General features: G+C 40.7%; 2 protein-coding genes across 5 annotated transcripts in view; one reads left to right on the top strand and one right to left on the bottom strand.

Annotated features, from left to right (window-relative positions):
• The first annotated feature begins 25,473 nt into the window (after positions 1–25,473).
• On the top strand, positions 25,474–115,564 carry LRRC8C (leucine rich repeat containing 8 VRAC subunit C). 4 transcript variants are annotated; one of them, XR_014015212.1, is made up of 4 exons: positions 25,474–25,687; positions 80,603–80,744; positions 108,763–112,222; positions 112,451–115,564. XR_014015212.1 is itself a non-coding variant. In XM_081225959.1 (3 exons), the coding sequence occupies exons 2-3, from the start codon at positions 80,607–80,609 to the stop codon at positions 111,034–111,036; spliced, it is 2,412 nt and encodes an 803-aa protein (XP_081082085.1). In that variant the 5' UTR covers positions 25,474–25,687; positions 80,603–80,606; the 3' UTR covers positions 111,037–112,241. The 4 variants fall into 4 exon arrangements, 2 of the variants coding, with proteins under 2 accessions (XP_081082085.1, XP_081082086.1); XR_014015213.1 differs by having other exon boundaries at positions 108,763–112,227; positions 112,455–115,564; XM_081225959.1 differs by lacking the exon at positions 112,451–115,564 and having other exon boundaries at positions 108,763–112,241.
• Positions 115,565–135,139: 19,575 nt separating this feature from the next.
• The window catches only part of LOC308613053 (uncharacterized protein), a gene marked incomplete at its 5' end in the record, with an annotated part of 63,058 nt that continues 54,018 nt past the window's right edge, over positions 135,140–144,179 (bottom strand). Inside the window, one exon of the mRNA XM_081225961.1 lies at positions 135,140–135,289. The remainder of the gene's footprint in view (positions 135,290–144,179) is intronic.

The following is a 144,179-nucleotide window of genomic DNA, read 5'->3' as shown; positions in this document are numbered from 1 at the left end:
CCAGCGCTTCCTCCTATTCCATATCTATCCTAGTTTGCCTTCTCCTGAGCCAAAGATTCACCTCCTATCCTTTTTATCTTCCCCCTTCATCTCCTAATGTAATTCTAGAATTGTGGAACTTTCCAACTGGAAGAAACCATGGAGACTTTTCTGAAGAGGAAAACCTAGATGGCTTGTCCGAGATCACAAGCCCATTGTCTGAGGGAGGTGGCACCTAAGTCTGCGTGTCCCCCTGTTTAGTGCTCTTTCCACTCTCTGGTCTGGCTCTCAGGAGCACAGATAGTCTATAAGCAAAGCCTAGTGGAAGCGCCAAGACTAGCGCCCAGGCCTCCTCCCTAACTGCAGGTCCTGTGCCTTCTCTAACAAGGTGCATTCATTTTAGTTACGTCCTGCATGATAATAACCCTTCCTGTGTCAATGCAGTACTGGGCTCAAAGCACGTGAGGCTTCTTTCCCCATTTCACTTGTAAGAAAACTAGACTCTGAAAGGAACCATCAGTAGTTACCATTACTGAGAACTACTAAAGCATTTGTCATAGTAACATCACGAATGTTTAAAACATGTTAAGATAGATACGATCTCCATTTTATAGAAAAAAGAAATTGGTCCAGAATGGTTAAATGACATATTGGGTTATATGTTAGATTATATAGCTAGGATGTGGCAGACCCAGGTTTGAACTGGAGACTCTGTACCACCAAATTTCTGCTTTTTGTATAGTGCACGCTGCCAAGGTCATATGACAAGCAAATGATGGTGGTGTGAGAACAGCCTAGGGTTTCGACATCTAATCCAGCCCTTTAGACTGTGCAAGGCATTCTGGGAAAAGATTGATATGCATGCAGTTACATACATATACACAAACACACAGTTTTAAACACCCTTTAGTATAAATATAACAATTTCATCCAAAGGACTAATGTAATTTTAAACTTCATGGTTATTTTTGAAGCGGCAGAGTTTTTATCTCAATGTCCTAACCTAAACTATGAGCACATGTGCTCTCATTAGAAGAACAGAGTGCCATTCTGAATTTCAGACCCTGTGGGAGACGATGGATGAAGAAGCCTGTTAAAAAGAGTTATCAACATTTTGGTTTTTGCTTCAAGGTACAAATGGGGCTCCCAGTCGGTTTGTGTTTTATACAGAATTGCAGTTCCAGTTTAACTCCCTGAGAGTCTTGATTTATTATAGGGAGATGCTGGCAGACATTTTAGACTGGCAAAATGACTACCAATCACAGTTCAGGCTAAATTGGTTCTAAATGCGTTCTGCTGATGTAGACGTTTGGAGAGTGAGGAAGAGGGACGGGTGATGCTGTCCTTACTGAATTCCTGCTGTGCCTCAGATAAGAAGCTGTGTTCCTCACCCTAAGCCGATGGTGTGTCCCTCCCTGGCTCTGCCTATTAGCTGAACACACACTACTAAGCATGGAGAAAGCCTCACCTCAAGCTCTAAGAACCCACTCCATGAAGCACTGGTTCACTTGGCATTCCCCCTTGGTTTTTTCAAAATGCCTGCCCTTCAAGACAAGGAGCATGTCAGACCCACTGTGACCTGCCCAGATCAGCCGCCTCCAAGGCCCTTCACACAGTGGGACTGCAGCTCTCACATGACACTCCACCCCTTTCACCAAGCTTGGCTCAGGAAGAAAAGATGACTTACCAAGTGACTTCGCACCATTACATTAGCTGCTTTTTTTTTTTTTTTTTTGCGGTACACGGGCCTCTCACTGTTGTGGCCTCTCCCATCGCGGAGCACAGGCTCCCGACGCGCAGGCTCAGCGGCCACGGCTCACGGGCCTAGCCGCTCCGCAGCATGTGAGATCTTCCCGGACCAGGGCACGAACCCGTGTCCCCTGCATCAGCAGGCGGACTGCCAACCACTGCACCACCAGGGAAGCCCACATTAGCTGCTTTCTATATTCTTCTAGAAGATGAAAGAAACTGGCCCGCCTCCCTTTTTCTTTCTGGTGGTGAGTCTAACTCCTCCAGCTTAGAAAAGAGCGCCCGCAGAAAATTTTTTTTGTGAGACTAGAAATGAACCAGATGGCTGGGGTGCTGCCTCAGATAATCAGCAGAGGCCCCAGCTGAGCTCCTGACCGGAAGGGCTGCAGGAAATCAGCTTCTCGGGGTGAGCTGTGACTCGGGAGTTTGGAGATGCTGAGGATGCCAGAGGCCAGCTCATAGTGGGAGAGAATATGGGGTCCTTGTGACTTCTAGGATTCGGCATTGGCCCTTGCTGCTGCCGTTTCCAGTGTGATCTGAGGACGCCAGTGTGCTCAGGGTCCCCGTCTAACAGAGGCTAATGAGAGGATGAGCTTAGGTGTTCCCTGGGGTGCCTTCCAACTCCAGTATCTGGATCTATATAAGATGCTCAGTGAGTGGGAAGTGTTGATGAGGGTTAATAATGAGTAATTTTCTTAAGAGCCTGAGCATGTCATACATTTATTTTTTAGCTTTGTAAATGACTCACTTTTATGACATATGAACAAGTCTTTTATTCACTGAAGAACTTAAAGCATAATAACCAGTGAAGGAGGATGGGATGGTTTTCAAGTGTTGCTTGGCCAAGCACCCCATCAGGAGAGCCAGGTGTGCGGTGAAGAGGAGCCATGTAGGGCAGGGCAGATAGGAGCATCCCCAGGAGGGCCTTCATCAGCTCTGGCTACATTTCCCTTACTAGGAGAAATGGCCTCAGGTTGCACAGGTACAAAGGTGACCTGGGAGGTTCTCTTGGGCTTTAACACCAAAGTGTGAAATCTTAGGCTGATCCATCACCACTGATGTCCAGCCCAGAGTCTGATCTGGGACCAACGGATGCCTCCAAGTTTTCAGTTTTGGATTTCTGTTTCATGGGACTCTGGGCCTAAGTGTTTGGCCAGCTAATAGGTTCCCAGCTGGAGAGACACACCTCCAGGTTTGGGTATACTGAGAGATGTCAGCTCCTCCCTGAATTTAGGGTAAAGCCCCAATTGGGTGCCAGCTCAAGGGCAGACTGTGTGCCCATCAGGCTGACCAGACCCATGGTGGGCTGTCCTGGAGCTGTGTGCTGTGTACCTGTTCTGTGCTCTGGTGCCCAGCTCAGGACTGCTCCAGGCCTCGACGTGGCTCTGCTGTGTCTAGAAGAGGAGAAAGCAAGTCCACTGCCTTAGAGCTGGGCTGTCAGCCAGCTGCTGGGAAGGCTCTCGGCTGCACCCTGGGCTGGAGTCTCATCTCTACCAGTAAGATTTGGGTAACCTTACCTCTCTGAGCTTCAGTTTCCTCATCTGTAAAATGTAGACTCTATTCTACAAATATTTAGTGTCTGCTCCTAACCAGGGCCTGCCTTAGGTATTGAGGATACAGTGGGATCAATGGGAACAAGACAAACAGGGTCCCACCATCATGGAAACAAACCTCTCTCGGTCTCAGGAGGATCTCAGGAAATTATGTACAATGCTTAGCATTTTGTCTGATCCCCAGTGGGTGCTCACTACGTGTTAGCTCTAATGAGTTTTCCTCCAAGGGTGGTAAAAAATCTTTTAAAATACGCTCTTTTCCACCTTGCTCTTTACACATGTATTTCTTTCTGCCTGGAAGGCTCTTCCATGCTCCATTTGTCTCACTAACTCGGGTTCACCCATTTCTCCAGTTAAATGCTCACTTCCTCACGGTAGCACCTGCCTGACCAGATTTACGTTCCCCCATTGTGCGTTCTCATGGCAACTGGCACTCTACTTTGAGATAGTATTACCTTGGTAATACTAGATACCATTACCTTGGTAACTACTACTTGTTTAATGTCTGTGTTCCTGACTAGACTGTAAACCTGGTGTAGACAGCATCCATGGCTATCTGAGCCTCAGCACCGGGCTTGGAGATTCTCCGTGAATGTCTGACCATCCTACTGGCTGACATGTGTGAAGGGCATGTTCTCCTCCAAATGAGAAAAGTACACCAGACCAGGACAAGAAGAATCTGACCCATCAGGAGCACATGGGCCCTTTCTTTCCTCCCTTTCTTCTCTCTTCTAATATGAAGAGGAGGGGCAACCAAGAGATGGCTGAGAAAACCATGCCCTGGGCAGCATCCTCATCTCCCTGGAAACAATCAGGTGAACAAGTTACGGTGCAAAGGAAGGCATGTTGGGTTTCCCATTGGTAAGAAGCATTTATCCACCAGCACTGAGGGCACTGCTGAGAACAGGGCAGTCAGAGTCTTCTTTGAAAACTCAAGTCACACTCTTTTTTTTTTTTTTTTTTTGACATGAAAGTGTTTTACTGTACCAGGAGTTCACAAATCTGTGGACAGCACACACCAGTGAGGATTCCACATCATTGGGGAGGGCAGATGCGGTGGTGATCAGCACCTGGACAGAGACAGAGACAGAGCCCTTGGACCCACTGTTCACACAGCTTCACATTGGGAAGGGTCGGGGGAGAAGGAACAGGCAGGGTCGGGTGTAGCCCAGCTGTGGGTTTTGGAGAAAGACTGCATAGCTCGTTAAAGCTTGTCCTTTTTTTTTTTTTTTTTTTTTTTCACTTTGCCCTGGGCAACCAGGGTGCCTGCCCAGCACTTGGACAAGTCAGCACCCCTGCCCTTTTAGGGCTTCTGTCTTCCCCTCCCAGTAGGGACATTTCTGATGGGGAGAGGACCAGGGTGTGGGGAAAGTTTGGGGGATAGAGGGAAGGCCTGTGGAGGGGCCACTGGGGGACTGGGAAAGGCCCTGCTCCTCACATATCCCCCCTTCCCTGGTTAAGTCACACTCTTGTCTGTTCTCTCACAGCCAGGCAGCGTGATTAAAAGAAGTCTTGCCTCTTGTAACTGTAGAGAGAAGAAGGTTGAGAAAATGAAATCCAAGGGCCACGTGATGGGAATGACGTCAGCATCAGAGATGTAACTGTGTTGACTCTTTACTCTGTCGCCCGGTATGAAAGAAGCCCCCCACCCCCACCTAAGTACCTTGAGAAAGAGGCAGTCATTTACATGTGACTCACTGGAAATGTTAATGTTCGTGCCCTTTGGTGCACTGCAGGATTTAACAAAGCAGCCATGTGACCTGACCCCAGTGGTTTGCTTTTGGCCAGACTCCAAATCCTCGGGGCAGTGCTGGACTTCCCATGTGCATTCCTACAGTCCCAGCGCAGGGAACGGCGTGGCAGTCCTCTGTGCCAGGCCTTTCCAAGCCTCCATGTCTTTGCCCATGCTGCTCTCTAAATCAGAGGTCCCTTCCTTAAATATAAATTTGGAAGACTGTCTATCATCTATCTATCTATCTACCTACCTACCTACCTATCTACCTGTCAAACTTCCATTCATTCTTTAAGACTAAGACAAAATATTTTGTCTCTGACCACCTTCCTTCCCCCAAGTTGGAGTTCAGTGCTTTTATTCCTGAACTTTATAATAACGTAGTGAAGTTATTTATAGATTTCCTCCTCAGTAAATTGACAACAGAAACCAAATCTTGTTCGTCTTTGTATCCCCTTCAACTAGTATGGTGCCTAGCACACTGCAGGTGCAGAATGAATGAAAAGCAGAAAGCCAGGCATTGGCAAACCTCATCCCAGGGCCAGTGGGTCAGCCAGAAAGCCTAAGGACAAGTGTATGTGCCAGAAACTGCTAGTGGGTACTTCTGTGGACAGACTGTGAAAACAGTAAGTTGTCGAAGGCTTGTGGGCAAGTAAACAGCATGAGGAAGTTTCAATAGAACTTTGGGTACGTGATTTGAGGGTATAATGGGTATGATGAGGTTATAGCATGAAAATCTTATGTTCATTCTACAGATGAGAGAACTGAGGCTTTGTTAAATGTTTTACAAAAACACACACAGTTAGTAAACAAAAAATCTGGTTTAGAATCCAGATGTGATTTCAGAGTTTGTGTTCTTAGATACTATGCAAAAACTCAACCAAGTCTACAACCACAACCTGGACCTAGTGTCCTTGAGGTCTTCAGGGAACATTCTCCCAGCTTGTTAGGTGACTCCAGAATGTCACTAACCCTGACTAGGCCCACTTCGGTTTCCTATTCCGTAAAATGAGGAGCATTGAGCTAGGTGACTGTTAAGGCCAATTTTAGTCTCTGAGATGTTATGATTCTCTGTGGAATACAAATGGACTTCCTAACCTGGAAATCAGCCTGGTCAAAACGTAAGTGCAGGGCTTCCCTGGTGGCGCAGTGGTTGAGAATCTGCCTGCCAATGCAGGGGACACGGGTTCGAGCCCTGGTCTGGGAAGATCCCACATGCCATGGAGCAACTAGGCCCATGAGCCACAGCTACTGAGCCTGCGCGTCTGGAGCCTGTGCTCTGCAACAAGAGAGGCCACGACAGTGAGAGGCCCGCGCACCGCGATGAAGAGTGGCCCCCACTTGCCTTAACTTGAGAAAGCCCTCGCACAGAAACGAAGAGCCAACACAGCCAAAAATAAATAAATTAAATAAAATAAAATAAAAAATTAAAAAAAACGTAAGTGCACTCATTTATTGGTCCTGAAAGACTTTCACAGTTTGCAATCGTGACTCCAAAACACAACAAAGGCTATGACATATTACCCTAAGTATTATCTTAAAGGTTTAGTTATTCTTCCCGAGTGGGCATTTAAAATATGCCCAGGCACTGAAGTATGACTCTTGAATTCACAGAAAGCATCCATTTACATGAATAGTCATACTTAAGTCACAGCAAAATTTTCACTCACTCTCCACGGCTTAGGGCCTTTATTCTACCTGTAATTCTGTATCTTACTGAAAGAAAGTTCAGCATTGCACTACCTGGACCTGTGGCACCCCACCCCATCACATAAGTCTCCATCAGACATACATGCACTTCTCTGCCTTCAGGCTGAATTTTAGGGTAGAGCGCCCCTGAAAATGTCTGTGTGGTTCAGAATGAACTCTGAAATGAAGAGTTCCCATCCAAACCACTGAATAGCATTTGTGCTGTTGTTTCCATCAAATCTATGCTGTCGCTCCTTTGATTTGGCTTTCGTTTGGAATGATCTGTCCGATGCCATTTTTCTGAAACATTCAGAACAAGATACAATCTCATTATGGTCAGCTACATAGAGTGGACCTTTCAGAGCATAAAGAAACATCTGTCCTCCATCTGTGGTGTCTAAAAAATAGGACTTTCAATAGAGTACATTGTAGGACTCTAATGCTTTTAAAGGGCAAGAAATCCATTTTTGACTAAAATCTCCAGAAATATGTCTAACAGAATATTTTCATCTTACATACTGTTTTTCAAAGAGCATTTCAAAGGCCACTAGTGCAGAGCATTTAATAAGAACATAATCTTTAGGTTCAACCAGACCTGGTTATAATACTTGTTCTGTCATGTAGTAGCTGTGTGATCTTGGAAAGTGACTTAATCTTGATAATTTTAGGTTTTCTCAGGGATGTAAAATAGAATAATTGTACCTGTCCTAGGAGATAATGTTTTCAAAGAGAATGACACTTAGTAGGGCACTAAATAAACGTCAGTTGTTGTTCCTGCTTCACTGTTGCTGTTGTTAATACTTGAGGCAGAGTGGCCTGATTCCTCATGCAGCTGAAAGAACACGGGATTTGGAATCAGACGACCTGAGTTTGCACCCCACTGCTGCCACTTACTAGTTGGGTGACCTTGCGGAAATCACTGAATCCTTCTCAACTCAGCTTCCTCATCCTTAAAACAAGGAAAATAAAAACTAACTTACCAATAACATATGTGAGGTGTAAATGAGGTGATATATGTGAAATTTCTGTGCCAACTGTCAAACTCTGTATGCATGCATTATTTTGTCATTGTTAATATTATGGACTCAATGTAAGTGTCCCCCCCCCCAGAATGCAGATGTTGAAACCCTAACCCCCAATGTGATGATGTCAGGAGGTGGGGCCTTGGACAGTAATTAGGTTTAGATGAGGTCATGAGGGTGGAGCTTCCACAATGGGATTAGTGTCCTTATAAGATGAGAGAGTGTGGAGCTCTCTTTCCTTCTCCCCATCTTAATTCAGCTGTCTACAAGCCAGGAAGAGGACCCTCACCGAGAACTGAATTGGCGACATGTTGACCTTGGACTTCTGGCCTCTGGTACTGTGAGAAATAAATGTCTGTTGTTTAAGCCACCCAGTCCGTGACATTTTGTTATAGCAGCAGCACCACCAGAACTGAAGAACAGATCATTTTTTCTCAGGAATTTTCACTTACAGAAACCTTGGTTATGTGCTCAAGTGATGATAACTGATTTCCACTTAGCCTCTGAAGTGAAGATTCTGGGGATGGAGTAAGGCAGCACCGAGGGTAGACTGTCTGTCTTCCCCAACAAAACATCACCATTATTGGGTGCTTGTCTTAGAGCTGACCTCTGAACATTTAAAGTCCACAGGTCTGAAGACGTGCTGAGACAGAGAAGGGTTGTTGACTATGGTCTCTTCCTACTGTGTGTTGTTTTGATGTTATAATTGTTAGGTTTCTCAGATCTCCCAACCCCTCCCTGCATTTATTTTTATTTTGCTTTATTTTTATTTATTTATTTTTGTCTGTGTTGGGTCTTCGTTGCTGCACGTGGGCTTTCTCTAGTTGCGGCGAGCAGGGGCTACTCTTCGTTGTGGTGCATGGGCTTCTCATTGCGGTGACTTCTCTTGTTGCAGAGCACCGGCTCTAGGCACGCAGGCTTCAGTAGTTGCGGCACATGGGCTCAGTAGTTGTGGCTCGTGGGCTCTAGGGCGCGGGCTCAGTAGTTGTGGCGCACGGGTCTAGTTGCTCCACGGCATGTGGGATCTTCCTGGATCAGGGCTTGAACCCGTGTCCCCTGCATTGGCAGGTGGATTCTTAACCACTGTACCATCAGGGAAGTCCCCCTCCCTGCATTTAAAACAACTGGCAATCCAGGCCCTCCCCACCCTCCTGGGTACCTGATCCCTTTGTCCTCCCCCTAGGGTGGAAGTCCTTGGGCTTGGGGCTTTGAAACCTGCCAGACTTAAGTCTGAATCTTGCCTTCCCAACTTCCTAGCTGTGTTACCTTGGTCAAGTCACTCAACCTTTCCACACCTCCATTTTCTCATCTGCAAAATGGGAGAGAATGACTGGTTGGGAAAATTCAGTAAGACAGTACCTTTAAAATTCTTAGAGCCACATCTGTCAGCCAGGGTCACTCACCAGCTTCACCCTCCTCCCTTGAGCTCTCGTCTTACCCCCTGCTTGCTTCTTTTACCTGATTATTGACACCTCTCTGGGGCCTATGGTGAGACTGATCACCAAGAGTCAATAGCTATTGTGCACCTGTAAGAAAGTGTCCTTGGGAAACACTAATCAATACTGTATCTCAGTAAAAACAATAGACTCAGTTGAGTACATTTGCTGATTGAATGTTTGAAAGAGAGAGTGTGTAAGCTTGGATAATCACAATATCTCTGGTGGATACACACACACAAAAATGATAACACTGTATACCCTTTTCTCTGCATATCTTTTTGTATTTTCTTTTAATTTTGCATCATGTACATGTAATACCTATTTAAAATTACTTTTAAAATGTCAGTGATGTTGGAATACATTCTTGGCTTAGATACTCTAGAAAGAGTTCTCCAATGCCTTGAATGTTAGCATAGACTCCAAAAGTTTCTAATATATGGACAAGGGAAATTGTGGTTCTTGAAGCTGAAAACCACTGTCTAATAATAGCCTGTTAAAAGCTAGAAGAAGAGAGTCTAATCCTGCAGCCTCTTTCCCTTAGAACATCTGTAACCTCTCTCCTCAAGGTTTGTAAAGTCACCATTTGTCACTAATAATAGTAGTAATGTTTATTGAGACCTTACTCTGTCAAGCACTGTTCTGCGTACATTTCACACACTACCTCACAACAATCTTCTTAATCTGTGTGAATTTGCACAACAGTCTTGTGAATTGAGTCATTGTTATTCATATTTTACAAAGTAGAAAGTTGAGTCTCAGAGACTTTTCTAACTAGCAAGTGACAGAGCTGAGATTCAAAACTGTTAGAGGTTTTTTAATGTTTCTTTTTTTATTATTATTTACTGGATAAATTTGACAGATTTTGTAAATTTAAGGTGATATTTATTTATCACATTACATACCTATAGTACAGTATTACTGTCTATATTCTTTAACTGTACATTACATCTCTATGGCAAATTCACTGCTCATTACAAGTCTGTACCCTGAAACACCATCAGTCTTATCCCCCCACACCTGATCCTCTAACCACCATTTTATTTTGGTTTTTGTTTGTTTGTATAGGTCAAACCTTTTGTAGGTTTATGATAAGGGGCATTGGACTGTTATAAGGATTAAATTAATTAATACATTCAAAGTGCTTAGAACAGGATTCCTTGTAGTATTCCTCCCCATTAAGTGCCAACTTTAACATCCAAAGTCCCATTTATTCTGTGAGCTTTATGTTATTCAGGATAGTTTTCCCTTTGTTTTTATTTCCTATGTATGCCATTGCCTAGAAGATCTCCTGCCATAAATTTTAAGTTATTTGTGCCCCCCTCTAGGATTTTTATGCTTCTTCATCACAGATTTTTAACATAAAATCAGAGAAAGGCAGTATTTTAAAATGTAGCCATTAAGATGACCACCCGCACCAGTAGAAGCTTTGTGATTGGATCTTCCTTCGTGGTTTTGATTGGGGTGTGTTCCTACCTGTGGGAGATAAGAACAAGTGAAGCAGGAGACTTGCAGGGCAATTTGCTGTTCCAAGTGGTTAAGGCATAAAGACACTTTGAGATCCTGTTTTCAACATGTACAGGAGTAGCAACCACATAACTGCCTGCTATATCAAGCGAAGGAACAAGTAATATCTGAGTCTGACTGACAAAATACACCAGGTTTCTATAGTCAAATGCCAGGTTCATAAAAATATAAAGCAAGAGAGGAAAATCCCTCCATTTTGCCACCAGAACTACCCTGTCCAGTATGGCAGCCACCAGCCGCATGTGGCCACTAAGCTCTTGAAATGGGGCTACTTTGAATTGAAATGTTCTGTAGGTATAAAATATATGCTGGATTTCAAAAAATTAGTGAAAAACAATAAAACATTCCAATAGTTTTATACTGATTACGTGTTGAAAGGGTATAATTTGAGTGTTTAGGGTTAAATAATGTAATTAAAATCAACTTCATTGCTTTCTTTTTATTTTTTAAAACGTGGATACTAGAAAACTTAAAATTACCTGTGTGGCTCACATTACGTTTCTACTCAGTAGAACTGCTCTAGACAGAAGTCTGAACTTTACCCTGGCCTGACCCTTAAGTCTCCAGTACCTTAGTACCTTAGAACTATATAAAGTGACTAAATTCAAATCTAGAAACAAGTAAATTTATTGTGCACATATTAAGAATACAAAGATTAACACTACAGAGTTCTTGTCCTTAAGATAAAGAAAGTAAGTTTCACTGGGTCCTACTTGAGCCAGGCCCTAGGCATCCTTGCAAGCTAGATAGAATTTCCACTGCACAACTCAACTCTAGCTTCACGGTCTTCTCTGTTTGGAGGCCCAGAAATCTTCTCCAAACTGATATGTGCACAGGTATTCTCTTCCCCATGATCTTCTCGACACCCTTAGTCACAAATGCCCACTTTCCAACTCTAGCCTATGTGTCAGTCCACTCAAGCTGCTATAACAAAACACGATAGGCTGGTGGCCACTCTGGACTTCTTGCTATTCCTCAACAACAGCAAGTAATCTCCTTTTCAAGGCCTCCACCCAAAGGCTCCGATATCAAAGTGGCTCATTCTCACTCCTCCTTCAAGCCTTTCCTCAGCTGCTTCCTGTCCAGTGAGCACTTCCTTGACCCACATACTTTAAACTGGTAATTGCCCATCCCAGATACTCCCTTCCCCTGCTTTACTATAACCCTTATCACCAGCTAACATATTATGCCTCCTACTCTTTTATTGTTTATCTCCCCACAATAGAATCTAAACTCCACAAAGGTGGGGACCCTATTTTGTTCACTGCTATCTTCCCAGTTCTTAGAACAGTACCTGCCACAGATGTTCAACAAGTATTCAATATTTGCTAATGATTGAATGAAATTCTCAGAGCAGGATAACGAGGCACAGAGAAGCTCAGTTTTAACCTAAGGTCACAGGACTAGTCTGTGCCAGCGACAGAATTAGAACTCAGCCAGCGCTCATTTCACCCTCTCAATCTGGTTCAGCAACTGAAAGGGGGCTCCCCATAGAACCACAAGAGCTGGCCGGCTGTGCTGTGCTGCAGGGGAAGCACACACCAAGGTTCAAATGCAAATCCTGCTGGAAGGACTGAGCTGAAACAGAACCAAGTCTTTTGGCAGCACTGTTGACAGTCTCTGAGATTAAGGAAAGTCATTTGAAGGCATATGCTGAAGCTTTCCAGTTTTAAGACTGGCTTTAACTGCTTTTCTTTCAGCTGTAGCTTTCTGGGATGATGAATGTACCATATGCCTGTATCTCCAGGTTCCCATACAAATTAGGAAACTAAAAATGCCCGATGATTAAAACACATTTCTGCTTGTTTCCATGGGAAATCAACTGCTGTGAAACCTTAGGAAACGGGAGGGAGGCTGTTCAGCTCGAGGTGCTGTCTGGGAGTGGCTGCACTCTGCCTAGGCTCCAGTCCAGTCTGTTCACAATTTTGGACAGGTGAGATGTTGTCCTAGGCTACTTGCCCTGCTTGTGGCCAAGTGCCACCGTGAAGATCAGTGTGTCTTGTCTGACTCCTTTGAGCCTCTGCCACCAGTGGACTGGCCACTCTACTCCAGGCCCTCCAGTATTAGATCCTGAGCCAACCATGCTAGGTAGGGCCCCTTCCAAATGACAGATAGACACTGAACAATGCCGAAACCCCAGCCTCACCCTCCCACTGTGGTTTCAGCATGTGTTGAGCCCACTAGCAGGTCTTCTGGTGGACAGAGGGATGCACCCTCAAGGCTTCTTGCTTGCAGACTCACTGCTGGCTACTTACAAGTAGGCAGAGTTAATTTGGGGAAGAGGGGGGAGTGTTCTAAACACAAGAAGGGGGCCCTGGGCAGCTGCACCAAGGACGTCTCTAGGAGGCTGTGATGGTTGCTTGTTGCCACCTGTCCCAGAATTGGCACCAATTTACCTAAAAGAATGCCGAGAGAAAAGACTGCTAAAAGATTTCAGTGTTGCTGGCCAGTGGTAATCTTTGACTTATCCGGGGAAAACTGGCTCAGGTGCTTACTCTAGCCTAAGTTGAGGATTGATTAAACCACCTCCACTCTCCTCCAACCCCCAGGCAATTTGAGGGTGAAAAGATAACCTTTCTCTGCTTGCCTAAACCATAGTGTAACTCAGGCTGCCAGGGTGAGGCCCAAAGCTGGAAACTTGGCAGTACATTTGAGTGTAGAGTTTAAACTAACTCACTAGCTGGGAGACATCAGGGAGCTCAGAGCCATAGTTTGAGTGTCTGTAAAGTGGAGATGATGATACCTCCTCCTCAGCGAGGTTACCAGGATGAAATAAGCTAACTTAAGTAAAAGCACTCATCCTGAGCCTGGTAGGCAATAGGTGCTCAGTGCCTGTGGTTTCTCTTTTTCTTTCCCTTTGTTGCTATGTTTTACTGGCAAAATTGGAAACAGATAGCTTGTTGAACAATAAATAGGCAATGACTTCCCTCCTCCCATAACTATTAGTACCAGCACTAGCAGCTCGATTCTTCTCAGAATTACTACTGGGGATGCAGACAGTACAGAGAATTCTAAATCCTTGCACATAATACCCCTATTTACTTGTAACTCATCAACAGGCTTGGTTGTCTTGCCTAGGTGGAATGTTTCTCAGAGACACTAAGTGGAAAAGGACACTTATGTTGTCTTCTGCCAAAATAAACCATTGGTAGGACCTTGTGGAATTAAGACCATAGATCACAATACATTCCAAATGCCTTGCCCTAGGCTGGTCAAAATATTTTGACTCCTCTTGTCTTTAAATGACTCACAGGCATGATTCTTAACCATGAGGCCATCCTAACAGGTTCCATGTAAGCCAGATTAGAGGAAGCAGAGTTATCAAATTGTGGTGCTGGGGAGGCTTTTAGTAAATCAGTCTTTCCATTACACCTATGATGTACAAAATCATGCTTTGGTAACTTGAGCTATTTCCGTAGATTTCCAGTAATAGCTTCTCAGTACTGTGGGCTCTCTTTCTACCCCAACCCAGTTCTGATACGGACCACCCAGAGTTGGTACAGACTCCACAGGTTAAGGGCAAAGTCCCCCGCAGGACTGCTCTCACTTCAGATGTCAGCCATGAGTCTTGGAAGGTCGCTAGGCCACCCACTCTTCTACCCAACTGGCTACAAATTTGGGGGTTCCATGACTCCCTTCATTTTGAAAATTCACTAGAATGACTCACTGAGCTCAATGATTACAACTTTATTGGATACAACGAAGAGCAGCCAAATGAGATGCATAGGATGAGGTCTAACAGAGAACACAGAGCTTCAGTGTCCTCTCCCCATGGAGTCAGGGCATGTCACTCTCCAGGCACATCTATGAGTTCATTAACTGGGAAGCTCCACTGAGCTCCAGTGTCCAGGGTTTTTATTGGGGTTTCATTACATAGACATAATTAAATCATCAGACTCATGATTGAACTCAATCTCCAGGCACCCCCAATCCCAGAGGTCAGGCTGGCCCGAAGTTCCAATACTTGAATTACATGGTTGGTCCTTGTGATGTCCAACCCCTATCCTGAAACTATCTAGAGGCCCAGATGAGTCACCTCATTAACTTAACAAAGGCACTTCATCACTCAGGAAATTCCAAAGGTTTCAGAAGCTCTGTACCAGGAATAGACAAATACCAAATATATTCTTTATTATACTACAGTCTTTTATTATTTACAAACCATCAGGGCTTTGAGTTTAAGCTTTTTCCTTTGTGCAGTGGGGACTTACTTAAAGCAAGTTGAAGTTATCATGTATTGAGCAGCTACTATGGCCAGCCATTCATAGTATGTGCTGAGAGCAGTATCTATGGGCAATAAATTGGGCGATTGCATGGACAGTGGTCTGGCTGAAGCTAAGATGGGAAAACTGGGAAAGAGGCAGTGGCCGCTGTGTAGCCACCAAGTGGTGAGAGCTAAACTGGCAGAGCAGAACTGCAAATGGAAATGGAGGAAAGGGAGGAGTTGAGAGAGATTTTGAAGGAAGCTTTCGACTTATCATTTAAAGTTTTGTCTCCATTATAAGAGGCTACACAATGGACTGAGAAGTTAGAACTACTTGAAGAGTTAAACTATCTTCTAAAGATATCCAAGTAATATTGACAAAGTGGGTCCTCTGTGATTAACAGAACTTTGTATTCTAAACATTAAAAATTCAACTGTACACACTGCTATATTTAAAAAGGATAACCAACAAGGACCTACTGTACAGCACAGGGAACTCTTCTCAATGTAATGTCGCAGCCTGGATGGGAAGGGAGTCTGGGAGAGAATAGATACATGTATATGCATGGCTGAGTTGCTTTGCTGTGCACCTGAAACAATCACAACATTGTTAATCGGCTATTCTCCAATATAAAAGAGAAAGTTTAAAAAAATTCAACTAACATTAAAGATCTTAATGCTTTACCTCTTGAACAAATTTCAGGCCCCCTGTCCTGATCTTTAATGCCATATTCCCATTCATTCTTCTGAACAAAATATGTGGACTCCTCTTGTCTTCAAATGGAAGGCTGTTTCTGTTCTAAAATGAATACTGTCAGTTTTTACCTTTCAAACAACTGTCTGAAATTTGTTCACTTCTGAGTTCAAGGTCCTTCCTCTCCTTGTAGATCACAAATTCATGATGTATCCCTGTATAAATCATGTATAAAAGAGAACCTGTAATATTGTTGTGTGAAAAAAAACAGCTATTTCTTCCTGCATACAGATTTAAGTAAACAATAAAAGTAATATTTCAAAATTCTCAGTGTATACTTTCTTTCCACACTAATTATTAAAACAGTGAATCGCTCATATCTGAGGAAGTACTGCAATATGACAGATATTTTAGATAAGAATTTTTCAAAAAAAATAATTTAATGGATTTAAATTTGGGGGTGAAGAGAAATGATGATTATTTTAATGTATCATGGGTGATATGTTACACTGAAATAGAAATGAAATAGTAAAAATTATATATGTTTTACTCAGGCAGTAAGCACACATTATGCTTACTTTAAAATTTTTTTATTATATATCAAGTTAACAAGTTGACTTTTAAGAAAGTTGGCAACTGGCAACTCTTCATGTTTGTCAATATACTTAAAAAAAAACTTGACAGAAAGACTCCTCCTTTGACATTTTATTAAAATAATTAAGTGAACAAGTAATTCTTGAACATCAACTATGTGGGAAATAGGAAAAAAATGTAAAGTGTCAAAAAAGAAGATGTAATTAGCTGTTGAATATTAATGAAAGTTAACATTTATTGAATGTTTACAATGTGTCAGGCACTGTGCTAATCTAATCATCACAGCCACACTATAAATTAAATACTATAACTATCCCCGTTAAACTATGCCTGAAGCTCAGAGAGGTTAAGCAGCTTATCCAAGTTCTCACAGCTATGGAAGATAAAAAGATGATTCATTACTGTAAGAGTTTACAGAAAAGATAGTGTTTTTAAAAAACTTTATGGAGAGAGAATTTGAATAGGACATTTTAAAAGGCTGACGAAATTTGGAGGAGAGTGGAGAGGTGAGAAAAGAGAAATGAGAGAAAGCAGAAGGTAGTGTGAAGACCTGTACAAAATCAAGGTGGTAGTAAAGAGTTACAAAGGCATGTGCCAATGGGATGAGAGTGTCCCCTCAGAGCAAACAACTGCAACACTTTCGAAGGTGATTTGGCCAAAAAATGTTGGGTCCATAGGCATTCAGTTATCATATTAGTTACAAAAACACACAATGCAGATTAAAATCCAGATAAATCCAAATCCTTTTAGTTAAGGGATTACACTATTTCTGTGCAGCTACTTGAGGTCTCACAGAGGTCAGGAGATGGAACCATACCTCTGTTGGGGGAGGTCACCGAGAAGACGTGACCACTGGTTTGACCTGCAAGCTGGACCCGAGCGGTTGGAGGCACCCCACCCCTCCCCTGTCCTTGGAATATGCGCTCCACTTGCTTCCGCCATTCCCAGAAGCTGCCCCAAGGATGAAGCCTTGACATCATAATGTGGTGATGAGATTATCTAGACTGTGTGCGCGACTGAACCCAGTTAAGACCTCTCTATAAACTCTTAAGATTCCAGCGGGCAGGTGCGGAAATCTACTTGTCCTGCAACTGCACAAAATAAGCCTTGTAAGTAAATCTCCGTGTGAAGCCTGCCACCTCCCAATCTGGAGTGGTCTGCCTCTTTCTTCTGTCTCTCCCTGCCCTTCCAGTAAGGGAGCCAGCAGCAGATCACACCCGGGAAGCTCCCAAGGAGCTTTGTGAACCATCAACTCACTCCTCTTAAACTTCTAGATTCACTCCAGATTTGAAACTTCTTCCAGTCCTTGACAGAAAGAAAAATACCGACCAATCTCCACAAAAGTCGTTCAGCAAAGACCACGATGACTCCTGCATTTTCTTGTGAAAATGGTGGCAGGAGATGCAGAAGTGGATCTTGTTCTTGTGGCTGAAATTTATGCCCTACCATTTGTCTTCATTAGCCAGACACTGAACAGATCTAACCTTGCGGAGAGTTTTACATGAAACCTTCCTATCACAAATTTTCAGAAGTCATTTTGGAGTTCCAGAGGCTGGCCAACAATCTACAAATGCTGTATATTAAATGATTTCATCATTCTAAGTAGTAGTCAGCCAAGATTTTAAAAATTCCTTTCCCCTTAAAGCACTTAGAAGTCCCCTATTATTGCCCACCTCCATTCTCCTTGGTAGATTAGCTGGGATAAGCTGCCAGTCTGATTTGAAGAAAAGCATTGTGACGTGATGTGATTGTTAGCCTAGACAGGGTCACAATGTGTCCATCTGGGGACTGTGGCAACTGTGGGTGATTTGGGGACTGGTAGTAGCACCACTCCTGATCATGAAAAATTAAAGCTTGCCCAAGTAAAGAACTGGTAACTTTAAAAGTATTGTTACTTTTTCTTCCTTCTCTGGATACAGACTGAAAGAAAAACACTCAACATTTTGTATTTGTTTTAGATTATTAAAAGATTTTTCAAATGCTTCTTGTATCAGGAGTTTAAGGTGCATCAAAATGGAACATTTCAAGGTGGCTTAACTGGAGTGTCTCCCTGATCAAAATGAGCTACACAATATCTCTCTTCTCAGTCAACATGGGCTGATGTTGGACATAATTCATCCTTAATGGTCCTGACATATATTCATTACGGAGAAATGAAGAACAAAACATTATATCTGGGAAGATAATCTACAGATAAAACTCCAAAGAAGCAAGGAAATTGATGTTTATTTCCCTTAAGCATTACAGGAAAAAAAATATAACATTTTCTAGAAGTTTAAAAAATTCTGATGTTATAAGGCAGAAAGGAAGTACAAGAGTAGAGTAAGAGTGTAGGCTTGATTCCACTGTAGGCGCGCCTTGATTCTATTCCTGGCTCTGCCACCTACTAGCAGCATGACCTTGGGCAAGTCACATTACCTACCTGTGCCCCCAGGTTCCTCATCTGTGAAATGGGGACAGTGATAGTACCTACTTCATAGTGTTGTTACATGGAGTAAATGAAATCATACATGTAAAATGCTTTAGACCCTGCCTGGCAGAGAGCACTCAACAAATGTTAATTTACTACCCTATTTGTGGCATTCAAATCACTGTAGCAAGTTATCAGACTACCTCTTAAAAATTCCAGACCAGGTTGCTCACAAACCTATTATTGTTATGTTCTAAAGTTCCTGAAACCCTTCTGATCAGAAAATATTTGTTTCAAAGCAATTGGTCAAAAGCATTATTACAGAACACATAATTTTGAGTTCTGGTTTAGCCAATGAAATCAACAGTTAATATGAAATGACATCAGATAAGGTGTAAATAGACTGTTGTAGGGAGTATCTTACAAGCTGAAGAATGTTGTTGACATTCAAGAAATCTGGATGTTTTCAGTTTCTTAAATGTGATCACTGTTGTTTTCATGTTATGGTAAAATCATGCTCCCTTTGGCCACATGAAGCAATTTATCTTATCCAAACTCTAGTCTTTTTTTAAAATTTTTATAAATTTATTTATTTATTTATGGCTGCATTGGGTCTTTGTTGCTGCGCGCGCGTTCCCTAGTTGTGGCGAGCAGGGGCTACTCTTCGTTGTGGTGCGCGGGCTTCTCATTGCAGTGGTTTCTCTTGTTGTGGGGCACGGGCTCTAGGCATGCGAGCTTCAGTAGTTGTGGCACGTGGGCTCAGTAGCTGTGGCTCGCGGGCTCTAGAGCGCAGGCTCAGTAGTTGTGGCGCACAAGCTTAGTTGCTCCGCAGCATGTGGGATCCTCCCAGACCAGGGCTTGAACCCGTGTCCCCTGCATTGGCAGGCGGATTCTTAACCACTGCGCCACCAGGGAAGTCCCAAACTCTAGTCTTTTCCTTTATCTACGTTGCTTTTGGAAGAAGTCAGGGCAGTTAACTCAGAAGTATCCACCCCTCCCGCCCTCAGACACATACTTATCCATTCTTTACTGTAAGATGGTACTTCCTTTTCACTGAGGATTAATTTTTAAATTCCTTTAAAATAAGATAGAAAGCAAGATAGTTTCTAATCATTTTAATGAAATATTATCATGCCAGACAGAAATTCATGGTGCCTTTCTTTGATATCCCATAATCAGAGTACATCATTTCTATCAGCCCTCTACTGAATGAGCATCCAGGCATGCTTGTAGCATCTTCTAAGTAAACAAAGCACAGTCCATGATACTTTTCCAAAGAGAGAGTCATGTTTATGTGAGTAACAAGAGCATCTTCAATTTCACTACCCTGATAAGGTGTCTTGAGCCATGGATCTTCATGCCTCAGAGAGAGAGAATGCCTGGCTAAAAGCCACTATGCTGTACTGCTTAGGTCTCCTTTTCTTATTTTACAGAATGTAAGCTGTAAGTCTAGTCACCTCACTTCAGTCAACCTACCGGAAATCAACACACACACTTATCAAGCCCTCTGTAAAACACTAGATGAATCAGCAGTCAATCAGCCAACTTTTGTGAAGGCTGAACCCTGAGGGTCTCAAAGAAGTGTACGTCTTATTCCCTGACTTCAAGGTGTTCACAGAGCATAAGAGAGGGAATCTGGCATGCATATAAATCAAAATAAACCATTCTCTCTCTCAGAGAGAGAGAGAGAAAGAACAGCTTTTTAGTCAAAGGAAAGAAGCAATTCCTTAGGCCTGAAATTAGGTGCTTTGTCAGGGCTGATGTCACTGAAATTTGAAGCAAGTTGATGTTAAAACGTGATCTGAGATGTTCTAAGGTACATTCTACATTCATAATATGATACGGTATTGAGAAAAGGCTGAAAATGTGGAGTCCTGGGAAAACAATGTGTTGCCTTCCATAAGAGGTAAATCCTAATGTATTTTGTTTAATAACTAAGGAAGTTCTAAACCCCTTAAGAGTGTTTCATTATCTTTAGAATAATTTACTTCATGGACAGAGCCAGTCATTTGTAGATTTAATTAATGACAATACATGTAAGGTTCTTATATCAGTGGCTGTACATGATTAATAAATAGAAGCAAGCAAATATTATTTAGTAATGCAGTTATAGCAGTGATATTTGGGTACCAAAAGTCCTGAGAATGTCAAATTCATTTTTTACTTTAAACTTATACTACGTATCTATCATGTGAAAGTTATTCATCATTGGTCCATATAAACAATAATTCTAAGAATGAGGCTCTCTGCCTGGTATATTTCATATTGCCTAAACTCAGAACCACAGACACTTCATGATCTTTCATTAAGTTTGCTTTCAGTCATAAAATGCTTTTCAATTAAAGAGTAAGCTGTGAAATCACCCCAGGGAGGCACATTTAGGATATGAATACATGATTGAGAAAAGTACAAATGAATGCAATTTCAAAAACTACTGAAAGGGCTTCCCTAGTGGCGCAGTGGTTGGGGGTCCGCCTGCCGATGCAGGGGAGACGGGTTCGTGCCCCGGTCTGGGCGGATCCCACGTGCCGCGGGGCGGCTGGGCCCGTGAGCCATGGCCGCTGGGCCTGTGAGTCCGGAGCCTGTGCTCCGCAACGGGAGAGGCCACAACAGTGAGAGGCCCACATACCGCAAAAAACAACAACAACAACAACAAAACTACTGAAAAAGTACATCGTTAACCTTACTGAATATACTTGATGGATTCAATTTAAAAATAAATATTCCTTTTCCATGGATTGAGTAGTGGTTAAGCCTGAGAACTCTGAAATTAGACTCACCTGGGTCCAAATCCTAACTCTTCCACTCACTGGTCATGTGACCTTTGGCTAGTTACTTGATTACAAAGGGCCTCAGTTTTCCCCTCTCTCAATAGCAGAAAATAACACTGCCTACTAGTGGATGGTGACAGCGACTCAATGAGACAATACATATAAAGCTAGTACTTAGCACATACCATGTACCTAGTAAGTGCTTATTCGTTGTTATTATTATTTCCAAAGAATATCCCACAAGTTAGTGGTACCAACCACTTCCAACTCGTGTGCATGTGTGTGGAGGGAGGTGTACAAATTATACAGGGCTGATTTTAGAAGAATTTGACTCAAAGTTTTCTAGAATCCTATTTTTAAGTCCTCAACGACACCACCCTCTCCTCTGGCACAAATTCTTCTGCCTTTTTAGGGTCAAGACCACATTTGACCACATTACCTCTTGGGCAACTTCCTGCTCACACGACTTTTTCTAGGGAAGGTTTCCCTAGCATTTTTATTGGTATAGAGTCAAGGATTTCAAAACTGTTGCTAAAGGTGGGTCTTATCTTGCAGCTATTAATTCAGAAAGTGGTAATAGTTGCAACAATGTTAACAGCTGAAACTTAAAACAACCATGTTTCCTGTTAGCTCCGGATCTTTCCCACAAAGCCCAGAAAAGGTCTGGGGAGCAGATGTGCACAGAGTGGGTAGAGAATGCTGAGTAAAATCCTGCTGGTGGTTTTGGTTTAGAATTTAGATTTTACTTTCACTATTACTGGGCAGGATCAACTGACATCACAAAACAAAACAAGCATAGCAGGTTGGTCTTAAAGAATAAGCCCAGCATTGAAAAATCAAGGTTTAAGCAGATACATGTTCATAATACATAATTTTAGTATAAACTATGAGCAAAAGGGTTCAGGTTTTAGAGCCTGCAGTTTAATACAAATTATAGTGAAAGTCAGAACCAGTACAAGAAATTGAAACATTTTTAAACTTGTTCTTTCAAAATTTAATGCCAAGCTCTCTGCTAGGTGTTGATGTAGAGATGAATATACAGTAGAGAAGCAAAACGTAAAGAAATAAATGGCAGAACACCAGTTAAATGCTGAAATAGAGGTTCAAAAATAAGTGCTGTGGGAGCACAAGGAAGAGAGAATTACACTTGGCTGGAGCCTGCAGAGCTCCACAGAGAAGGCGGCTTTTGAAATATGCCCTTAAGGAATGATATAGTCCAGCCTGCTTTTTCTTGTAGCTAACAAGACAATGTAATATAATCACCACTTCCATACAATCCACCAGAGCGACTGCAGATATTCTAAGCCTCACTAGAACCTTAAAAAGAAGGTATTGCTATTCTAAGAGACAGATGGGGAAACTGGGGCTCAAAGATTATGAAGCTCAGGGTCACATAGCTGGTTAGAGGTGGACACAGGATTTGAGCCCAGATCTACATCATTCCAAATTTCCTATCATGGTCGTGCATTGCTCAGAAAGGTCTACTTCTGCTCCTTATTTGTCAACCAGTACATAGTTAACTTCTGTGTGGAGTCTAAGTATGGAAACTCACTCTGGAAGCCCATTTGGAATGTCAAATTTTGGCCTAAAGAATTGGGTATTAAGTGAAAGATCAAGATGGTGGCTCTGGCCCACAGTTCCCTCTCCTTTCTCTGAACTTCAACCACATTTACTTAAAAATGGTTTATTTTGATTTATATGCATGCCAGATTCCCTCTCTTATGCTCTGTGAACACCTTGAAGTCAGGGAATAAGACGTACACTTCTTTGAGACCCTCAGGGTTCAGCCTTCACAAAAGTTGGCTGATTGACTGCTGATTCATCTAGTGTTTTACAGAGGGCTTGATAAGTGTGTGTGTTGATTTCCGGTAGGTTGACTGAAGTGAGGTGACTAGACTTACAGCTTACATTCTGTAAAATAAGAAAAGGAGACCTAAGCAGTACAACATAGTGGCTTTTAGCGCCTCTCAGACTTTAGTGTGCACAGGAATCACCTGACTACATGTAGAACTGTCCAGTTCACCCTACTAGAGAGCAGGCACAGAGTAGACAAAAGTATCACAATTAAGCAGCTGTCGGGGATGAGGTGGGGGAACTCAACTTGCAGGGATTCAAATCCATCTCTAAACCTCCTTTCTGTTTCTGGTCCTTTTGTTCTCAGGGCAATGAACTGTAGTAAATACAACAGCTACCATTTACTGAGTACTTATAAAGTGCTTGGCCCTGTTCTTGGTGATTTAAGCATGTTATTTAATTCTCACAGCACCCTATAGTACTAATATTGTTGATGGAAAAAAAAATGTAGCAGTAACTTCCTTACATTTACACAGGAAGAGTAGGGATTTCCTCCTGGTTCACCTGTGTCCAAAGTCTAGAATTGTGGTTCCTTGACACTGGGTAGTGTGGGAGCATTTCAGGGATGACTAAGCTTGAGTTTAGGGTGCCAGTGGCACAAGGAGCATAGAGGTGCACTCAGAAAGCCCTTGGAGAATAAAGCTCTCCACAGGACATTTGTGCCCTTAGTACTCACCTCATTGAGCATTTAAATCCCAGCAAGGCATTGAAGAGCTGGAACTACCTCAGCTAGTACCTGGTGGCCTGCAAGGTACTCAGTACTTTTTAGCAAATTGCTAGTCAGCCTCTGTCTTTTCCCCAGGAAACTTCCAGGAATTTTTCTGCCTGCTATCTAGGAGGATGGCCCCACTCTAGAATTTTGTGTTGATCTAGGTTAATTAAGGCTAGTATTTGGGTCATCTCCTAAGGCCTAAGAGGGTTTCAGGTTGTCTTCTGGGAAAGACACCCAACAACAGTACTGGAATTGGAAAAAAAACGTAGGAGTTTGCCAGAGGAACATGGATAAATCAGTAAAAAGCCTAAAAGAACAACTTTTGGACACATTTTAATTTTGGCTTGGGGTAAAAGGAGGTGCCTGCTTTCTTAAGAACCAACCAACCAACTGTGTAAGAACCAACCAACTAGTGAAAGAGGACTAGTTGTCTATGAATTCCTCTGTTGGCATACACCTGTCTTTTCCTGAATGCCAGGACAAAGCAATAGTTTAATTTTTGGTGTTCTTAGAAAAGCTCGTATTGGTAAGGCATCCCAGAAGACCCTATATTACTTAGTAATCTTTTCTGGACATTTTTCCACTGGGCAGATTTTCCATACAGATAACTGTCAGTTTTCAAGAAGGCAGAGTTCGCTTTTCATCCTGAAATTGGGTAGGGAAAAGGTGGAGAAAAAAATTGTTCAGATCAATTTAAAAGAAAAAAAAGGGGGGGAACCCCTCCCCCATACTCTTTAAACAACAGGTGGTTTTGACGTGCCTGGTCAACTCCTTCGTGCACAGCACGAAACTGTAGGCGGAGCGTTCAATTTCAGCGTCCCTGGAACCTGCGGCCGAGAGATCCTGGCGCCCTGTTGTTAAGGTCCGGGAACTTGGGGGTTCCTTCTGGACAGCAAGCTCAGGTGTCAAGCGACCGGCTCATGGTCTTTATGGTCCAGAAAAACTGGTTTTTGCCTTTGTCCTCTGTCTCCTTCGATGCGTCCCACCACCCCTTCCCACCGTTATGTTCTTCTGTGCGCGGAGGATGATAATGAGGAGGGATTATCTCTATCCTGACCCCGGTCCTTCCGAGGAGTTCCCAGAAGGGCTATTTTTAGGGGTAGCTGCTCCCCTCTAACTTACCCAGGGGAGGAGCTGCGGTTGTGTTGCGAGCGCCAAGCTCAGGGAAGCCTCGGGTTTTCCGCGCATTGTTAGGCATGGGGGAAGGTATTAGCCCAACCGATTTCCCCGGCACTGGCCGCCAGGTGGGCGTCTCAGAGGCCGCAGTGGCCCCGCCGGGAAGCGGCGGGAGATTTTCTTCCGTGTTCTGAAGGAAGTCCCCTTGGCGGCCGGCCCGGGCTTGGGGTGGTCTCCGCGGGGGAGGAAGTTCCCGGGCCCGGTGGCCTGCGTCACAGAGGGCTGGGACTGTGGAGCCGACCGGTGGGCGGCGCGGCGACCCCGGGGCCGGGCGCTGGGCGGCGCTAGCTGCCGCTGGCCCGGCTGCTTGCAGGGCGGCGCTGGAGGCGTCTCCATCCGCGGCCGGGGAGGCGGAGGGGCGGAGGGCTGGGAGGCTGGGGCGTTAGCTGAGTCCCGGCTTGGAGCCCGCGAAGAGGACTAGGAGGAAGGCGCCTCCGTGGCCGCAGCCGCAGTGCTCTGAGCGCGACGAGCCATGAGCAGCGGCCCCGCGAGCGACCCCGCTGTCGCTGGCCGCCGCTGAGCCCAGCCGGGGGACGGCTCGCCGCTCCCCAGCACCCTTTGCAGACGGCACCCTCTCGCCCAGAGGTAAGGGCGGGGACCGCCGAGGGATGGGATGGAGAGGGACGGCCCGCCGGGGACCGGCGGCTCAGTCCGCTAGGTGCGCTGGGGCCACGACTCGCCCCGCCTCGCTCGCGCCCCTGCCTTTCCCCGGCTCTCGGGAGGGCAGACTGTAGTCTCCTGCCCAGCGTGTGGTCCCTGGAGCCATACGCTGCTGGGGCTCGGGGACCCGCCAACCCCTTCCCCACCCTTCCCCACGCCAGCCCCAGCGACGGGAGAGAGACCCCAGCCTGGCGCCAAGCGCAGCGCGGCAGGTTCTGCGGACTTGGGGGGATGGGGCTGGGGGACCAGGAGGAAACGGGGCCACGCTGGGAGCGATCGTCGTTCTACCTTAAAAACCCCTGAGACCCCAGGGCCTGTCCCTTCTGGTCTGCTCTTCCCTTGCCGCCCCGAACCCCTGAAGTTAGCACTTTTGGAGAGAGGGAGGAATTAGAAGGTCTCCGAAGGGAACGAGAGCGCGATGTCTGCTCCCCAGCAGGACCCTAGGGGAGGGAGGGTTTCGCCGGATCGCGCGGGCCCCAGAAGCAAGGTGTCTAGGCCGGCGGTCGAGGCCAGGACCGCTGCCTTCGACCCAAACCCAGGGTCGCCGGTCTTTCCCTTTCCAGCTGGTTCTCAGCGACGAGATGGTGAGGGATGGAGTTAGCAACTCAGCAACCTTAGGATGTGCTCTGTAGACCCTAATTCCTTCTTCTCTCCCTCCGCCAGTTCTTCCCTCCCCCACCCACGCCTGCCGGGGTACATCAGATTCCAGTCCCTTCAAAACCTCGCTCTGTACCTAGCTTTGAATGCCACGGACACCTAGCCCACATCCCAGAACGGATATTTCAGAGGATTAGGGCCAAACTTCACTTTCGAATTCTTTTTAAGCATTTTAAACTCCCAGCAAACCAGTTAGGAAGCACTTTCAAGTCCCCATCCACCTTAAAGTAAAAAGTAAGAACCGATTAACCTCTGTGGGAGTGCCGGTGTTGGGCGAGGGAGGCTTGAGTGACTATTTCATGCAGCCTTATGGGGGAGGAATAGGTAAAGGAAATGGCAGCCCTATTTTAGTCACACGCTTCTTACAAGCCATCGATAGTGTAAGAAATGTAGCCTTAACCAACGGTCACATTTCCGGACAGGTATGTAGTGGTTTCCTAAGGCATACCTGAGGTTTCTTCATGGACAAGTATTTAAAATGCCATCCAGATGAGAGATGAGGACAAGTGGTCTTAACCCTCTCGGCACAATACTGCAGAATCGTCAGAGCCAATCAGCTTTATGTGTTTTTACATTCTCTCTATTTTTTAATGATTTATGTAAGCCCCAAAGATAAGCCGAACTTCACAAAATTTGCTCAGATTCATAAACCATGTGTTGGGTGTGTGGACATAGATAACAGATTAGATGTATACAACTCTTATCGGTGATATTTGCATTTCTTGTGACTTGCTTAAATAGGGAAGACCCTGGATGTGACCCTGATTTGCTTTACTTTCGAGTGATTATATACTCTTTAGGTCAGTGTGTTTGTTTGCTTTGGGGGGAGAGGTGGGGAGCAGCTTTGCAAGGATGGATGTTTTTCATGGTTCACATAATAGACTGACCACAGATAAGGCCCACTAACCCAACAACCATATCAGAGATAGCAACCATGTTTAACAACTTTCTTATTAATAAAATGATCAAAGCCTTTGTTAATGGTACTAATCTCTTATTTCTCAGATTGACTAGGCACTTACCTAATGAAATGTGTTTTTAGAAGGGAATGCTTTTAGTGAAAGTAAAAAGTATGAGGAACTGTAAGAGAAAAGAATGAATAGTTTTCCACTTATAGGAAGTTTATCTTTTAAAAAACTACAAAGTTAGCAATATTTTTAACTTCTAAGGTATCTAATTTTTACCAAATTTTTAATGATTTTTAATAGTCTGTAGTATTTTTAAGTTGTAGTCACCAATGACTTTATAATAAAGCCCAAGTTTAAAAAGAAATAGAGTGGAAACACTTATTTTGCCAAGTGTTGTGTTAATAATTTAATAAGGAGCATCACTATAATACGGTCTAGTTGCTGTAGGTGTCTGACATATTATCTCAGAATCTGACAACAAACCCTTAAGGTAGATGGCCATTCACATCTCACAAAAGAAAGAGGCTCAGAGTTTGTGACTTACCCAAGACTCTACAGCCAAGTTAATGCCTGAACGAAGCCAAGCCTCTAGTATATTTTTAAAAATTTTATTGGGTATAATTGATTTACAATGTTGTGTTAGTTTCAGGTGTACAGCAAAGTAAATCTGTTATACGAATACATATATCCAAAGCCTCTAGTCTTAATGATTTACTTTTTTATCCAAAGCTGCCTCTTTTTCTTTTTCCTACATAAATTTTTGTTAACTTACCGTAATGACTGTATGAGGAAATGGAGATCAAGGAAGTTTAAGTCACCTGTCCAGGGTTTTCCATGTAACTTGTATACAGCAGAATTCAAATTTGGAATCAGGGCCATCTGTTTCCCAAATCCCTGTTCTTGCCACTGATCTCTATTAAATGACTGATTTAGAGCTTAACCTAATGAGCATTTCACTCCTGCTCATCAGCTGTTCTCATCCACATGATAATGATGGCCTCATGGGCTGCAAACACTCCCAAAGACTTTATACTCAGTCCCTGGAGTGCTGGCTATATCTCTAGCCCCAGAACACTCATGAAAGCATATTGCAACCAATATGTGAGGTGACATCACTATGCACCTTGAATTCACTTAATTTCTCTTAAAATATAAATCATTCTAGACTGGCATGGGGTAAAGGGCATGATCTCAAAATCGGAAAAGCTGATACAAATTCTGGCGCTACTGCACAATACAAGTGCCAACTAACTCACATTATTGAGCTTCTCTGAGCCCCAGATTCTTTGTGTGTAATGGGGTTATTAATAAAGCCTACCTAGCTGGATCACTGTGTAGATTAAATGTAACAACGTATATGAAGGACAGCTCCTGTCCACATAGTAGATGCTTAATAAATAGTAGGGGTTACTGTATTCTAGCATGGATCAAAATTTCTGCTTTATTTTACATTTGTGTATTTTACGTGCATATAGCGATAAGTCGATGTTGTCAGTGGTTCACTCTTTTGTATAAAGACCTTATCTGGTTTTTAGCATCTTTAACTTTTGTATCATATCCTTTTTTTGTAGTCTTGACTTATAAACATTTACTCACCTTATATAGTTTTTCCTTTGCTCACTCTGCACATTTTTTAGAACATTACTAGCCATATTTCAATGGGATGGAATTTGTATTTTTTGGCAAATGCACTATCCTGTTTTCTGCCTCTCCTGTGTGGCCTCGAACATCTAGAACATTAATATACTCCCGTTTGCTCCCAGCGCTGGCACAGAAGGGCAAGAGGGTAATCTCAGAGCTTTTCTTAAAGTAGATAGTTTGGCAGGTATATTGAAAATTTCCTAAACGTATTAAAAGATAGAGAATAACTGAACTCATTTCCAATATCAGGCATGAAACAAAAAAATAACTTGGGCTCTTTACTTAGAACTGTAACACACTGTCACAAGTTCTGGGAATGAATTTAGGATCTTCTTCTAGTGTTGGATGGGTGTCCTTTTAAAATATTCTATAGTCTATGAGTGGCAGTTGGTAGAGACATGGTAATATTTAGGAAATGAATAGAGTTAAGAAAAGAAAAGAGGAAATTGGCGAAATTCAAAAAACAATTTTAAGAAAAATGTTGTAAAGCTTAGAGAAACAACTGAAAGTGTTCCAGATGACTGAAGTATTTGGGGTCAAAGGCATCCAGGAGAACTATATGTTCTTTAAAGAACCCTTCAAAGAACTCAGAAGAACCCAAGCTCTGCCCATACTGGAGAGGGGTAGGTCGGAAGAGCAAGGACAAAAATTAGTTTGGCTAAACCCAAACACTGCCCGAGGGCTGGAAGCACAAGAGAGAATAAGGAAACTCTTAGGGAAGCATTTCTCAATCTTTAGTTCATTACTACCCTCCCTCCAGAGTTTTTTTTTAGATACATTGTAATGCCACAGATACACTGGTATACCCATTTATGTACTGTGGCCTGTTGGCAGGCTACAATCCTGAAGATTCTTTTACCCTGCCCCACAGACCCAATTTTTGACAGGGACAGGATTGCCCCCCTGTTGAGAACACATGGTAGAGCATGATTCTAGATTATGTTTGAAAACCATAAAAGAGCCATATGGAACTAAAAGACATGAAGAACAGTATATACATATACATTTTTTTCCTTTATAAAGAAGTATACTTTATTGGCTCTCAAGCTGAAATATGTTTGTAAAAATATGTCTTCCAATTGTCCCAGTTTCATCTTGGCAAAATTTTAAATTCATTAAGTTATCTTCCAAAGCCACCTCTACCTGTGTTGTTTTGTTTCTGGGTGGGAAGCCCTCCCCAAACTTTAAATACTCAGCATCTTTTATTTACTTACTTCTATTATGCTGGGAAGGCTCTGATACTAAACATTCATTCTTGTGACTGGTCAATTACACATGAGTATAAATTAGTTTGTATTTATTAGAGCATTTGCATTTTACAGTAGTTATTTATTATTATGAAACACTATGTTCTCTGTCTAAGAGATTTTAACTCATAACAAGTAGATATTTGGGGGTAGGGGTGGGGCTTCTGAAGTCACTCAGCTTTTTCACGTTTGGTTCCTTGCTTTGGTTCCTTGGGGAGCATGAGCCTGGGCTTCTGATGTGGAACCTCAGAACAGTTAGGGTTAGAGGAGCTTGGCTTCTTTCAACATTTGGAGGCACTCAGCCTTTGCATGCTCCTTCCCCGACAACAGCTAATCCTCTTCTTTAGCTTTTATTTTAACCATATTGTTCTTGTCCCTCTCCTTTCCCCTCAAACCTCCAGAAACATCCTTGTTTTTCAACATCTTTTCTCTTTGTTTGATTTTTGGAGCTGCACTGAAAGTCCCATGGGGGCAGAGGCCATATAGGCCATTTCTGTCTTGCTCACTTCTGTATCCACAGCACCTGTACGGTGCCTGGGACAGAGCTGCTCAAGAAACAGTTGTGGAATAAATATTTAACGGTACATTTTACAGTAAAGTTTCTAACATCTTAGAGTGTATCCATTTCCCTTTCTATTATTTTAAATTCTAGAAATGAAATTTGAGGGTGTAATTAGAAGTTATTCTTCTCAATAGGGTCATGAAATATGTATACAGAAATATTTCTATATGTAATTGGAAATTTGGAGTACTATATAAAATATGAAGTCAGAACATCAAAACCAATCCTAGATAAAAGTCACTAAATAAGCTAAATAGATGAAAGCTTGTGGGTCCTGTGTTCTCCCTGTATATATGAAGAACTTGTCAAATCAATAAAAATTACTATGTACTCTTCCTCAGATACCTTAGAGATTTATGAAAATTAGAAACAGGTTCAAATATCTTTTTTTAATGGGAAAGATATAACCTATAAATCCAACTCCTGGAAAAATACAATAGGGGATTTTTTAGCTAATAACACCTTGATTTTTAAAAATATCTATGAGGATAGCTTCGCTAGGAAAAAACAGCAAGCTAATCTGTATTATCGCCCTTGAAATTAGCAAGGTCCAGGATAATGTTCTTAAAGTCAGCAAAGTTAGGAAATACTGTACAGCATACAAAAAAACCTTTCTAGTTAATGCACAGCTATGTGGATCCCTGTAACCAGAAAATGGTTAAAGTTGAGGAGGTAGCAGCTGGAGGTGTGTCTAGGGTTTGGATCTGTGTTGAGTGTTTAAACATTTTATCTAAGGATCTGGATAACATAACGTGTTATATTTCTGTGAGTGGCTCCACAGTGGATAGAGAAGTACAGTGTTGAAGGAAAGACTGGAAATGAGCTTGGCAAAATAAAATAAAATAAAAATGAAAGGAAACAGTCAAAACTGAGCAGTGAAATTCATTTAAGGAAAGTATAGAATTGTAACTTGAAGAAAACTAAATAAACTAACCATACAAATGTACTAGATTTTTGTTTGTTTTTTTATGTTCATTTTTGTATCACCAGTATTTAGAACAGTATATGTTAGCAAAGGATCAGTAAATATTTGTTGAATGACTACATGAATGAAATGCAAGATGGAGAAAGACTAGCTACATGCCATTAGGGCAAAAGTAAAATTAATCCTAAGGAGATGGTGATAGATAACTATAAAACTGAATAGACTGTTAGAAAACACTTTTTGGACAAATCATTTATGAGTATGTGTTAAAGTTTTACTTTAGTCTTACATATAAGAGAAAAGATTTCTGGTAGGTCAGTTTTAAAATTCATCCTGACTAGGGACATTTTATAAGCATATGGCTGGTTAGGTTAGATTAAAAAAATGTGGATCAAGGTCATTAGACTCTTTGCCTAACAGTTGACAGTTAACTGATTACCTCTTTAGCTGGTTTCCAAGGACAAGTCTTATCCCCATTCAGGATCATGCAGGAGGCTAGCCAGTGCAATAAGGATGAAAAAAACTTAAAGATGTAAAGATTGGAAAGGAAGAAGTAAAAGTATCTCTCCTTACAGACTTTGTGTTTGAAATCAGGATTCCATATCCCAAGGAATCTACAAAGCAACAAATAAAGATAAATGCCACACTAATCTCTAACTGACATGTGGGTATTTAAAATTTACAAACAAAATCTTTGAAGTAAATCTGTTGACGGTGACTGTTTCAGTCAGCTCTTGTACCTGAACTTGAAGATGATTTTACTTATCCTGAAAGGGTATCTAATAACATAATCACATCACTAACATTTTAGCTAACTTTTTTTTTACTTGACAGCTTTCCCCTAATGTACTTCAATAAGCAGAACAGCCTACTGTTGACCTAATTAAGGAATTTAAGGAGCAAATCAATTAAAACGAATTATTTCCAGCATCTCTTTTACTTATGAGTGCCACATCCTGGATTATAGGAGAGGGAGCACACCTTTGGTGCTACCTAGAGGCTGTCTAGTGTGTCTCAAACATGTTTTGAATATTAAAAAACTGCTCCTTTTTCTATTGCTCCAAATTTGAAACAATCTCAAAGCAACATTTTAAAATGTTGCCAGATAAGAATGTAGATGCCCAATAATAAAAGAAGGCCATATTGATGGCTGGCTTATTTAACTACAACTAAGAAAGTGTTTAAGAAATCTCAGAATTTTAATTTCTCTAGAGGCCAGGAATCTCTTTATTATTCTGCTTGTTTGTTTTCAGTTATTTATAATATTGAATTATCAAAAATCAGCACAAAAGCAGGAAAGCTAATTGCCCCTTCTGAAAGAACACATTTGGTTTGGGTGAGTGAAAAAATATCTTTTAGCAACTAGGTAGACTATATGGTAAGTAAATAAATTTACAGCTTCATATTGAGAAAAAATTTTTTCCTTAGTTACCAGTTACCTATTCTATTAAGCTAATTAAAAATAATTTTATCTCAATATGTGTTATTTATCCTATAAATCACATAAACTAAAAACATGGTGGATGACAGTATTTAATGTGTTATGCTTTGGTTTTTAAGATAAAATTAATTTTATAAAGCATGTTATATAAGACAATTATTATCGTATTATTATTTAAACGTTATGAAGAACAAATTATATTTATGTATAGATATGATACATAGGTTAAAACCATCATATGATAGTATTTGCCAAAGGTTATTCATTAATTATCTAATTATAATATTAGTCCCAGGTCTTAATATTAATAATGTTTAATTACAATTTACATTGCCGCTTAAAAATGATATAATCACAGTTCATACTAAAAATGTATCAGGGAAATATGACATTCCATGGTTTCATATTACTGCAGGAGTACAACAAACATTAAATAAATTGGCACTAGTTATAATTTAGTGTTGTTGAACATATCTACAAAGACTTAAATCTTTAGTGTAAATAATGATCTAGGGAGCAGTCTCTTAGAACTATCTGAGGTGCTGTGTCCTCAGTTTTATCTGCCAAATAAAACATAATTCAACGACGACAACAACAAAATTATCTGACCTATGAGACAAATATCAAGAAGTTAGTAACTTCCAATTAAATAGGCATCCTATCAGAGGACAGATCAGTCATGCATGAACTAAAATACATTTTAACAGCTTTATTGAGGTATAACCTAGCTTCTATAAAATTTATTTGTTTAAAGTATACAATTCAGTGGTTTTTAGAATAATTACAGAATTGTACAACCATTACCGTAATCTATCTTAGAACATTCTCATCACCCACCAAAAAAGCCTGTACGCATTAGCTATTACTCCCCACCATACCCCCACTTCTTCCCCCAAGCTCTAGGCAGCCCCTAATCTATCCTCTGTCTCTATAGATTTGCCTATTCTGGACATTTCATGTAGATGGTATCACATAATATGTAGTCTTTTGTGACTGGCTTCTTTTACTTAGCATATATTTAAGATTCATCTGAGTTGTAGCATGTATCATTACACCATTCCTTTGAGTTGACAAATAATATTCCATTATATGGGTATACCGTATTTTCTTTTTTCCATTCATCAATTGATAGACATTCAGGTTGTTTCTACTTTGGAGTTATGAGTAATGCTCCTGTGAACATTCATATACAAGTTTTTGTGTGGACATTTGTTTTCATTTCTCTTGGATAGATATGTGCAGAAGTGGAATTGCTGGGTCATATGGTGTCTCTGTGTTTAACATTTTGATATAAATGAAGTATAATTTTTTCATCATCTCCCAAACTAGAATAAAATCAGGGCTAAGACATTTAACTGTCTTTTTAATGAAATTTAACAAAATAGTTTAACTTGTCCAAGTACTCATTATCAGGAATATCAATTGAACTTTGAATTTTATATAATTCAGTCATAGTTTGCAAAGTACTGTTAAAGTACTACTGAATCTCTTTGAATTAAAAGTTCTGATTGAGAAATATAGAAAGAGCTACTGAAGGCTGACCAGAAAACTATTTGCATATTTTTTTAGTTCCTTATCATTAGTGACCTGGATACCACCACTACCTCCAAACTTCCCTTTTGTGCATTTTTCTTTTTTTTTGTTGTGGGACAGTGGTGAATATTTTTCATATTCTCTTATTCTAGATATATATGTTTATTATCTCCTGCTTGGAATATGTGAATTCATTCCTTTGAGTCTTTACAGTCTTGTTAATTTCCCTCTGGAAAGAGGTAAAGGCACTTTTAAAAGTAAAACACCTTTCATTGGCTAACATTCTTTCAGGCACTACTCTTTTGCCCAGGATGGTGATAGAGGGACTGTCTTTTTAAACTGTAGATTCTATCTGTTCTGGTCTATTAGAACTACTCTTTTAATTCACTATCAGACCAAGACCTAGGAGAAACTTCCCTTAACTCTTTCCTACACACTCTTATGAAATCACCCAGGCAGATTTCCCCTTCTCCCTTCATTTCAAAGTGAATCTATTTGTTAAGGAGGTGTTTTCCTAGCACACACAGGACAAACTTCTGTGACCACTTAACTTTCATTCTTAGAGGTATTCAAAGCAAGGGAGAAGCTATACGTCTAGTAGGTGCCCAAAGAAATCACTGACCACAAAAAAACAGAGCACTATAAATAATCACTTACAGAAACAGGCAAATATACAGAAAACCTCTGAACCAATTCCTACATACAGTTTTTTTAACAGTTAGACAAATGCAAATACAAGTGCAAGTATATACACAAACCCACTATAAGCAAAACACAATAAGACTTCTGTGAATGTTGTCAAGGGATAATTTTCAAACAGTTAAACATGACTCAAATGAATATAGAATGAACATGTCAAAGATTTATTCAACTCCTTAATGAAGGAGCTGGCAAGATGGCAAAGCGTTTGGTTTAAAGAGCATTCCAGGAACTATTTTAAAAAGCAATGTTAGAATAACATTGCTAGGTTAGATACAAAACTAGGTAACATCCTTCAGGGCAATAAAAAACATATGTTTGGGGTTTTCTTTTCTACTGAACAAAAATCTGCAAGTCTGGAATGTAATGAGTAGTAATTAGCAAGTCAAAAAAAAAAGAGCATTTCCCTAAATTATCCTTGCGTAGGCCAGTTAAACAGTTCTTCAAGATAGTAATAAAAGGATATTCTGCCCTCCCTTTGCCTCACTTCCAAGTTTTAGATACCTTTTTCCCTAAAAATGCATAGTTGCTCATCCTAAACTTACTTTATAAGGGCTTTGGTTTTTCTTAGTATAACAACAGACATTTGGCCATTGAATGTGTCAAATTCAAAACACTGGCTATGGAAGTTCTCAAATTTAAAATATGGGTTGGAAACTTTGGGTTCTACACTTGACTCCCCTTCTTGGGAGTTCTTTATTTCATTCAGATATCAAAATACCTCTCTGATCTCATCCTGGGGAGGAGTTCTGCTTTAACTCCAACCCCAAGTTTAACCAATTCTTATGGCCCAGCCTACTCTCCAAGCTCTCAACTTAGATAGTAAATCACCATAAGGCCAGTAGAACAGGAGTCCTTTCAGATAGCCACTAGAGTTTGACATTCAAGGGCTCAAATAGCTGTAGATCAGCAAAACATCCCAGGCTCAGGAAGAGAAGCAAGGGATCTCAAAAGCGTACATGCCATGAAGTTCCTTGATCCAGAGGCTGCTTTTTTGAGAAAAACAAATCTCCATGGGACCTCCAAGAACCATTACAACAGAAATTGGTAAACTGTGGCCTGCGTAGTTTGGGTCTGCAACCTGTTTTTGTATGGCCCACTTGCTGAGTTTGGTTTTTACATTTTTGAAGGGTTGTTTAAAAAAATGCAACATAGACCAGATGTGACCTATAAGGCCTAAATATTTACTGTCTCTCCTTCCATAGAATAAGTTTATTGATCCCTGCATTTGAAAAACAAAAAACAAAAAACTTTGTACTTAGCATGTATCAAAGAATTACAATAGATTTCCTGTTTAAAAAAAAAAAAGCTCTCTAGTAGGCTAATTCAAAGATTTGCGCTTGGTAGGGACACTTTATAGGAAAAGAAAATGGTTAGAAAAGTGTTAGATTCAACATCAAAAGAAAATAATATTTGGTTAAAGGCTACTAAACTCTTGGTTGACAGTTTTTCAACTGCTTGGGTGGTAACTAATTTCCCAGAATTTCTTAATGTCATTAAAGTTCATGAGAATCAATTAATCAAGCATTGTATCAGGAACATTAATTTCTTTCTGGGAGGAGGGTGCAAGTTATATTACACAAACAGATTTGGAACTTTTTTTTTATAAGACAACAACTTTACCAAATTCGTTGATTAGCTCTAGTAGTTTTCTGGTAGCATCTTTAGGATTCTCTATGTATAGTATCCTGTCATCTGCAAAAAGTGACAGCTTTACTTCTTCTTTTCCGATTTGGATTCCTTTTATTTCTTTTTCTTCTCTGATTGCCATGGCTAAAACTTCCAAAACTATGCTGAATAATAGTGGTGAGAGTGGACAACCTTGTCTTATTCCTGATCTTAGAGCAAATGGTTTCAGTTTTTCACCATTGAGGACAATGTTGGCTGTGGGTTTGTCATATATGGCCTTTATTATGTTGAGGTAAGTTCCCTCTGTGCCTACTTTCTGGAGGGTTTTTATCATAAATGGGTGTTGAACTTTGTCTAAAGCTTTTTCTGCATCTATTCAGATTATCATATGGCTTTTCTCCTTCAGTTTGTTAAGATGGTTTCTCACGTTGATTGATTTGGTATATTGAAGAATCCTTGCATCCCTGGGATAAACCCTACTTGATCATGGTGTATGATCCTTTTAATGTGCTTTTGGTTTCTGTTTGCTAGTAATTTGTTGGGGATTTTTGCATCTATGTTCATCAGAGATATTGGCCTGTAGTTTTCTTTCTTTGTGACATCTTTGTCTGGTTTTGATATCAGGGTGATCGTGGCCTTGTAGAATGAGTTTGGGAGTGTTCCTCCCTCTGCTATATTTTGGAAGAGTTTGAGAAGGATAGGTGATAGCTCTTCTCTAAATGTTTGATAGAATTCGCCTGTGAAGCCATCTGGTCCTGGGCTTTTGTTTGTTGGAAGATTTTTAATCACAGTTTCAACTTCAGTGCTTGTGATTGGTCTGTTTATATTTTCTATTTCTTCCTGGTTCAGTCTCAGAAGGTTGTGCTTTCCTAAGAATTTGTCGATTTCTTCCAGGTTGTCCATTTTATAGGTGTATAGTTGCTTGTAGTAATATCTCATGATCCTTTGTATTTCTGCAGTGTTAGTTTTTACTTCTCCTTTTTCATTTCTACTTCAATTGATTTGAGTCTTCTCCCTTTTTTTCTTGATGAGTCTGGCTAATGGTTTATCAATTTTGTTTATCTTCTCAAAGAGCCAGCTTTTAGTTTTATTGATCTTTGCTATTGTTTCCTTCATTTCTTTTTCATTTATTTCTGATCTCATTTGATGATTTCTTTCCTTCTGCTAACTTTGGGGGTTTTTTGTTCTTCTTTGTCTAATTGCTTTAGGTGTAAGGTTAGGTTGTTTATTTGAATTGTTTCTTATTTCTTGAGGTCGGAGTGTACTGCTATAAACTTCCCTCTTAGAACTACTTTTGCTGCATCCCATAGGTTTCGGGTCATCATGTTTTCATTGTCATTTGTTTCTCAGTATTTTTTGATTTCCTCTTTAATTTCTTCAGTGATCTCTTGGTTATTTAGTAGTGTATTGCTTAGCCTCCAGGTGTTTGTATTTCTTACAGATTTTTTCCTGTAATTGATATCTAGTCTCACAGTGTTGTGGTCAGAAAAGATACTTGATACAATTTCAATTTTCTTAAATTTACTAAGGCTTGATTTGTGACTCAGGATATGATCTATCCGGGAGAATGTTCCATGAGCACTTGAGAAGAAAGTGTATTCTGTTGTTTTTGGATGGAATGTCCTATAAATATCAATTAAGTCCATCTTGTTTAATGTGTCATTTAAAGCTTGTGTTTCCTTATTTATTTTCATTCTGGATGATCTATCCATTGGTGAAAGTGAGGTGTTAAAGTCCCCTACTATGATTGTGTTACTGTCGATTTCCCCTTTTATGTCTTTTAGCATTTGCCTTATGTATTGAGGTGCTCCTATGTTGGGTGCATAAATATTTACAATTGTTATATCTACTTCTTGGATTGATCCCTTGATCATTATGTAGTGTCCTTCTTTGTCTCTTGTAATAGTCTTTATTTTAAAGTCTATTTTGTCTGATATGAGAATTGCTACTCCAGCTTTCTTCTGATTTCCATTTGCATGGAATGTTTTTTTCCATACCATCACTTTCAGTCTGTATGTGTCCCTAGGTCTTAAGTGGGTCTCTTGTAGACAGCATGTATATGGGTCCTGCTTTGTATCCATTCAGCCAGTCTATGTCTTTTGGTTGGAGCATTTAATCCATTTACATTTAAGGTAATTATCCATATGTATGTTCCTATTACCATTTTCTTAATTGTTTTGTGTTTGTTATTGTAGGTCTTTTCCTTCTCTTGTGTTTCCTGCCTAGAGAAGTTCCTTTAGCATTTGTTTTAAAGCTGGTTTGGTGGTGCTGAATTCTCTCAGCTTTTGCTTGTCTGTAAAGGTTTTAATTTCTCTGTCAGATCTGAATGAGATCCTTGCTGGGTAATCTTGGTTTTAGGTTTTTCCCTTTCATCATTTTAAATATGTCCTGCCACTCCCTTCTGGCTTGCAGAGTTTCTGCTGAAATATCGGCTGTTAACCTTATGGCGATTCCCTTGTATGTTATTTGTTGTTTTTCCCTTGCTGCTTTTAATATTTTTTCTTTGTATTTAATTTTTTATAGTTTTATTAATATGTATCTTGGCATGTTTCTCATTGGATTTATCCTGTATGGGACTCTCTGCGCTTCCTGGACTTGATTGACTATTTCCTTTCCCATATTAGGGAAGTTTTCAAGTAGAATCTCTTCAAATATTTTCTCAGTCCCTTTCTTTTTCTCTTCTTCTGGAACCCCTATTATTCGAATGTTGGTGCGTTTAATGTTGTCCCAGAAGTCTCTAAGACTGTCCTCAATTCTTTTCATTCTTTTTTCTTTATTCTGCTCTGGAGTAGTTATTTCCACTATTTTATCTTCCAGGTCAGTTATGCGTTCTTCTGCCTCAGTTATTCTGCTATTGATTCCTTCTAGAGAATTTTTAATTTCATTTATTGTGCTGTTCATGATTCTTTGTTTGCTCTTTAGTTCTTCTAGGTCCCTGTTAAACATTTCTTATATTTTCTCCATTCTATTTCCAAGGTTTTGGATCATCTTTACTATCATTACTCTGAATCCTTTTTCAGGTAGACTGCCTATTTCCTCTTCATTTGTTTGGCCTGGTGGGTTTTTACCTTTCTCCTTCATCTGCTGTGTGTTTCTCTGTCCTCTCCTTTTGCTTAACTTACTGTGTTTGGAGTCTCCTTTTTGCAGGCTGCAGGTTCGTAGTTCCCATTGTTTTTGGTGTCTACCCCTAGTGGCTAAGGTTGGTTTAGTGGGTTGTGTAGGCTTCCTGGTGGCGGGAACTAGTGCCTGTGGTCTAGTGGATGAGGCTGGATCTTGTCTTTCTTGTGTGCAGAACCACGTCCGGTGGTGTGTTTTGGGGTGTCTGTGACCTTATTATAATTTTAGGCAGCCTCTCTGCTAATGGTTGGGGTTGTGTTCCTGTCTTGCTAGTTGTTTGGCATAGGGTATCCAACACTGTAGCTTGCCGGTCGTTGAGTGGAGCTGTGTCTTAAGGTTGAGATGGAAATCTCTAGGAGAGCTTTTGCTGCTTTATATTACATGCAGCCGTGAGGTCTCTGGTGGACCAATGTCCTGAACTCAGCTTTCCCACCTCAGAGACACAGGCCTGACACTTGGCCAGAGCACCAAGACCCTGTCAGCCACATGGCTCAGAGAGAAAAAGAGAAAGAAGAGAGAAAAAGAAAGAATGAGAAAAATAAAATAAAGTTATTAAAAAATAATTATTAAAAATAAAAATATTAAAAAGTAATTTAAAAAGAAAGAGAGAAAGAAGATAGTAACCAAACCAAAATACAAATCCACCAATGTTAACAAGCGCTAAAAACTATAGTAAAAAGAAAAAAATAAAGCAAAAAACGGACAGACAGAACCCTAGGACAAATGGTAAAAGGAAAGCTATACAGACAAAATCATAGAAAGAAGCATACACATGTACACTCATAAAAAGAGAAAAAGGAAAAATATATATATGTATAAAAGAAAAAGGAGGATGAGAGCAACCAAATCAATAAACAAATCTACCAATGATAATAAACTCTAAATACTAAACTAAGGTAAACATAAAGCCAGGAACAACTTAGATGCAGAAAGCAAACCCCAAGTCTACAGATGCTCCACCGCCTCAATTTTGGGATGATTTTTTGTCTATTCAGGTATTCCACAGATGCAGGGTACATGAAGTTGATTGTGGAGATTTAATCCGCTGCTCCTGAGGCTGCTGGGAGAGATTTCCCTTTCTCTTTTTTGTTCGCACAGCTCCTAGGGTTCAGCTTTGGATTTGGCTCCGCCTCTGCATGTAGGTCACCTGAGGGCGTCTGTTCTTCGCTCAGACAGGACGGGGTTAAAGGAGCAGCTGATTCAGGGGCTCTGGCTCACTGAGGCCGGGGGGAGGGAGGGGTACGGTTGTGGGGCGGGCCTGCGGCAGAGGCCCACGTGACGTTGCACCAGCCTGAGGCGTGCCGTGCGTTCTCCCGGGGAAGTTGTCCCTGGATCACAGGACCCTGGCAGTGGCGGGCTGCACAGGCTCCCGGGAGGGGAGGTGTGGAGAGTGGTGACCTGTGCTTGCACACAGGCTTCTTGGTGACTGCAGCAGCAGCCTTAGCATCTCATGCCCGTCTCTGGGGTCTGCGCTGATAGCCATGGCTGGTGCCCATCTCTGGAGCTTGTTTAGGCAGTGCTCTGAATCCCCTCTCCTCGCGCACCCCAAAACAGTGGTCTCTTGCCTCTTCGGCAGCTCCAGACTTTTTCCCAGACTCCCTCCTAGCTAGCTGTGGTGCACTAGCCTCCGTCAGGCTGTGTTCACGCAGCCAACCCCAGTCCTCTCCCTGCAATCCGATGAAACCCGAGCCTCAGCTCCCAGGCCCCCCGCCTGCCCTGGTCGGGGAGCAGACAAGCCTCTCGGGCTGGTGAGTGCCGGTCGGCACCAATCCTCTGTGTGGGAATCTCTCTGCTTTGCCCTCCGCCCCCTGTTGCTGTGCTTTCCTCCCCGGCTCCGAAGCTTCCCCGCTCCCACACCCACAGTCTCTGCCCGCAAAGGGGCTTCCTAGTGTGTGGAAACCTTTCCTCCTTCACAGCTCCCTCCCACTGGTTCAGGTCCCATCCCTATTCTTTTGTCTCTGTTTTTTCTTTTTTCTTTTGCCCTGCCCAGGTATGTGGGGAGTTTCTTGCCTTTTAGGAGGTCTGAGGTCTTCTGCCAGCGTTCAGTAGGTGTTCTGTAGGAGTTGTTACATGTGTAGATGTATTTCTGATGTATTTGTGGGGAGGAAGGTGATCTCCACATCTAACTCCGCTGCCATCTTGAAGGTCTCTCCTCCAGCATATGAACTTAAAAAGAATTTTCTGACACCAAGTCATCAGGCTTTCCACAAATTTTCATAGAGACTGGGTCTTTGTTTTCAAAATTTGAATAGAGTTGGGGCTCTGTGCCCTGCGTTGAGTATATTCTTTCCTGAAGGTTTAGCCGGACCATCCCTTGAGTTCAGCCATGTGTTTTCAGTTCAAGACCATAACTGGGTGCAAACCACCACCAGATCTGCTCTCCTTTGAGGAGATTAAAAACCAGCCACTGTCCTGGGGACATACTCTGTGACAGGTGGGGTAGGGTAAACAAATATATGTGTGGCAAAGATAAGAGTAGCACTACCACAGAAGAATAGGGAAATATTTGCAAGTATTTAAATATCTGGAAAGAGAAACAACAAAAAATATGACTCATAAGGCAAAGACCTGGAGGAAGGGAGGGAGCCATCCATATCTGAGGAGAGAACAGCAAATACAAAGGCATATCCCTGGCATGATGGGGCAACAGCAAGAAGGCCAATGAGGGTGGAAGGCACTGAGCGAGGGGAGAATAGTAGTTATTAGGAGAGGGTACTGTAGGCTCATGAAGTGTCTTGTCCTCCTCTACTCTGAGTGAAGTGAGGAGCCATTATTTAAGCAAATGAGGGTCATAGTATGACTTGAGTTTTACAAGGATCACTCTGGCTGCAGTATAGAGAAGCCATTAGCCAAACTTTATGGCCTCAGGGCCTTTGTAATCTTAAAAAATTATTGAAGACTCCCAAAGAGCTTTATGTGGTTATATTTGTAGATATTTACCATATTAGAAATTTTAAACTGTTAAGTATTAACTTATTTTAAAATAATAAGAAAACATGTTAACACAAATAATATATATATATATATATATATTTTTTTTTTTTTTTAAAGCAGAGGATGCTCTTTTATTTTATTTATTTATTTATGGCTGTGCTGGGTCTTCATTTCTGTGCGAGGGCTTTCTCTAGTTGTGGTGAGCGGGGGCCACTCTTCATCGCGGTGCGCGGGCCTCTCACTGTCGCAGCCTCTCTTGTTGCGGAGCACAGGCTCCAGACGCGCAGGCTCAGTAATTGTGGCTCACGGGCCCAGTCGCTCTGCGGCATGTGGGATCTTCCCAGACCAGGGCTCGAACCCGTGTCCCCTGCACTGGCAGGCAGATTCTCAACCACTGCGCCACCAGGGAAGCCCCAAATAATATATTTTTATGAAAATAACTATATTTTCCCCCAAACAAAATGACAATGTTTTAAATTTTTACATATTTCTCTAATGCCTGGCATTCAGTCTGTTCACTAACATCATGTAGCCTCCAGAAAATTCCTCTGTACATTCACCAGAAAATGTGAGTTAAAAAGGCAAATCGTGTAGTATTCTTATGAAAATAGTTTTGACCTCACTGATTTTCTAAAAAAGGCACACTCTGAGGAAAAAAAATGGTAGAGACTAGACTGTAGGAGAAAAGGATGGAAGCATGGAGACTAGTTATGAACCTGTTGCAGTAAACCACATGCAACATGCTGGTGGTTGGGATGTAGCAGTATAATTAATGAGAAATGGTCAGATTCTGGATATATTTTAAAAGTTGAGCCACTAGGCTTTGCTGACAGAATAGACCTGAGTGCAAGATAAAGAGGTCAAAATTAACTCCAAAGTTTTAAACCAGAGGAACTGTAATGTAGAAGATTGTGGGAATAGCAGATTTGGGGTTGAAATAAAGAATTGTGTTTTGGACTTACTAATTTTGAAATGCCTATTCAACATCTAATTGTAAATGTCAAGTCAGCAGCTGGATGTATGTCTGGAATTCAAGGGAGGAACTTTTTATTGCCTTTACATCCCTCAGTACTTTTAAAAGAAATTATGCATAAAGGTGAGTTTTCTGAGTCTTTCAATGTCTGAAAGGTATTATTCATTCTGCTCTCAGATTTGAAAGTTATTTTGGCTGGGTATTGAACTCTAAATTGACAACTACTTACACTAAGAATTTTAAAGGCTTTTTTTCAAAGCATTTTTTTTTAGCATCCAGTATTGTTATTGAGAAGTCTAACAATATCAGTGGTTCTGAATTTTGTTTCTTCATATATGCCTTCTAACCCCCTTTATCTCCCAGAAGTTTTCAGGATCTTCTCTTTATCCTTGATGCTCTGACACCTCATGATGGTATGGGGCTTTAGTTATTCCTCATGCTGGACACTTTGGTCATCCTTTTTAAAAATATTGAGTCTCATATTCTGCAATTTGAGGAAAATTTCTTGCAGTATTTTCTGTGTAGTTTCTCTATTCACTTTCTCTTTATAATCTTTATGAAATTTTCATTTTTCAGATATTGGATCTGGAATCTATATATCTGTTTTTTCTTCCCCATTTGCCTTTTTGTTCTACTTCAAGATGAATTTTCTCAACATTATAATCTAACCCTGATGTTGACATTTTAATTATCTTATTTTTAATTTCCAAGCTTTTTCTGATATGTTTATGGACACAATATCTTCTGCTAGCTCCCTGAAAAGATTAATTATAGTTTAGAGTTTTTTAAAAGTGATTTTCTCTTTGCTTTGCATGTTTCTCCTGCTTTAGGCTTTTGTCTGTGTTCATTTGCTCCTTTGTGTATTTGTCTTCTTTATATCTCTCTTATAAAGGCATTTATATGTGGAAGCATTCCCTAAGTAGCAGATAATTTATAATTGTCTTCTCATTTAATAGTGAACCATAGAAAGTTGTTTGGGAGTTCTGTGCAAATTGTAGAATTTTTCCACTAAAGAACTTCACAGTAGGTTGCCCAGGTAGTGAGTGGCCTTTCTTGGGAAGGCTTCCACTTGGATGTCATTATTCCTGGATTACAACTCCTAGCATCTCATTGCCTTCCAAGATCGTGTCTAAGTCATCGTTATCCCCCACGCAACCCAAGAGTGTGTGTGTGTGTGTGTGTGTGTGTGTGTGTGTGTATGGCAGTGTGTTGACTGGACACATAGACATGTGGCTCTGTTTCATAAACCTAAAAGCACAGAGCATCAGGACTTGTCTCATATAGTATAGTCAGAAGTGGAGTTGGGTCTTGAACCTTGGACTTGTAGTTAAATATCCTTTCTACAAGTAATACACCTCCTACTTTCCATCAGAGCCTCCCTCAGGATAGAAGAGATTTTCTGCTTATTTCAGGAACCTGGAATAGAGCTAGAAATATTCTGTCTGTAGCACTAAATTTCATTTATTATCTTGTATTTTAACTTTCAAAAACATGAAACCATGTCCCCGTTGGTTTCAGTATAATACTTTTAATCCAGAATCTTTGAGTAAAGTCTATGTACCTAGAAAATACACATGTATATCTTATGGCTTCTCATACTCCCCACCTGGATGCATTCACCTACCCCAGTGTGAGCACTGCCACATGTGGCTAAGAGTTATGAGTTCAAATGATGTCAGAGATACCCTCCCCCTCCTCCTAATAGTGGCTTAAACAAGAAAAGACATTCTTTCTTTCCCATACTAGTAGGAGCATGATCATGGGGGTCTATAATGGCAAGGGTTCAGCCTCCTTATGTCTTGATGTTCCACCATTGCTATCATGTATCCCTTGTTGGTCTGATTGAAGTGACATACCCTCCTCAGAAGTGAGGAGGAGGGTATGTTGAGGGCAAGCTCCTTTCCTTTAAGGACACAACTCAGAGTTGAAGATATCTTTTCTATTTCACTGGCTAGGACTAAGTCACATGGTCACACCTGCCTGCAAGGGGGCTGGAACAGGCACTTATCAATTATCTTGTAAAAAGGAGACACTGGATTCCAGGAGACAATAAGTGATCTCTCCTACCATGGTGTTGCCATCTTATAGCTCAGGCCACAAAGAGCACAGGGCCATGGTAGCACCTTGCAAGGAAGATTCAACATGAAGGCTCTTTCAGTGACTACTCCTGGAAATAGTGACTCAGCTTCCAGGAAGTCTCCCATAAGGGGACAGATCAGTCCTGCAGCTGCAGCTGCTGGCCATCCTGTAGACCCCAGAAAGGCAGCGGTGTTCTTGGATGGCAGCAGTCAGAGGAACAGCCTTTCCACGGTGGTGTAATTTTCATGCTGGCAGGTCTAACCACCTGAAGGTGGGGGGTAGAGATGGGTACTTGTTCTTAGGAACTGCTCCATTGGCCTTATCTTTACTAGTCTTAGCTATTGAGGTTTCCTTAAAGCTTTGGGTCATGCTCCAGGGATGCTAGGTGCCAAGGAAGCTTCAGGAGCCACATAGTCAGGAGTGGGGTGGGGAGGATCTAACAGATTTGCATATCTGGGACCTCTAAATTTCCAGATATCTAGTTCAAGAATTGGGTTAGGTTGGCATTTTCATGGGTTTTTGTTTCAGTATATCCATGCAGCAAAGACAGGTAAAACAGGTAAATTAGAGGTGGTTGATTTGAAGAAACTGGCCTATCTTGAGGTAAGTGGAAAAAATTACCAGATGTTTTAGAGGACACCACAGTTTGGGGGTACTTTTAGGCATATTCCATGAACAGTAGATATAGAGAAACATACAGTAAGTGGGATTTTCAGAATTCAGAAGCTTCTCAGGAGAGAAGCCTAGCTAATATTTCCTTAATTAAATAATGAGGTTGATAATTGTCATATTTACTGCCAAGCACTTTTCTAAGTGTGCATAATTTAAAGAGATTGCCACAGACCTAGATTTCAAACCTAGGTCTTTCTGGCTGTAAAATTTGCATTTTAACCACTGTATTATGTTGAACAGAATGGTAAGTAGAGATAACTTACTTCCATTTTTACTTTTTAGATTAGTGTGGCTGCTTATGACTAAACCTAGAGTTCTCAGAATACAGATGTTCAGTGACGTAATATATACCCATAAGGCAATAACAGGAATACTTTTATTAGTTTTACTGTTGGCGTATATTGCTTTGGACTAAGGATTTCATATCAGCCTAAATGTACAAATCTAGAATCACTTCACAGAGAAAAGAATTTGCACAAATTACCCTGAGGTTTTGTATTAAAATGCTATTAATATCTCACTGATGCCATAAGAAGGAACATACCCCACCTTTATGAATGATTTTGCCTAGTAAGCTCAGTCAGCAGTGGCCATTGTGGTTTGGAAGAAAGATGCTTAGTATGATGACAGTCTGTTTCTACAAAATTTTCAGGAGACCTATTCTTCAATAGAAGGGAAGAGAATATTAGACCCAAACTGGAGCCATGCACAAAGGACCGCATCACATTAGAATATTTGATATGCAAAAACAAGAATGTTTTAGGTGAGGCAACAAGGTGTGTTATTGATGTCAAGCAGCAGACATATTTATAGAGACTGAGGAATGTGAGTGTCTGACTGCAAGCACTTTTATGTTCACTCAGCTGTATTGAGATTTTTTTTTATTAAATTGAAATATACCATGCTTTCAAAAAGCCCCCTTGTGCCACATCCAAATAAGAGCAGAATAGGTCCCTTATATGAGGAAACCACAAGTCTTGAAAACAGTGGTGTTCCTTGATGTTCTTTGGCTGCACTACTGTTTGGTTTAACTAGCATTTCTGGTAATGGAATTGCTTGAGTCTCATAATTAGTTTGCTTAGAATTTTGTTTCTGCCAGACCTCTTCCTGTTGACATATTCAAACTGAATCAAAATTATTTGTATGACATCATAAGCAGTGTAGGTATAGCATTTGAAAACAGTCTAAGGCTCTGATATATTAATTAATCTATTTGGGTGTGTTTGCTTGGAAACCTGGAATGAAGCCTGTTTTAAAATATATTTGTTTTTAGACTATAATCTGAGAAAGAGAAAATTTTTAATCTCTATGACATTTTAAGAGAGTCATTCCCAATCTCTCAACATCTCATACTCCAACTAATTTATTTAGTGAAAGCGGGGAAAGTAGCAGAAACACTACCTAAGCATCATCAGTATTTTTATATTAGAATCACCTATGAAGAAGGTTAAAGAAATCTTCATTATCTTTCCTAAACTAAGTGTTTGACATAAAAATTGAAACTGTGTATTGTCTTTCATTATCAAGTAATAAACTATAAATTTGTTATTAAAAATATGGATGTACAACAGGAAAATAGACTAGCTGTACTCTTGTTTAGCTATGGGATGCAGTAGGTTCTACTGTTAAAATTCTTTAAAATTATTAAGTGCTTGACCAAGAGACTGAAGAGCTAAGAGATTTAAAGCCAAAAAGTTAGGAGTCAACACCAATGGAAAAGCAAACAGAAAGTTTAAAGATAACATCTCTTAATATGTTATACTCTGAATATAAGATGAATTTAAAAGACAGCATCTCTGATATTATAATGTAAGTTAATAGGACATGTTAAGTAGTAGCACTCCCAGTTTTTAAGAAACCCTTCTGTAGAGTAAGGGAAAACACCCTTTCCTGCTAACTAATTCCTAAATTAAATCAGGAAGAAATTCAATTTTCAGTTCTGTTATCCATGAAATGTTAGGTTTAGTGACTTACTTAGAATTATAACCAGATCACCTTGGTTGCATCCAGGCTCTTCTACTTACTGCTGTGTAACCCTAGGCAGGACGTTTAACCTTCCAAGGTCTCAGTTTCTTCTGTAAGGGCACCTAGAGCCTAGGGATGTTTGGGGACTAAATAATATGATACATGTGATGTGCCTGACACTGTCTAGGCACATAGTAAACCTTAGCTTATGTTGTGGTGGAGATGGGATTTTTCTTTATTCATAAAGAGATCTTTGCTGGTAAGATCCACACTCACTGTTATTCTAAAATAAAACACCTATAAAGTAAAAATGGACCCCATCAAAACTACAGTTCTAGTGTTCGATGCATCGTCCACATTAGAAAATGTTCTGGAGGGGTAAATCATTGCTATGCCTGTGGAGCTACTTTTCATTATTCCTCAGACAATGAAGTCAGAGGCTGGGAGTGCCAAAATGAGCAAGGCAGCGTCTGCCCTTACAGAATTTATAGTGTGGGCGGGGAGATGGATTCGTATATAAATAACCCAGGGGAGTGAAGGAGTGAACAGAGCAGGTAGGGAGAGTGTTGATCTTGGACTGCCTATGAAAACGCTCAGCCACAGCCTTCCAAAATAGGACACTGCAGTTATGGTCATGACCCCGTCAAATGTTATTCTCTTCCCACAGGAGGGTGGGCCGCCTGGGGAAGCCTGTCAGTCTGATGTGGTGATCCAGGGAGAGGTGAGGTACCTATTAACTAAAGACATGATATGAAAATATGAGTTCATAGAGTACTGAAATCATTTTAAGTAAGTGAACTCTGCTTTGGTAGGCACAGATAAAGCTCCAGTTTTTCCTTAAGACATCACCTGGTTCATAGGTTTACTTTTTAATCACAAAAAGAGGAAGTACGAGGGCTTCCCTGGTGGCGCAGTGGTTGAGAGTCCGCCTGCCGATGCAGGGGACACGGGTTCGTGCCCCGGTCCGGGAGGATCCCACATGCCGCGGAGCGGCTGGGCCCGTGAGCCATGGCCGCGCGTCCGGAGCCTGTGCTCCGCAATGGGAGAGGCCACAACCGTGAGAGGCCCGCGTACCGCAAAAAAAAAAAAGAGGAAGTACGAGGTTTCTAGGGAAATAGATCTCAACCTCAGCTGCATGTTGGAATCACCTGGGCACCTTTTAAAAAGAAACTTCATGCCTGGGGTATGTTCTGATTTAACTGGACCCGGGTATTAGTATTTTTTAAACTTTCCAGCTGATTCCATACATTGAGAGCCACCACTCTATGTACCCTGCGTTTTGTTTCCCCCAAGATTTTCTAATAAATTTCAGGAGCCCGGCTCAGCCCAGATTCTGTCAACAGGTTTTCCAGTGGGTAATTCCTAATTTAATACCAGTACATGTGTTTTCCCTTTGGAAGCACATGGCACTCTCTGCTGTTTTAGTAGGTGATGTTGGCTCCTGGAGAAATACTCATCTTAGGCTCTGAGCAGAGTAGCGGTGGGCTTTCTCAGCTAGCACTCCACCCCCGGAGAGCAAGTCGCACCCATTTTTCCCATCTCAATGGCATGACCAACCCACAGGTTTTGTTCCAGAACCATCTATTGAATAATTTAACAATAGGTTCTTCCTGTCTACCCTAAATCTCTCATGCCACAGTTTGAGGCCTGTTTTTACATCTGAAATTGAAGCACTTTGTAGTCGGAACCTTAGTCTATCCATATACTTCTAGGTTCTTGAATCATCTGTTAGACTTATATACTCCTTTGCTTGTCTCGATTTAGGTAACATGTCTCTATAAATTCTGTTTCTATTGCTTTATTCTTTCAATCAAAAAATATCTATTGAATGACAAATATGGGTCAGACACTCTCCTGGACATTAGGGACAAAATAGTGTCCAAATCTGACAAAAATTCCCGCCTTCATGGGACTTATGGTCAAGGGGGAGGAGACAAGAGAAACACGTAAGTAAGTAAAATGTGTAGCATGTTCAAAGGTGCCAAATGCTATGGAGAAAAATAAGGCAGGGCAGGAAGAAAGGGAGTGCCAGGGCTGGGGTTGTAATACATGAAATCAGCTTTGCTGTATTATCCACTCGAGAGCTGGTGAAGGCTTGGCCCAGAGTGGTAGTGACAGAAATGGTGAAAAGTGGCTGGAATCTGGATAAGTTTCATCAAGTCCTGAAGAAGGCAAGGGATTGAGCCCTGCTGGTATCAGGAAGAGGAGAATTCCAGGCAGAGGGTACTGCAAATGCAAAGGCCCTGGGGCAGGAGTGAACCTGGGATTTGAAGAAACTGCAGGAAAGACCAGTGTGGCGGAGCTAGCCAGAGTGAAGAAGGCTATGACAGTGGTGCTGAGCATGGGAAGAGTGCAGACTATGTAGGGCCTAGTAAGATTTTTGTAAACATTTTGGCTTTTTCTGAGTGAGATGGAGTTGTCAGAAGGTTTTGAGCACAGGAGAAACCCAATATTTTAATAGGATCATTCTGCCACTCAGTTGAGGCAAATCTATATGGGTCAGTGGTAGAAGCAGGGAGACCAGTTGTGAGGCTATTGTAGTAATCTAGCTGAGAGATGATGATGGCTTGGACCAGGGTAATAGCAATAGAGCTGAGTTGGAAATATTGAAATCTGGATATATTTTTGAAGGTGGAACTTGCTCTTAAATAAGTGTCTATCTAATATTTTTCCACATTCCTCTTGAAAGATGGAACTCAGACTCCAGTAAGGGACTGAATAATGCTAGTTATAGCAAAAGGTTGACTTACAGACTCTTGTTACCACCAATTCAGTATCGTGTTTTTTGCAGAATGATGGTAGATTCACCATGGCTTCCCACAGTCCTGACTCTCCCATTTTCCTGCACTTGTGCTTTGCCAGTCATTTACAATTGAGAATTCTGACCCAAACTATCAATGATCACTCTTGCCTGCTGTTGCTTAGTAAGTACCTGTCCTTCCTTCTTGCAGTCTTTACCTTATTCTATGGTAGGTCCCTGGAAGGTGATTTAGACAGGCAATGGAAGTAGAGGAAAGAATATGATACTGCTACAATTATTATCTAGGAGCCCAAGTTCAAAATAAATCAGGCTGAGAACCTCTCTTTTCCCACTCCTCTCCTATCTTCCCTCTCCCAACTCCCTTAACAAGGCAGAGAAAGATTTTCCTTTTCAACCTCCGCATAAATCTCCCAGGTAGCCTTTTATACCTTCTTTGCTTCTCCTCTGCCCTGAAGCAGAGTGTGGGTGTCATGAGAAAATGCAGTGTTGCAAAAAAAAATCTGGTGGTTCTCTTCTTCAAAACTAAGTGCACCTAACTCTAAATTCTGGGGTATTTACAGAAATATTTCTGTTATACAGGCATACCTCACAGATGTTGTGTGTTTGATTCCCGACCACCACAATAAAGCAAATATTGCAATAAATCAAGTCACACCAACTTTTGGTTTCCCAGTGCATATAGAAGTTATGTTTATAGTACACTGTAGTCTATTGTGTGCAATAATAGCATTATATGTAAAAAAACATGTACATACCTTAATTTTAATGTACTTTATTGCTAAAAAATGTTAACCATTATCTGACAATGTAGGGTGGCCACAAACCTTCGATTTGTGAAGAGCAATAAAACGGGTATAATAGTTATTCATTTTTAACAACTGAGAGAATTTCAGAATACATGTATACTCATTCTTCATCATTCATTCATTCAGCAACTACTTACCGAGTCCTTTTTATGTGCCAGGCACTGTTCTGCACACTGGGAGGTACGAGTGAACAAAACAAAGTATCTGTTTCTTATGGAACATACCTTATAATGCAGGAGACAGACAAAAACACTAGTAAACATGTATGTAGTACATCTGATAAAGATAATGCTGTTGATAAAAGTCACTTAGGAGAATGAAAAAATGGAATGCTTGGATAGTGTGCCACTGGTGGTGGCAAGTTACTATGAATATTTTAAAGAGGGTCACCAGAGACAGTGTTCCATTATCATGTTAATGATAATATGACATTTTCACAGTAACCTAAACAAGTGAGAGAGTAATTCAATCCCACATCTGGTGGGAAAATGCTCCTTGCTGTAGAAGTCCTTAGGTAGTTTTCTTCTCTCTGTATACTTCCAAAGTGACTTCATACTGTTCCATGGCTTTAGTCACTTCCTATACCCTGATGACCCCCAAATTTATATCTCCAGCCCATATCTTTCCTAACTCTAGCCTAGTATATCCAGCTGTTTATGGAGTCCCTCCTCTTGGTCATCTTAATAGATGTCTCATATTTAACATGTCTCTAACCAAATTCCTCATTCCCCCCCAGATTTACTCTTTCTGTCGTTTCCTTCTTCCTTCAGAAAATGTCACCTCCATCCTTTCTGTTCCTCAAGTCAAAAATCTTGGTGTCATCTTCTTCTCTCTCAAACCATACATCTGATCCATCAGATACATCATGAGTCACTTATATTGGGGAAAACAAGAAAAGGAGGAAACTTGGGGAGTTGGGATGAAAACATTAAGGTTAAAGATAAATAGAAAGCAGAGCACTAATAGAAGTATCTGCAGGTTGTATTTGATGATATGAAGAAAAATTGTAGCTAAGGGAACATGTACCCTAGAACTCAGGTTGACATGAAATCATATCATAAGTCAGATTCCCCTAAAAGAGCTACAATTTCAGAATGGTCCACATGTTTGGGTATGTCTTAACATCAAGAATTAGTTGTTTGTCTTCTTGGTATTGAGCTGCATGAGCTGAAGACCTAAATAGACATTTCTCCAAAGAAGATACACAGATTGCCAACAAACACATGAAAGGATGCTCAACATCACTAATCATTAGAGAAATGCAAATCAAAACTACAGTGAGGTATCACCTCACACCAGTCAGAATGGCCATCATCAAAAAATCTACAAACAATAAATGCTGGAGAGAGTGTGGAGAAAAGGGAGCCCTCTTGCACTGTTGGTGGAAATGTAAATTGATAGAGCCACTATGGAGAACAGTATGGAGGTTCCTTAAAAAACTAAAAATAGAACCACCATATTGACCCAGCAATCCCACTGCTGGGCATTATACCCTGAGAAAACCATAATTCAAAAAGAGTCATGTACCACAATGTTCATTGCAGCTCTATTTACAATAGCCAGGACATGGAAGCAACCTAAGTGTCCATCGACAGATGAATGGATAAAGAAGATGTGGCACATATATACAATGGAATATTACTCAGCCATAAAAAGAAATTAAATTGAGTTATTTGTAGTGAGGTGGGTGGACCTGGAGTCTGTCATACAGAGTGAAGTAAGTCAGAAAGAGGAAAAGCAAATACCATATGCTAACACATATATATGGAATCTTAAAAAAAAAATTGTTGTGAAGAATGTAGGGGCAGGACAGGAATAAAGACGCAGATGTAAAGAATGTACTTGAGGACACGGGGAGGGGGAAGGGTAAACTGGGACGAAGTGAGAGAGTGGCACGGACATATATACACTACCAAATGTAAAATAGATAGCTAGTGGGAAGCAGCCGCATAGCACAGGGAGATCAGCTCGGTGCTTTGTGACCACCTAGAGGGGTGGGATAGGGAGGGTGGGAGGGAGACACAAGAGGGAAGAGATATGGGGATATATGTATGTGTATACCTGATTCACTTTGATATAAAGCAGAAACTAACATACCATTGTAAAGCAATTGTACTCCAATAAAGATGTTAAAAAAAAAAAGAATTAGTTGGCAGAACTAAGGCTGCCAAACTTAGTTCTTCCCAATCAACCCATGGATTGGGAAGAGACTTCAGGTACCTATGGGAATTTTTTACATAAAGTGGACCGAAAGCATTTTCTGTCCCCTGCTTCTGGAAACATTGTGTGATCTGAAACTGGAAGCAAGAAATTCAGAATCATAATTATAAAAAGACAATGGGGCTTCCCTGGTGGCACAGTGGTTGAGAGTCTGCCTGCCAATGCAGGCCCTGGTCTGGGAGGATACCACATGCTGCGGGCCAACTAGGCCCGTGAGCCACAACTACTGAGCCTGCAGGTCTGGAACCTGTGCTCCGCAACAAGAGAGACCCGTGCACCGCGATGAAGAGTGGCCCCCGCTTGCCGCAACTAGAGAAAGCCCTCGCACAGAAACGAAGACCCAACACAGCACCCCCCCCAAAAATTAATTAATTAATTTAAAAAAAAAGAATGAACATTTGAACCATTTTTTAGAAAAACAAATCCTCTTTGTAGACATATCTGCAACAAAGCAAAACACTGCTGAAGCATCAAGAAAGGGAGGATCTGATAATTTTCTAGGGGCAAGAGATGGTTAATCGTTAAGTGTCTTGACCAAATTAACTTGAATAAGAACAATGAAAAGGAAGTAAGTAGTCACTGTCCTTCTATTTTATTTTGGTATATGTTTCCCAGTATTCAAATTCTTAGTACAGTACAGGAGGTTCTTGCTGTTTTGCTGCACTGAGTTCCTGAAAGTCACATGCAGATCCCCCTAAAGGAGATTGGAACAGTGTGAAATTGGGGTATTGCATTCTCCACCCAAGGGTTTACCATCAAACAAAAAATAGGTGTAACCAAGAGTATAATATAAAAGATCTTCTGTGGTTCTGGTAAAATTGTGTTTTTCTCTCTACTTACAACAGAAGTGTAAGTGCGATACTAGTTACCCCCTCGTGGAGAGAAGCTGAGTCCTTTGTAAACTTTTAAAAGATCTTTCCTCAGACTGGATTTCTCTCTCAGTGCCAGATTTTAGGCTAGAGATTTGATTGCCCTGAATTCAGTCCTCAGATAGCTAACTCCCCAAATAGGCTTTTTGGCCAATGGATGACAAGGCTGAATTTCCCATAAAGGAGGTTGTTAGAGACTAAAATAATTTCTCTCATGAAGTAGAATGAGTTTGAGCATTGGAATCTGACAGAGCGGAGTGGGAAGTTTTGGTGTGCCAGTCACAGGCTTTGTAACCTTGGAGAAATCATTCATCTCTCTTGTACATTTCTTCTTCTGAAGAGCTAAGATAATACCTACCTCATGGGTTTCATGTGGAAGCTCAACAGATAACTTGTTTAATGCCTGGTATTTAGTAGGCATAATAATATTAAATATTCATTGTTATATCTTTCCTCTCTTAACAAAAGTGATCTTTCAAAGCTTGTTTCTTTTGTTTTATAAAGAATTGTTTTTAGTTTGATACCTCAAGTTAGAGCTGAAGGCTCTAAACACCAAGAAATTCTTATTCTTAATAGTAAACTCCCTATCACACTTATCAAATTGGATTGTTAGCTCTATTGATAATGTTAGTAGTTGTCATATATGAGTGCTAATTTCCTGCCTAGTACAGCAATTAGTGTTTGCCAGAATTACCTCTTATACACTTCCCAGAAACCCAGTGAAGGAAGATACCATCCTTTTCCCCATTTTAAAGATGAGGAAACAGAAGGATTGAGTAACCTGTTCATGGTCACCCAGCTCACAAGTGGCAGAGCCAGGATTCAGACCTGGACACTTTGACTTCAGTCCTGCGCCCTGAATACTATAATACTAGAGTAATCATTTAATACTGCAGTAGTATATTAATATGAATGTCTCTTCTTGCCTTAGTCACCAGGGACATAACTCCTCCAAAAATGTAGAGACTGGGCATGGAAAATGTAACCTATTCCTTCTGTTTTTATTTCTTTTGCCTTTTCCTATAATAAAACCAGAGGTCGAGACTGAGTAGAGATTCTATACCATTTGGGGAAAAATAAGTGTGTGAAAATAATACATTAAGCTGAACTTTTAAAATCATTTAAGATCACATGTCACTGAGGAAAGTCTCATTTGATCCCTGCAGACCCTTTGCTTTCCCCCTATTTAATTCTGTGAGTTAAAAGAAAAGAAAGGTACAGATTATTTATTAGATCAACTTAGTCTTTATTACCGTGCTTCCACTCCCTTGGATATTTTTTCTTTAATCCGTTTACATGTTTTTTGCCTGTTGCCATGGTAAAGCTCATTCCATGATATGAGAGATCTTGGTGCCAAAGAAGGTTTTCCTAGTGTTAAATCCTGCATTTTCACTTCCACATTTTTATCTTGGTGTTACTAGGGCAACCCAAATAATTTCATTTTCTCTTTGAAGTTGATACCTTTTAAAGCTGTTATACCCTCATGCTGACTCATTCATGTTCTTACCGCTTTTTTCTAGTTTAATTCCTGCAGCTACTTTCTTTCCACACACGTTTTTCTGCTTTTCTGTAGTCATAACAGCTGATGTACTGCAGTGTAGTGGTTAAGTATTTGGGGGATTACAAATCCCATTGAGGATTAGAAAAGAGCTATGGACTTTCTCACCAGAAAGAAGCACCAGTTTAAGAAAAAAGGATGAATATACAATGGGGAAAGGATTGTCTCTTTAATAAATGGTGCTGGGAAAACTGGACAACCACATGCAAAAGAATGAAACTGGAACACTATCATATACCATACACAAAAATCAATTCAAAATGAGTTAAAGACCTGAAACCATAAAACTCCTAGAAGAAAACATAGTGGGTAAGATCATTGACATCATTCTTAGCAGTGAGCTCTTGACACCCAAAACAAAGGCAACAAAATCAAAAATAAACAAGTGGGATTACATCAAACTGAAAAGCTTCTGTACAGGAAGGGAAACCATCAAGAAAATGAAAAGGTAACATACGGTATGGGAGAAATTATTTGCAAGTCATATATCTGATAAATGGTTAATATCCAAAAAATATGAAGAACTCATACAACTCAATAGGAAAAAAAAAAACCCAAACAATCCAATTTTTAAAAATAGGCAGAGGATTTGAATAGATATTTTTCCAAAGAAGACATACAAATTACCGACAAGCGCATGAAAATGTGCTCAACGTCACTAATCATCAGGGAAATGCAAATCAATGGCTATCATCAAAAAGACAAGATATAACAAGTGTTGGTGAGGATATGGAAAAAGGCGAACCCTTGTGCACTGTTGGTAGGAATGTAAATTGGTGTAGCCACTATAGAAAACAGTATGGTGTTTCCGCAAAAAATTAAAAATAACACTACCATATGATATAGCAATTCCACTCTGTGCATTTATCCAAAGGAAACAAAAACACTAACTGGAAAAGATGTCTGCACCCCCATGTTCATTGCAGCATTATTTACAGCAGCCAAAATAGAGAAACAACTGAAGAGTCCTCTGATGGATGAATGAATAAAGTAAATGTGGTATCTATATACAATGGAATATTACTCAGTCATGAAAAGGGAGGAAATCCTGCCATTTTCAACAACATGGATGGACTTTGAGGGCATTATGCTAGGTAAAATAAGTGAGACAGAGAAAGACAAATACTATGTGAATTCACTTGTATGTGGAATCTTAAACAAAAAAACTCACAGATACACAGAAGAGACTGGTGGTTACCAGAGGCTGGGCAGGGGGTGGGCACGGGGGTCATGGCTGAAATGGGTGAAGGCGGTTGAAAGGTACAAACTTCCAGTTATAAGATAAATGAATTCTGGGGATGTAATGGACAACATGATGACTATAGTTAACAATGCTGTATTGTATATTAGAAAGTTGCTAAGAGAGTAGATCTTAAAAGTTCTCATCATAAGAAAAAAAATTTGTAACTGTGTGGTGATGGATATTAACTAAACTTGTTCTGGTAATCATTTCACAATATATAATATGTCAAATCATTATGTTGTACAGTTAAAAATAATACAATGTTATATGTCAGTTATATCTCAATTACAAAAAGAAATAATGGATGGAAATATTGAATAAATAGTCTCTCTTATCCAAATTTATTTGATTCTTGGGTTTTGAATACCAAGTTGCAAGAGTTTGTGTAACAAAATATCTATCCCAGTCTATTCCAGTTCAGATTGTGAAAGTTAAGGTACCTATTTATTTCCATTTTTTATTTTATTTTATTTATTTTTGGCTGCATTTGGGTCTTTGTTGCTGCGCACAGGCTTTCTCTAGTTGCGGTGAGCAGGGGCTACTCTTCGTTGCGGTGCACAGGCTTCTTATTGCAGTAGCTTCTCTTGTTGCGGAGCACAGGCTCAGTAGTTGTGGCGCACGGGCTTAGTTGCTCTGCAGCATGTGGGATCTTCCCAGACGAGGGCTCGAACCTGTGTCCGCTGAATTGGCAGGCAGATTCTTAACCACTGTGCCACCAGGGAAGCCCCTATTTCCATTTTTATTTTTACTTCATCCCAGGACAATTTCATGCTTGTTTTTATATCTCTGTCCTTCTCTGACAGGGCTCTTGGCAAACTGCCTGCAGAGGTTAAATGGCTAGTTGGTGTGCTTCTTTCCTAGTGCTTGTCTGGCTCACATAAACCCTTTGGGTTTGAATCCATACAAATAGATGAGGAGCAAAAAGAAGGGATAACACATTTTGAGTCTCCTTGTTTATAGATCTGTTGCCCACATACTCAGCTATCGCTTTTTATTTATCTTTTATCCCCAGTACTTGACACAGAGTGGTTGGATAACAAATGTTGAAAGAGGAAGAATGGGAGGGATGGAGGAAAAAGGAAGGGAAAGAGGAAGAAAGAAATGGAAGGAAGAAGGTTCTACCCAAGGGAGGAAAAGAAAAAAAATAAATAAAACAGACTAAAGGAGACTATCCTCTGACCAAAGACTGAATTTCCTGTGTGTAACTCAGAAGTCAGTTCCGAAGGAGGAATTCTAGACAGATTCTGAGTGAGATGACTACTCTGCAGGCTGGTACACATTTGGACGGATGCAGGTGAGAAGAGCAGCCTTTGGCCCTCATAGCTGCCACCTTAGAAAAAACTGCTGGTGAGTCCTGGTGACTTTTTGTCTTTTCAGTCTAAGAACATGTAACTTGGGGCACCCTGTCTCATGGAATCTGAACGAGCTCAGGCTACCCCTTTCCTCATGTCTCCAGAGACAGAAGATATCAAGTCTAACCTTGTTCGAATAAACAGAACCAAAACCTTTCTAATGAGTGATGGAGGGCAAAATGATATGTCTCAAAGGGGGAACCAAAAGCCATCACATTTCAGACCTTTCATTCTGCCCAGAATGTTCTCCTGGTCCTGGGCTCCAACTTTATCAAAGTAACTATTCCTACCTATACTTCCTATTTTCATGCAGGCATCACTTCCTAAACCCCCTGTAGCTCCGTTACCTCAGTATAGTAAGTCCCCTACATACGAACGAGTTCTGTTCTGAGAGCACGTTCATAAGTCCAGTTTGTTGGTAAGTCCAACAAAGTTAGCCAAGGTCCCCAACTAACCCAATCGGCTCTATGGTACTGTGCTGTAATAGGTTTATAATACTTTTCACACAAATAATACATAAAAAACAAACAAAAAATAAAACATTTTTAATCTTACAGTACAGTTCCTTGAAAAGTACAGTAGGGCTTCCCTGGTGGCGCAGTGGTTGAAAATCTGCCTGCTAATGCAAGGGACATGGGTTCGAGCCCTGGTCTGGGAAGATCCCACATGCCATGGAGCAACTAGGCCCGTGAGCTACAACTACTGAGCCTGCACATCTGGAGCTTGTGCTCCACAACAAGAGAGGCCACGACAGTGAGAGGCCCACGCACCGCGATGAAGAGTGGCCCCCGCTTGCCGCAGCTAGAGAAAGCCCTTGCATAGAAACAAAGACCCAACACAGCCAAAAGTAAAAATAAATAAATTTTAAAAAAGAAGGCTCAACATTTAAAAAAAAAAAAAAGCTCCCCAAGTGATTCTAATTTATAAAAAAAAAAAGAGAGAGAAAAGTACAGTAGTACAGTACAGCATCTGGCATCGAGTGAACAGGCAAGAAGAGTTACTGACTGGAGGAGGGATAGGAGGTGGGAGATGGTAGAGCTGAAGGATCGTAAGCAATAGGGGACCGAGGGCAAGCTGCAATTGCAGTCACGCCTGACATTGATGGCACAAGTTCTGGTTCCTTGCTGGATTCAATTCTATCTACCCTCTTAAAAAAATGATCCAGTGATATCTGGGTAGTAGCTATTTTTATCTCATCATAGATGACACGGTAGCACTGGACTGCATTCTGAACGCTGCTGCAGCCTTCGTGTACCGTTCTACGTTCGGGTCCTGTGCCTCAAAAACTAACAGTACCTTCTCAAATAAAGAAAATCCCCTTGCCATTTCCTGCATCGTGAATCTCTTCAGTTCTTCAGTTACTACTTCTTCCTCTTGTCTCTCTTCGTCCTTTTTCTGGGCCTCCAATTCCATCAGGTCTTCATCAGTAAGCTACACAATGTAAGTACACAAAAACACAACCACTTGTAGAGGATGCACGCACGTGACAGTGTACGCCAGACACGTGAACTAACTTACGTGATTGGACATGTGAACACATTTGTATCTTTGAAAGTTCACAACCTGAAGGTTCGTATGTAGGGGACTTACAGTATACTACCAGAGTACCCAAAACTTCCACTTCATCATACCTGTCACAATTGTGATTAAATGGTTGTGTGTCATTATTTACTATGTCTTTTCATCATGATATAAGGTTCATAAGGACAGGAGTTATATCTGTCTTAATCATTGGTATATCCACATTAGTGAGCTCAATACCTTGCAGATAGAAGCTACTCTAGTACTTGTAGAAAGAATGAATAAAGCTGCCAGGCACTGTGGTAGGTGCTAGGAATATAGAGCTTTTCAAAGGCACCGAATCTATCCTTGAAAAAGTTTGTGCCTCTAGAGTAGCTATCTCTAATGATAATATATCCCTCTCTCAGCCTCCAGAAAGGAAAGACCAAGGATGAATCAAAATCCTGGACTTCTACACCTCATTTCCCTAGGTCCCACTTCTTTCCCACAAGAATACCAACACTTTTCATATCTAAGAACATTGAGTAGAAATGAACCAACTTATCTCTCACCAATTTCTATTCCTTTGTTGAGTAGACATTTACTTTCTTTTTCCAGAAACAAGTTTAACTTATGTCTGTATAACCATATTTTAGGGCCCTAAAACATTGGTCTGTTAAGTTTTTAACATGGGTCATCTGAAATAGGATTAAACATTACAGGATAAGTAAAAACAAATAAATCCCCGGGCTTCGCTGGTGGTGCAGTGGTTGAGAGTCCGCCTGCCAATGCAGGGGACACGGGTTCGTGCCCCGGTCCGGGAAGATCCCACATGCCGCGGAGCGGCTAGGCCCGTGAGCCATGGCCTCTGAGCCTGTGCGTCCAGAGCCTGTGCTCCGCAACGGGAGAGGCCACAACAGTGAGAGGCCCACGTACCGCAAAAAAAATAAATAAATAAATAAATAAATCCCCACAGTTGTTCCGTAAACCTTGTCTTTTCCCTTGACCCTAAGCCACCCAAAAGATTATTCACTCATTCCTAAATCTCATTTTACTTCAGAATTTCCAAGGATCTCTCAGCTTTGAAATGTCTGACTTTTTTTTTTTTTTTTTTTTTTTTTTTTGCGATACGCGGGCCTCTCACTGTTGTGGCCTCTCCCGTTGCGGAGCACAGGCTCCGGACGTGCAGGCTCAGCGGCCATGGCTCACGGGTCCAGCCGCTCCGTGGCATGTGGGATCCTCTCGGACCGGGGCACGAACCTGTGTCCCCTGCATCGGCAGGCGGACTCTCAACCACTGCGCCACCAGGGAAGCCCAAATGTTTGACTTTTAAAAAGAAATTTTACTTGTTTCTTCCTCACTTTTTCCTTCTAAATCTGTTTTTAAATGTCTATGACCTTTCTGCATAGTTTTTCACTATTTGTGATTAATAATTAAAACCTCCCAATTTAACGACTCTTCAATCAGTTTTATTCCTTTCAAGCATCCTCAATCTGCCTTTTCATCCTACTGATGAAGTTGTTGAATAAAACTGCTTTAGATAACTAGATGTCACCATGCAAGCTGATATATTACTGGGCTTTAGTATCTTGTTTTCTAGGTCTTTGAACCATTTAAAAATACATTTGGCAGAGCTCAATATCTTTGAAATAGTTTTCTCAGGAAGACCGCATCTGGCCCCAAGCCATCTTTCTTACTAATAATAGCAACTGCAAGTAAACAATTTCAAAATATTGCTATACAGTTTGTCTATAAAGATGGCACTGTTTGGGGTCTTATTCCAAGTTAGCTGATGGGCTCTAAATTTTTCCCTCTATTTTCTTTTTGCTGACAAAGTATTCAAATTAATAAGTCTGAGATCTCACACTTGGAACTGTTTTTGGAACTGTTCTTGGAACTTTGTTTTTAATGAATTATTAATTTGTTTGATTAATATATATTGAGCACCTGTTACGTGCCAAGACTGTTAGGTGTTGGGAAGACAATGGAGACCAACATTCATCCAGAACTACACAAATGAATGGAAAATGGTGTCTATGACAGGGACTACCAAGAGAGATCCACAGTGCTGTGAGAGCCTGTAGTGTTGGATTTGCCTTAGTTAGGGAGATCAAGGACAGCTTCTCTGAGTAAGTGGTACTAGAGCCAAGCTCTGCAGGATACACAGGAGTCTGAAAAGTGAGGAGAGATTGAAAGAACATTCCTATCGTAGGGTTAGCACCACAAGGACCTGCTACTATTGCTTGTATCTCCTTTGTAGTGACTTTTTGAGAGCCCCAGAGATCACTCAACCTTTGCAATCATGTACATCACCTAGTTTCTTTCCTTTTTCTGGAGAGCGGGAAATAGGGTTTTATTATGTGTTGTTTTTGGAAAAGAATATATCATCTTCAGAAACATATATTTTAATGAATTGATTTATATTTTCCAAGGATTTTTTCATTTAGATTTTTGGCACAGTCTAGGTGTGAGAGGCAAGTAGCCTTTGACCATATTCTCTGAGAGCCTTCATATACAGAAGCTTCTTATGCCCTTTGTCAGCCTTTAGGATGTGAGACTCTAGGAGAACTGAATATCATCATGTTAGATTTTATTTAGCTTTGCTGTGAGAAAATAAGAGTTGGAAGAGGGAACTCATATAATGTCTAACTTGGAAAAGATGGGCCATTAAATCAATATGTTAACTTTAGAGCCAAACCCAGCAAATATTTTTCTTTTAGGCACAAAGCCTTGGGTTAAATATTTATTGGTTGGATGGACAAAAACCTAATATTCCAATTTTCAGGTACATTCATGTCAGTTTTAATATTCTGACAGCAAAATTCTGGTCATTGTTGATTTTCTCCTGTAGTGTTTTTTTGTTTTTGTTTTTGTTTTTTCTTGGAGACTGGAGGATCTGAACTTCTTCCTTCCATCATGGATTTTACTGAGCACAGCCAACAGAAAAGACAGACCAAGAGCTAACTTCTTGAGAACAACCTTCTTGAAAAGCCCGAAAGAGATTTATTCAGCATTTAATATTTTTCTGCTATTAACAACCCTACCATGGTCCCTGATCTTAAAAGGGAAACTGTGAATGGCAGATTCTTATAAAGATGAGTTTAATAAAAAGGACGATAAAAATGGTCATACTATAAATCCATTAGTCTTTCAATCTCTCATTTTAACCGCCAATCTCTTGTTTCCTGAGGAGGGTTACTTATGTTTCCTACTGTATTTAACATGGCTGGAAATTTGAAATTTTACCCCATTAAAAATGATAGCTTAGTAGAAAAGTTTTGATAACAAGTTGCTTTAACTTCCCTGTCACTCTTTTGATTGGTGCTCTGTTTTCATACATACCAGTCTACTTATGTGTGTGAAAAGGTGTTTGTAAAACACACCAAACTTTCTGTTGGAACAGAAAAGGCAACATTCCCCCCACAGAATCATTAGGAATTCGATTCAACAAACTATTGAGCATTTTAGTCCCCATAGCAAGCAATATGAAAGAAAAGGTGATCCCTGCCTTTTCAGACTGCTCTAGTTTGTGAAAAATAAACAAAAAAAATTTTAGGGCTTCCCTGGTGGCGCAGTGGTTGGGAGTCCGCCTGCTGATGCAGGGGACATGGGTTCGTGCCCCGGTCTGGGAAGATCCCGCATGCCGCAGAGCGGCTGGGCCCGTGAGCCATGGCCGCTGAGCCTGCACGTCCGGAGCCTGTGCTCCGCAACGGGAGAGGCCACAACAGTGAGAGGCCCGCGTACCGCAAAAACAAACAAACAACTTTTTAGTTTTAATGTTCTAGAGAGCAGGAATATTCCCGTCTTCTCCACCTACCTCTCCTCCCTGTCCCTTCCTCAGAAAGAAAGTTGCTTTCCAGGTAGATGGCTTCCTGCACTTGTTTAAATCTTCTGGCCTGCACAGTATATTCATGGTGTGTCAGCTGCTTAGAACTATTGTGCTTTCTTTGTTCAAGGGGAAAAACTGGACTGAAGATAAGCCTCAGTCTTTTTTTGTCCATTAAAGGAAGAAATAAATCATCTTTAAAACAATCATTACAGATTTACTAAATTGAAATCTAGACTTAGTTTTTGGATGTGAAGACTGGTAAGAACCGAAACCTCGTCTAAATCACATAAGGAGAAACACACAGTCTTTTCAAGGGTTTAGAATCCTATGGGGTTGGGGGGGGTGCGGTTTGAGTATACACTAATTCCTGGAAGATTGTTCCTGGTTTAAAGGAAGTAGAAACAGTGTGGAATGAAGAGGTGACCAAGAAGACCAGTGGGGTGCAGAGAGCTGAGGGAATGAGTAACATTTTATGATAATCTTTTATGGTCAGGGTTTAAAAAACTATTAGATCACAATTTAGCCTCATTTTCAAAAAGATTTCTGAGTTGAAATTTACTTAAAATGTATAGAATAAGCATTACATAATTATTAATGTCATATACATGTAGCTGAAGCTCTTTGACAAAAATTCCAAAGAAATCAAGATCGCACTAAGATTTATAAATGCAGTATTCCAAACCATTATATTATAAATAAGACTTCTTTGTTTGGATCTGTTTTCTGCTACTTGTTTCTTAATAGGGTAATGTTTTGATAAGGGAGTCACAAAATGTGGCCATTGGGTACAGGTTGGTGCCTAAGAAGTCATCATCGAATGACACACCCTCTTTATAACTGGTGACAGACATTGTACATTAAAATTTCAGTGACCCTTAACTTTGAAATTATAAATTATTCCTGACTCTTGTCCTCTTCTCAAAGTCTCTTCAGTAGTAGATGTTCTTTGAATAATCACTATTTACAGTGTGAAGCTGTGTGGTAATAGTTACTCTCTTATTTATTGTAGTATCAAACTATAACAGAGGATAATAACATAATAGAAGAATTTGGTCTTTACTACAAAATGCTCAATTGGGTGTGTGTATCTGTGTGTGACCGTGTGTATATGTTTAGGCCTTTTGAATTTAACAAATATGTATCGAGGGTCTATTCTAAGGCATTGTGCTATTTTCTAGAAGATACAAAGTTAAACAAGATATAAACCTTGTCCTCAATGAAATGAAAACAACAACCTCTTTAAATGCACCATTGGCACCAGAAACAATAATCAATCACATGTACAAAGAAGAGCAGTTACAATTCATGATTTTATAGGAATTTCTTTCAGGCACATTCTCCTAGGAGAGTACACAGGGGTGAGGCAGGCACTTTGTCTATTTTGTTCACTTCCATTCCACCAGCACCTAGCACGGTGTGTGACATATCTTAAAATTTATATTTTTAATGTATAGTTTAATATACATTTTAATACATATTTATTATAATGCTATAATTATTTATAGCAAGTGCATGTGTAAATGAATTATGCTTGTGAGAGAGAAAAATCAGCTACTGATAATAACACATAACAAATTTTTGGTGGTGGTGGGATGAATTGGGAGATTGGGATTGACATATATACACTAATATGTGTAAAATAGATAACTAATAACCTGCCGTATAAAAAAAATTAAATTAAAAAAAAAAGCTTATGACTATGCTAAAGGTAACTGTGGAAACTAGTATGTAAAGCAACAGCCTTGAGATATGTGGCCTGAAGCACGGTGACTAAAGGGGTTTTCTTTAAATATGGGAAGGGTATAATGAGAAAGAGGTATTATATCTTAATTGATTAAAAGAGAACTAAAGGGCTTCCCTGGTGGTGCAGTGGTTGAGAGTCTGCCTGCCGAGGCAGGGGACACGGGTTTGTGACCCGGTCCGGGAAGATCCCACATGCCGCAGAGCAGCTGGGCCCGTGAGCCATGGCCGCTGAGCCTGCATGTCCGGAGCCTGTGCTCCGCAATGGGAGAGGCCATAGCAGTGATAGGCCCGTGTACCACAAAAAAAAAAGAGAGAACTAAAATTGCCAGGTAGGCATAATTTTTGTTCCCCACCTCTCTTAGAAAAACAGGTTAAGCTCATTTTGAATACTTTTCAAATAATGTGATTGGGCCATTAATTTAACACATGGCATAGTGGAAATATCCAAGGAGATAGTACAGAAGTATCCACTGGGTTGCAAGTTCAACTTGCCTCATGATTCCTCTGAGTCTAAAGTTCTCATTTATGGGACTATAAGAGCACTATAGCTTAAGAATCATTTAAATGTATTAATAATAGTTTATTTTTCATTTTATTTTCAAAGAGGGACATGAAAAGAGAAATTCTATTTAAACCATTTGTTTCCTAGTATATTTTAGATTCTGTACATTCAGATCAGCATGATGTAGTATTAACTAAGAGCTGTAGAGTAAGAGGTAAGATTTGATTAGAAGTCAAAGCTCACCACTAGCTGTGTTCCTTGGGCAAGTCACCTAATCTCTCTTGGCTCAGGTTGTTCACTCATAAAATGAGAGTTATGGAGTGGATGATTTCTGAAAGTGCCTTTCGGGTTCTGAACTGTTATAACCCATTTATGAGTTTCTTTAAATTAAGTATATGTCTATAGAACCATATAATTATGGTCTTCTTTAGTGGATTTTTCTAAAAAAAAATTTTTGTCGCATATACCACAGCTACAGAGTAAAACACAATCCAGAGTCACACTCTCCTAAGAAAGAAAGATATTTTTATAAAATTAGAAACTTTGGCTTTTGTCCTGTTTTTTATTTCCATCTTTGCACTGCTAGAGGAAAAGTAATTTGTTTTATAATTGACGTTTTGAGCATGTTCTGATGACTTTATTTTGATTGGTACCACTGAGAAGAACCCATAAATAAATCATGGTATTTCTGTGCCCTTCCTCTTTTGCACTGGTTTTCTGCACTGGCCTTGGCTGTGCCAATGTCCCAGCCCTGCACTGTGGGATCTTCCTCCCATGAGATTACTCAGACACACGCTTTGCTTTTATAATCTTTATTTCCAAAACGAAAAGCAATTGCACCCCCTATCTTTATTAAAATTACTAGTTATTCACTGATTTATTCAGCAAATATTGAGTGCCTACTATATGCCAAGCATTATTTTCTAGGTACAGGGACATGTCAAAATACAAAATAGAATTGAAAAGAAAGTTCCTGTCCTCAAGAAACTTTCATTCTTTTAGGGGAGACAGACAATAAGGAATATAAGTATTTTTTGACAGATGGGATGTGGGATGTAAGAGACAAAGAAGACTCACAGATAACTCCAGAAACATTGGTCTGAGCAACTGGAAAGATGGAGTTGCCATCAAGGGGGAAAAGTTGCAAGAGCAACAGGGCTTTGCCAGGGATGGGAGAGGTGGAGATAAGGGAATGGAACTGGAGTTAGTGTGGCACATAGTGAGTTTCATGTGTCTACTGGATGTCCAGATGGAGATACCGAGTAGGCAGTTGGGTCTGCCATTTAAAGCACTGTGCTCACAGGGGAGTAAGTTAGGGGAGAGGACTGCATCGAAGACTAAGCATTGGGCACACCAAAGTCAGAAGTCAGGGGGAAGATGAGGTAACAGACAAGTAGTTAAAGAAGGAACAGCATGGAAAACAGGAGGAAAACCTAAAGGCTGTGACATCCTGAAAGCCAAGTAGAGAATGGTCATTTTATGCCAAATGCTGAAGATAGAGCAGGTAAGGTGAGGGCTGAGAATTGACCATTAGATTTAGCTACATAGATGAATAATATATGTGGGTTTCTTTCCTGTAGAATTCACACCTGATGCTCAGGAATTACTGAATTTTTAAAATTCATTTTTGTAAGGAGACACTCACTATGTTACTGATACGATTACTATTATCACTTGGAATTGGCCCTTGTTTCCTTGAGCGGTATATGATTGTACTGTCTAAAGGTGATGCCATTCTCCAACTGCCAGAAAAATGTGGAACAAAGCACTGTTAGCCATATATACCCACCTGATAGCCATTGGAAAACAGCGTTAGCAATCAGATTTGAATCAAAGTAGAATATGTTTCGTATTCTTAAAGTCATAGGTTAACAAATAGAGTAGAATTTGTTCTGTAATTAATTCTAGAGAAGATATTAAACTTCTCCTGAGAGGGAGGAAGACAGATTGTTTCAGGAAGAACCAGATAAATGAAAGAAATAAGAAACTCTGAGTTTGCAACTAACTTTACCAATATTCTTTACCAAAGGATTATATTATGTGATATTTTTGAGAGGTAAAATTTTATAGACAGTGAAGCCATTAAAATGACTTTCGGTAATAAGTATTTTTAATAAAAGAAATGCAAATAGATTTCTGCAAAAGGATACAGAGGCAAATATATAACATAATATAAAAGGTTATATATTTTTAATTAGGATACCAGAATCTCTTTAAAAAAATTTTTTTTAATTTTTATTGGAGTATAGTTGCTTTACAATGTTGTGTTAGTTTCTACTGTACAGCAAAGTAAATCAGCTATACGTATACATATATCCCCTCTTTTTTGGATTTCCTTCCCAGTTAGGTCACCACAGAGCATTGAGTAGAGTTCCCTGTGCTATACAGTAGGTTCTCATTAGTTTTCAATTTTATACAGAGTATCAATACTGTATATATGTCAATCCCAATCTACCAATTCATCCTACCCCCCCCTTGGTATAGGATACCAGAATCTCTTGATTGAATGTGAAATGCCATGTTTCCAAAGACATTATTAGGTAAGCTAAAATCTTACATAATGGTTGGAAATTAGAGCTGGAAGAAATATAAAGATAACCATTTATATTTCTAAAATAGAAAAATATTTTAAATATAAGTATAATTATCCTAATTGATCTTTAGGGGAAAAAACTATAAACTCAGCAGTTTATTCAGAAGTGGCTTCTTCAGCTTGAAATGGTCACAAGTCGTGTGGAAACTACAATGATAGTGAAAGAGAAATTGTGTCCTCACTGTAATACACAACTTTAAGAGGTGCTGAAATTTGTGAAAGAATACAAATTTTTTTTTCAATTAAGCAAGCACAAGGTTCATCTACCCTCTGTTTAGTTTTGGAGTTTTTAAGTCAACTTCTCCTTTACTTCCTCCCTTTTTTTTGCATCAAAAATAATTCCAAGGATTGAATCTGTGCTGGATATTGGCTTTGAGCCTTGTGATATGTTAAAACAATGAAGTCTATGTGTATGTGTATTATACATCTGTGTGTATATTATACATATGTCTACATACATTTATATGTATTATATATGTACGTACATATAAGGGCATGTACATACACATACTTAGCCAAAAGAGGTTAAGTACATTGAGTAGAGTTATAACGCTAAAAGTCTGTTTCATCTTGACTGTTTGTTTCTCTGACAGTCCATCTTAACTAGGCTGTACCAGTATTAGGAAGCAGTGCATAATACTTAAGTTTCTTAGATTCCTCAGTTTGTCTTTATTTTCCATATTAAGAGAATGATGCCTCAAGGACTCGGAGAATCTCACGATTGAGTGCCCAGGCCTTTGCTTTTTCAAGGTGGGCCATAGGTAAAGGAAGGAACAGTGAGCCTGTACCTCAGTGGTTCTCAAAGTGTGACTCATGGAACACCAGTCACCTAAACATTTTTAGGGGGTCCACAAGATCAAAACTAATTTTTAATGCTAAGATATTTTTTGCCTTTTTCACTGATGGTACAAAAGCAATGGTGGGTAAGTCACCTTAGCGTGAATCAAGATAGAGGCACCAAATTCTACTGTAGAGTATTCTTCATTGGCACACACTTACAACTTAAAGGAAGAAAAAAGCCAGTTTCATCTAATGTCCTCATTGAATCAGTAAAAATTATTATTTTAATAGCTCTCGACCTTTACATATTTAATAATATACAGTGTGATGAAAGGGAAGAATACATAAAGCACTTCTGCTGAATTCAAAGTCCAGTGGGTGTCTCAAGGGAAATCCTTATTTGAGTTGAAAGTTGAATTAGCCACTTTATCATAATGTACCATTTTTAACTGAATAAGACAACTGATTATTCAGACTTGAGTATGTGGAAGATACTTTCTCAAAACGATTGAAGCGAACTTGACATCTCAAGGAAAACAACTGATAATATTTGCTGCCACAAATAAAATTCAAACTTTCAAGTGATGAATAGAATTTTGGAAAATTTGTGTCCACCACCATGAGTTGGATAACCTCAAATTACTTAAAAAGTTTTCTGATGAAAGCAGTAGTGATATTAATAAATGTGATTTTTAGGTATGATTTGTAACATTTGGAAGATCTCCATAACTAAGTGATCCAGTATTTTCCAGATGACCGACACATATTGTTACCAAATCATGCACAGATAAAAGATACATTCAAAGTGCAAGATAGACGAATGAGGTTTTTTTTTTAAACATCTTTATTGGAGTATAATTGCTTTACAATGTTCTGTTAGTTTCTGCTGTATAACAGTGAGTCAGCCATATGTATACATATATCCCCATCTCCCCTCCCTCTTGCATCTCCCTCCCACCCTCCCTATCCCACCCCTCTAGGTGGCCACAAAGCACTGAACTGATCTCCCTGTGCTATGCAGCTTCTTCCCACTAGCTATCTATTTTACATTTGGTAGTGTATATATGTCAATGCTACTCTCTCACTTCGTCCCAGCTTACCCTTCCCTCTCCCCGTGTCCTCAAGTCCATTCTCTACGTCTCTGTCTTTATTCCTGTCCTGCCCCTAGGTTCATGAGAACCATTTTTTTTTTAGATTCCATATATAGGTATTAGCATACGATATTTGTTTTTCTGACTTACTTCACTCTGTATGACAGACTCTAGGTCCATCCACCTCACTGCAAATAGTTCAATTTCATTTTTTATGGCTAAGTAATATTCCATTGTATATATGTGACACATCTTCTTTATCCATTCATCTGTCAATGGACACTTAGGTTGCTTCCATATCCTGGCTACTGTAAATAGTGCTGCAATGAACATTGTGGTACATGATTCCTTTTGAATTATGGTTTTCTCAGGGTATGTGCCCAGTAGTGGGATTGCTGGGTCAATATGGTAGTTCTATTTTTAGTTTTTTAAGGAACATCCATACTGTTCTCCATAGTGGCTCTATCAATTTACATTCCCACCAACAGTGCAAGAGGGTTCCCTTTTCTCCACACCCTCTCCAGCATTTATTGTTTCTAGATTTTTTGATGATGGCCATACTGATTGGTGTGAGGTGATACCTCATTGTAGTTTTGATTTGCATTTCTCTAATGATTAGTGCTGTTGAGCATCCTTTCATACTTTTGTTGGCAATCTGTATATCTTCTTTGGAGAAATGTCTACTTAGGTCTTCTGCCCATTTTTGAATTGGGTTATTTTTTTTTTTGATATTGAGCTGCATGAGCTGCTTGTATATTTTGGAGATTAATCCTTTGGCAGTTGCTTCATTTGCAAATATTTTCTCCCATTCTGAGGGTTGTCTTTCCATCTTGTTTATGGTTTCCTTTGCTGTGCAAAAGCTTTGAAGTTTCATTAGGTACCATTTGTTTATTTTTGTTGTTATTTCCATTACTCTAGGAGGTGGGTAAAAGGGATCTTGCTGTGATTTATGTAATAAAGTGTTCTGCCTAAGTTTTCCTCTAAGAGTTTTATAGTGTCTGGCCTTACATGTAGGTCTTTATCCATTTTGAGTTTATTTTTGTATACTGTGTTAGGGAGTGTTCTAATTTCATTCTTTTAGAGGTAGCTGTCCAGTTTTCTCAATACCACTTATTGAAGAGGCTGTCTTTTCTCCATTGTATATTCTTTTATTTCTTTTTCTTCTCTGACTGCCATGGCTAAAACTTCCAAAACTATGCTGAATAATAGTGGTGAGAGTGGACAACCTTGTCTTATTCCTGATCTCAGAGGAAATGGTTTCAGTTTTTCACCATTGAGGACGATGTTGGCTGTGGTTTTGTCATATATGGCCTTTATTATGTTGAGGTAAGTTCCCTCTGTGCCTACTTTCTGGAGGGTTTTTATCATAAATGGGTGTTGAACTTTGTCTAAAGCTTTTTCTGCATCTATTCAGATTATCATATGGTTTCTATCCTTTAGTTTGTTAATATGGTGTATCACATTGATTGATTTGCATATATTGAAGAATCCTTGCATTCCTGGGATAAACCCCACTTGATCATGGTGTAGGATCCTTTTAATGTGCTTTTGGATTCTGTTTGCTAGTATTTTGTTGAGGATTTTTGTATCTATGTTCATCAGTGATATTGGCCTGTAGTCTTCTTTTTTTCTGACATCTTTGTCTGGTTTTGGGATCAGGGTGATGGTGACCTCATAGAATGAGTTTGGGAATGTTCCTCCCTCTGCTGTATTTAGGAAGAGTTTGAGAAGGATAGGTGTTAGCTCCTCTCTAAATGTGTGATAGAATTCGCCTATGAATCCATCTGGTCCTGGGCTTTTGTTTGTTGGAAGATTTTTAATCACAGTTTCAACTTCAGTGCTTGTGATTGGTCTGTTTATATTTTCTATATCTTCCTGGTTCAGTCTTGGAAGGTTGTGCTTTTCTAAGAATTTGTCCATTTCTTCCAGGTTATCCATTTTATTGGCATATAGTTGCTTATAGAAATATCTCATGATCCTTTGTATTTCTGCAGTGTCAGTTTTTACTTCTCCTTTTTCATTTCTAATTGTGTTGATTTGAGTCTTCTCCCTTTTTTTTCTTGGTAAGTCTGGCTAATGGTTTATCAATTTGTTTATCTTCTCAAAGAACCAGCTTTTAGTTTTATTGATCTTTGCTATTGTTTCCTTCATTTCTGTTTCATTTATTTCTGATCTGATCTTTATGATTTCTTTCCTTCTGCTAACTTCGGGTTTTTTCTGTTGTTCTTCCTCTGATTGCTTTAGGTGTAAGGTTAGGTTGTTGATTTGAGATGTTTCTTGTTTCTTGAGGTAGGATTGTATTGCTCTAAACTTCCCTCTTAGAACTGCTTTTGCTGCATCGCATAGGTTTTGAGTCATCGTGTTTTCATTGTCATTTGTTTCGAGGTATTTTTTGATTTCCTCTTTAATTTCTTCAGTGATCTCTTGGTTATTTAGTAGCATATTGTTTAGCCTCCATGTGTTTGTATTTTTTACAGATTTTTTCCTGTAATTGATATGTAGTCTCACAGCGTTGTGGTCAGAAAAGATACTTGATACGATTTCAATTTTCTTAAATTTACCAAGGCTTGATTTGTGACTCAAGATATGATCTGTCTGGAAGAATGTTCCATGAGCACTTGAGAAGAAAGTGTATTCTGTTGTTTTTGGATGAAATGTCCTATAAATATCAATTAAGTCCATCTTGTTTAATGTATCATTTAAAGCTTGTGTTTCCTCATTTATTTCCATTTTGGATGATCTGTCCATTGGTGAAAGTGGGGTGTTAAAGTCCCCTATTATGATTGTGTTACTGTCGATTTCCCCTTTTATGGCTGTTAGCATTTGCCTTATGTATTGTGGTGCTCCTATGTTGGGTGCATAAATATTTACCATTGTTATATCTTCTTCTTGGATTGATCTCTTGATCATTACGTAGTGTCCTTCTTTGTCTCTTGTAATAGTCTTTATTTTAAAGTCTATTTTGTCTGATATGAGAATTGCTACTCCAGCTTTCTTCTGATTTCCATTTGCATGGAATATCTTTTTCCATCCCATCACTTTCAGTCTGTATGTGTCCCTAGGTCTGAAGTGGGTCTCTTGTAGACAGCATATATATGGGTCTTGTTTTTGTATCCATTCCGTCAGTCTGTGTCATTTAGTTGTAGCATTTAATGCATTTACATTTAAGTAATTTTCCATTTTTATGTTCCTATTACCATTTTCTTAATTGTTTTGGGTTTGTTTTTGTATTCTCTTCCTTCTCTTGTGTTTCCTGCTTAGAGAAGTTCCTTTAGCATTTGTTGTAAAGCTGGTTTGGTGGTGCTGAATTCTCTTAGCTTTTGCTTGTCTGTAAAGGTTTTAATTTCTCCATCAAATCTGAATGAGATCCTTGCTGGGTAGAGTAATCTTGGTTGTAGGTTTTTCCTTTTCATCACTTTAAATATGTCCTGCCACTCCCTTCTAGCTTGCAGAGTTTCTGCTTAGATCAGCTCTTAACCTTATGGGGTTTCCCCTGTATGTTATTTGTTGCTTTTCTCTTGCTGCTTTTAATATTTTTTTAATTAAATTTTTGATAGTTTAATTAATATGTGTCTTGGTATGTTTCTGTTAGTGTTCATCCTGTATGGGACTCTCTGCCCTTCCTGGACTTGATTGACTATTTCCTTTCCCATATTAGGGAAGTTTTCAACCATAATCTCTTCAAATATTTTCTCAGACCCTTTCTTTTTCTCTTCTTCTTGTGGGAGCCCTATAATTTGAATGTTGGTGCATTTAATGTTGTCCCAGAGATCTCTGAGACTGTCCTCAATTCTTTTCATTCTTTTTTCTTTATTCTGCTCTGGGGTAGGTATTTCCACTGTTTTATTTTCCAGGTCACGTATCTGTTTGTCTGCCTCAGTTATTCTGCTACTGATTCCTTCTAGAGAATTTTTAATTTCATTTATTGTGTTGTTCATCATTGTTTGTTTGCTCTTTAGTTCTTCTAGGTCCTTGTTAAACATTTCTTGTATTTTCTCCATTCTATTTCCAAGATTTTGGATCATCTTTACTATCATTACTCTGAATTCTTTTTCAGGTAGACTGCCTATTTCCTCTTCATTTTTTTGGTCTGGTACGTTTTTATCTTGCTCCTTCATCTGCTGTGTATTTCTCTGTCTTCTCATTTTGTTTAATTTACTGTGTTTGGGGTCTCTTTTTCACAGGCTGCAGGTTCCTAGTTCTGTTGTTTTTGGTGTCTGCCCCCAGTGGCTCAGGTTGGTTCAGTGGCTTGTGTAGGCTTCCTGGTAGAGGGGACTGGTGCCTGTGTTCTGGTGGGTGGGGCTGGATCTTGTCTTTCTGGTGGGCAGGGCCACATCCGGTGGTGTGTTTTGTGGTGTCTGTGAACTTAGTATGATTTTAGGCAGCCTCTCTGCTAATGGGCGGGGTTGTGTTCCTGTCTTGCTAATTGATTGGCATGGGGCATCCAACACTGGAGCTTGCTGGCAGTTGGGTGGAGCTGGGTCTTAGCGTTTAGACAGAGATCTCTGGGAGAGCTCTCACCGATTTATATTACGTGGGGCCGGGAGGTCACTGGTGGTCCAATGTCCTTAACTCAGCTCTCCCACCTCAGAGGCTCAGGCCTGACACCAGGCCAGAGCACCAAGACCCTGTCAGCCACACGGTTCAGAAGAATAGGGAGAAAAAAAGAATGAAAAAGAGAATAATAATAGATTAAAAAATTATTAAAATAAATAATTAAAAAAAGAAGAGAGCAACGAAACCAATAAACAAATTCACCAATGATAACAAGCGCTAAAATCTATACTAATATAAACATAAAAATTAGAAACACATCAGTCGCAGACAGCAAACCCCAAGTGTACAGTTGCTCCCAAAGTCCACCTCCTCAATTTGGGATGATTCCTTGTCTATTCAGGTATTCCTCAGATGCAGGGTACATCAAGTTGATTGTGGAGATTTAATCCGCTGCTCCTGAGGCTGCTGAGAGAGATTACCCTTTCTCTTCTTTGTTAGCACAGCTCCTGGGGTTCAGCTTTGGATTTGGCCCCACCTCTGCATGTAGGTCGCCGGAGGGCATCTGTTCTTCACTCAGACAGGACGGGGTTAAAGGAGCAGCTGATTCGGGGGCTCTGGCTCACTCAGGCCGGGCGGAGGGAGGGGTACGGAGTGCGGGACGAGCCTGCGATGGCAGAGGCCAGTGTGACGTTCCACCAGCCTGAGGCGTGCCGTGCGTTCTCCCGGGGAAGTTGTCCCTGGATCACGGGACCCTGCAGTGGCAGGCTGCACAGGCTCCCGGGAGGGGAGGTGTGGAGAGTGGTGACCTGTGCTTGCACACAGGCTTCTTGGTGGCTGCAGCAGCAGCCTTAGCATCTCATGCCCGTCTGTGGGTTCCCTGCTGATAGCCGCGGCTCGCACCCGTCTCTGGAGCTCCTTTAAGTGGCACTCTTAATCCCCTCTCCTCGCGCATCCCGAAACAATGGTCTCTTGCCTCTTCTCCAAGTCCAGACTTTCTCCCGGACTCCCTCCCGGCTAGCTGTGGCACACTAGCCTCCTTCAGGCTGTGTTCATGCCGCCAGTCCTCTCCCTGCTATCTGACCGAAGCCCGAACCTCAGCTCCCAGCCCCCGCCCCGCCGCGGCGGGTGAGCAGACAAGCCTCTCGGGCTGGTGAGTGCCGGTCAGTACCGATCCTCTGTGTGGAATCTCTCCACTTTGCTCTCCGCACCCCTGTTGCTGTGCTCTCTTCCGTGGCTCCGAAGCTTCCCCCCTCCACCACCCACCCCCCCGTCTCCACCCGCGAAGGAGCTTCTAGTGTGTGGAAACCTTTCCTCCTTCACAGCTCCCTCCCACTGGTGCAGGTCCTGTCCCTATTCTTTTGTCTCTGTTTTTCCTTTTTTCTTTTTCCGTACCCAGGTACTTGTGGAGTTTCTTGACTTTTGGGAGGTCTGAGGTCTTCTGCCAGCCTTCAGTAGGTGTTCTGTAGGAGTGGTTCCACATGTAGATGAATTTTTGATGTAGTTGTGGGGAGGAAGGTGATCTCCATGTCTTACTTCTCCACCATCTTGAAGGTCCTCCCTGACGAATGAGTTTTAACATCAAGGAGTTTAAAAAGTTCATTGATATAGTTTTCAGATTCCATATTGCAACCAACCAAGTTAGTGTGATATATTATCAAAAGTTAATATCCCCAATTATATAAAAAGTCTGTTAAGATACTCCTCCCTTTTCTAACTGCATATGTATTTGATTCATAAATTTCAATCAAAACAACATATCTTGGGCTTCCCTGGTGGCGCAGTGGTTGAGAGTCCGCCTGCCGATGCAGGGGACACGGGTTCATGACCCGGTCCGGGAAGATCCCACATGCCGCGGAGTGGCTGGGCCCGTGAGCCATGGCCGCTGAGCCTGCGTGTCCGGAGCCTGTGCTCCGCAACGGGAGAGGCCACAACAGTGAGAGGCCTGCCTACAGCAAGAAAAAAAAAAAAAAAAAAAACACATATATCAGCAGATTGAAGAAGCAGATATGAGAATCCAGCTATATTCTATTAAGCCAGCTGTTAAAGAGATTTACAAAAATGTAAAAATGCCATTATTCTCATTGTTTTTGTGTTGGAGAATATAGTTATTTTTTATAATAACAATTTATGTTAACTTGTAGTGGGTTTGTTATTTTTAAGTGAGTTAATATATATTTTTGAAATTTCTTGGTTTTAATTTCTCATGTGGCCAGTATTGATAGGTATCACCCACCTAAAAAGTGCTCTTTGAGGTCCTCCTCACTACATTTTAGAACATGAAAGGATCCTGAGGTCAAAAAGTTTGAGAACACAGCCCTCAATAAAATACACATTGATATATTTTATTTCTGAAATTGTTCCTTGCTTCAAAGAACAAGCCCAATTCCCTCCAAGATGTACAGGAACTTATCATGAAGGAGACAATAACTAAATCTATCAAAGGATGTAGACTACAGCACAGGTGCCATATTTGTTAGTGCTGTCACTGTAGCTGGCTAGGGTCCCCCCCAATCTGATTGAGTGAACATTGCTCCATGAACAAGCATCTGAATTCACCCATCCATTTAACAGACAGTTGTTCAGGGCCTCTTGTTTTCCAGGCACTGTGGTAAGTGGTAGGGGTGCAAAATAGAACAAGACAGTAGCTTCTAGGCAGAATGTGGAAGTTAAGATGAGTTCGTGCCTGTCTGTGACTGCCACTGGATAGCTGTGACGAGAAAACATTTGGGGCCATGAGATTATAATGATCCATTGAGAAAAAAAGGTCGTGAAAGGTCAGGAAAATCAAACTTTGGACTAGTCTGAAATGCTAATAACACTAGGAATAAGTGAAGTGTTTTATTTAGCTTGGGTGGCTTGCCTGCAACGTATGTTTTGAGAACCCACATATGCATAACATATAGGTTTTCCCCCTTCAGGAAACTTGCAGCCCAGTGGTGGTAACAAAGTAGAGTTAAGAAAGTTGTGTTTTGGGACTTTTCATGGTGGTCCAGGGGGTAGGACTCCACACTCCCAATGCAGGGCACCCTGGTTCCATCCCTGGTTGGGGAACTAGATCCCGCGTGCATTATGTAACTAAGAGTTTGCGTGCCACAACTAAGAAGTCCTCATGCCACAACAACGAAAAGCCTGAGTGCCGCAACTAAGACCTGGCACAGCCAAAAATAAATAAATATTTAAAAAAAGAAAAGGAAAATTGTGTTTCAATAAAATGAGGCAATCATATCAAATGCACAGATGTCAAGTAGGTAGGTCATAGGTGAAAGCAGCACCAAGCGGTTGAATTTTAAACGTTGTGTTAAGGAAGACAAATTACTGCTTAAGAAAAAGTCAGATAAAGCAGTGAGATGGAATGGAACACATTATAATAGTTTCCAAAGATAAACAGCAGTGAACTCAAAGAAGAGGCTCTGGTTTTCTTTAGGCTGTTTATTGTACAACCTTTAATTCACTATTAGGGAAGAGAAGATCCAGGAAACAAAAAGGCTTGGGAGAATGAGCACCAAATGTAGCCTTTCCCTGCCTTTAATCAGACTAAATAACATGGGCAGGTGTAAAGAGCAAGATTATTGGATCCAAAGATGGCAAAAGGGAGAGAACCTGTCTTTTTGGCCCTCACTGGCCACCCTTATTCCTTGCCATGAGATAAGGAAAGAATATTCCTTCTCCCAGTAGCTGGATGGTTACCTTCAAGTCTTAGATCATAATACAGGCAGTGGGACTCAGCGCTAAGAAAGGACAATGCAGGCTAAGAAAAGGATGTGTCTCTTTTCCCCTTTTCCCAGAGCCTCAGTGCATCCTATTCATTTATCCTCTGTCATTTAGATAGAGTTAGGTGTTTCCAGAGAAAACTGATTTCTCAGAGGATAAGTTTGAGGTTCACAGTGAAATTTAGGAAATAGAGAAAAAAAATCAAGTCAAAAGCACAGGAACCAAAAAAAAGAGGGAGGGAAAAAAAAAATTGAAGTTCTCCCCAACACCTCCTCCCCACAATGAGATCGTCCCTTTTACAAGAAAAGGACCAGTGGCAAAGTCGTTGGCCTTCCCCAGGGAACAAGCAAAAGTCTTTACAAATAGGGCTTAGTAAATAATTAATACACACCAATGCTGAGGATACACTTAAAAAATAGTTTGAAGCAGAAACCCAAGATGATAAGACAAATAGCAAAAAAACATTTTAAAGGATGGGCTCTGCTCTTTCTGGCATCTTTGTGCTCTGTTTAGGGGAAGGGAGACACCAGGAAATAACGGGTGGCTCTGGTCATGCTCTCTCTGGTCCATGTGGAGCTAAAGGGCACCCACTGATTAGACAAGAGTTAGTAAAGGTACTTGCTTTTTCGACATGGGGCTCCTTATTTCCTCAACTGGTGGATTTCTCAATGGCTTGTTAAAACTCCTGGACTGATTCAGACCACTGAATCCGACGAGTTGAAGCAGAATTTCAAATGCTGTTAACAATGCAGTATGTTGTGCATAAAGATAAATTAATTCACCAGTAATCTCCCTTTTCTCAGAAACATGATTCCGGTGACAGAGTTCCGGCAGTTCTCTGAGCAGCAGCCTGCCTTCCGGGTTCTGAAGCCATGGTGGGATGTTTTTACCGATTACTTGTCCGTGGCCATGCTGATGATCGGTGTGTTCGGATGCACTTTGCAGGTAGGTGCCTAGACTCATGTCAGAACAGAGCCAGAGCAAGACACTAAGCCGTTGAAACCTCTTTAAAAAGAGTGTGTGATTTTTAATCATGTATATATTAGTTGCTCTTCTCTACTTATGCATGGTGTTTGTAATCATGGCAGGGAGCCTGAAGCCTGATTTCCCAAACTTTCCTAATTAGGTAAATATGGTACTTGTAAGATTTAACTGAGCTCAAAGAGCAGTTGACTATAGTCAAGTAATATTTGATGTCACAAACGTCAAAGGGAGCCCTTTATCTTTCAAAGTTGGTTTTATATCCACAGCAAAATATAGAATATAGCAAAGTATATTATGTATAGCCAGAGTGCCATTTATATTATTAAAATGGAATGTTTATCTTTACCTCTTATATTTACCCCTGATAAGATTTTCTGGAAGGACTGACATTTTGATGAGATATTATCTTACCCAATGCTTAGTTCTGAATTAAGTTGTAACTGAATCATAATTTGTTCTATATAGATACTGTATATTCATATATTGAATCCAGATTTTTTTGCAAACCTGTGTATCAGGCACCGTACTTTGAGGACATATATACCTATAAGCAGTTCATTTCTAGGAGGAAACTAACTAAACAAACAACAGAAAAGGTTATACTGTGCTGGAGGCTTCTGAAAAGCTCTATGCGAGTCCAAAGGAGAGGAACAAGATAAATGGTTGTATTAAAACTTGAGAACCAGTCAGGAAAAGGGAGCTGGGCATGAAGAAAGTGCCAGGAAGAGGAAGGAAAGCTCCAAGTCATGGATGTGAGAAAGGACATGACGTCTCTAGGAAACAGTCATTAGGACTGACACCCTTTGGGTGTCATCAGCATGAGAGTTGAAGCCATGCCTGGGAATGGAGTCACCCCAGGAGAATGTGGCTGGTGAGATGATGTCAGGAATAACAGTAAAGAGTGAATGAATGAAAAGGAGACTCCTCTGAAGAAGGCTGAGGAGGGGCAGCCATAAGGATGGGGGGAAACCAAGAGAGAGGAGGGGCTCAGGTGTGGTCAGTGATGGCAGGTGGTTCAACTAACTCACGGGCTAAGGGGAGAAAAGCAGCAACTAGGGCATTAGAAGTCTTAGTGTCACTGGTTGGAAAAGTGAATGGGAGTTAAAGGCTTATGGAACTTTCAAGTAGATCATCTGAGAGGAAGGGGAGCCAGGAGAGAGGGAAATAGCTAGAAGTGGTACAGAGGAGAAAGAAAGACCTTTTTAACGTTGATTTTAATAATAGTTAACATCTAGTGCTTCCTACGTGTCAGGCACTCTGCTGAACACTTTACACATGTTTTAAATCATTTCATCCTCATGCCAACCCTAGGATATACTATTATTATCCCCATTTATAGATGCAAAGCTAAGGCACAGAGAGATTAGAGAAACTTCCAAGGTGAGTAGCAAAATCCTTATTGAAGTCCAAGCAGTTTGGCCCCAAAGTCCCTATCCTTAATCCCTAACACCACGCTGCTTTTTATTTGTGGGCTGAAAATATCTCGCCCTCCTCCCCCCACCAAAAAAAAGGATGCCAATGAAAAACTAGAGTTTGAAAGAGAGAAAGGGCATTAATTCATTCATAAATAATACAAATAGTTGTTGAAGAATCTACTGTGTGCCAGGCACTGTTCTAGGGGCCAAGCATTACCAGTGCAGGGGGAAAGAAATAAAAGACAAATATCCCAGCCTTATAGAACTTAAATTCTGTGGGGGGGAAAAAACAAGCAAAATAAGCAAAATCAGTTGGTAAATTATATATGTTAGAAGGTAATAAGGACAATGAAAAAGAAAATAAAGCATATGAGGTTGGTAGGAGATCACAGCAGGTGAGATTAGGAGTTGTGGTTCTCAAATAGAGTGGCCTCACTGGGAGGTGACTTTTGAGGAGGTAACTGAAGTCAGTGCAGGAGCGGGCCTTGCAAATGTCCCGGGAGGAGCCATCCAGACAGAGGGAACAGAAAGAGCAAGAGACACGATGAACAAAGCAGTCACAGGACCCCGCCCCTTCTGCAGGAGAATTTGACATTTGGCTTTCTCAACTTTCTAGCTCAGCTTCCCTGGGAGCCTGATAAAGGTAGAATGTTAACTGTGTTACTAGGCAACATTGCTTATGGCATAAATGGCTGCTGATTGGTCAACTGCATCTGGGCTGGGAGAATGATAAGCGCCTGGTAAGAAGCCATAGATGGGATTTCTGTGACTGTGGTGACACTTGAAACTGGGCATGTCCCTTGATACATGGAAGGTGTATCTATTGAGTTACAAGAGCTATTGGCTCCTTTGGAGCATAAGGCATCGAAGCCAGAGTAAATCCGGAATCTGCCTACAGTGAATCTCTTTTTCTTGCACCTGAGATGATCGTGGAGAAGCTTGGGCAGAGACTGGATCCTGGGCAGCGGTGTGGACCGCCACACGGGCAGTTGTGAAGATTCCCCCAAAGGGAGAGAGTCTGATGCTGCCTGGCTGACAAGCTGTGACTCCAATCCTGTTTCTTTCCAATGATTCTGGTACCAAGTGAGGTTTATGATAATACTGTAAGTTTGAATGTTGAGATGATCCTAGGAAGACCCCTGGTGATGTCACAAGCCTGAAGCATGGGTATTCCTCGCATGTTGAGGGAAAAGCCAGGTGGCCAGTGGGCTACAGCAGAGTGAGGAGAAGAGTGGTAGAAGAATGAGGCCTGAGAGATAACAGCTGCCGGATCATGTAGGACCTGGAGGCCACTGTAAAGGTTTTGTCCTTGCTCTGACAAAGGTGGGACATGTTTGGAGGGTTGGCATTATCTGACTTAGGTTTTGACAAGACCACTCTAGGTGTTGAGAATACAGTATGGGGGGCAAGAGCGGAAGCAGGGAGATTACTGAGAAGGCTAGTGCAATAATCCAGAGAAGACATGAATCAGATGGCTTGGACCAGGACTGAAGCCGTGGTTCTGGATATATTTTTGAAGGAAAAACATTAAGACTTGCTAGAAGATTGAACTGAGCGTGAGTGATATGTATGAGAGAAAAAGAGACATCAAGAATGACTCTAAGATTTTTAGGCCTGAGCCACTGGGAAAAAGTTTGTTTTTGAGCATGTTGAGTTTGAAATATGTTAGATATCCAAGTGGAGAAGTAAGCAGTTGGATATAAGACCCGGTAGTTCAGGGTAAGAGAAGAATGGTCATCTTCAGGAGGAAGGATGTGATGGATCCAGGATCCAGGTGGGATTATCCTTGATTTGGGTGGAGGGTGTACCTTCCACAAAAATAGTAATGATGGCTACAGATGCATTTTATTGCAGGAGAAGAGAGGCACAGTAAGATGGGAGTGTGTGCCTTGTAGCTTCTGTGAAATAGTAAGTGACACATCTGCTGAGAGATTGTGAGGTAAGGGAGGTAGCAGGATGTGGCAACGAGGTAGGTAGTAGAGAAGGGCGAATTTTGGAATGGCAAGTTTGGGAGATAGCAGAGGGAGGTGACATAGATCTGCAGGAGGACTCTACGTCTGTCTTTGTTACTGTGCCACGCACAGCACCAGCACTGCCACAGGACCTGCTTATGAACAAGCACAGGAGTCGTTTCTCCTTTTTTTTTTTTAATTTTTAATTTTATATTGGAACATGTAGTCGTTTCTCTTGTTTACTTATTCCATAGCAGGATGAAATGCAGAAAAGAGAAACCACACAGAGTATCTATAAGAACTAGTAGCTAACTTGGGCCAAAATAAATGAAAATGGTAGTGTGGACCTATGAAAATGTCTATGATGAACATCATATAGGGATGTGGCCACAGTGAGTTCAGAAGGGGATTCAAGAACAACTTAAGCATCTCTTCCTGAGCCCTGGTCAGAACCATCTCCCTGGAGCACGGCCCCCATCACGTCTCTCTGCTGCACAGAAGCATCCCACTTAGCACCCTGCCCAGCACGCTTAGTACCTGCTCCTCAGATGGGTGACCTAATCTGGACCCTTCACACACAGGCCTGTTTTATCCTTACAGCCTTTAAGAAGAATATGGACGCCAGTTGACTGGGTACAGGAAGTATAGTCTGAGATGTCAAGATTCTAAAAACTGTGAAATACCCCAAAGGAAGATTCCATCAGAATATGAAGGTTACCAGGCTCAGAATTCATATGGGGTGGACCATTTGTTCAACAAACATCCCTAAGCACCTGAGATATGTCAGGCATTATGTGGGGTGCTCGAAACACTGAAAGAGAAATACAGTACAGCCCCTGCCGTCAGACTGCTAATAGTCTACAGACTGTACAAATACAGAAGCAGTGCCATTTGGTGTGTAAGCACCTTTATGGTGATAGATTTCAAGAGCATTAAATATGATGTCATCTCAGCTACTGGAAGTTAGGGACTTGAGGAGGTGAATTTGAGCTAATTCTCAAAGAATGAATATACAAAGCCAAAATACACTTTTAAAAAGAGGCATGGAAGAAAAAATCAGCATAAGCAATAGATTTAGTGTGATCATTTCACAAAGCCCTCATTATGGGTCCTCATGGCATTTTCGGGGGCATCCTGCACTGGGTGGGGCATTCCCACAGAATCCAGGATGCTAATAGCGCTCGCATTGAGTGACACTGGTAAGGAACCTGTGCTACCTGTGTGTAGAATCCTTATGTACTTTATTTAGCTCCCAGAAAGACCCTTGGGGAGTAGATTAGTCCCATCTTTCAGGTGAGAATTCTCATCTGTAAGGTTAGATAATGCCCCCAAAGCCAAGAGGGTTGCAGCAAGGGTTCAGATCTCAGGTCAGTTCTCCAGCATGTGGCTTTCACCCCTGTGCACCCTGCTATGGGATATTATGGAATCATTACAATTGCACAGATCCTGTGGCCAAATTTTGGCTCGTAAAACAGGATTTTAAGTATAAACACAAGTGCAGGGCTTCCCTGGTGGCGCAGTGGTTGAGAATCCGCCTGCCGATTGAGGGGACACGGGTTCGTGCCCCAGTCTGGGAGGATCCCATATGCCACGGAGCGGCTGGGCCCGTGGGCCATGGCCGCTGAGCCTGCGCATCCAGAGCCTGTGCTCCGCAACGGGAGAGGCCACAACAGTGAGAGGCCCGCATACAGAAAAAAAAAAAAAAAAAAAGTGCAAAATGACTAAAAGAGAAAATAGAAAGTTATAAAAAGAATCGATTTTCTGAATTACAGCTTAGATTCTCTAAAAGATTATTCACTATACACCTGCTATTTAAAAGAAAAACTTCCAACCTATAGTGAACATTGAAGAGACAAGAAATAAGATATAAATTACTAAAGAAAGTAAAACCATTCAGTATTCATATTACAAATGAAAGTAATGTTTCCAAGAGGGAGAATTTAATCTCTTATTTTAGCTCTCTTATGATAATCCTCTGAAATTGGTTTAATGACTGATAACTTCATAAACAAAAGGTTCTCTGTGAAGCTCAAAATCCTTTCCCATTTCCAAGGTGATCTTACAATAATCAAAATATGTTTTTATGCCTTGATTTTCCTTTTGTGAAATGAAAGTGCAGTCATTCTGTTATTACTTACAAAACAAGTTAACGCTTGGGGTTTGAAAACACGACAAAGCAAAATCTAAGTAGGGTTAGAAGAGCACCCTGGTGGTAAAATAGGAATCCAATAGTTTTTGACTATTTTCTAAATGGCTTCTTCCAATGGCAAACAATATTTCATTATCTCTTTATTCCTAAAAGATTGTGTGCATATAGATTTAACACTATGTAGCTTTAAAGATACTGGGGGAAGGAGGAAGTTATCGACTATCAATGGGGTGTTGATTCTTTCTTGCCCTGATGTAAAAGGATTAAAATCAACACTTGTCTTACTCATCTGACAAATATTTATTCATTTCTGAGCAAGTAGCTATTTTCAAGGCTGCCATGGAATAAGAGCATGCATAAAGAGCATTCCTTAGATTATATCAGAAAGAAACAAAGAAACAAATATAAACTCATTGTAAACCAGGAGAGTGTATGTATCCTATTTCTGTACAGTCACAGGCCCTCAAGGACCCATAGCATAAACACCCAATCTTGTGCTATAAATAAACAACATTATTCAAATACTCAAAACACTCAATAAAATAGACGAAATCCTGAAAGGTCAACACGTTGCTTCCTGGAAAAATAAGATTGCTTTAGATCTCTGCTCCGTGACTCCAGGTTATCTTATTATGACCAAATCCAAAACAGCCCATCATCAGGCCATTACCAAATATAGAGTTAACAGTTAGAAACCAGCAACAGGAACTGGAAGACAAGCCCCCTGGAAACCCTAGGGGACTGCTCTGTGACTGCTACACAGGAAAAACATTTCCTGCTTTCTGAATTAGGTGGGGGGAAAAAGCCAAGAGAATGATTTCAATGACTTGAAACCACCTACCAAAAAAAAAAAAAAAATCCTTGTGGACTAAGCCAATCACCAGGAACAAACTGGCCGGTGCCAGCAGGATCACACTGGACAAGAGTTTGGAGCATCTGAGCTGGTTGGTTGGAGTTAATCCCCACTTTCATTTTTGGTACATACTCAACTGCTCCTCTGATTTAGAACCATCAGCATCAACGCCATGGCACATGGCCTTCAGCTGATAATGCTCACAGGCAGTTCACTGGAAAGCACAGGTGATAAAAATTATAGACTGCAGAGGGATTTCAGAGTAGTTCATTTTGATAATGGGCCCTGAATCCTTGCTTCTATAATACCTCTCTCCCCCAGTCCTCTGTCCCATACTAACCGGGATCTCTAGCAGAGCTTTTTCTTTTGCCAAATCTGAATTTACAGATGGAGACTCAGAAATTCGTACTTAGATTAGCCTATTGTTTAAGGTGAAATTCAGAATCCTAATGAAACAGCAGATAGCACCAATGGGTAGGCTTAAAATGAAGACCTCATCTACGATATGTTTTATAAAGTTTCTATGTACCCACGACATGTCAATATTCTACTTCAGTCTTTGGGGAATATGAAACAAAAATCATTTGATGGTGAAAATAATTTTAAAGGGAAACCTTTCGCATCTCTGTAGGGATGGTGGTAGATGCTGTGAGAGAAACACTACTTCAAAATCCCTGTTACATCTAGTAACAAAAATATGCCTTAGTTAGGACTTCCTTGTTATGGTGGCTTTATTCAAACTGATACTTTTTTCTTCCCTGGAACTTTATTTCTTGTCATCTGTCACCTTGACAACTTAATGTGCAGTGAATTCCTGGCCACAAGAATAATATATGAGTGCCTTTCACCTCACTTGCTTGGGTTTAACACAAGGCATGAATCTAAATGCTTTTCTTAGATCATCTGATGCTGTCCAATGCCAGTCAGTGAATGGGGAACATTTCCTTTTATTTCACTATTATGGATTGTTATGACCATGTTGCCATTGATTGTTTAATAATACATCTTTTCCCTCAAATAATAAAGCACTGACAGAGTACTGGATTTTTTCCTATGTGAAGCAAATGAGATTTACTGTATATTTAGTCTCTGTTGTGGATCCTGTACTGTAAATCACCAAAATCCGTGTTTAAAAATCTCTATTAGGGCCTCCCTGGTGGCGCAGTGGTTGAGAGTCTGCCTGCCGATGCAGGGGATACGGGTTCGTGCCCCGGTCCGCGAGGATCCCATATGCCGCGGAGCGGCTGGGCCCGTGAGCCATGGCCGCTGAGCCTGCGCATCCGGAGCCTGTGCTCCGCAACGGGAGAGGCCACAACAGTGAGAGGCCCGCGTACCGCAAAAAAAAAAAAAAAAAAAAAAAAAAATCTCTATTAAGTGGGTTTTTCATGATATGGAGGGAGATAATCTTGTATTTCTAATCAGGACCCCTGATTTGGAGACCCTCCCCGATACTCTCATCCTATCAGGCAAACAGATCCACTTGAATTCTTCTGTCCTCGCTTGGTTCCTCTCCAAGGCCCTTCTTTCCCATTTCACTGAGAACATTGACCACATCTGGATCCTCCCAGCCATACAGTGACCCTGTGGTAAGGATTAGGCCAACACTGGCACTACATTTTAATTGCAAGGCTGGTAAGTTTCTAGGTTATATCTGGAGTCTTCTATTTAATATAAATAATGAGTGCTGCTCCTTTGTCCCCTATACTACTGTTTTCTTGTAAAATCCTGCATTTTTGTTATTTTATAATTCCTATTGTTTTGGGACATCTGGCCTTCATATAGTTTTTCTTTAAATCTAGTATTATTGTTTTGTGTCTAATTTTTTTTTTTTTTTTTTTTTTTTCTGGTACGCGGGCCTCTCACTGTTGTGGCCTCTCCCGTTGCGGAGCACAGGCTCCGGATGCGCAGGCTCGGCGGCCATGGCTCACGGGCCTAGCCGCTCCGCGGCATGTTGGATCTTCCCAGACTGGGGCATGAACCTGTGTCCCCTGCATCAGCAGGCAGACTCTCAACCACTGCGCCACCAGGGAAGCCCTGTGTCTAATTTTTAAACTATGAAATAAAACACTCCCAGCTAGAAAGATACATACCAACTAAAAGATTTAACAGAAAATAAGATACCACTCAGAATGGCAACAAAAACTATCAAATATCTAGGAATTAAGCTAATCAAGAATACACAAAGACTTCCCTGGTGGCACAGTGGTTAAGAATCCACCTGCCAATGCAGGGGACACGGGTTCGAGCCCTGGTCTGAGAAGATCCCACATGCTGTAGAGCAGCTAAGCCTGTGTGCCACAACTACTGCGCCTGCGCTCTAGAGCCCACGAGCCACAACTACTGAGCCTTTGCGCCCCAACTACTGAAGCCCGTGCTCCACAACAAGAGAAGCCACCGCAATGAGAAGCCCATGCACACAACGAAGAGTAGCCCCCGCTCACCGCAAGTAGAGAAAGCCCGCGCACAGCAACAAAGACCCAACGCAGCCATAAATAAATAAGTAAATAAGTTTATAAAGTAAAAAAAAAAAAGAATACACAAGAACTTAAAAACTTTTGAATGCCTAGTCAATGACATATAAGACAATTTGAATAAATGGAAAGACATTGTATGTCTTTGAATGGCACAAACTTGATATTACAAAGATGTTCAGTCCTCACAAATTAGTTTATAAATTCAAAGCAATATTAAGAAAATTCTAGTTAGATTTTTTTTTAAGAAAAAGCAACTTGGTGAACATATACCAAAATTTATTTGAAGAGTGCTCACTTATGGTGGTGAAGGGGAATAGAATGGTGTAAGGTGATAAAAGGAAAGAAAAGAAACAGAGAGGAGGAAGAGGAGATGAAGGAGATGGGGAGGGAGGGGCTTTGCAGGACCTGATAACATACTGTACCTTGAGGAATGTGGAGAGTTCAGCCCTCTGCCCCGAGGGTCCCCAATCCCAACGCACACACAACAAAACACTTTGACTGTATGAACTAATTCCTTCAGAAGCTCCATCTGATTCTCATCCCTTTTCCAGTTGTAAATTTCTAAATCTATGTGCAAATATTCTATTTCACAAGCAGGAAATTTCCTAACTCTAAATTTCACAAGTGGGTAAGTTGTTAGCTCTAAGATTTAGCATCCCTCTGTTTCAAAAGCAAAACTCTAGTTGGAAGAATTACCTCTAATTGTTAGGAATAGAAACTTTATAAGGCCAGGCCTCGTCTGTAGGGTTCATTCCTGCATCCCCAGAATGGAAGACAATAGCAATCCTGTGGGTCATGTGTAAGTGCTCACCAGAGTTCATTCTGTGGAATGAAGGGATGAGTGAGTGAGGAAAAGTGGATGAGACATTTTTGGCATGTGCTAATGTACAGTGAGCATTTAACGGCTGTGGAAAGGGACTGAGACCTTTGAATTACAGAGATACTGTGCTAATTTCTGGGTATTTTACACCATATCTTAAGAGATTGTGACCAGCATAAAAGAGAGACCAAAAACCCTTATATGAGACCTGGTTGAAGGTATACATAGCCTAAAGTTGAGAAGATTGATGGGACTATGAGAACAGACAGGAGATGCTCAAAGAACTGCCATGTGGAAAGTGTAGATGGTTTAAACTGATTCCACGTGTCCTAGAACACCAAATAGAACCAACAACAGAAGTTTTAGGAAAGGAGATTTTCGCTCAATACAAACTCAACTTTCAAAAAGTTAAGAACTTTCTGAAAATGTCATGTTAGGTAGTGAGATTCCTATTATTGCAGATGTCCATGTAGAGAGTGAATAGCCTGGTAGAGGGGAGGCTACAAGGAGAATCCATGTGTCCTCAGACAGAACCACGTGCATTTGTCTTTAACATATAATAAATAGTTCCAGGCAATGGGGTTAGGCAGTGATTAAAATGACAAGACCCTGCCAAAAAAATAAAGATACATTTAAAATGTAATGTCAGATATAAGTGCTTTGTAAGGAAAAAGCAGTGTAAGGAGAGAGAGGGACAGGGGTCCTACTTTAAGTAGGGCTGTCAAGGAAGTCCTCTCTGAAAAAGTCACATTGGTGCAGAACTAAAGGAACTGAGAGAGGGAGGTATGTGGGTATCTGGAAGAAGAACATTCCAGGCAAAGGAATCACAAGAGGCCAGTGTGGCACATATAGAGACAGCATGGGGGAGTGTAGCCCCTTGCAGTGTGCTAGGATCCACTGTGTAATGCTTGAAGTGAATATTGACCTAAATTGAGCATTACTGCAAATGTCAGCCTTCTGAGATTTAAGCTTCATACTTGCCAGAGTTAAGACAAAGAATTTAATCCTGCGATATCTGGAACCTGGGACCTTATGAACTACCAAAACAGTTAGTATTACCTCTTTGTTGACGCTTAACTAACCACAGTGTGTGGAAGAACATGTTAAGAACATATCTCATGGCCCATTCAAGACTTCAAGTTGCTAAAAGGCAGGATCTGTTTGTGGTACATCTTTGTACCCACCTTTGTGTCTTAGACCTAACACTCAAGAAATGTGTGTTGAGTGAATGCATCAGTGTGCTTCAGCAGCTCTAAGAATTCATTGACTCTTTTAATAATAAAAACAGTTGTACAAACTGTAATTTAAAACTGGATCATAAACTGATGGAGGAAAGCTTTGTGTGGGATAATTAACGACAAGGTGATAAAAATCAGCTCTCCCCTGCAAAAAGTAGAAAAAGCAGCCAGTAGCAAATGATCTCTCTTTAGTAGTATCAAAGATTAACCACAGCTCTCTGCAGAGCTGGGTAGGAATACTAGGAGCATCCTCTCTAGAATAATTAGCATAAACCTAGTGCCAGAGAAGGGAGACAGGCCCTTATGCTTGAGCAATAAACTTGAAAGAAAAAGTCCTTTGAGGATGTACTGCAAAAATATGCTAATATTAGATCAGCAATTCCTGACCTGTATATGTTATACGCCCTCACATTTTAGAAAACTACAGCCAAAATTTGTGTATAAAAAAAATCATGCTGGGACTTCCCTGGTGGCACAGTGGTTGAGAATCCGCCTGCCAATGCAGGGGACATGGGTTTGATCCCTGGTCCGGGAGGATCCCACATGCCGCGGAGCAGCTAAGCCCATGCGCCACGACTGCTGAACCTGCACTCTCTGGCCCACGTGCCGCAACTACTGAAGCCCCCGCGCCTAGAGCCTGTACCGTGCTCTGCAACAGGAGCCAATGCAGTGAGAAGCCTGTGTATCGCAGGAAGGGTAGCCCCTGCTCACTGAACATAGAGAAAGCCCACGCGCAGCAACGAAGACCCAAGGCAGCCAAATAAATAAAAATTTTTTTTAAATCATGCTGTTATGACACAGAAACTTAAGAAACTATAGACATTGAGGCACCTCAGTAGAGCAAGTTACAGAATCATTTCAGTGAGACCAATAAAGTATATTTTTACAGAACTGAGAATTTATGTTTTGGCCATATGTGGTTGTTTTATAATAAAGTTGAATGCCATGGTGAAAACCAGGTTTTTCTTACCCAGATGGTTGCCCATGCATACGGATGTCGTATGGAGAAGTATATCTCGGGCATCCCCAAATAAACCACATTATGAGTGTTGATTGAGTTCTGTAACAGTATTAGTACTTGATCTTGTACCCATGGAATAGATTTTATGAACTGCCCTGAGAGTCTAAAAACCTCCATGTTGTTTTGTGGGAAAATGGTTTCTTCTTTCTAAACAACCAGTTTTCAAATGAACTTTTGAGGGCTTGCTTATGTTCATTAACTATTTAGTATACTTTAGTCTTTTGGAGATTTTTAAAAATTCGTTTAAAATTTAGTGGTTTCTGAGTAATGGTGATATTTTCATGATATTGGTTTATTCTAATCTAAGAAGGTTATAGTCCTGCACTAGTTAAATTTCTTTTAAAAATAAAAATAATAGAATTTCAGAATTGGAAAAGAATTTAGAGGTGATTTAGTATAAGTTCTCATCCAGTATAGAAATCTCTTTTATAGCTTCCTTGACGGATTAATATCTAGCTTCTACTTGAGTGTATTTGGTGATAGCAAGAAGTGTTCTGTTTAATGAAATTTTTGCTAGGAAACTGCAAATAAATCAGTGCACACTTATTGAATGTTGACTAGGTTCCCAGCACTGTCAGGTATTATTGGGAATACAAAATAATTTAAGGCTCCATCTCTGCCCCAAAGGAGCTTAAGGAATAGTTGGAGAAGCAAAATAACACATTCATTCATTGTACCAGTTTATTCAGTATGCTATGTTATAGGCACTGTGCTAAGTTCTGACAACACAAAACTTGGTCTTGGCCCTGAAGATGTTTAAACTGTTGCAAAGATGGACATTCATATACATCCTTCTAAAACAGAAGATAATTGCTGCGGGATGTGTATGTGTGTGTGTGTGTGTGTGTTCATATTGCAATGACCATATATTGCAATAGCTGCAAAACAGGAAGGATAGTTAAGCCTACCTGGGGAAATCAAGTTTCTTGATATTCTAGGTAGGATGGTTTAAATTATATTCCTGAAAAAAAAAAAGTGTTGTGGTGCGTTACAAAGAATAAGACTTGTGAGGCAAATGTCCACATGGAAGTGTCTAGCAAATAAAGACTTTCAGCTTTTTAGGTGTAACAGCACTTTATTTCTAAGAATAAAGGAATAAAGGCTTTTAAATGTACACATGACTGTTCATCATGTAATAGCAAGTTTAAATCTTTAGCCCTCCTAAGAAATTAACTATGCTAGCTGGCAATATTAGAGTTAGCCACTTTAAATTTGAGTTGGCATCTCCCTACTCAAGGTATATTAGTCTTAAGAGCTAGTGAGATTCTTTGTACCGATACCTAAAGCTAAGGCTGTGTAATCTTAAATTCAAGTACATTAGCTTATGTTTTGGGATGTTGATGTTAAGTTTTAAAATGTTGGTGCTGGATACTGGACTCAGAAAATACCTAATGCATGATGAGACAATGTTGTAGAGATCCCTTTCTGAATCACTTTTGTGTATCATTGTACTGGTCAGTTTCTTAACTTAATATTTTTAGAAATTCTGCAGTATCCGCCACAAATCTTTTGTCTAATAAACAGGCCATCAGCTACATCATCATTTTACCTTGTAAGAAACCTCATATGCTCACTGGAAATATAAAATCTTGGTTAATTTTTATAATTTCAGCTAGGTCAAGTAAATTAAAGAGAAGAGTTAAATCTTTCCCCAAAGCTTCAAGCAGAAAACATAGACTCTGCCATATGATTTTGGGTGAAATACATGGCCTTTCTGAGCCAGTTTTATTACATGAGCAGGATTGGCATCATTTCCACTTCACAGATATGAAAAAAAATGATGGTAAAATAGAAATTTATTATTTTTAGTCTTTTAAACTATAGACTTCAAATGCCTTCTCTTCATCTGGGGCATTTCCATATGTCACAGGTGTGATGAGTTGGGTCTCTGGCAAACAGATTGAGAGAAGTCTGAGATCAAGGTCCACATGCCCAATTCTTCCCTCCCACAGCTATCTGCCTTCCTCTCCCAGAGGATCTGCAGGAGCTATATAGACAGAGGACAAGACAGACAAAAGAACATTTAATGAAAACTAAGCTCTGGCCCCAAACCTCACTGTCACTCTCCTGGTGAGCTAGGCCAGAACTCAGATAAGTCCCAAGGACTTCCTTTGCCTAAGTGCTGAAGACCTGGACCAGAAGCGGGAGGAAGCACAGGAAGCCTCTTTACCCTCTTTCCCTGTACTTTAATCTCTGTTTGCCCAGATGAAGAAAAGGGGAAACTGGGCAAGGAAGAGACAGGGTGAGGAAGGGATGGGGAGGAGGAAATTGACTATTGATTCTCCCTAAAGCCAGGAGGAGAGCTTATGTGAACTATCCTCCCCTGGCCCTCCGAGGGTATAATCCACTTCCAAGAGAGAGGCAGCTCCAGACCCACCCTATCACATCAACTTCAAGGAAGAGAGACTTCAAAGTGATGGCTCCTAAGAGAAGCTCTAAAAAGAGACTCCAGGGGCTTCCCTGGTGGCGCAGTGGTTGAGAATCTGCCTGCTAATGTAGGGGACATGGGTTCGAGCCCTGGTCTGGGAGGATCCCATATGCTGCGGAGCAACTAGGCCCGTGAGCCACAACTACTGAGCCTGCGCGTCTGGAGCCTGTGTTCTGCAACAAGAGAGGCCGCGATAGTGAGAGGCCTACGCAACGTGATGAAGACTGCCACAACTAGAGAAAGCCCTCGCACAGAAACGAACACCCAACACAGCAAAAATAAATAAATTACTAAACTCCTACCCCCAACATCTAAAAAAAAAAAAAAAAAGACTCCAAACAAACTAATTCCAAGAGATCCCCTGCTTGAACTCAGAGCCTTAACCCCTTAGGAGCACCAAGGTTTAATACTACTCCTTTAATGTTGCCATCTCTACTAGCCCTCCTTCTAGAAAGAAATAAGGAGGAACAAAGAAGAGTCTTGAGTCCTGCCCAGAGGTCAACCATCTAGATGAGTCAGAAAAAAGAAAAAATCCATAACTGAAATTCACCTTATATGGTAAAAGATCTATTCGCTTGGAATGTGTGGAACCAAATTAATGGTATTTCTGCAGTCCAGATAGCTTAACTTCCAAAAAGCACAATGACTGGGAAAAAAAATTCTCCTACTATCCACCACACCTAAATGACAAATTGTCATGACTCTTACCTTACCTGCAAGTCTTCTGTGATGTCATAACAAGGTACAGCTACCACAGCCTGGCAGTTGACATCATTCACTTGCCGAGTACTAGACAAATTATTCTTTGATTACTATAGAAAATTTCTAAAATAAATGATCCTTTTTTTTAAAGATTCTTTTAATACTTTTTTGTTTATTTGTATGATTCCAGTGTTAGAATTCTGTATCTTTGTGCTGTTTGTACATTGGTGTGGATAGTCCAGAGGATTTATGTTTCTCTGGGACTCTCCCAATTTCTTTTATCTTACTCCTGCTCACAGATTTATCAGTGAACTGCAGAGTGTCCAGAGATAAGTCAGTTGAGTACAGAACTATGGTTTCAGGCCCTGGGGGTTGCTTCAGAGCTTTTGCTTCATTATTTCAAGAGCATAAATATAAATATTTCAAATTTTTAAGCACCAGAAACAAATTATCTTGGTTATGAATCACTAACAGTATGTTCCTAATGTTTATCCATAGTTTTTGTATATGCACTGAATTTTCTCACATGGTTTGACTTTGAAATGGATACTTTCCACTTAGATCTTAAATTGCTATGGATCAAGTAATTCATTAGTCTACTTGGCTTATGGAAAAATGCCATGAAGCAAAATGAAAACAGTTTTGAATCTCATCCACTCCCTCATTTTTTTATTTTTTTGTGTCCCGGAGAAGCTTTCCTCAAAAGAAAGGGGAAGAAAACATAACATAGATACAACTAAAATACAAACTACAGGAAATGAAAGCATCCTTGATGGCTGGAAAGTCTCAGTCTAACCAAGGGTTTAAAAAAAAATTAACATTCATAGTATGTATAGTCATCCTTACCCTGGAAAAGTCGGTGTATGTATATTCATAGTGGTAGGAGAATTGCCTTTATTAAGAGAGGTATCAAAATGCATACAGGATCCTAAAGTAGATGTGATGGTTTCTTCTTTTACTTGGAAATGAAATGAGTAGGTAGTGCCTCCCAAATCTGGCACTCTCTTTGTGTACCTTAAATGAGTCAGCACTTAGCTCCGGCTTTAGGAATCACTAGGCTGACATCACTTGGCAATTTGGAGGTTGTGTGAAGTGAGCTGTTTCATCTCAGAGGAAGGTAGCTAAGGCAAATTTTTCCAGATGTTTACTGGCATCTGATTTTATACATGTGTGTACTTCCCGTTGTTGTGGTTTGTTTTCCTTTGGAGAGGAGGTACAGTGTTTGTTTATTCACCTCATATTTAGTACATACTTACTTTGTGCCAGGCAATGTCAACAAGGTTGGAGCTTGCCTTTAGAGAGCTTATTGGTCTAGGAGGTAAAATGATAATAGACAATTACACTATGTTTCCACAGGTACTACGATAGAGGGAAAATCAGTACTTAAAAATGGCTCCAGTTAACTGTATACTTTTGTTCTATTAATGTATAGTAATGACTCAGGTAATTATGCTTTAACGTTTTCAATGTTTAATTCTTCTACCAGACTGGTGGCATTTTATGTTCCTCAAGCAGAGAAATTTCTGATGATGCTTCACTAGAGAAGATTTGCTTGATGTCTGGTTTTTAATCATGTACAGATGAATCCTATAGCAAGTGTACTGTTGTTATACCTTATCACCAAGAGAATTCGTTAATTCAAAAATCTAAGTTTTAATCAGCTCACCCCTCCAACTTTTCCCCAGGACATTGCCTTCATGCCCCAAAGGTGCCAGGGTATGATCTTGTCCTTCTCCTTTTCCTGTTGCTATTGAGGAAATGAGCAACCAATAAAAACAGACTTTTTACTCAGCCCTTATGTTTATTAATAAACATCTGACAGTTTGTCAATTATCTTTAGACTGCTCGCTGTCTTTCTCTCTTTACTCTCTGGGTCTAAACTTCCTCCATACACAGGGTGTTATTTCCTGACCAACACATGAGTTTTAAACATCGTCATTAAAGAAGGAAGATACCATGTGCACAGAAGGCAGGAAATGATGCCACACCCTTGCAGTTATGCTTTTCCATTTCCCCTGGAGACAAGGACTTGTTTGTGTTAGTGAGAGTGATGCAGTGTGTGTGGTGCTCATGGATGTCTGTTTTTGTGCTCCAGTGGTGATTGCCCCCAAATACACATGTATTTTGACTTGGAGAATAGCAAGCCTTTTGAATAAGACATTTGCTGAGAATGAAATCACTTAAGTCTTGGCCCTTTTAAAGCCATCTTCCCTGCCTTTTCAGTTCCTTCTTTCTCAACAAGATTTTTTGGTACTTAAAATATTTTCAGTAGTTAGCCTTAAAACAGATTCTGGGGGCTTCCCTGGTGGTGCAGTGGTTGAGAGTCCGCCTGCCGATGCAGGGGATGCGGGTTCATGCCCCGGTCCGGGAAGATCCCACATGCCGCGGAGCGGCTGGGCCCGTGAGCCATGGCCGCTGAGCCTGCGCCTCCGGAGCCTGTGCTCCGCAACGGGAGAGGCCACAACAGTGAGAGGCCCGCGTACCGCAAAAAAAAAAAAAAAAAACAAAAAAAACAGATTCTGCATTCTCAGAGTTAATCCTATCACTGATGAAGGTAAATCTCACATCTCTTGAGGACAGATGCTTTGTCTTCTAGCATCTTATTTCTGAGAGAACATAATTAGTTAGTTCGTACATTAACTGATAACTTAGTGACATGAAAGTTAATTCCCTTCCCTTGTATCTCCATCTCTTTTCCCAGGAGAAATGGGTCTACTTCAGAAAGGAAGAGCAACAGTCCATCTTTTTATTTTTTATTTATTTATTAAAAAAAAAATTTTTTTTGGCCACACTGTGCGGTATGCAGGATCCTAGTTCCCCTTCCAAGGGTCGAACCTGCACCCCCTGCAGTGGAAGCTCAGAATCCTAACCACTGGACCGCCAGGGAGGTCCCATCTTTTTAATCTTATTCCTTGTTCTTCCCAAATGCAGCCCTTTGCCTCCTGTCTCTGGAACCCACAAGGTTCTGACCTTACCCTCCCCACAAAACCTATCCAAGTCCAGCAGCTTCGAGGCCCAAATGAAGTTGGTCCAACTGCATGAATCCTTCTCTGCTCACTGCAAGCCTTAGCTTTTATTTCATTTACCACATCATTCATATGGTACATATACAGCCTTGTGTGCACCGTTGTTTGACTTTTCATGTGGCTATTTATGTCTCTCCAACGAGACTGTAAGTCTAGAACAGTGAACGTTAGTTATGCCTCCTTGATTTTCCTGTAATGGTTAGCATAAAGTAAATATTCAATAAGTTTTAGTAGATATTCAATAAAGTAGATATTCAATAAGTTTTAGAACATTAGTTACGCCTCCTTGATTTTCCTATAATGGTTAGCATAAAGTAGATATTCAATAAGTTATAAACTATCCTTATAGTTTTAGACTATATGGATAGTCTGTCCTTAGTACCTCTCTGAACAAGCCCTGGGGAATAGGTCTTTGGGATCTGTTTCTTGCTAGGTCACTCTTAGATCAGCAGAGATAGCTTGTTTGGTTCTATCAGACTGGGGACAAATCTGGACGATCAGCTTCAGGGTGCAACGCTTTGGAACCAGTTGTATTTGAATCTATGGAGAGGAGGGAGAGTAAAAGATAATCACCTTCCTGTTGGCCCACCTGCCACTTTGTGGCTCCAGTCTACATGTCTGTATCCAACTTGCCATAACCAAGTTAAAGCACCATCTTTTAAACGAACAGTTCACAATCTAAAGAATACCCCTGGGTCACACATTAACATATTGGAATGATGCCTGCTGTTTTACCATATGCAGCAAGTTTTCTCACTTCTTTCAGTGATAATATAGTCATAACTAAGATTTAAAGTCTAAACCAGAGAAATAATTTTGGGGTTATAGTTCATAGAAAAAATATTGTACTTAATTGTTGAGGTTGTAGGAAAATAAGTACTCTCATATGATGTTAGGGGAGATGTATAAAGAAATCCAGCCTTTTCTTGTGGGGAGAGGAATTTGACATTGCAGGTTTACCTTGTTTGGCACTAGCCAAGCAATGTTGATTCTTCATAATGGTAGTCTTGAGACTAATTTTATATTACAGCACACTGTCTCTCTCTTATGAAAAGGTAATAAAGCAAGAGTTATGCTTGAAAACACTCCCTGTGTTCAACGTGTATAGCCATGATAAAATATAAAAGGAGGTACCAAAAATGCATACATGGACTCAAAAACAAGATAAACACTTCTGTGGAGCACAAATGGAATACTGAGTGGGGCTGAAGCAACAGCTGGGCTGTCATCCAAATGCAGGCAGTAGCGGCCAGGAGCTCAGCTCCTGCCAGTAAAGGAACTAAAAATGCACCAAGCAAGATAAGAGACTGGAGCCTGGTCACTGTTTGTAGCCAAAGGTCCTCACTCCCAAAAGGAAGCTAAAAAGAATGGCAATTAACTGGCTGCTGGAGCTGGTACTTCAGAGGAAACCGTGCATCTGGGGTGCCTCCCAACCAGGAACTGAGTCAGCCTGCCCATGTCTCCCTGACTGGAACTGTGAGATCCTTACATCACAGTAGAACATCAAAACACCATGACAAGTCCTAATGGTGGACTGGGGAGCTGGGTGCAGGAAACTACAAAAGAGTGCACAAGAGAAAACAATCTCAGAACAAGCCTACCACCCAGAACACATGAAGAAAATTATGCTAAGAAAGTCTCTCAGCAAAACTGACAGTTGGAATATTGATTCACTCCATTTGAGATGAAACTAAGTTTTAAAACAAGCAGTGAAGTTAAAATAAATACATTTACTTTAAAAAGTTCAAAAAAAAATAAAAAGCAGAAAAAATAGATTTAGAGTGGTCAAAGAAATAACATTAAAAAATAGGTAGATATGACATAAGATCAAATGGATATAAAAAATTTAGAAATCATTGAAATTAGAACTGAACTTTAAAATATCAATAGGTAGAATAATGACACTGTACTCAGTTGTAGAAAGAAGTAATGAATTAGGTAAGAGTTCTGAGTTACCCAGAGGCCAGCACAGAGAAAGACAGGGATTAAAAAGCACAAACACACACCTGTGGAAGATCAGTTGAGAGACTCCAACATACATCTAATAGGAATTGCAGAAAAAAATGGAAGAAATGACGAAGCAAGTTTTGAAGCAATTATTTAAGGAGATTTTGCTAAAGTTTTCCAAAATTGAAGAAAGTCAGGACCTTAGCTACAGATATCAAGCAGTGTTCATCTACATACACTAAAAATTAAAGTGAAACTATAGAAGATCTGGGGTTAAAGGTAAAATCTTCAAAGCTACCCTAGAGAATTATTAAGGGAGATACTTTAACCAAAAGGAAAAGGAACCCAGGGGCAAGATAAAGGATCTGAGAAAATTGGTGAGCACATGATAAATATGTAAATAATCACAGTCAACTATAGATTATTTTTTTAAATTGTGTGTTTCAAAGGACAGCTAAAACAAACTCTGGAAACAACAAAACGGGATAGTTCAGCGGGTAGTTAAAACATGCTTGGAAGGGGAGGTAGGGATCCTGAAAAGCTTTAAGTGTATACATTTTGAGAAATTATAGATAACCTCTATTACAGAAATTTAGTCTTCACCTTCCCAACCAGCTGAAGCAGGATGGAAAATAGGAGATGTGAAAGATGTTATTAATGCAACAGAAAGCAGGAAGGAGGAAGAAATGGTATATATAAAAATAAAAATATGGGGCTTCCCTGGTGGCGCAGTGGTTGAGAGTCCACCTGCCGATGCAGGGGACGAGGGTTCGTGCCCCGGTCCGGGAAGATCCCACATGCCACGGAGCGGCTGGGCCCGTGAGCCATGGCCGCTGAGCCTGTGCTCCGCAACGGGAGAGGCCACAACAGTGAGAGGCCTGCGTACCGCAAAAAAATAAAAATAAAAAAATAAATAATAAAAATATGGAGAGGGAGGCACAAGAGGGAGGGGGTATGGGGATATATGTATATGTATAGCTGATTCACTTTGTTATACAGCACACCATGGTAAAGCAATTATACTCCAATAAACATTAAAAAAATAAAATAAAATAAAAATAAAATTATGGAAATAAATCCAAATATCAGTAAATATCCAAATATGAGTGAGGTTAGCAAAATAATGTAATAGATTAAATTCACTTGTAAGAGAAAGAGGTGATTAGTTTAGATTTTTTAAAAAAATACATAAAATAGACACCTAAAAATATAAAACAAAATCACAGACAAAAGTGCAAAATAGAGATTAAAGAAGGATATTTAAAAAACAGGAAAAAGCCGGTGGAGCTCTGTTAATATTAGACAGCATTTCTAAAATGCACTCTTTATCAAAACAAGGTATCTATTTAAATTTTAAAACATGCATAAATTCTTGTAACACCACCCAGGATACAAAAGAATCTCAACACCCCAAGGAATTCCCTGGTTCTGAACCTTTGCAGTGAACCTCTGGCAACCACTGATCTGTTTCTCTGGCCTGATTTGCAGAATGCCATGTAAAATCAGGCAGCATGTACTTTTTTGAGACTGGCACTGTTTTTAAGTTAAAAATTGCCTAAATGTACATCATCGTTGGAATGTTTTTAATAAATTATAGCACATCCACACCATGTAATAATGGGGCCCTTAGAATGAAGTAGATCCCTATGTGCCGATGTGTTAAGGTCTCCAAGACATACTATGAAAGTGAAAAACTCAGGGTGCAAGAACAACTCATGTAGGAAGATCCCATGTGTTTATATGTCATGTTTCTGTAAATGCACAGATATAGATCCAGAAGAGTATGCACCAAGCTTATCAGGGCTTCCTAAGGAATGGCAAGGGAGTAGGAAAGGTGAAGGGAGGATGCTCCCTTCTGTGCTAAATATGTGTTTTTTAAGAAAGATTTATAATAGCAAAAAATAAAATGTTTAAGCGTAACTTAACAATAAATGTCCAAAATCTATTTGGGGAAAGCTATGAAACACTCTTGGGAGACACAAAATTAGATTGAACAAGTGGAAACACACCCCATGGAGAGGAAGAATCAACACCATAAAGATGTCAGTGCTTCTTAAATTAATTTATAAATGTAATGTAATCCCAATAAAAATACCACCAAGGTTTTTTTTTTTTTTTTCTGGATCTAGGCTATAAAGTTGATTATAAAGTTCATTGTGAAAGACGAGCATGAATTTGAGCACTTGCAACACTCCTGACTGATTCAGTTGTCTTTCTCCTGTGCTTGACCTGGAAGGGCGCATTGCTCTTGGTATCTCTATCATATCTGACGTACAGCAGAGCCTCCACAATGGTTGACTTTTCCTGAGGCACACGCAGAACTACTCAGCACTTGTGTTCTACACATCCTACACCACCGCCATCGATGTCATTTATGTCTCCCTCCTGTAATAGATAAGCTGGCCCTTATTTATTCTGCTCTATTTTTGTTATATCAAGCAGTTTCTCTGAAGCTAAGTGGTTTGGTTTGGTTTGGTTTGGTTTGGTTTGAACCTCAGCCCTTTGGTGTCTCATTCATGCAAATATGAAACTGTTTCAACATGTTACCACTGTTCCCTGCTGCTTCTCACTGCAGTCCTTTTCTGGAAACTGCCTAAATTAAGTAGATCTTAGTTTTACATTATAATAATGGGTGTTATGATTCTAACAAAGGGACTGAGAATCAAATAACCGTCATCAAAGATAAACAATCAAAGATGTAGATGAACATTAATGATTTAAAACTGTGAAAATTACTATTAAAAGGCCCTAAGTTTACATTGCCCGTACGAGGTATTTCAATATGAGATCAAGAGTGTACACCCTACTTAAAAATGCATCTCTTTGCTAGTATAAATGTGATAATTACAATTTTAAATATTTGATTTCTTTTCCTAGATCTGAGCAGCATTTCAGGGCATAGTTTGGATGGGTTGCTTCCTTTTTTAAAGAAGTTTGAATTTTACTTTGTTTCTCTTGAAAGACATCCCCCTGTAGAAAGTAAAAGCAAGAAATTCAGTTTATTTCATTGACCTTAGAATTTTTTTTCAAAAACATCTGTGGTGTTATCTCAAAATAATTTGCAAATGGGAATTCATGAATCCAACTTTAGTGAGCCCATTTCTCCAATCACTGCAACCCTTGTGTTTCTTTTCCAGAAATATTACCTAGATATTATGACAGACATGGAACAATTTTACATATATATTTTTTATTCCTCTAGGAACTTTCATTGTAAAGTCTTGAGGAGCATTTTATATACTTATGTTACTGGATGTCAGCTGCTCCGTAGGACCTAGAGGATATTGGATCAAATTCCAGTCCATGGCCTAAGTTCTGATGGACTCCTAGAAGAATTAGTTTCTCATGGTCCCAGTTCCTGCTTCCATGGAAACAGTTTATAGATTTTTAGCATCCCAGGCAAACTCTGCTTGTCTGTTCAGTTTTGATCCAAGCATGAAATTTAGTCCTTTTTTTGCTGTGATTTCCACAAAATTCATTCATAATAGGGGTGTGTGTGTGTGTTTAGCAGATTTTACCAAAGGTTTAGGGAAGAGTGAAAAGTATTTATATCTCAAAATAGAAATAATGAGCGTACACCCCAGCCTCCTACCATGTTGCTTGAGCTATTTCCTTCGATTCTAGCCCCTCTCTGCTCGCTGACTCACTCCTCCTACCTCCAAGCCTGTTCATCCCAATACAGCGTGGGGAGTTTAGCATCTTTGTTGCCTGGCTTCGCCTGACCTTTGCCCTCAGTGACTCACCTCCTTCTATATCCCTATCTTCATCATTCCCAAACTAACTGAGATATTTTCTTTAACGTAGATGATTTTGTTCAAGAATTATTCTCATGGAGGACTTCCCTGGTGGTCCAGTGGTTAAGACTTCACCTTCCAATGCAGGGGGTGTGGGTTTGATACCTGGTTGGGGAGCTAAGATCCCACATGCCTCAGTGTCCAAAAAAACAAAACATAAAACAGAAGCAATATTGTAACAAATTCAATAAAGACTTTAAAAATGGTCCACATCAAAAAAAATTTTTTTTAAGAATTATTCTCATATCTGCTTTTAGGAGAGTAACGTTCTCACCTTGCTATATTGTGGATCAGATTCTCTTGTTCATCTTGCTTTTTTAATTTTTTTCTCTTCCCCCTACCCTCATTTCTTTCCCCTCTTTCTTGCCCTCCCCTTATATAAACACTCTGTGTAGCTCTAGTCTCAATGCTTTTTCCTCCAAAGGCAGTCTGAGGGCTGTCCCTAGAATAAAAGGATGGGATTCCTCGTCATAATGACGTGTGTGTATGAATGAGCTGGTGGTGATGGTCTAAGCCTCGATGGTTTGTAGAATGGGATGTGGGCGGTGGCTTTCTCCCTGGTCTTACCCCAAGCACTCTCCCTTAGCCCTGCACCGGCAGCCTGGAACCCTACCACTGTGCCTTTGCTATTTGTTTTGCAGCCTTTCCTTAAGGCTTGTTTTGTACTTTAATCTTTAAATTTCTGGGTAAAGGTAAAAAGAAGTGAGGTATAGGTTTAATTAGACAAGCTTCTCAAAAGAGCAGAAAAGGTGAAACAAACTTTCAAGTTCTTACAAGCTGCTATTTACAAATATCCCACAGAAACACCCTTTACCCTTTTCTTTTTTAAAAAAGAAACCTATCTGCCTTATTTTTTTGTCTTCTTTCTCTTTTTTACTATACCTTTGAAAATAGTGATGCTTCTCCCAATTCTTCTCAGTGTTGCAGTTTCCATTAACCATGGAAGATAACTTCCTTCCTCTCTCCTGTGGCTATTTCACTGTTTAAGTCTTCACACTCTTTACTGTTGGACTCCGTAACCTACCCTCTTCCTTTTCGTAGTCCTGGATAGAAAACCTGCCATCACATTCTTTGGGACTTCAACTATGAGCTGTGTCTCTGCTGGAGTCTTCTTAGGATGTGTTCTCTTGGCAGCATGAGCAGCTATTGTTCGTAGTGACTAAATTCCAGCATCTTTTTCTACTCTGTGCTCATTTCTAAGTAGTTAACAGCTTCTGGAAAATAGATCACTGTCTTTACCTTCCTGGGATTTAAATAGGCACATTTTAAAAATTACATCTTTGTGAAGATTGAAAAAAAGATGACATCAGAAGGCGGAGAGGAACTTCTGGAGATTGTCTATGTGTTCCCCTCCTACGTTGGGCTGTTCTCTTAAAGCCATCATAGCAGAAACTCGGAGAAATGCGGAGACTATCTGGAATGGTGGAAATATACTAGTCTGCTCTGCTGTTTCCTAGCTACGTGAACATGGGCAAGTGATTGAACTTCTCTGAACTTTAGTTGGGTTCTTCTGTAGAATGGGGAGAAAATGACCTACCTCTCTAGCATGGCAGATGCTAGCCAATCAGGTACCTTTGTGCAGAATATAAAAAGGCATCCCATGAGGGTGAACAGCTGAGTGAGGGGGGCACAAGCAGGATTTCATCCCACACTTGCCCCTCAGCTGGGCACCCTGGTGCAGGACATAACCTGAAACCCTCTGCAGCAGCCAAGCTCCAGAGGTTTATCGTCTTCCCCCATGAGGAGCAAGCCTGGAGAAGGGCTGGGCAGGGGGCAGAAATGGGGCCGCCTGGTTGCTTGGCAGGGACTTAGCACCTTCAGGTGGTGCCTGCCTATTAACATACTAGCTCAAAGGTGTCACTCTTGGAGAAGGTGCTGGGGAAGCATTTCTTTCCATGCTGCTCTAGCCCCTAACTTATGCCTACTTCACAGATTATTGGGGGCATTAAATGAGACCACGAATGAGAAAACATCTAGAATATGACCCCAAACACTGACTTTCTTACTTTTTCTCTTTGATATTTCTTCAAGATAGTCTGGCATCTGTCAAGGCTTTCTCTTACTATTTTCTGTTCCAGAGGTTTCCAAGGTAGAGTGTTTGACCTCCAAGAAATATAAAGGATGCCCCATTGAGAAGAGATTAAAATGAAAGCTTTATGTTTATTTTAAACTTAAAGGAAAAATAATTAAGTTTTCTAATATTTGACATATGGATTGGCAATACTTTATGGGTATAATTATAAGTAGACATATATATGCCCACAAACGTGGGCATGTTTAACATCAGGTAAGTGATTAAAATGTTTGAAGGCATTCTCAAACATTCTCACACCTCTGTAGCCACTGAACCCTCTGAGTGCAATTACATTTGTTTTTCTTCCCTTCCTTCTTTTGATTTACATAGTAAGTAGTAGCCCCCTGCTATATCTTTTAGGCTGGAGCCTTTATAAATCTTTATAAATGAAACTTCCTCTCTTCCCCTAACCTCATTCTTTCATTGTTATCTGCATAGGATATGGGGAAAGATAAGCTTTTCCCCTAAAATATGTATAATTTATATAAGGTAATTTGTTACTTAGGTTAAAGTCAAATTGAGATATTTTTGGTTTAATCCTAGAAATTCAATAAAATAAAATAAGAATGTAGGCTCTGGGTCCAGGTGGCCTGGGCTTGATAACATTAAGCAAGTTACTTAACCTTTCTATGGCTTGGTCTCCTCATCTGTGAAATTGGGATAAAAGGAGTACCTGCCTTATCAGGTTAAGGTGACAATTAAACTGATTAATACCCATGACATTATTGGAACAGGATTGCATATTAAATACAACAGAAAGTTTGTTGTTGTCATCACTATAATCACCATCCTTATCTTCATCCCTAGGAGACGTGTGGTCTACACCCAGACCTATGCAACTCTGAATTGGAAGGACTAGTGTCAGTTCTAGATTCATTCACTTTCTCAGCAAATACTGGTGGTCTCCTATGTATCAGACACTCAGCTAAGGGTTGGGTGCTCCACTGCATTGTCAAACCTTGTAAATACTTCTCTCTATGGGGCTATATCTCCCATGTCACCAGGTTATGGTCATATTCTCATGCCATAGCAGTCTACTTTGTAATAGAGTCAGTTTCTACTTCTAGAATCAACATAAAGAGCTTTGCTGTTGCAAAATCATTATACACTATGGATTTTCAGCCATTTGACATAATAAGGTACAAATAGACTTCCCCTGCATTATTAATTCCATGTTATTACCATCAATTTCTTGGTTATTATTCTTTCTCTGAACTGTTTGCTTGTTGTCCAGATGATTCCACGTATGTGTACTTCTTCCTGGGGATGATTCCTCCAGGTTGATTCAAGGAGTATTTTGCCTCATCCTACCTCATCTTCAGAAGGAATGTGTTCTCTCATACCCAAACTGCAATCTTATGAGACTGCTGGACATTCTTAGGGCTTAATATTCTTTTCAACAAACTGAAGCATTGGTAGAGGGATAGAAGTTGATATAATATTTTGTGTGAAAAGCAGCAAGTTTAGACATAACTATTTTACTATCGAACACTTCTGTATTTTTTCATCTCTCTCTGAAGAAATAGTTTTTACAAAAGCTTAGTAAATTCCCATTTTATTAAAGCCATTCACGTTCATCTATGCATGTCTAAGATATGGATAGAAAGAAAAGAGGAAACGATAAAGATGGGAATTTCTCCCATATTTCCTCCTTTTAATGCTTCTCATACAGAAACTAATATAAATCTTGGGAGCCATCCAATTCAAGACTGAGTCTGATAAGAGGATGTACTTCCCAGAACAATGACTGATTCTCCCAGGCTTCAGTGAGAGAAGAAATGCAAATTTTTTTTAAATACATGAATGCTCTTTAAATATTTATTTTGTTGTGAATCGTTCTGTGTCCTAACAAAACTGCTGCGTTTTGTGTCATGAGTTAGACATGGTGAACAAAGATATATCGATACATTTCATTTTTCCAACATGTGGGCTAAGAATAAAAATCTCGGTGCTGGAATTGAACATTGTATTCTCCAGGCAAAGGAAATGGACATTTATTGGATGGTATTGCTGCTTCCTTCGCACTAATGACATTATGAAAGCTCTTTGAGTAATATAATTTGAAAATATTATTTCTTTGTTTCAGGTCATGCAAGACAAGATAATCTGCCTTCCAAAACGAGTGCAGCCTTCTCAGAACCACTCTTCCGTTTCGAATGTCTCTCAAGCAGTGGCCAGTACCACCCCACTGCCTCCACCGAAACCGTCTCCTACTAACCCAGTCACTGTGGAAATGAAAGGACTGAAGACAGATTTGGACCTTCAGCAGTACAGCTTTATTAACCAGATGTGCTATGAGCGAGCCCTCCACTGGTACGCCAAGTATTTCCCTTACCTTGTCCTCATCCATACCCTGGTCTTCATGCTCTGTAGCAACTTTTGGTTCAAATTCCCTGGTTCCAGCTCCAAAATAGAACATTTCATCTCAATCCTGGGGAAGTGTTTTGACTCTCCCTGGACCACACGGGCTTTATCTGAAGTGTCTGGGGAGGACTCAGAAGAAAAGGACAACAGGAAGAACAACATGAGCAGGCCAAACACCACCCAGTCTGGTCCAGAAGGCAACCTGGTCAACTCTCAGTCTTTAAAGTCAATTCCTGAGAAGTTTGTGGTTGACAAATCCACTGCAGGGGCTCTAGATAAGAAGGAGGGTGAGCAAGCGAAGGCTTTATTTGAGAAGGTGAAGAAGTTCAGGCTACACGTAGAAGAAGGTGATATATTATATGCTATGTATGTTCGTCAGACTGTACTTAAGGTTATAAAATTCCTAATCATCATTGCGTATAATAGCGCCCTGGTTTCCAAAGTCCAATTTACAGTGGACTGTAATGTTGACATTCAGGACATGACTGGATATAAAAACTTTTCTTGCAATCATACCATGGCACACTTGTTCTCGAAACTCTCCTTTTGCTACCTGTGCTTTGTAAGTATCTATGGATTGACGTGCCTTTATACCTTATACTGGCTGTTCTACCGTTCTCTGAGGGAGTACTCTTTTGAGTATGTCCGGCAGGAAACTGGAATTGATGATATTCCAGACGTGAAAAATGACTTTGCTTTTATGCTTCATATGATAGATCAGTATGACCCTCTGTATTCCAAGAGATTTGCAGTGTTCCTATCTGAAGTGAGTGAAAACAAATTAAAGCAGCTGAATTTAAACAATGAGTGGACTCCGGATAAACTGAGGCAGAAGCTGCAGACGAATGCCCATAACCGCCTGGAACTGCCTCTCATCATGCTCTCTGGCCTTCCAGACACTGTTTTTGAAATCACAGAGTTGCAGTCTTTAAAACTTGAAATCATTAAGAATGTCATGATACCAGCCACCATTGCACAGCTAGACAATCTCCAGGAGCTCTCTCTGCACCAGTGCTCGGTCAAAATCCACAGCGCAGCGCTCTCTTTCCTGAAGGAGAACCTCAAGGTCTTAAGCGTCAAGTTTGATGACATGAGGGAGCTGCCCCCCTGGATGTATGGCCTGCGGAACCTGGAGGAGCTCTACCTGGTTGGCTCTCTAAGTCATGATATTTCCAAAAATATCACCCTTGAGTCTCTGCGGGATCTCAAAAGCCTTAAAATTCTCTCCATCAAAAGCAATGTTTCCAAAATCCCACAGGCAGTGGTTGATGTTTCCAGCCATCTCCAGAAGATGTGCATACACAACGATGGCACCAAGCTGGTGATGCTTAACAATCTGAAGAAGATGACCAATCTGACAGAGCTAGAGCTGGTCCACTGTGACCTGGAGCGCATTCCTCACGCCGTGTTCAGCCTGCTTAGCCTCCAGGAATTGGACCTCAAGGAAAATAATCTGAAATCTATAGAAGAGATCGTTAGCTTCCAGCACTTGAGAAAGTTGACAGTGCTAAAACTGTGGCATAACAGCATCACCTACATCCCAGAGCATATAAAGAAACTCACCAGCCTGGAGCGCCTCTTCTTTAGTCACAATAAAATAGAGGTGCTGCCTTCCCACCTCTTCCTATGCAACAAGATCCGATACCTGGACTTGTCCTACAATGACATTAGATTTATCCCGCCTGAGATCGGAGTTCTACAAAGTTTACAGTATTTTTCCATCACTTGTAACAAAGTGGAGAGCCTTCCAGATGAACTCTATTTCTGTAAGAAACTCAAAACTCTGAAGATTGGGAAAAACAGCCTATCAGTACTTTCACCAAAAATTGGAAATTTACTATTTCTCTCCTATTTAGATGTTAAAGGCAATCACTTTGAAATTCTCCCTCCCGAGCTGGGCGACTGTCGGGCTCTGAAGCGAGCTGGTTTAGTTGTAGAAGATGCTCTGTTTGAAACCCTGCCTTCTGATGTCCGGGAGCAAATGAAAACAGAATAACTTATTTTTGTTTAAAGTTTGACTGAAACATGCTTCTACCAAATACAGTATAAATAATTAGGTAGTCTTAATGCCTTTCCTATTTTATTATTTTTTTCTTTTTCACACAAAACAAAATGTACACAAAGACTGAGTAAGGAGTATGTATTTTTAATAAAAATTTAATTGTATTTTTTCAATATTAATATTTTAAAGTTTTATTTGTCCTGGAACCTAATGTATCTATTACTGTTTTCTACTGACAGAAACAGATGGTTCCGTCTGTTTTTTTGTTTTGGTTGTTTTGTGTTTTATGGTTCTCAGTTCATTCTTGTGAAGGGAAGGGAATTTTAAGTTGCATGCTTTTGGTGTTTTTTAAATCAATGAAGATATTTTGCCAAGGTCATTTTTAGCTTGTTTACACCTGTACAGGGTCCTTATTTTTGTTTTCATTGTATGTGTACCAAGGAATCTGTGCTAGTTATTTTAATTCCAGCTGCCTTCTCCATTGGCCAAGTATTTCATTCTATAGAAAACACTTCTCTGGAGTGTAAACTCACATAAGGGCATTGTCATAGACTATTATTTTCAAAATTTCCCCTTGCCTCCAACAGAACCCTAAGTTCTATTCTTTCACATACCTGACAGTTATTTATCCTTAAGCAAGGATTTTGTGAGTAAAGACAATCATCTCCCATGGTCAGCTTGCTTGAATTGGTCATTTATAATTTAACTGATTTACATTTTTAACAACATTTTAAAAATATCATTGAAAAAGGAAATACAGAGGTTCCTCCCATTTAATATCAATATTGTATGTAGTACTGGTGAACAACCTTAGAAAAGCTAATTTATTTTAATTAAAATAGGTAATTAAATTTAAAAATCAGAATCAGAAGCCTGTTTTTTAGTAACTTAATCATCTTTGATATCTTGATATGTGAATACATCCGATGGAAGAAAAAAAAAATGTGCTACTAAAGCACTCTGCTAAAGAGCTGGTGCACTCCAGGCAGGCACACTGGTTCCTCTGGGTAGTCTGGAAGTGGTGATCTCTATTCAAATTCTGCCTGTTACACGAAATAATCCACGTATATGTACGTATATAAATCTGTCTCCCTCAAGCCTGACCTTGCTGCAAATGCTAGTGATGCAAGCACAGAAAGTCTGCTCTCTTTGGCTTAAAAAAAGTGTCTCATCTAAAATGGTTCTGTTCCTTTTTTTTTTTTTTTCTTTCTTTTTTTTTTTTTTGCAGTATGCGGGCCTCTCACTGTTGTGGCCTCTCCCGTTGCGGAGCACAGGCTCCGGATGCGCAGGCCCAGCGGCCATGGCTCACGGGCCCAGCCGCTCCGCGGCATATGGGATCCTCCCAGACCGGGGCACGAACCCGTATCCCCTGCATCGGCAGGCGGACTCTCAACCACTGCGCCACCAGGGAGGCCCCCTTTTTTTTTTTTTAAGTGTGAATAAATTGCTAAGTAGATAGAAATAATTTTTGCCTGGTGGTTAGCTGGGTTTTATTTATCTCTGTACTTAAACATCCAACATAGTATGGGTCTTGGGCAAAAGTTTTCACTGACTATTAAGCTGTAGAGAACAGGAAAATGAAAGCACTATTTGTGCCCTCAATCCAGGACCAGTGCTACCTTTCATGGGAATTTTGTTTTATGCTCCAAATTCACACTGTTTTCAGAACCCTAGTCTGACCCAAGGAAGTTTTGTGACTTAACGAAGAAAAATAGAAAGATGGTTTGGGGTTTCAAGATGCTGCTTTTAAAATTTACCCCTTGAGCCTGGTGACTTTGTTTAATGCTACTTTGAGTCATACATGGAACACAGCTATGGGAACTACTCAGCAGATATATGTACCTCAACTGTGTTTTAAATGTTATGATACTTCGTGGGGTAAAGGATTTGGGGAAGAGATACTTTTCATTTATTTAATAATTGAATCGTATAGACCAAAATGCTTTGCTGTCTCTGCTCTGTGTTTAAGTGTTAGAATGGTGATTTTGTATAGCTGGTTTATTTCGCCCTGGAATTGAAACAAAATGTTTAAAATAGTAACATGGTTATATTTCTTGTAGGATAAAACATTCAATTCTAGAATGTTGTTAGGATCCTGATTAATAACAATGTGTTATATTTAGAAACATAGCGCTACCTGTTTTAAACAAACAAACAAACAAACCTGGAAGGTTGTCCATGGCTGAGCATGACAAGAATACCCCTGTTGCAAGGTGAGCTTTGATAACTACTGGTAAAACACTAGGTGCACTATTTTTCTGGATAAAATGTATAGTTGTTTTCTATATCACCCTTAAAAGGGACCTATTCAGGTTAAAAATCATATTTATGCTGAAATCTTTATCTGGTGTTAACTCATAATCTCATATGTGTTCATAACTGAAATAACTAATAATTAGTCTTTGTGACAATTTGCTCAAAATGCCAAAAGAATTTGATCCGCTTTCTTAATGATTTCACAGGCTGACCCCTAACCTAAGTTCTAAATAACATCCAGTAAATCAGTATAGTTCTATGACTTTATGGTTTAACTAGGAAGGAAAATTCATAGATGTTTCTGTTAGATTTTATAAAAATTCAAAATGTTCAAACTTCATCTTGAGTCTAAATTTTCTGACCCTGACCCTTTTTAATATTGTATATTTTTGTTCACATTCTTAAGTGAAAAGCATTAAATTACTCTTTAGCCTTTAACTGGGAAACTCAGGTAATTGAACTGCTGACTTTTCTAAAGTTCTTTAATGAATCAACTCAGTGTTAAAAGGGATATTAACCCAATCCTTTTCGTATTTTTACAAGTGCTCTTGCTAAAAAGGAACAACTAGCTCTATTTCTCCAACTTCTATAAGACTCATGAGAAACAGCTTATGTAAATATAAAAGCATCATATGTACTCTTAAATCCTATGCTATTGGACACCCATAGTGAGTATGCTTTTTGGTCAGTTTTAATGGTTAAGTGTAGAACAGACAGTTGTCTGGGGATGGTCTGGTTGAAACAGAGCATCTAAGTATATCCCAGTGGAACTCACCTAAGAAGACCACGTCTCAGAAAACTAGTTATATGTTGGGTTTTCACTTTGTTTTGTTTTTAATACAACACTTTTAATATAAATATTCTTGATACAGTGAAACCTGTTATTTACACTGGTAAATTTTCTGATTGCTCATTCACCCACCTTTCTCTGCCTTAGGTTTCCAATGTAGCTATTGTAATGAGTTCTAACAATTTCCATGGCATCCTGTGTGCAGGCACTGCTTTTTCAGAAAGGCTTGGGACATAAGCCTGCTGTGAATACTTTGGTCATTTAGAGGTGGCTCCTTATCTGCCTCTGAAGCCATCTTTATAGAGAGGGGCTTAAGCAACGTGGAATCTTCCTTGGGTTACTTGGGATGAGGAAAGTCCACATTTCTGCAATATGCTATCTTATGATTTCTGTTATAAGAAAGAGAAGAAAACATCTTTACATCTCTTGTTATCATTTACCCCAAGGGTTTTGCTGTTGTTTATGGTCCTAATTCTAAGAAAAGTCCATTTTTTAAGGAGTATTTTACTCTCTAATATAATTTCATACCAAATACCTGATCAGTAGTAATGATATATTTACTAAAACAGTGAACACTCATGATCCATCTTTATGAAAACTGTCAGCAATATGTGGTAGTGAATAGATAAGATAAACCTCAAAACAATTTCCATTTGTGTTTAGAGACTAAATTAAGATTCAATTTACATTCTCCTATAAATCCTGAATGTAATAATGCCGTTCAAGCGATTCACATTTTTGGTAGGATCTCAAGAACTCAGGGTAGGTAGGGTTCCATAGCAAAACAGCACAGTTATGAGTGAGAGGAATGCCTCAAGGGTCGGTAAGATTTTCTCACGTTTTTTCTTGTTTATGCAGATACATTGTAAGAAAGCCTGGACAGTCTCGACCAGATGTGCCATTGATTTTTCAGATTTAGGCCTCAGTGACATGCTTCTAATACAATTACATACCATCTTTCCAAACTAGCTGTCCACTCTTACTCCATCTTCCCAGAGCCTTTCACTGATAAAGGTAACATCCTTGAATTCCTTTTAGGGAGAGGGAAGAGGGTCTCCTCCCACCCCAAGGATTTTTTTTTTATTTAGAAGACCTTAAAAAGGGGCATATAACTTTGAACAACTTAATTTCTCAGCCATGTTAAATAACAGTCCCTATGCATGGTTTTGGATGTGGAATAAATTTGCTTTCTGCTGTATACCATTCCCTCTTCCATACGATTCTGCCTATTTAATGAATATTTTTACTAGGGTTGAAACTCCATGCCTTACGTGGTCACTTAGTTTTCCTTCTGCTGCTTGTTTTCTCTCGCTGTATGTGTTCAGATTGTGTCAAATGCTGGCAAAACCTCTAAGACTGTCAAGAAAATGCTTGAAAGTTGATTTGTCATAGTGTAAACTCATGATACAATGTCTTAAGGTTATTTGGCTATGTAGTACATAGGAACAGAAAATAAAGTCATTTTGTAATTTAAAATTGAGATTGGTCCCTTTCTTATTCATTGATAGAAATCATGTTTCTCTTTTGGATTTCTCTTGTATTTTTGCATATTATTAAGGCTTCCTGTACTCTGCAGGAAATAGGCTGCATGAATTCTTTCACTTTGTATTTAGCTAGTTTCTGCAATTGTGACTAATTATTTCCTTCCTTAACTCTCTGTACTACATCTCCCCAAGGTGCCCCTGGAGTTTCATTTGGGTAATTAGTGCCTTACTGTGTAATCTGGAGTGCAGTTTCTGTGCATTTGCCAGATCAGATTGTACAATGGCTGTCCAGCCCAGCTTTCAGTAAATACTGTTATGGTAATGATTGTCATTAAAGAAATCAGAATGGTTCTGTACAACCAGAAGGCCTCCCCTAGTTAAACACATACACCCCAGGCTTAGGGAAGCCCTTTATAAGAAAACTCTATGTACCACTTATGCATAAGAAAATTGTGACTGATAAATTTCGAAGCTAAATTGTCACTTTACATATTTTTCTATAGTTATTTATGACTCAGTTATTTTACTGATAATCCTTTGGAGAAGAACTGTTGAGATGAGGAAAGATTGTGAGTGTGGTGAGAGAGGCCTTGCGAATGTGTGTATCAGAAACTTAGAAGGGAGTATGTGAGAGCTCTGGAGAAACTTTGGAGACAAGAACTGAGATGGGCAGCAAATTAGAGACATCTGGTGATTTCAGTGCAATTTGCACATAAGAAAAAGTCTCTTGTCCACTGCCACCTTCCACTGCCCCATCTTCCAGTCCTTTCATTTGTACAGAATATTGAGATAAACACTGAAATTAACTAGATTGATTCAGTTATTCATTGTTGTTGGCTAGAAAGATATAAGATAAGCACTTTGATTTGGATGAAGAAGTATATGAAGAGAGTAGTCACTAAAGCCAATTTTAGACTCAGTGGGATACATAAATAGCCATAGCATAAGGCCTGCATATTTCTGAGTGTACATTTGAATGTCATCCTAAATATCCAAGTAGGAAAAAGTGAAAAGCTCTTCATAAGCTACATTATTTTTGTGTGTAAATCTTTGAATACAGGTTATACTTTAGATTTCATATTTAAACATTTTTGAACAAAGCAAGGTACAAGTAAACATTTATGTGATCAGGCATACCATAAATGATGAAGTATATTCAGAGTTTGGAGATTTTGCATAAAAAAAACAACATTAGGCAAAGATTTTATTACCAAACATCTGAACGGAAATGACTATTCTGATTATTTTGATTCAGGGATTCTTCTTTTGTAAAGTTTGGGAACAATTAGAAGATGGACTTTATTTTTTTAAACACTTAAGGAATTAATTTTTTTAATTGAAGAATAGTTAATTTACAATGTTGTGATAGTTTCAGGTACATAGCAAAGTGATTCAGATATACAGATATAAATATATACAGATATATTCTTTTTCAGATTCTTTTGTGTTATCGGTTATTACAAGATATTGAATATAATTCCCTGTGCTATACAGTAGGTCCTTGTTGTGGAATTAATTTTATTTCAACTCAGGTTACATTTAGACAGCACCATTAAAAAAGTATTTAGTTCCATTCTTATTAGTTTCATGTAATACAGATCTTGGGGAAAGTGACACAAAGAGGCAACATGCAAGTTTTGCATTTTATATCTCCTCCATAGTTCTTCTAAGAAAAAAAAATCAACTATTCAGCAGAGATTTTGGTATAGGAAAAAATTACATTTCTTCAGTCTGAATTACAAGGTTCTTGGGATTCCATTTTAATTTCACATAGATTATGTGGAATAATTTTGTTAAAATCATACTCTAAGTAACATTTGAACAGCTTTCAACATCTCAGGCTGATTTAGTCCAAGAATAAATAAAATCCATGCAAAATGTGAAGCTACAATCATTGTAAGTTTGAGAAATAAATGTGCACAAGTTTATGAAATAGTTGATGTGTTCCATTTATGCCCATTGAGTTGTATGTATAAATTATATTTCTTAATGATTTAAATTGCTTTATGAAAAATACTTTATGATGTGGCCAATCTCAACAAAAACCTGAGGCCATGTACATTAATGACTTCTAAGTGGTGTTAAAGAAAAAATTAATCTGATACTTGTTAGAATGGTAAGGAAGACTTTATTCAGGACTTATTATTTATTCAGGGTTTTTTCTTAATTAATTCTCCCCAGGTTCTAGCCTCTGGTGATGCAACTTGCATATTTTCTTGGGAGTCACATTCTAAGCCTTAACAATATCAGCATGCTAACAGGTTTAGTTGTTTTATGCATCCAGAAATAAAGACAGGATGTTGACTGCCCTAACTTTAATGAGGAAGTATTTTTCCCCTTTGCTTTTTTTTTAATTGAAGTATAGTTGATTTACAATGTAGTGTTAGCTTCGTGTGTACAGGAAAGTACTTCATATATATAGATAGATAGATAGATAGATAGATAGATAGATAGATAGATATAGATATGTGTGTGTGTGTATGTGTGTGTGTGTAATTTTAAAATTATTTTCCATTCTAGGTTATTACAAGAAGTGAGGAAGTATTTAAAATGAGTTTCTGCTTGTGAAATTGAAAACTAGAGATTCAGCTTCAATCAAAACTACTCAGTCTAAACATTTAGCTACATAAATATTTTAAGTCCAGATAACCTCTTAAAGAAACTGAATTGGTTTCAAATGGGAAATATGAAAAATGTCAGAGGGATTAAATACCTGATTTATATTACATAAGGCTTTTGTTTGTTGTGGGGTGGTATGGGGAGTAGAGGTGTGAGTCAATGGGGAACCTCCTGATAAAGGATGCTCAGTGCACTTTCTAAACTTCAGGCTGATTTGTTGCCCTTCAGTTCTACCAACAATGTGAAAACAATCAAATCTCAAGTATGGAAAACTAACTAGACCATTATTTTCAAATAACTTTTCCTAACTCAGAAACTGATATAATAAAACAAATAAAAATAAATATTTTTTAAAAGAAACTACTAGTGACTATTGACAGCTTTAATTATAAATCTGATCAAGAACTTGCATCAGGGGATAGATGGAGGAAGGGATAAATTGGGAGATTGGGATTGACATATACACACTGTTATATATAAAATAGATAACTAAGAAGAACCTACTGTACAGCACAGGGAACTCAACTCAGTACTCTGTAATGACCTATATGGGAAAAGAATCTAAAAAAAGAGTGGATATATGTATATGTATAACTGAGTCACTTTGCTGTACACTTGAAACTAACACAACATTGTAAATCAACTATACTCCAATAAAAACTAAAAAAAAAAAAAAAAAAAAAAAAAGAACTTGCATCAAAAATGCCTGAAAGTTGACTCTTAAAACCTCGTAGTAAATGCTTGTAAGACAGAAGTTGCATTCTAGGTTGTTTTAAAATGTTTAGACTCATACACATTTTTTTCATATGTGTACAGGGAGGAAACAATCATTGTACAAAAATGTATCTAGGACTCTATAAATGCTTTAAATAGACCTGACAATAAAGGAGTTATACTTTACCTATGTACTTTAATCGATTAGCCAGGGACCTACTGAGTGTTAGACATTCATAGAAATGCCCCTTCTACCTTCAACTCTGTCCATCCAAATCTAATTTTGGCTCTACTTATACTAAGATCACTGAGACTTTTTAAAAGAAATTTAAGGCTTATCTAGAATTTCTCTTAACACTTTCTACATGCCTCATTATCTAGGGCACTTATCACTTGTACTGTGGTTATTTTAGGACTTATCATATCTCTCCTTCCAGAGTTGGTGTTCCAATGATTGTGGAAACCAAGACTTAATTTATCTTTGTGTTTTTCTAAAGTGCTTCCCATTGTGACTTCCATGAGATGGACCTTGAAAAGATATTGCTGAATGAATCAAGAGGCCTAACTTGCATTAACTGAGGGCCTTGGAGCTATAAAGGGCCATCATTCCTGTTCAAACTGGTTCTCGAATGTATTATTTTCCCAGAGCTCCGTGACAAACGACCACATACTGGGTGGCTTAAACAAACAAAATTATTGTCTCACAGTTCTAGATCAAAGTGAAAGCAGGGTTGGTTCCTTCTGAGGGCGGTGAGGGAGAATCTGTTCCATATGTCTATGGTTTGTTGGCAATCTTTGGTAATCCTTGGCTGATAGATGCATCACCCAATCTCTGCCTTCATCTTCATATGGCGTTATCTCTGTGTGTGTTGTCTCTGTGTCCAAACTTCTCCTTTTTATAAGGACACAGAATATTGGATCAGAGCCCACCCTGATGCTGCCATCTTAAGTCGATAATCTGCAAAGACCTTATTTCCAAATAAGTTCACATTCACAGGTACTGGGGGTTAGGACTTCATCTTTTGGGGGGACACAATTCAGTTCATGACACTGAGCAAGACAATTCTCTTTCTTGATAAAGCTATTAAATTCCAGGTTTCTTAGAAACACAGAATTTGGAGCCCTTGGAGGTCCAGAGGTTTTCAAATAGTATTCCAAGAAGCTCTAACTCTTCCACAAATTATCTCAGGAGGACTCGGGGACCACATAGGGCTCCTGGTTTCATATCTGTACCAATTACTATTGCCTTGTAACAAACCACCCCAAAATTTAATAGGGTGATACAATTATTTTATTACACTCCCAGATTCTGTGGATAGGGAATTCGGAAAGGGCACAGCAAAGGCAGCTTATCTCTGCTCCATGATGTCTGGGACCTCAGTTGGGAAGACTCAGTGACTGGAAGCTAGAATCTTCTGGAGACATCTTCACTCCCACGTCTGGCATTTGATTCTGGCGGTTGGCTGGAACCTCAGATGGGCCTCTCCATACAGCCTGGGCTTCCTCACAGGATGTCAGCTTCAGGGTAGTCAGAGATCTTAGATGATAGCTTAGGGTTCTGAGGCGACTATTCCAACAGGCAGAAAGTACACTGCCTCACACTTTATGATATCACTTCTGCCATTGGTTGAAATAGCTGTAAATCTTGTCCAGTTCAAGGGCAGAGGAGAGGGGACATGAACCCCCACCTTTCAATGGGAGGAGTGTCCATGTCACATTGTAAGAAGCATGTGTGGAGCCGGAGATAGTGTTGAGGCGCCTGTGAAAAATATAATCTGTCACACTATATACACCATCCTCTTCAACCATTGGGCAGCACCTCTCCATAACTGATGTTCACAAGCAATTGTAGCTAAGAAACACAAAATCCATAAAGGCCAAGTACACTCACAAACTTCATACAATCGTTCAGTACATCTGGTGATTATTGTAAAAAACCAGAGAATTGAGAAAGCTAGTATTTTCTTCACTCCTTTTGTTTCTAATTTCTTTGGGCAAGCTGGGAGAGCCTGGTAGAATAACTATTATGAAATAACTGGAAGAAAGCCATCATTTCATTTTATTGAATCACATCTTAAAAATCGTCAACTTTTTGACAGGGTATAAGCAAGGTGCTTTCAGAAATTTTATTTGATTATCATATGTTTCTCCCAGTGTCAGCCAAAGCTTCCTCAGTTGCTCAGGGATGCATGTGTACACAAACATGCATACACCCTGGGTCTGTTACTTACACAAATTAATAAGAGGAAAAGTCTTATCAGTGTCTGTGGGGAAAAGTGCAGAGCCCTGCCATGGTCCCTTAGCCAAGTTCCTCAGCTTGCGTTCTTTTCCAGGCACAGAAGCTGTCTCCCTCCCTAGCTCCCTTCTTGACAAACCCTCACAGTGACTGCAGGACAGGCAGCAAGAACAGGTCTCTGAAGCCTCTGACCCCTTGCTTGCAGCAGCCTTATCTATTAGGTCCTATCCTTCTAGCTCAGGAAGAACATTTGGGGGCTGGAAAAGTTTTCTAGGAAACAATTACTCATGAGCAAATGGACCAGAAAAGTCCCAGAGATGTTCTCCAGCAGACAATTCAAACTAATGACTCACAGCTGGGCAGCCTGCCCTGCTACAGCTGATGTGAGCTGTCTATGTAATGCTGCCTTAAGATCTGTGTTCTCCCTGCATCCTTCTAAATCTCCAAACCAGTTCACTGAGGGCTCTCCTTGCTCATGTTCACTCTCTAAAATCCACCAGCATATTTAGTTCATTCAGAAGGAATAACTATTGAAGGGTATGTCTTCCACCATAAGGTTGTACCACAGGCATCAGTTGGAGTCTGAATGTCTCAAGATTTAGATGAAATTGGCTATTCCTCCATTCCATGCCCTTTGGAAGTCCAGTGTCCTCCCCAAAGTTCACAAATTTCTGGTATGGTTATGGATTCAGGTCACTGGCTCTGAACCTCTGTTTCTATAGAATGTCTTCCACTCATACTCACTGTTCCCCCTGTTTGATCCCTGTTCTACACCTGAAAGACAATCTGCCCTTTCCTTGATTTCCCCCAGTGCACACACCAGGCTTCGGTACATTTCAGATTTTAACGAAGGTTTGGAGAGATACAGAGCATTCATGAGAGCCACGAAAGCCACTTTAGAGCCCTAATTTTGTAACAGCCCTTCAGCCGGTCTACGAAGGGATTTGGCCATCCCCTCTACCTTCCTTATCACCCCTCCCCCTCCCCCCTCCCCACATCCATCCTTCCCTCTCCCCAGCCCTCTGGTCTTTTCTCTGCTCCACCACAGCCCTAATCTCAAGTTCCTCACTTCCAGCACCGGGTAGTTTAACTTTCTCCCGCTATCTACTTCCTCACTCTCACCCCTGTCACCCTGGCAGCTTATCACAGTTTTTCTCAACACACTTCCATCTCATAAGAGGAGTTCTCATGTCTGCTGTTAAGTTGTCTTATCAGCCAGTTTGTTACAAGTCGTTGCTCTGAGCTGCACCTCTCTGACTATTCCTCCTGTCTTCAAAATTTCCTGTCTTTCTCCTTCCCTCTGAAAATGCCAAATCTCCAAGCTTAATCCTCACTCCTTTGGCCCCCTTCCTTCTTAGCCCAGCCACTAGTGACCTCATTTACTTTCAGGGCTTTGTCTGCAGCCTTTCTGTAGCCACTCCCAGATCTCTGCCTCTAATTACCACTTCTCTTCTACCTCTCACCTCCAGCTAGCTTCTGGGCATTTCCACTTGTCCTGTCATCTCAAGACACAACTTAATGTGTCTGAGAGCAAAGTTCATCAAAGCATAACTAGTCATGGCAACAGCTTCCTAAACGGTCTGCCCACAGACCTCTGGTCCCTCCGCCCTCACTTTCTCTTCTCCATTACTAGACGAGTTTTCTAAAGTGTAGTTCTGACCTTATTGCTCCTCTGTTCAAAAACCTTCTCGCTGTCTTCTTAATACAGTCTTAGACTTCCTTTCAAGATCTACCACAATCTAGGCCTGACCTGCATTTCCAATACAGGCCCTGGAATCCAACGTGAATTCAAATCCTCACTCTCCATTTACCAGATGTATGACTTTGGGAAAGTTAATGTAAACTCTCTGGCCTCTGTTTATGTTAAAGATATCCATATTTTGGCCCTTCTCAGGAAGTACTAAGATGTTATATATCCTAATGCTGGTACCAAGTCTGTCTTTACTAAGTTGTCCTTTCTTCTCTTTCTTTAATTTATTTTATTGAAGTATAGCTGATTTATAATGTTTTGTTAATTTCTGCTGTACAGCAAAGTGATTCAGTTATACATATATATACATTCTTTTTCATATTCTTTCATCACAGGATGGTTTATCACAAGATATTGAATATAGTTCCCTGTGCTATACAGTAGGACCTTGTTGTTTATCCATTCTGTATATAGTAATTTGCATCTGCTCATCCCAAACTCCAAATTCATCCCAAACTCCAAATTCATCCCTCCCCAGCTCCCCCTCCCCCTTGGCAACCACAAGTCTGTTCTCTATGTCTGTGAGTCTGTTTCTGTTTTGTAAATATGTTCATTTGTGTCATATTTTAGATTCCACATATAAGTGATATCATATGGTATTTGTCTTTCTCTGGCTGACTTACTTCACTTAGTATGATAATCTCTAGGTCCATCCATGTTGCTGCAGATGGCATTGTTTCATTCCTTTTTATGGCTGCATAGTATTCCATTCTTGCACCCTCAGCCACAAGTCATAGCTATTTTCAAGGTCTCTATGAGACAACCTAAAGTTCGATAGCCAGAAAGTAAAATGGAATGACAATGTAGTAATAATGCAGTCAACCAAGTGGCTGCTTAGCTATATGCAGAGCAGTTAGTGGGGGCTGTGAGGAGAACTGGGTAGAGTTTGGGAAGGAAGCCTTGTTCCCTTTTCTTGGAAGTTCAGATGCTGAAAGGTAACTGGAGATATGGGGAGGAAGGGCTACAGCCCAAATGCTGGCTGCCTCATAGCATCTGAATCCAAACCAGAGTTTACATCTCATCTCTGCCACTGTCCGGATGTGTATATTAGAGCAAATCACTTAGTTCCTTGAGTCATAGTCTCCTCATCATACAGTGGAGGGTGGCGGGGGAGGGGTACCCATCTTAAAGGATGTTGTGATGATTAGTTGTGTAATGTGTAAGACATGCTTAGCTCAATGCTTGCACTCAAGGAATTTGCTTGTGTTATTATGACTATGTACTGAGCTTTGGATAATGTAAAAAGTAGCCTACATACTGCACATTTTCCTAAAGTCAACACTTATTTAGCACCTAGAATGTGCTAGGCATCGTCTCAAAGGCATTGTCTTTTGCCCTCAAGGAGCTGGAGCATCCCAGGAGAGCCACAGGTAAGCAGTTACCATTGGGCACATGATGAGTGGGGTAGCAGGCATGTAAATGCAGTTAAGTCGTCCCTAGATATCTGTAGGGGACTGGTTCTGTGGACCAAAAAAGCCCAGAAGGCTACAAGTAGGAAAAATGTTTATTTGGGTTCTGAAAAATTGCATTTTGGGAGACAGATTCAGGTAAAGCCAAAAGAGTGTTCCAGGGAAAAGAAAAAGTCAGGGGCTTATAAAGGCAAAAGCCATGAGGCTGTACTCTGACAAAAGAAAAGAAATATTTGTCCTTAAGGGATAGGCTGTCACCAGTTGTTTTAAGGTAAGGGTCAGGTAAGCATCTTGAGTTTCTCGCAGTTGTTCTGGGTGCCTGCATTTAAGACAATAAGTGGTCAAAAGTTCAGCTTCTATGCGGGCGAGATGTGTACAAGTCACACTTCCTCAGTGGCCTCCCAGCTCCATTTAGAGAGCTCTCTTAGCAGCACTGGTGCCATTTTGATTTTCCTTTCACAGCTCCAGGACTCCTGTGCAGATACCAAAATCCATGGATGCTCAAGTCCCTTCTATAAAATAGTGTAGAACAGTCAGCCCTCTGTATCCACAGGACCAAATGCACTACGCTGGAAACACAGGCGCTTTCTCCACCAACCAGCATTTTCTGAGCACATTCCAGGTGCCAGACACTGTTCTAGATGCTGAAAGTTCAAAAATGAATACGATTCCTGTGTTTAAATAGTTCATAATGTAGTAGGAAATGACAGCCGTGTCTCCAATAGCTACAGTGTGTTCCAAGAGCTCACCTTGATGTCCATTCACACTACACATGGGCACAGGGAGGATGCAGTCAGATTCACCTGATGACAGGAAGGGTTTCAGGAGGTGAACCTGAGTCGAGTCCTGATGGAGGTGATGCCCAGGAAGAATTGAGAGCACTGTGGGGAAAGAGATTTTTGAATGGGCACACAGGCCTGAGAGGCCCATGATGTCACTGGAGGTCTTAGGGGCAGGGAAGGATCAAGAGCCATTGAAATGCATGGGAAGTAAGGATGGATAGATCGGCTTGAGGGTGCCTTGGATATGCCACCAACACCAGCGAGCTCTTTGGTTTATCCTTCAGGCAGTGGGAAACAGGAAGGAATTTAAGCCTATCCTCAGTTACATTCCAAGCCTGGATAATCTTATAGAGGCTGTCTGAGACCTTCCTCTCTGTTTTCAAATCCCTGTAAAAAGAAAAAACTACCATCTGGTTGGTCTTGAAGAAAACCAAAGGCTGCAAGGAGAAGCCAAGTGTGGGCAGACTGACAATGCCCAGAGCAAATTTGGCCGTGCATAATGAGACTCATAAACAGTAATGTGTTGCTTTAACTTGTCCTTGGCATGGGAGACCTCAGGGAAACCACCCAGACTCATTCTCCTTTGTCCCTGCCTCTTCCTCTTCTTTCACACCCTAGTTTCTTCCTTTGCTGCCATTTTTTTTAATAGACCAGCTGATTGCGGGAAACTTGCCTTGTTTAGAGTCTGGAAAGTCATAAAGGAAACCACTCAATTAAACTGAACTCTTAGTGTCGTTCTCGAGTCAAAACCTCCCCCCTCTGCCTCTGCCCCTTGTGGTTTGGGGGCGCTCATTTGGAGGTGCTGTGGTTCTCAGGGCACAACAAGATGTACAGTTTGTATCTGCCCACCCTCTCTGAAGCCGGCTCCTGGCTGAGCCCGGCTGCTGGCTTGAGTCACGTGGGCTGGATGGTCCAGACCAGAAGATGCAGAGGAGGACGTGGTTGGACTCAGCCAAGTGTCCCTGTCTGACCTCTTGCTCTTTTTCTGTCCCCAGAGGAAAGGTGGAGCTTTCCTGCCTACAGAATTTAATTTCCTTTTCCCATTCTTCACAATGCTGCATTCCTGTCCTACCTCCTGGGGAGAATGGGACTTGGTGTTTCACGTGTCTAGCACTCTGCAGAATCCCTTTTTTTCTCAAAACCAAGGACTTTGATAGGCCTACTGGGAAAACTACAGGTTGAAAAGCCAGAGGTTATCTGCCTCCTCTGCTGGTAACATTTCTTAGTGTATTTGCACTTCCTGCCTCTCTCAGGGTGAGGCTCAGTTTCTGTCAGGACCCCGTGAGCCTGCCATGGTGGAAGCATCTCTGTAACCCATGCTCACCCTGACTACATCCAGGGAGTCCCTTGCTCTTCCAACCACTTTCAGACCTAGAGGAAACACCGCCCCATAGTGACCGCTGTCCAGAGCGGACCAGGTGACACAACCTGGAAGTGAGGGGGAGTTCATGCCGGCGGGATTTACTTGAACCAAAGAGAGAAAGGAGACCCAAGGATCCTCCCTGCTATGGATCATTCTGAGGCTCAGTTGTTTGTTATGCCCTGCCAGAGCTGTCCCATGTCACCAAGAAACCAGCTGTGCTTTATGGTGAAGCTGTGACCAACTCGTTAGCAAGTACTCACTTTCCTCCTTCCCTGCCTTGCTTTTCTTTTTCCCTCATTTTCACGACCTTGCTATTGCACCTCCCAGAGAAGCATTAGCAGGTAAGCTTTACCTCAGACGGTTTTCTAGGGAATCCACTAACAGTGGTCCACTGACCCATTAATTTGGTTGGTTTGTTTCTGTGTTGGCCTGGGCAGGTTTGTAATCACCTCTTCTCTCTACAGCCCCCAAAGAAGGTCATTCCTTGTTTCTGCCTTGGAGGAGAACACATTCAGATCTATAGATCCCTGGAAAGCATTTAGTCAGGAGAGCCGTCACAGCACTATTAACAAGAAGAAAAAAAAAAAAAAAGATTGGAAACAATCTAAGCTTCCAAAAAGCGGACAGTGTTATTTTAAATACTAGATAGACATTTAAAATAATGTTACAGACATATTTCTTGATAAATAAACTTATTTATGATGTGTTAATTGAAAAAAATTAAAATCTAAGGATAGTATGATCTCACTTTTGCAAGAAAAAAAAAATATCTCTTCATAGAGAAAAATTGAAGGAAGTTATGTGTCAGATGCAAGCAGAGGTTGTCATCTGGTGATGGGATTATAAGTGAGTTATCCTTTATTTTTTACATGTATCAGTCTTTTATTTTTTTCTCTAAGAAATAGATATGAATAGTGATTTTTTAAATTAAAAGATAAAAAAGTACCCTGGACCTGGTGCTCACAAATGCACATTCTCCAGCAATATTCTGTCACTTTAGAAGGAACAGGAGATGAAGAACCCAGAGAGATTCGGAAAGACTAAGGATAACAGAAAAGCTTTTATTTTTTATGAGAATTATTAAGAGGAAATGGTTTGTAATTATTCCAATGATGTATATTTGTTGAAGTATAAAGGTAATATGTCTATATCTCTGTCAGGAGAAAGGTTATAGTATTGCTGTTGTAACTATCTTTTATGAGGCTGTTCATAAAGCATACCCATGTATTTCATTACAGTTAACAACTGTATTCCTAAAATAAATATATTGTTCCTTAAATGCTTCTTTTGGTATACTTTTTAGTTCTTGAGAATTTTTAAGAATAAACCACTGCATTTGTACAGGATGGGAGCAAATGATGGGCAGACCATTTATTCAACATACACTAAGCTTTGTCCATTTTTCAGAAACTAAGCTGGGTCCTGGGGAATCAGAAGTTGAAGACATACTCTTCCTTCAGTGAGCTGGTAGAGGACAAGGACCAGTGAACCGACATCTGCAGTTGACTGTAGTGGGCATTCTATGCCCAGGGCTCCAATGGGCCACAGAAGGGCATGCAATCCAGGCTGGAGACATGAGTGGTTAGGAGATATTTCTCCAGAGTAGGTGAAAGCTGATCTGCAGGATATGTGGGAATTAGCCAAAGAAAAGGAGAAGGGCATTCTACGTAGAGGCTAGGAGGTATAGAAGAGAGCAGATACAGGAATTGGAAAAAGCTAAATCTGTTGATCAGTTGTGTCCAGAACCATTTGTAGTGATGGAAAAGTTTTATATCGGCGCTGTTCAAAAAATTAGCCACTCACTATGTGTGGCTGTTGAGCAGGTGAGGAACAGAAATTTTAATTTTGTTTCATTTTTAAAATTTAAGTAGCCACATGTGGCTAGTGGCTACTGTGTTTTTAAACCACTTTATTAAGGTATGATTGACATACAAAAAGCTGTGCGTAATTGACGTATACAGCTTGATAAGTTTGGAGGTAAGCGTATACCTGTGAACTCATCACCACACTCTATGCCACAGACATATCAATCACCTCTGACAGTTTCCTCTTGCACTCTGTTATTCTTTTTTGTGTGTGATGAGAATGCTTAACATCAGATCTAGTGTGTATTGAACAGCACAGCTCCAGAAGAAATCTGCTGCTACATCAGGTATGTTGCTTTTCTCTAGTGAGTTTCATTTTCATCCTGAAGGTGAAAAGGAGTCACTGCAAAATTTCAAAACAGAATAATTATATGAGTAGACTTAGGAGAAACATTACTTGCAAATTTGGAAGCAAAGTAATCTGGTGGGTTTTTAACATGCATTCACTTCCCATAACCTTCTTAGAGAAGGTGACAAAAAAGAAGTGTATAAAACAAACATTGCCATAAAATTTATTTTTGGAAATGATCTGACAGTGGAAACTACTAACAATTAGCTCACCTACAAACCAATAGGTAAAAGATAGCCATCACATTAGGAAATTGAGTAGATGGCATTAATGAACCATTCCCTAAGGCTCGCATACAAATGGCCAATTAAACATGTAAAACAGTGTTCAGCCTCACTAGTATTGGTACATTCTTTCTGGAGACAAATTTGGCAGTATTTTAGCAAAAGACTTGAAAATGTTTAAGCCCTGTCAGCCAACTCTTCCATTTCTGGGAATTTGCCATAAGGAAGTAACTGGGATTTCTTCCAAAGATTTATGTACAAGGCTGTCTACGTCTCTATTACATACAACAGTGAAAAAAAAAAAAAAAAAGACAACAACCTAATTGTGGTTCCCAATAGATTTATTAACTAAATCATGATACATCTACACAACTGGACACTACCTAGCCATTAAACATCACGTTGTGTATGAATACTTACCTGCATGGAACAAATATCTGTGATATATTTTTTAGTGGAAAAATAACAAATCCCTATTAAAATGTAAGATTTAAGTTGAATATAAAAAATTGTGTAAATAAAAAAAATACTTGAGGGATATTCACCAAAATGTTAATGTTTACCACTTAGTAGTGTGATTAAGGGTGATCTTTGTACTTTTCTTTATGTTTCTCTGTATTTTATAATTTTCTACAATGAAAATATATGGAATTTAAAACAGAAAAGCATTTTTTAGAAGTTGAGGTTGTTAATTATGTGGGTAGAGTTCAAGTGTGGCAGAAGCAATTGAAACTATGTAATTGCCACAATTCTGCTATGCTAGATAAAATATTAAAGTGGTGGCAGACATGTGCTTGTCTAGACTTATGGACAGTAGAGGTTTTAAAGAGGCTAAGTGACTTTGTAGTCCTTTCTAGAGACTCTTCCCTGCTGTTGGTAGCAGCAGAAGTGCTTTAATTAATCAAGATAAAATGTTTTCAACTAGAGGTAATTATGAACATGAGGATGATCTTGCAGACAAATATGTGGATGGTTTATAAAGAGCAGGGCTTTTCCTTTGTTAGGTTCTTCCTAATATTTTAACCCAGATGTATCAGGAAAAGACGAGAAGAAAGTGGCAAAGAAAGCTTTAACCAGGGACCAAATAACCAGAAACTTCAGTTAATCAGAAATTCTTCTGCCTTGATTTTTAGGAGAAAATGGGAAATCACAAAAAAAGTGACTCTAAATTGAGTATTGCTCATCACCAACTTTCAGGACACTTCTCAAGGGTTTATCAATTCAGACTAGTCTATAGACTTCATACATGAATTTCATCATTCTATCTAATGAAAATAATTCCTAATGGTGAATCTGAATTTCCAGAAGGCTTTTCATTATCAACTAAAACAGATTAAATTATGTTCTGTATACTCTACTTACTACTCAGAAGGGAGGAAAGGAGGGAAGGAAGGAAGGAAGGAAAGGGGGAAGGGAGGGAGGGAGGGAGGAAGGAAGGAAGGAAGGAAGGAAGGAAGGAAGGAAGGAGGGAGGGAGGGAAGACCATACAGATTGGGAAGACTGGATCTCATCCAAAGACTCACATGCTCTTGGTTTGGTCAGATACTTAGAGGGGAAAGAAGAAAAAATAATCTATTTCTAAAGTGACTTGGGTGGGTAATGGGGTTTGGGCTTAGAAGCAGAAATAGAGGTTAGTTAATGGCCAGATGATGGCAACTATGGGTCTCAGCATATTATTCTGTTGAGTTACTATTATGTGACAAAGCCTAGGTGGGGCAGGACTGAGTTATATGTGAGTCTCAGTATATAAGAGAAAAACAAGGACAGTATAAGAAGCCTGTGAAGAAAAATACCTGTTTGTATTATTTTTAAGTACATTTTCGATCATTTCAATCAGTAGATGCTATGGCAATGTAAAACGAACGAGCAATTTCACATTTTTGAGAGGTCGACACAATAATCTAACCCTGCCTCAGGAGGCAACAGGGTTCATCCAGAAACTGCTAGATTCCTGGCTCCTGTAAATACCTGGAACCCAGTTCCCTGTGCCCCAGTTGATGTTCACACACACACACACACACACACACACACACCCCAGCACATGGCAAAAACAAGTCAGGAGCAGACAGCTCCCTCTGTAGGACTGGTGTTCACCTCGCTTGGGTCCAGGTCTCCAGGGCCGTGGTTTCTGACTCCCTGCTTCCGGAACTGCGTGTGTCCAGATCGTTGGTGCCCGCCTGAAAGAGACTGGCTGATCTGAGATTCCTGTTCTGTACATCCCAGGATTTTGACCCCAGCTAGGTCTGCTCCTTGAAACTTGACTTCCATTTGCTGAACTTTCCTGCCCAGCAGACCTCTCATTCCATGTTCTACTGGCTGCTGTGCCCAGTAGCTGAGTGTGTCTGGGGCAGGCAATCACACTTCAGGTGTGGCACGCATAGTGATGCTGCATGTATCTCAACCAGAGGTATGCACATACCTTTACATTTGTGCTTCATGGGGTGGTGAGGAGGATCAAGTGACAATGCATATCAGGCTGCTGGCAGGTAGTAGGTGACAAGGCTTCTCACAATTTAATGGTTTTCTCCCTCCCCTTTTTCCCAACTTATCTGTAGCTATAAATAGATGCCTTGGAGAATGTACAGGGTATAATATTTATGAAAGTTCCATGAATGTCAGAACTTGTAACCCCCAAGGCCTGGTGCTTAGCACATAGCTGATGTTCAATAAATCTTTGTTGAATGAATGAATGTGAATACTGTATGTGATCACTCTTACCTTATATGGCTTCCTCAACACTGATCACCTGACATGAATTTCCAAATCCTGCCCCTGTGGATCTCTGCCTTTGCCTGAGGAGGTGACTAGTATCTGCTCTTGGATGAATTATGTACTTAGCGTAAGGGCAGTTCACCGGACGTCAGTCCTCTTAAGCAAGGCTGTTGCCTGGTGGACCACTCTGCTTCTGCTCAGTGCCCTGTCTGCACAAGAAGACAGGCTGCATTCTGTGCGGTCTCATAGCCCAGTTCCCGGCAGAGCATCTCAGTCAGGCAAAGTGAGGGTGGGGAGCTGATGGTGCCCTGTGTGTTTTGCTCCAGCCCCAGATTCCTTTCTGAAGATGAGGAGACCCCTGACCTCAGGGCTAATTTACCCATTAGGCAGAGAGAGTCTAAGGCCCATGAAACTTTTTAGAGACCCACGAGAATGTTTTCATTTTCTTTTAAAATCAGAAGAAAATGAATATAATAATGCATATGTAATAATGATTCCAGTCTGGATTCTATTCATCTCTATACCAACACAGTCATAAAAGAAAATTCTTAATTTTTTTTCATGGAGGAAGGGGCTTATGAAAATCATAGTGTGGCCTTGGGTGTTCCCGAGCAGAACAGCAGAACTCTCCAACACTGTGCTGCCCCAGAGGGCTGCTTCCTCAGGCACCTACCCAGAGAGAAGCAAGCTCTTCCCTGTGAAGGCACAGCAGCTTCCTAACCTCCCCAGCCTCTTAAAGAAGGCAAATCCTAGCACAGTGTACCCTGTCTCCTCACTCCAGGACCCAAAATATGGGAAACAGCAGCATGACCTCACTCTTCTAAAGAAGACAAACCCAGATGTGACCTCATCCCTTGACTCTCAAGTAGAGAAAGCTCATCAATGACTTCACTTCCTTTTCCCTCAAAAGTCAAGCTTAAGCATGACCTCCCCTCCAATCTGGCAGGAAAGATCAGGCATGATGTCACCCCAACCCCAGCCCACGCACCTCTCCCACCCTCCTGGCTGATGACACATTTTCACCCCGAGGATGGAGGACGGCTTCTCAGAAGTGCCTCTGCCTGAAGGTGTGATTATCCGGCTGCCCGCTGCTTCCTCTCAGCCCTAGGCCAAGCCCCCCAGCCCAAAAGGCAGCCAGGAGTCAGTGAGGAGTCCCGGGTGACTCAGCACGCGGCAGCAGACAGGAATTTACTCATGGCTCAGCATCCAGTATGGAGTTTTTAGGCAAGTCTGGAGGGCAAGATGAGCTGACTCACAAGGAGAAACTGAAAAGCAAAAGGGGAAACCCAGGGCTGAGAAATTCCTAGAAAATTGCATAACCTTGGCCAGGAGGAGAAGGTTGGTTGAATTGACAGGGCTACAAGGCAGGGATGGCCTCAGACCTGCAGCAGCTCGTGGCCCCGCAAGCACTCAGGAACGCAGTCATCTGTCCGTCCGTGTTTCCTGCACGTCCTTCTGACCTCCTCTGCCCGCGGTGCGTCCTCCTTGCAAAGAGAGAGAACAGCCAGCCCCTGATGGATGGGGCAGCCCAGGTGTGAATCGGGGCCTCAGCACCCAGTGAGTGATAGTATTGGAATCTGCAGCCCAGATTTAATACATGAGAAAGGAACAGGACAGGGAAGAAGTTACCCTTGTAAATAAAAGACTAGCCAGATGTCAATAGTGGGGGAGGCTGGCAGGGTGGGAATGGGTGTGTGTGTGTGGGAACTCTCCGTACTTTCCGCTCCGTTTTGCTGCAACCCTAAAACTGCTCTAAATAATAAAGTCTATTTTTTAAAATTGGCTGAGGTTTTTTTTTGTTTTTGAAGTCTTAGTTCTATGGCCATAGAACCCTGCCGAGCATCATGCAGAGGTCTGTTCTATCTCAAGAGGGAGACAAGGTAAGCAAGAAACGGAACCACAAGAAACGGAACATCTCTTTCTCACACTTTTGGCATAGCCACTGCTGATATAATTCCTCAACTGTGTACAATTGCTTTGCATTCTACAGCTAGGAAGGAAGTTATAGCAAATGCTTCTGGGAGAGATAGACTCTGGCTGAAGAAGAGCAGGTAGATCTATTCTTGAGAAAAAGTTTTTATATTCTAAGCCTCAGTGTCAGCAGTATTATCTGTCTTACAGAGCTGTCACGCGGATCAGCTTTCAGTGTTGCCATCCACCCTACTTAAAATAGCCACACTGTCTGCTCCCCAATGCTCACCGGCACTTCCCAGCACCCTTCCTCATTTTATTTTTCTACAATGTATTTATCATCATCTTTATCATATAGTTTCCTCTTTAAATTCTCTTTATCTCCCTTTGGAATGTAAATTCCATACAGAAGGGATTTTTTTTTTTTTTTGCGGTTCGCAGGCCTCTCACTATTGTGGCCCCTCCCGTTGCAGAGCACAGGCTCCGGACGCGCAGGCTCAGCAGCCATGGCTCACAGGCCCAGCCACTCCGCGGCATGTGGGATCTTCCTGGATCGGGGCACGAACCCGTGTCCCCCGCATCGGCAGGCAGACTCTCAACCACTGAGCCACCAGGGAAGCCCCAGAAGGGATTTTTGTCTGCTTTATTCCATATCCCCAGCACCTGGAACATCTTCTAATATATAATAAGTCCTATATAAATATTTATTGCATAATAGCATTCAATTTATGTAAAGTGCTCAGCACAATGCCTTGTACATGCCAAGTATGTAATACACATTAACTAACTATGATTATTTGTATTTTTCCATGTTGCAAAAAAGAGTAAAGAATTATGAAGTTCCAGAGAGGACAGAAAGGGATGCAGAAAAAAGAATTAGTTAAGGATCCAGGACCATAAGAACAGACTTCCTAAATGGCATAGTTTTACTTGGGGTTGGGTCTGCAGATGTGGGTATGTGAATGGCTCCAGGCCTGGACCCCTAAATAGCACAAAGTACCCACCACATAATGATGATTCATTGTGTCTACATCAGAAAGCCTCGAAAACAATGCATGTCTGCTCTTTAGCCAACTACTTCATCTCTTTTGATTCTTAGAGCAGAATCTGGTGTGGGCCAGTTGTACTTTCCACTACAATTTTAATCACAAGCATTACATACTTTCAGTATTTCATTTGATGCTTAAAAGGAAATATGAAGAATTGTCCAAAACCAGCTCCAGTTAGCCATCCCATAATAGCACCACCAGGAGTGTGCCAGGCTATAAGGGCCAAAGCAAAAGCTCAGAGGGACATCAGAGCAAAAGGCTGGAAGTGCTAAAGCAGGTGGGTCTGAGCCATGACAGGCAGCAGGAAAGAAAGAAGCATCCTCAGTAGATATTAAGCTATCAGGGCATCCTGATAAGGCACATTCCTATTCTATGAGCTCACAGACTGCATGTAGCCAAAATCAGTCAACAGTCTGCCTCTCATCTTGATGGGAAGTTGGTTCTTTGAAAATGTGCTTCTATCGCCTCACTTCCTACAACACACACACACACCCCAAATCCTCCTCTCTCAAGCTCAGTTTCTGATTGAAATGCTCTGCTGATCCTCAAAAAGAAAAGGAGAAACTTCAAAATCATAATGAAGGTATCACTGTACCAATGCTTTGGGAGGACTTTCTTCCTCTCAACTCTTACCTTCCTCACCTGGAGGTGCACTCAGGCTCCAGACAGGAAGGCCAGGAGCTGAGCACACCTGAGGGCAATCTGTGAAGTTCAGGCACACCACACTGGCTCGGCTTTCCCAAAAGAAAAGAAAAGAAAAAAAAAATGTGAGACAGCTACAGGCAGGTGACTCAAGGGGCACAGCTACACATCCAGTGCCTTTGTGCAAACTGTAAAAATGTGCCTCCTTTAGGGCCTTGGATCGGAAACATTTTTTATTCCTCAAGGCTGAAGCACTTGTGAGCCCAATGAGAGAAGTAGGGCTATATTCCTCCTTTGTTGGACATCTTTGTGCAGGACAGAAACTGCCTAAGTGCACCTGGTAGCTGGCTATGTGAGAAGGAGGTACTGGAGGGCTAGGGGTAATGAAAAACAAAATGCCTGACCCCTACTCTATACACCCCAAGGATGAGACCCTTTTCCTTTGCAGCTGGAGTTTCATCTGTGGTTGGATCTCCCCGAGAAGACACTAACCTCCGAGTCTTTCTCCTCCATGCTGCCCCCAGCACTAACCCTGCTCAAGGCCTGTGGTATCAATACTTAAACTAGGCTGAACTAGGAAGAATGAACAAATAACTTAGAAGGCCATTTGGAGAGGGGCGATGTGGTGTCATGGGAAGTCTGCAGGATATGGAAGCAGCTGGCCTGGCAGGCTGGCTTGATAAGTGTCCACTTGGTGAGGCAGAACTGCATTTCCCAGAGTTCCCTTCCCTGCACGTGTCCCATCAGAGTGGCCACAGGAGATAGTCTTGTGGGAGATCTGAAGGGGAGAAGCAAAGCAATGGTCCTCCTGTAGCTCACACCTGTTGCCACTAATCTTCTGACTCACCTTATTGGCCCCAAACAGGTGTCTTTCTTTGCTGCTCTTGCCGCCCCAGAGCTCTCCAGTATGAAAGCAATTGCAGCTGCCACCTCCCAGCCCCCATTCCAAACTCTCTAGCTACAATCTCTTGAATTCTTAGCTGACAGCCAAAGAAACCGACCCCATTCCAGTCAGCTGACCTCCCTCCCCTCCCAGGTAAAATGCCAGCATTTTCACAGGGGCTTGGAGAGACAGGGCTTTTGAGCAAAGAAAGGATGAGAGCAGAGCTTGTTGGCACCACACCAGGCTGGTCGGGGAGGTGTTTTGGGGTGTTTTCCTCCAAACCCCACCATGACTGGCATCACATACTCTATTTAGTTTCACGATAAAGGTGATTACTTATGACCTTATTAGCAAAGACTATAGATACCTCAGAGAAGGCCTCCACTGTTTAAGTTCTTTTCCAGTTTTAGGGACATGCCGGAACATGGAGCAGTTCAGACGAGGAGGTCGCTCAGCCCTCCCTGCTGTTTTACCCTCTGCCCCGTCTGCACCCTCCACTGCCGACATCCATGTCTACTCCCTTCATCCCGCCACTCTCTCCCTTTCATCCTGCTGTGTTACTGCCCTGTCCTCCATCTGTCTTGCCAAAAATGAACAAAGGAGTATAAGCTACCCTAGGATGGCTTGACACAGAAAAGATGTCTTTTCAAAATCCCAGAATGTCACGGTAAACTCGCTGAGAAACAGTATGATGACTGTATCAGCTTTTCCAAACTCAGTCTCTGTGAAAAAAAATGTTGAGCACTTGACTCATTTGCTGACAATTTGGGACAGTTAAACAGGGGAGTAAGAAGAGAGAAAGAAGAAAGGAATAAATAAATGGTTTCTTTTTATCCATAGGTAAGTGATTCAGGTGCCAAGGCTCACGAATCTTGGAATACAGTCAGCTACAATCATGGCTGATTCTCCAGATGAAGAGACCAAATACTGGCAAAACAAGAAGCAGATTTGGACCATCACATTCCTACTCTACTGGATGCTGAGAAATGGACGCAGGACAACCACCCCCAAGTTTCCTGGTACTGCTGCTGTCATTACAAAATCCTCACTCCTTCAAGGTATCATCTCTTGCCCCTGCCAGAGAAAACCAGTCTTTAAAAGAAACTAAATCCAAGGTCACTTACTTCCACATAAAGAGAATATTTTGTTGGCTGCCAAAATTCATTTTTCTAATGTACTCTTATCCAATAACTTAAGCCTGGTGCACTGGGCACAGTCCAACTTGGGTAATTCCATCCTGCCAACCAAATTCCCCCAAGGAGTTTGAACTGGACATGATATTCAATATTATTCTTCACTTCTTCAGCTATCCCCTCATTAATTAAACTAATGCTTTTCATTTCCAAAGCATGATGCGGATATGGGGATGGAATTTCTAAAAAGGGATTATTCTTAAGAATTTAGTGATGAGAGGTTCCATTACATGAATTCAGTCAAGTTATTTGGAAGTCAAATCTGGATTCATTTATTTAACAGATAGTTATTAAAGTATATGCCAAGTACTGTTCTCAACATTGTCGATGCAACAGGCCACAAGAAAAGGTTTCTACCCTCAAGAAATAAATATTAGAACAAGTATATGAGATGAAGTTGGAGTGAGGGGCAAGAATCAGACCATTTAAGCCATGATCTAGAGTTTGGATATTATTATAAGGACAGTTGGAGAGTATTGGTGGAATGATGTGGTCAGATTTGGGGTTTTTTTTTAATAAGATCACCATGGAGGAATATCTGTGGGCCAGGGTCCTAGTCTTCTGCTATTTTCCACTGGAATTGAATTATTTGGGGGTCAACACAACTGTGGCCCTCTTCTCCTCCCTGCAAGCCCTCAAACAGCATTGAATCTTGGTTCACTCAGAGGGCCAAAGAGGCCAAAGCCACAGTTTGGCCACATGGGCCATCAGCACTGCATCATTACATGATGAATGCTGCTTCCCTCTTCCTCTCTATATCTGGCTGTATACTTCACAGGCTCCCTTTGGTCATATGAGACACCAGACAAAAGAAGGTAAATGAAGAAGCATTAGTTCATCTCCACTGCTCCAAGAGCTGCCCATGCTCTGCTGAAGGTAGTTCAGGGACAAAATCAAGGAGCAGAAACATCGATACATACATGTGGCTTATTGAATGGTGGCATTCTTAGATGAGCATTACCATTGAAAAGAATCATTTAAAACTTTCTAGTTATTGCCCATCCTGTGAACAGTGACATATATAAATGAGACAGTCATAGAATCTGGACATAGAAGGGGATATTAGTGGTCATCAAGTCCAACCTTTCACCTAGGTATAAGATTTTATATTGAATCCTCCTAAATATCTTTTTGTTAGTTTAGATTTATCCTTCTACCCAGTTGAGATATTTTTGAATATTAATTCTCCTATCAGGCATATTAACTAACCATCCATGTTTTATGACAGATATAAACTCAATAACACACTGTGGCAAAGACAGTTCTCACCAAATATGCCATGTACTCCCCTGCTTTTCCCAGACTCTTTTGTAATTGGGTTGGGGCCATGTGACTTCCTGTGGCCAATGGACTGTGAATGAAGGTGATGTCACTTCTGGGCCAAGTCATTTAAGAGCCAGTATGATTCTTTTATTCTTACATTCCCCTGACACAGAGACCTTGTAGGCCACAAGTTCTAGATGCCATAACTACAGGGGGAGCTTACATGAATTCCATTAAAGACTCTACATTGAGCTACAAATTGAATTTATCACCCAAAGACTTAAAAAGAGTAAATTAAATGTCATTAAAATCCATGTACACTAAAGTCCCAAGGACCATGGTAGTTAATCCACTGAAGGTTTTTAAGCGTGGCTGTGATATAATCAGATTTGAATTTTAGAGATGTATCTGATGGGGAGCAAACTGGAGGGAACTAAGACGGGAAGCAGGAAGAACAGCTAAGAGGCTGGCTCAACGGCATCTGGAAAAGGGGTGATGATTGTGGGAGCCACTACGAGCTGATGAAAAGCACAGTTCTGTCATAATCACTTCATTTCTACATTTGCCAGTGTTGCTAGGCTTGTGTCAGGGAAATGACCAAATGCATAGCCCTGAACCTGCTCTTGCCCACCACTCAGGCTGGTTCTGTCCATTCTCTCTCATCTGTCCTCTGGCCACTTGTACCCCTTTTGGTTTCCTTCACTGCCTTGAGGACTCTTTCCAAAGCTGAGCTTTTGCACAAGCTCCTTCTTATGTTTAGAATGTTTTCCTACTTTGTCCCCTTTTCCAGGCTAATTCCTCAAACTTTAAATCTCAAATTTCTCAGGGAGGCCTCCCCGACCCCATAAACCAAGTTAGATCCCCTCACTTAAACCATTTGCCCTTTGCTCTTCCCCTTTCAGACATTCAATACCCCTGCAATCACTGCTTACAAAAGCACTTTCTCTCTTTTTGAGACTAAAAAAATTCCTTGAGGGCAAAAACCATGCCTGTTGTGTTTATGCCTAAGAACTTAGAACAGTGCAAAGTAGGTGTTCAAATAACATTTGTCGAATAGGATTATCTAATAATTTGTTCTGAAAATGTGTCAAAAGTAAGTATGATGCTAAGTGGATTGCAGGTTTTAAATCTCCCCTTAACCCTCTTACACTGTTGGTGTGGGAATGTAAGTTGGTGCAGCCACTATGGAAAACAGTATGGGGGTTCCTCAAAAAACCTAAAAATAGAATTACCATATGATTCAGCAATCCCACTCCTGGGCATATATCCAGACAGAACTCTAATTCAAAAAGATACATGCACCCCTGTGTTCACAGAAGTGTTATTCACAATAGCCAAGACATGGAAATAACCCAAATGTCCATCAACAGAAGAATGGATAAAGAAGATGTGGTACATATATACAATGGAATATTACTCAGCCATAAAAAAAGAAAGAAAGAATGCCATTTGCAGCAACATGGATGGGACTAGAGATTATCATACTAAGTGAAGTAAGTCAGAAAGAGAAAGATAAATACCATATGATATCACATATATGTGGAATCTAAAATATGACACAAGTGAAGCTACCTATGAAACAGAAAAAGACTCACAGACATAGAGAACAGACATGTGGTGGCCAAGGGGGAGTGCAGGTGGGGGAGGGATGGACTGGGAGTTTGGGATCAGCAGATGCAGACTATTATATACAGAATGGACAAACAACAAGGTCCTACTGTACAGCACAGAGAACTATATTCAATATCCTGTGATAAACCATAATGGAAAAGAGTATTAAAAAGAGAGAGAGAGAGAGAGTGTGTGTGTGTGTGTGTGTGTGTGTGTGTGTGTGTATCACTGAATCACTTTTCTGTACAGCAGAAATGAACACAACATTATAAATCAACTATACTTCAATTAAAAAGAAAAATAATCTCCCCTTTTTGTTTTCCGCCCTTCTCCAGATTCTGGATGATTCCTCTTTCCTTAAGCTTCCTCAGAGATGACCTACAATGATTCTTTTCATTTTCTGGGGTTGTCATTGCTTCAGTGCAGGGATCTACAGACTACAGCCCAGCCCAATTCTGGCTAGCTGCCTGTTTTTATAAATAAAGTCTCATTAGAACACAGCCACACCTATTCATTTCCAAATTATCGGTGGCTGCTTTCACACTACAAAAGCAGACTTGAGTAATTGCAACCTAGACCACATGGCCCACGAAGCCTAAAATATCACATTTACAGAAAAAAATTTGCCAACCCCTAGTCTAGGGTAAATTTTTGAACTCATTTAAGACAGCTATGTGATTTCTTTCTGTCAGCTCATCTATATTTGGATGTTTCCTCTTTGCCCATCTTTGAACTGCCTTTACAATTTGAGATGTATTCTTTCTATTAAAGAATTCAGAACAAAATAGACACCTGCCTATTATCATCTGCTGACATATATCCTCTGCCCCATGCAGTGTCTCTTCCACATTTGTTACTTTTTATGATAAAGTTCATTTATTTAAAACAAAAATCACTTTCTCATTTTTGAAGTTACTCGATTAACATTTTCTTTTCTTTTCCAGTTTTATTGATACACATGACAGAACATTATATAAGTTTAAAGTACACAGCACAATAATTGGATATATGTATATATATGTAGTGAAATGATCACAGTAAGTTTAGTTACCATACATCACCTCTGCCTCATTTGTTCTCCTTGCTCTACACCTGTGTAACAAAGTCCATTTTATCACCCTAAGTATTTTTGCAAGATGCATTTCACTCTCAGTTTCCTTTTGCGGGTTATATTCGTTCTTGATTATGTGCTCCTCTGCCCATGACCCTTTATGATAAGAACTCACCAAACAGCTCTCTTTGCAGACACAATCATTCCTTTCTTCAGGATCACCTCCACTTGTGTTATCAGAATTTTTTTGAAAGTTACTTATCTCTCAAGATTGGATCTCTTGATATACCTGTGAGTTTTTCTTTCTTTTTTTCAAAAATTTTCAAGTGTTATTTTGAGTTTTGAAAGCATGTCAGAAGGAGCCAAGATGTCCTTCCTGAGCAATTTTGGGCTCTCAGATGATTCCCACTCACCTTCTACTATCCTCCCTCCAGTTCCCACCTGGTCAGTATCATGGGTTGAATTCTGTCTCCCCCCAAAAAGATGTGCTGAAGCCCTAAGCCCCCGTACCTAAGAATGTAATATTTTTTGGAAATAAGGTCTTTATAGAGACAATCAAGTTAAAATGAGGTCATATGGGACTTCCCTGGAGGTCCAGTGGTTGGGACTCCATGCTCCCAATGCAGGGGGCAAGGGTTCCCCTGGTCGGGGAGCTAAGATCCCACATACCGCATGGTGCAGCCAAAAAAAAAAAAAGGAGGTGATAATCTATAACGAGGGCATCTTTATCTCCAATAAAGAGGAGAAATTTGGACCCAGAGACAGACACACCACAGAGAGAACACTACATGAACATGAAAGCAGAGATGGGGCGATATATCACAAGCCCATGAACACCAAAGATTGGGAGCAAAGCACCAGGATCAAGGACAGAGGCATGAGACAGAGTCTTCCTCCCAGGCCTCAGGAGGAACCACGCCTGTCCACACCTTGATCGTAGACTTCTAGCCTCCAGAACCCTTAGACAACAAACTTCTACTGTGTTAAGTCACCCAGTTGGTGGGAATTTGTTACAGCAGCCCTAGCAAACGAATACAGTCAGAATCAGTCCAGAGATGTGAGAATTTGCAGGCTGATTCCAACGTGAGCTCCACCTCATTTCCCCTGGGTCTGCTGACTCTAGCTCCTGCCGTCAGAGCCTGTGGTCATCCCAGTAAAGATCTTCAGACTGAAGGTTAACCTCCAGATATGTTCATCTCAGTAACTCCAAGATGGGGCCTCAGATCTGACTTTCATGAGGCCATAGATGTAATCCTGAGGCATGAGAAGCAGTGAGGGCCTAACTCACTTCGTGTAGTTTAGTCTCCTTCCTGGCCCCAGGGCCTTAGCACAACACTCGAGAACTGACATCTGACCCACATCTGCTGCTAACCTCAGCCAGGATCCAGGGCCCCCAGTGGGCTCCTGTGCTGCCTGGTGTCCCCAGGTGCCCCTTCCCTGAACAGATCTAGGTGGGTGCCTGCCACCCACCTCAAACCTTTGCCAGTCCTTCTCCACTCCAGGCCCTAGTCCAGTGACAGATCTCCCAAATAAGTCTCCCAAATTATTATTCTTGGTTCATATGGGGGGAAACTGAGGCAGATAAAGGTTACGACCCTTGTCCAGGATCACAAAGCTAAGTGGCGCCCCTGGGACTTGAACTCAGGCAGTCTGCCTCCAGAGCTACTCTTTTCTCCCACCCTTTCTCACAAGGATAAGCAGTTTGCCCACCATGCTGGGCAGCTTTGAAACAGGTTCCCTATCATCCATCACCTTACCTACCTGCTTCAAGCAGATGGTCACCAGTAAGCCCCTCTTCTAGAGAAATCCTAGAATACCCTTGGGGATGAGTCAAACAAAGGGAGGGAGTGTTAAGGGTGGGCAGGGGTCAAGGGCTCCAGCCCTGATCCTGTCCCACTAAGAGAGTCTTTCTCAGAAAAGTAGAAAGACCAACAGATTACTAATGTCAGTCATTTAAGGACACATCCCCTGTCCAGTGAAGCATCCCAAGGTGCGCTTAAGGGGAAAGTCTGGGTGGATGAGATTCAGTTGACCCTCAGCCCATCTGTCCTTCACTCAGTGTGACTATCTGCCCTCACCTGCTCTCTTCAGCGTCCCAGCTTCTCTTCCGCTTGACTCAGCCAGCTTCACGAGCCACAAAAATAATCTCCTCGCTATTGGCCTACAGCTTTTCAGACTTTATCAGGCAGCCTCTATAACCAGGTATAGCTCAACTCTTAGGGACAGAACACCTTGACGCAGCTCCACCACCCTTCCCCCACCTCTAAGGATTCAGGATGGTCCTGACAGGCAGCCTGCAAGGAAAATGATTCCTGGCTGGAATTAAATAATAGAAAGCTTCTAGCAATCTAAATTTGACACTGATAACTGAAAGATTTAAGGCATTAGCCATAAGACTGGGCAGGAAAGACTCTACTCCATTCCTAGGCATTTGAACCTGCCTGTGATGTAAGTCTGGCTTAGCTCTGGACGAATGTGCCCTTGAACTGGCAGGTTATACCTTCATACTTAAGGGACTATTAATCAGCACAAAGCCTCAACAGGCAGCTGGATTTTATAAGGAAGAGGGGAATTAGAGAGGGCACAGGAGGTGCTGAGCAGAGACAGTGCTTGGCAAAGAGGAATGGTGGCAGCTCTGTCCTGCCAAGATTACAAAAGCAGGAAGGGAGTTATAGGAAGTGCTCCGTAGATGGAGCCTACTTGAAAGGGCAGCACCCCAGCTCCCACTCTCCAAGCCCCACCTGCGTAGTGAGCCTGAAAGGGTTAAACAGTCAAATCCATATCCGGCAGCAGCTAGGAGGGCTGTTTGTTATTGCAACACAGGAAGTATCAAGGATCTCAGTTCAGAGGGGAAAACCTGTTTTCGCTTATACTCAATCTGAAAGCATCTCACTTCCTACCCAAAAGCCAAGGACATAAAAACCACTCTCGGGGCTTCCCTGGTGGTGCAGTGGTTGAGAGTCCGCCTGCCAATGCAGGGG

Source organism: Mesoplodon bidens (assembly GCF_964165515.1).
Source record: "Mesoplodon bidens genome assembly, chromosome: 2".
Taxonomy (NCBI): Eukaryota; Metazoa; Chordata; class Mammalia; order Artiodactyla; family Ziphiidae; genus Mesoplodon; species Mesoplodon bidens.
This window is presented reverse-complemented; position numbering and strand designations above follow the sequence as displayed.

Bases quoted from the DNA above. Each gene is read 5' to 3' on its own strand.
- LRRC8C (XM_081225959.1), top strand. From the start codon at position 80,607: ATGATTCCGGTGACAGAGTTCCGGCAGTTCTCTGAGCAGCAGCCTGCC. The intron at 80,745-108,762 runs GTAGGTGCCTAG...TCTTTGTTTCAG, and splicing joins TGTTCGGATGCACTTTGCAG to GTCATGCAAGACAAGATAAT.